This window comes from Cynocephalus volans, chromosome 2 (genome assembly GCF_027409185.1).
Source record: "Cynocephalus volans isolate mCynVol1 chromosome 2, mCynVol1.pri, whole genome shotgun sequence".
Classification (NCBI taxonomy): Eukaryota; Metazoa; Chordata; class Mammalia; order Dermoptera; family Cynocephalidae; genus Cynocephalus; species Cynocephalus volans.
In genome coordinates, this window is record NC_084461.1 from 24,932,579 (window position 1) to 25,076,757 (window position 144,179).

Sequence of the window (144,179 nt, forward strand, 5' to 3'; positions counted from 1 at the left end):
TTTTGCTTCACATTATACTAGCTGGTAACCTTATATAGATTTTAGTTCCCTGTTATATAGGATGAAGAAAAGAATAACACCTAAATAAAAGACTTTTAAGAATTAAATGAGTAATTCTTATAAAATGATTAGTGCAATGCTACCTATAAGTATTCAATGTATGTTAATTTGCCTTCACGTATGTTAATGCATGTTAAATCATGTTCTTCCCCTATTTACCAAATTCCTTAGTCTTTCAATAACCAGCTGCACATCACCCTATAATGAAAATCACGAACATTTCTTATACTAATATATTTTATTTAATAAATGACGAAAATGAAATGTTGTGTAATTTGATGATTAAGAAAATCATTAAAAGAAATCTTTAAAGTATTGTGAAGACGGGGACAAAAAGGCAATGAATAGTGTTTATTTTTAAATGTTAACAAGAGTTTCACGTATATTAAGTTGCTTTTAGCCTTATTGAATTACCGTTTTTAGATATGAAAAACTTGGCTATGATCTGCATGGTCACCTACAGGGACAGATGGACCCCATCCAAAGTTTGGTTGGATGTTGAGACTGAAGACACCACACGCACACCAAAAAGGTATGAAAAGGTTTGTCATTCTTGGAACTAATCCCTGGGGAGAACTGGTAGGTCTCTCATAGGCTAGAGAGAGAAACAAAAGGAGAGTGGCCTGGGTTTTACTGTGGTGAGGGGCAGAGAGTTTGCTCCTGGGGAAGAAAGAATAATCATGCTTTCTGACCAGCTTGTCCAGTGAAAGCTCAAAGGGAAGAGACAAGGGTAAGGCTTAAAAGCTCTCAGCAGAGAAATATTAATAAATGGAGTCATACTCCTTGTTACACTGTGGAATGAAATTTTAGTGTTAAAATTGACTTAGTTTAATCAACTAGAAACATAGAAACAGTTTCTTTCCATATTTTATTCAAAGATACATTTGATTAAACTTCATTGGATGTATAATCCACATTCAACTTATTTTAAAAGATATTTTTGTGACATATACATGAAGCCAAAAATATTCTTACCCTTTGTTAATTTTTATGTCATTTCTAGGCCCTAATCACAACTCACATTATATTTTGGTTATTTCTGTTTATGTTTTATCTAAGGAATTCTAAAATGTTAAGAAAGGATTGAGTTCTGCATTGTACCAGTTTTTATTTCTCACATAACTTTGCATAATGCAAGCATTTATGTAGGATTTACAAAATTCATAAATCAATTAATCATTCACATATATAAGACCTTGTCAATGAAGATTTGTTTTTAATGGCATAGCAGCCTGAAGAAAAATTATAATTTGAAGCATTAAAATCAATTTTGATTAAAATCATTACTTTTATTAGTATACTAAACCTATATTTAATAGAAAAAGGCACCCATATGTCGTCTATAAAAAATACATTTTGAAGCTAACACATCACATGACAGAGCCATTTTTAACATTAGAAAGCGGTTATAAATGTGACATGCTCTGATAATTGTGACTCTTAATTCAAATAATTATATAGGAAGTTTACACTTGACTTGGTTTCCGTTGCTGTCATATAAATGCTGTTCCAGACAATGTTGTAATTGATCATGACATGAATGTGAGCATACTGAATTTTCAAGTATATGAAAAGGCATTAAATGAATTGCTTAGAATAATATGCTCTGAAAAGTAGTATTGAATGAATATGATGAATACAAATAGAAAATATCAGATCTGAATATTTAATTTATCTCAAGAATATAATCATCAGAAAACATATATTCTTGTAATTTTATATGTATAAGTTATTGCTTATTAGCATGAATAAGGATTACATACTGAATTTAGAATAATTTAAAATAAAAATGTTATTTATTAATAATAGCATTTTTTAAATATAAAAAATATTGACTAATGGTATATAATAGGAGTTACAAACTCAAATGCCTAATGCTTATGAGAAACAGGCAGTTAATGAAACTTTTATAAGTATTTTTAAGAGAAATTTCTGGTGACCAAGGAGTTAAAATATGTTTTTCATACTAATGAAACTTCAGGGTTCCCAGAACAGCCAAAGCAGAAAGGATCAATTGAACACCAAAGAATATTTTTAGTTTAAAATGTAATGGAATTATAATATTAGGCAAAAATAAGTAAAAACCATTTGGGATGTATGTGGTTTGAATGATCTTATATTTGGTGGGGAAGAGGAACAAGGAAAACAAACAGAAAGTGCTTGACATGGGATATGGGGCTCAAGAGTATGCTCTGAGGGAGAGATCAAGGGACTCCCCAGGTTGATGGTGGGTGCAGACACCAGCAGGAGAGCTCAGCAGGAGGCACAAAGGGCAATTGGTCTGTCCAGCTTGGGGCAGGTCAGCAGACTGAGGGAAATATTTTTCCGAGAATATGAAGTTGTTTCTCTATTTTTTTTTTTTAATTCTCTAGAGAAGAGAATTAGAAAATTGACATAGAATTTGGGGTGGAATTAATAATAGAAGACATAGAAAACCATACAAAAAATAGCAGGGAAACCACAAATCATAGCATACGTAATTATGGTTACATTGAAATTAAAAATCATGAACTTGTTTGTAAGTGATATTCATAATACATCCTACTGAAAACTGATTAGTCTGAAGATTATATAACTGTTTAGAAATAAGAAGAAATAAAAAAATACTTACAAGACTACTTTCATAGAGATGAACTGCAAATCTGTAAAATTACTTGAGTGAAACATAAACATTAAAAAAAAATGCTTGACCTTACTAGTTGATTCTTCAAGAAAATCCAAAGAGAATGTTATATATAAATAAAATATCTTAATTTCTAATAGCCGGCAATAATACAATGAATTTTGCTAAAGTTTTTAACACTATAGGAGCTAACAATATTCTGTCCAAATTAAAAAAAAAAAAAAAAAGACTATAAGTCCGATGAGGCTTGCTATTTTGACCATATAGATTTAAATATCTAGGCCAGCCCGTGGCTCACTCGGTAGAGTGTGGTGCTGATAGATTTAAATATCTGTTTATATTCTATATAAACTATCATTAAATAATATCTTTTCTGAAAAAAAAAGTTACATATTTTTACTGAAACTTGAAAAGCAATGAAACGTATTTAAGTACAAAACATTTTCTTAGAGTTGTTCAGTTTTCCAGAACCCATACTCTTACCTTAGTATAAGAAAATAATGGGCTGTGAGTGAGGCCACTGTAAAAGTAACTACAACTGCAGAAGGGAAAACTAGTTATTTTAATTACTTCTTTGTATGGGCTTGTGTTTTTCTTCTGTCATTTAAAATTGATGACCTAAAATCTAGCAAAATTTCATTACCATATTCTTTTAGAAACTAAGATCATTGAACACAATTTTAGTTGTGTGAGGCTTCTTTTTTAACTGGAAAAATTTTTCATGTTTTTCTGTAAGCTTGTAAAGATCTTTTCAAATAGTGACTTAAGTATGATCAATGAGAATTCAGCAAACAGTCCTTGTATTAAACAGTCTAGGTTATCATCAACATCGTGTTGAAGGAGGGTACATTGTTATAAATTTGAATATAATTTTACATTTTGTTTACATTTATTTTATTTTTAAACTCCTAAATATTCATGTTTTACCAAATTAAAAAAAAATACTATATCTAAATACTGAGCATTTTTTTCAACATTTGGCAATTACTTGCTGCATGCCAAGAAGGTATGAGGCACTAATCTAGGCATATGGGATATTTTGATGAATAAAATAAATGAAAAATTGGTGCCCAGAGAGATCAAGCATTACAGTAGTAGACAGACTAAAAAATTAAATGATAAACAAATTAAATATTATGTGCTGTGGAAAATATTTATTTTTAAAAGGGGAAAAAGATAAAATGATTGTAGGTGTTTGCTATTTTAAATAGAGTGTGTAACACAGTCCTCAGATAGAAAGTAGCATTTGAAACAGGACTTATGCATACTTGGGAAAGATTGTCCCTAGGAAAATGATTGTTCCGTTCAATGAGAAAGTGCATGGCATTTCTGAGAAACAAGGAGCCCAGAATAATTGAAGCAATATAAGTTAAGAAAATAGAGAGTAAGATCAGAGAGAGAATGATAACCTGATCTGATAGGTCCTCAGAGGTCATTGTGAGGACTGACTGTCACCGCAAATGAACAGCTGATAAGTTTTGAACAGAGAAGTGAGATGCTCAGACTTATCTATTTAAAAAATTAAAAGGGGGGAGGGAGAGAAAAGAAAATAAATATACCCACTCTGTATTTTGTGTCGAAACAGATGGTGGGGCACAGGCTATTGAGAACGAGCACTTAGAAGCACACTGCAATAATTCAGGCAAGAGTATTAGACCAGGATTACAGCAGGAGATATGAGGAAGTCATTGTATATCAAACAAACTTTGAAGGTACAGTCAATAGGATTTTCTAAAATATTAGATGTGAAAGAAACCAGAATGAAAGGAATGAAGGATGACTGCAAGGTTTATGGCCTGGACAATGAATAGAACTGTCATTAACAGAAGTGGGGCAAGTTGAGGGTGGAAGAGATTCAGGAGTGAAAACTAGTAGTTAAAATGTGAACATGTTGGGCCGACCCTGTGGCTCACTCGGGAGAGTGCGGCGCTGGGAGCGCAGTGGCGCTCCCGCCGCTGGTTCAGATCCTATATAGGGGTGGCCGGTGCACTCACTGGCTGGGTGTGGTGTGGACGACACCAAGCCAAGGGTTACGATCCCCTTACTGGTCACAAAAAATAAATAAATAAAATAAAATGTGAACATGTTACTTTTGAAATGTCCAAGTAGAAATTTAGAATAGTTAGTGTGGTACATTGCTTGGATTATTAAAAAGAGGGGAAGCTGGGGGGGCATAAATTTGGAAATTTTCAAACTGTATTTATATCTATGACTGTATCTATATCTACATCTACTACTTCAGTTGAAATATAGATATAGATACGGATACAGATTTAGATTAAAATTTAGGTACGTGTAGTAACTGGGAGAATGGCTAAGATCTCCAAGGCCCAGAATTTCAAGAAAAAGAAAATAGAACAGGACTTTGGCCACAAAATATGAGGTTAGGAAAAAAGAAGGAACTAGCATAGGAGACTGAGCAAAGTGAAAGAGTAACCAAAGTAGAGAAGAGTCCTGGATGACAACTGGGGTACTTTTTGGCGGAGGTGAAAGGAATGTTCTGTATCAACCACTGGGTAAAGTGAGATGCTGTTGCTTCTTTTCTTGTTTGCTTGCTTGCTTTTATTTTTAATTCTGTTTTATGTTCTTTACTAAGTTTGATATTTAAGTCATTGAAATGTATTCAATTTGCCAGAGATCAGGATTGAATGCAGTATTACCCAGGTTGTGTATTAAAGTTTAAGTAATATAGATAGGTTATTCACACTGAAATAAATTCAGATATAAATATTGACATATATTATTGTGAAAACTATTGAACATTCTAAACAAAACAATAAAATCAACTTTAATTATATATATAATAATGGTAACTCAATTTATTTAAATTTAATTCTATCTTAATTAATCTTAAATAATCAAAGCTAATTTGTTTGGAAAGTAAGAACATATTAAGAAGAAATTATCCTCAACTTTTACCAAACCCACAACTCGTGAGAATCAAGTGTTGGAAACTAATATTACTGAGTATATAGTGTGCATCTAGTGAAATAAAATTATCTAAACCCAATAGGGTAAATATTATGATATCTATTTTTCTGAAAAAGTTCAATAATTTCTTTAGTTTTCTAGAATAGAAATAATAAAACCTGTTCCATCTGACTGTTAAATGCATTTTTCCCACTATAGAAATTTCATAGATAATTGGATAATTACGGGAAATATTATTGTTACACAGATCCAATAATTTCCTTAATTAAATTACACCCTCTGATTTATAGCAGATAAATCAGTTACATTAAATATGAAAACTATGTTCTTCTTATAGAGACTCCAGTATATCAGTCATTTCACAGACCAAGAAAAAAGAGAACTCTGAAACTAGCTTTATTATTTAATAGCCAAAAGAAAAATGGTAGTCAAATTAACACTTCTTAATAATCAATTTTTAAAATGTAGTATGTCTTACTCTATCTAGTATCAATAAGAGTCTGTCATAGCAACTGCAGGTCTACAGCTTGTAGGTTGCTTGTTTTGCTGTGGTGCTGTGAGTTTTTCAAGCATGGTAAGACCAGGCAAGCTATGAACCACCAATATCCCCACCTTTTGCTTCACATAATTTCTTTATTTTTTTTTTTTAACTCACTACACGTACAGTCAGAATAGGTCTCCTTAGGATTTGTTTACTTATTGCCACTTAGCCCGCTGGTGATTGTAGAATAAAGTGATTTTTAAGAGGCTTTACTAGATGCCTAATTCATTTTTTCTGATTACCTTAAGCTACTCTGTGTTATCCTCTTCGGGTATTTGTCTGACCCATGCTGGAAGAGCTCTAGCAATGGGGAAAATAATTACTTTCTATGGTAAAGCTAAAACTGTCTAAACTAATACTAAACTAAAAATTTTCTGTGTTCTGGGCAATTCCAAACAGGAAAAAAAAATCAAATTGTCTAAAATCCAGTATGTTTTTTATCTTAGCATTGAATTAAATCTTTAATGTGCTAGCTTTAATGTTTTATTAAATCTTTAATGTTTTATTGGTTATAACGTTATTGAGTTACTATTAGTCTTCAAAAACTTTTTCAACATAGTAACATAGTAATACGTAAGTACTTGTTTATAGTTTGTATTTTCTATTTAAAAAGTCTTCAGTGTTAAATTTCTCTTGTATGAATTCCACCTAGGAACCACTGCAAGAATGGCATTTGTTCTGTAAATGATGAACAATTAAAGAAGAAGAAAAGGATAATTCTTGGCACAGAAAACAGATAACATGCAATCTTCCTGTGAAGTTTCCTTTTTTTTTCTTTTTTTGTGTGGTTTGCTAATATATTTTGTAAAAAATTTATTGTTTAATTGAAACGTATTGATTGTACATATTTATGAGGTACAAGGTTATATTTCAATACATTTACACAATGAGTAGCAATCAAATCAGTGTAGTTAGCAAATTCATCATTACAATAATTTATAACTTCTTGTGATGAGAACATTTAAGCTCTTCTCTTTAGCCATTTGAGAACATATGATAAATTATTGTTAATTATTGTTGCCTAGTAGTATTATACACCACTAGAACTCGTTTTTCCTATATAGCTGTAATTTTGTGTCAATTAGCCAACCTCTCACTGTCAATCTTTCTTCTCCCACTCTTTAGTAACCACAGTTCTACTCTCTACTTCTAAAAGTTTAACTTCTTTTTAGCTCTCACATATGAGTGAGAACGTGCAGTATCTATCTTTCTGTCCCTGACTTATTTCACTTAATATAATGTCTTCCAGCCTTATCCATGTTGCCACAAATGATCAGATTTCATTCTTTTTCATGGCTGAGTAGAATTCCATCGTGTATGAATACCACATTTTCTTTATCCATTTATCTGTTGACAGATACCTAGGTTTCCATATGCTGGCTATTGTAAATAGTGCTGCAATATAGAAATTTCCATCTTTTGCTTTAGGTTTTACACTCCAGGACAAATCAAGGCACGTTTTCTGCATGGCAATCACTCAAAGATTTGAAAATTATTATTATGCATGATTCTCCCTCTGTCTTCTTCTTTCCCATGTCTTTAAGTGCCTATGTACTGTTTTCTAGGCAAACCCAATCATTACTAAACCATTACCTCCATTTAGGTTTCTTTTCTCTACATGGCTTTAGCTCTTTCAAGATTTCTTCAAATTCAATTACTTTGAATCTCTTCAATACAACAATCAATTTGAAAAGCTCTCTAGTTTGTCAATACATATTTTAAATGTTACCCAGGGCTGAGCACATATTGCATGAATTGTTTAATGATTGAGAAAAAAATAAAACCTGTCATTTTTCATTTTGAAAACTATGCTATTGATGAAAGAAGAGTGATTTAGATATTTTTGTCATCTACATAACATTACTGATCCATACTTTATTTCCTCTCAAATACAATTTACTGGTTGATCTCATAGTAAATAGTTGCCAAAAATTAGTTTATTATCCACAACTATATATATATATATATATTATATATATATAATATGTATATATAATTTTAATATTTCAAATGTGTCTCTCATTCTACCGATGGGTAGACATCAGTGATTCCACAAACATTTGTCCATACTTAAGTGACTGAAACAGAAAAACAACTATTTATAGTAAAGCTCCTTAATAAATAGTTTCACCACATTCTAGTTTCAAATCTCATGCAGTAATTTCTTGGCTGCTTTTTCCCTGAGTAAATCATATTTTACACTTTAAGATGTAAAACATTTCTAAGTGAGATGAGAACTGCCTCTAGTAATTAAATAAAATGAAATTAATCTTTATAAATACTCGTTTATTTCATAAAAATACAAAAATATAAATATACATTTATAAAAATATGAATGAATTAACACGAAGACATTCTTCAGCTAAATAAATATGGCAGTAATATTCATTCCTATTTCATTAGGGATATATCTTTTCCATATTAATTTACAAAGCAATTGTACAATGTTTAATTTAATAGTAAAGGTGACTGAAAGTCAGTTAAGAAAACATTTATAAAGTTCTTATACCTAAGAAAAGGCACAAAAAGCCTTTTAAGTATTTTTATTGATTATTGATGTGATATATTTTCCTTCCGAGATCGTTAGGCAAATAGGGTGAACTGGTTATTATTACTTTTTTAAAATCTATATCATTTGTATTCATTCACAGAAACTTACTGATTAAGCAAACCTTTACTAAGACAACACCTACGTATTGTTTGTGATTTCGATTTTTGAAAAATTTCCTCCATGGAGGAGAATGCAGTCCACTCAATCTAGTAACAAAGACAGTATTTCCACTAATAGTGATCTTAGTCTCGGTCACTGTCATCACCCCCATACATGTCAGCAAGTTTTTTAAAACGAGGCCCCCAGTCACTGAGGTAATCATAATCTTGGTTACAGTCACCTGTGAGAGATTCTAAAGAACTGAGCGAATCTGCCACGGAATCATTCCCTTCGTAGGCATATGTTGCCAGTGAATCATAAGGAGGTGCGCTTGGATCTGAGTCATTTTCTTTTAATCTTCGATGGATAAAATCTTGTACATCAATATTTTCCCACAGAGGCACAGTTCTCCTTATCTGAAAAATGGTTTCTGGCATTACATCTCTTCTAAGTTTACTGTCTTCTCTTGCTTCTGGATTCCTTAATGTGCCGATGTCAAAAGCTTGGGTATCTTCTTCCCCACCGCCTTCGTCATTGTAGGTCACAATGTTGTCCCGAACATCATCTTTAGATATTATCAGAGGTTCCTTTTTTCGTTGCCTCTTCAATGCTGTAAACAGCACAACTAAAACTATCAATAAAAAAATGAGAACTCGTCAGATTCTATGATTCAGGATTAAATTAAATATAGTAAACTTCAGGGGTGTGAAGTCTGTGTAGTGCAAGAGATACTAAGATTGATTGGTAAAGAGTAATTGTTCTACAAATACAGAGTGCCTTGGGCCAATGATTGGATGTACTGTATTGATAAAGAAGCAGATATTACAGTGTCATTAATTTACTTTAAAGACTCACTCTTCTGTGAGCTTCTGGCATTGAAGAAGCTTTGTTCAATTATACTTATTGCATTTAGCCAACTGCAATTACCTGACACCTCACTCTCCCAAAAGGCACATTTGTTACAAAATACAAACATACTAGAGCTCCAGTTGTTATTATCCCAAGAGATATTGTGCACCAATTGAATATTTTTTTTAATGACTCAAGGGAATATATGCAAAACATTACTGATATATAAATGCATATATATTTAAATGTACATTATGTGAGTACACATAAATATTAGCTACTGATGTCAACCCTTCTCATAGCTTATATCTGTTCAGTTAAATTCCCTTACTAGCTTGGTTTACTGTCAAAAAAAAAATACTGAAATATAACTCTAAAAGCTATGATATAAAATTATATATATATATAAAACCACTGAAATATAACTTTAAAAGCTACAATATAAAACCCAAACTGAAACTAATCTCTAAATTGTACTCTTCTTACAAGACAACTCAGATATTGTATTGTTAATGAGGACTTCCTTGGCTTATACAGTTGCATCCAAGCTTTTGGGTTGAAATGTTAATTGTATTCTCTCTACTTAGTATATGGTCTTTATTGTTTACCTGTCTATGTTATAAAAGGTAACTGTGAACTTCCTCACTTATGGTATACTTTCTTATTTATTGTTATTGTATTGGAAATTAAATTGTTATGCATAATTTGACAATGAACCTTTTTCTAATAAATACATGTTACAAGTAACAAAATACATTTGTAAAAAAATAGGAGAAAACACATGACTTCAAAAATATAAATTTTCCATTAAAAAGAGACCAACTCTCTAATTTTATATGTAAGAAAAGTAAGACATAAATCAAGAAAATTTCTCCAAAACACACTTAAACATTACTAGGGAGAAATAAAAACTAGGTTTTCTTACCTTAGAGCAGTTAAATATTTTGCCAATATTATTTATGTTTCTTTGAAAATAAGAAATGTTGGCTCATCAACTATCATTTCTTTTCTCAAACTTTATATTAAGATTACACAAAGCAAATTCATTCACACTGACTACACTCCAGTATGACCATTGAAGCCCCTATGACCACACTAAATGCTACTTTCATATTGGCCAGCACACTTTTCTCAGCTCTTCCTATTGATAGAAATAATTTTTAAAACATATCATTAGAAGCGTCTTCATTTAACCTCCACAGAGGAGGTTTTGGATGCTGAGTTATATTCAGGATCATTTTGGAGACATTTTAAAGCTGCAGTTTCCCCAAGCAAAGGATAAACATAAGATTAACCAAGACCTACTTAGATCTGACATCCACAAAGCTGAAGCCATATATTACAAAAAGAGTGTTTTTTCTAAATTTAATACTGAATGAATTACTTTACAAGTCCTCTACTCTTTATAAGTAGCAACTATATAGTCAAGTTATTTTAAGAGTTTCTCAGCTAATAAATATTTCCTAATTTCCACAAATAGAACATGTTCTGAGATTTTTCTCTTCTGCCAGGTCAAAATTATCTCCTTCATTTCCCAGACTGAGATTATTTATCTAGGGTATGTGAATACAATTCAAATGGTCTAGAATAAGGGATGGAAAAAAAAGTGTACCATTATTTTCACTACTCTTTAATTCAAATTTCCTATTTTTTTCCATTATGAATGTCAGCATAAACTATAGTGGCATTATATTATGTTATGTTATGTTATGTTATGTTATGTTATGTTATGTTATGTTATGTTATATTATTATATATGTATGACTATTAAACTGACAGAAATCATAGATATTTTATATTGCATTATGGTTATGACAGATATCCCAAACCATCTTGAAACCTGCACTAAAACATGGCATGTATGATTTAATAAGCAAGAACATTTTGCTTTTTGTTTTTTTTTTTCAATTCGGATGAATATATACCCTTTTAATCTGATGTATTTTATTCTTATAAATTTATTATTCTGAGGCCTGTTAGCTTCATCAGACCACCAAACTTACCCCTTTTTTAAACCAAAATGTTTAAAAAGCCCTAACCTAGGTTTTAATTTCCCAGTTTGCCTTGTAGCATAGATATAAACTAGAACTGCATTTCTTCAAAATGGATCAAGGTAGGTCTAAAATACTATTGATCATGCTATTGTACTATCTTGCAAAGAGCAGACTCTCTTAACTATAGAAATGTGGTAACTATGTCCAGCCATTATTATAAAGACTCGTAATAATAGCAAGAATGCTTACCTTGATAGTAAGCCCTCTGAATTACTACCAATTTTATCTAAAATAATGCAAAATCACTCCATATTTAGGCAATATATTGAGAAGGTAAAAAATAAGAAATATGTTTCTTCTATATTACTAAAGGAAGAAATGTGGCAGTCTTTTCAGAATAAAATAAGAAAACTTCTGGTATTTATGTACAGAGGAAAATGTTATAAAATTCAGTTTGACAATGTTAGAATATCTAAACTTATTTTGGAGGGATGCTTTTGTTCCCCTATGTGTGCATAAATGTCTTTGTGTGTTTGTGTATGTATCACATTAATATAGAAATTTAAAAATTTAAATTTCATTATACATATTTCCATGTTATTTTAAATTAGGAAAGTAAAACTGACTAAACAAATAAAACAATATAAAATCAGTAACCCTTAGCTAAGAAGATAAGCCACATTTTGATCTCTATAGGGATACAAAAATATTTTACAGAAGAGTTGAACTCTGTAGTAGCTGGTGGAAGTCGGAACTGCTAACGGTGATGGTTGTAGTTTGTGTGTTCTAAACCACTCTGAAAACAATGTTTTTCTAAATAGTTGGATCATCTCAACTGAGACAAATGGTTTTCCCTCACTTTGATCAATCCCGTACTACAGTCCTGCAAGGAAATCTGGCCAAAGGGATTTCATCCAGATAGCTTGAAAGGATTTGCGACAAAAAGGAGCCAGCACTTTCGAGCATTAGAACATAAATTTGGCTTGCTATCCTGCCCTAGGCATAAGTATTTTGGATAAATATTTGATGAAAACAATTTTTTTGGATTGTTTTACAGTGGAACTACTGTTTAATTGAATTAAATTGTTGTCCTGTTAGTATATACTCAAATAAAAAGTTTGCTATTGGAAGCATGACTTTATTTATAAAATATTGCAGGGCTAGGTATGATCTCAGTGCCACAGCGATTTTTTAAAAACCGAATTTCAGGTTTTTGATTTGGTTTATTACACCTAATATAACAAGCTCTATAGGGTAAAACTATTTATCTTATTGTAACAACTTTAGTGCATTTGCCAATGAGAAATCTGATATGCATAACTTAGTATCTGTTAGAAATATTATTTGTAAAGGTAAACTAGTCTTTGTTTTGAAAATAATAGAAAGGAGAATTCTAAAGTAGAATAATGTGTTTTTGAATGCTATTTAAACATTTTCTAAATGAATGACTATGGGCAACTTATTTAGTGTTTCTGTAGAAAAAGAAAACATTAAAGAGTTGATATGAAGAGTAAATCAATTATTAAGTCAAATGTTCTTAGAATAGTGACCATGGTTAAAGATATAAATGCTAATACTATAAAATACATTTTTAAAAAATATATACATAGCACTTGTTCTTATATCTTTGTTTCTGGTCTTGAGAAAGCTAGACCTACCCCCATAGATTAAAAACTAAAATTTTTTTTTTTCCTAATTGAAAGAACAATTATAATAAAAAGTGAAAAATTCCAAGCTTGCGGTGTAGAGAAGAGTGTTATTCAGTGCATTATCCCTGGGCAATGAGGGAGAGAATTTTGCCAGTTAAACGAGCATTCAGCGGGGCATGGCTTACTAAGCAGTATGATGGCACAAAGCAGAATTGCAATGAGAGCGCCTGTGCTCAGGCCAGCCGAGAGGATCAAGGCCTCCGCGCTGCAGGACTGCATATTTCCGTGATGGTCGCAGGCACACACACGAATGGTGAGCGTGCCCGTGCTGCTTTGAATCGGATAATCATTGTCGAAGATTAAAATTGGCAGTAGATAGGTGCTCATTTTGTTGCGGTTGTACCCTTCTTTTCGAGTCATGATTCCTGCTGTATTATCTTAAAAAAAAAAAAAAAAAAAAAAAAGAATAAAGTTAAAAACTTCTCAGTTCTTTTTGATTTTGCATCTTAAGGTCTCATAATGTTTCTTTTTAGAAATGTCCTATACCTTTATTGTCTACAATGGTGAAGTTCGGATTGAGAGGAAATTCCGGCACTGGCTCAAAGAAGAACTTGTGGCCTCTAGGAGGGTCATCTTTGTCCATGACACTGACAGTCTGAATCAACTGAAACCAAAATAAATTAATTAATTAATTAAACAAAACCAAAAGCAACTCTTTTTATTACAAGGTATTTTAAATCTGTGGGTTGTTACTTTAGAGATATCATCTAAAGAAACAAAAAATATGTCTTTTTCAAAAAATTATGCCAAGAATTTTTTTAATGGTTCTGTCTAATGTAACTTATTTAATTAAGAATGAGAAATGTCCATCAAGTAGTAGTTTTCAGAGCATCTAGATTCATCATTGTTTGATTCCTGGCCACTGTAGCATTCAACCTTAAAGAAAAATTTGGTCACTCCAATAATTATCCTCTTTTGATGTTGTAAAGCACCTCTTTTATGATTAATTGGTTGCTAATCTATTGACTGCACTACAAAATAATTTCTCAAAGAAAGAGAACAAAAAAGATTCATTTTATAAAAATACAAGTGCTTAGCAAAACCACTCCTATACATTAAAATTACTATGAATATACTTTGGAAAAATAAATATTATATAGTATCGGAAAAAAAGATCTTAAAGCTATGAACACCATTACTACAATTATGCTGCATATTTTATTCATATTGCTTGCTTTGCATTTCATGGTATTTTTAAAGAAAGATATGCAAAGAAATGCTTCTAAAGTTTTTTGAAATCAATGAGGAAGCTGCAAAGTTGGAATACCTCTTAGTTGAACTCAATGTGAGTCAGAAGTGTGCCATAACAGAAGATGGAATAGCAAACAACAGGTTGGGAAAAAAAATTTCATTGAGCATTTTATAGTGCAAAAAACACTAAGCTACACACTGGGGTGCCTGTTTTCTAGTCCTGGATCTGCCATCTGTGTGATTTGAAATTGGAGTCATTTAATTACCCCTACTTTCCACTTTCATGTCTACAAAAATATACAGTTGCACCACATCCAGGTATCACAGTCCAACATTCTGTGGTGAACAATTATTAGAATTTCACAGTAGTTTAGTTTATCCATTTCTTGAGTTATTTTCAACCTTCTATAGCAATCCTAACCTGCATACTCACTACTCATACCACTTTAATTTGATATTAACTATAAATTCATTCATTTTATTGACAGAGAGACATGTAAACTTAAGTTTCATTATGCAATGCTTCTGAAAGTGAGTGATTATTAATACAAACAGTAAAATTTTTCTCCTTAGAAAATTGAAGCATAAGAAAAAAATATGTAATATCTAATATCCTTGCTCAACCTCTTGATCCTAAATAGCAATACAAATCTAATTTTTAGTAATATTTAAATCATAAAAAACATTGAGTCTTTGACTACATGACTTGAGTTCTTGAAATGATTACATGGGCCTTGTTTAAGCATATTTTAAGTGAGTTTACATATCAGTAGCTTGAAATAAGTTACATTTTATTTTCAACTTTGATTCTAATTAGCTAGCAACAGTATATATTAAAGTAATTACAATTAGTTAATATTAATTATACTTAATTATTATCAAATATTAACATGTAATATATAGATAACTCACATGAGTCAACAAAAGACAAATATACTGATAGATAAATAACTAAAGAATATCTATAGGCTATTGTAGGTTGACTTGTGTTCCCTACAAAAGATATGTTTAAGTCTTAAATGCCTAGTACCTATGAATGTGATTTTATTTGGAAATAGATTTTTTGCAGATGTAATCAGGTTAAAATGAGATGGTATGGGATTAGGGAGGGTTCTAATCCAGTCGCTGAAGTCTTCATTAAAAAAAGGCAAATTTGGAAACAGAAAGAGATGCAGTAAGAATGCTATGCAATGATGTAGGCAGAGATTGGACTAATTGGGGTCCTTCCTCAAGCTAAGGAATGATGGCCAAGGATTTCCAGCAGTAGCAAGTAGGCTGGAAGTGGCAAAGAAGCAGCCTCTCCTAAGACCTTCAAAGAGAGCAGAGTCCTGATGACACATTCATTTTGGACTTCCAGCCTCCAGAACTGTGAGAGAAAATTTTTCTGTTGTTTTAAGTCATCTAATTTGTGACAATTTGTTATGGCACTCCTGGGTAACTAATACATCTGTGAAGATTTAAAAAAAAAAAAAAAAGCCACATAAAGGCCACAGTTTGTTAAAAAAAAAAAAGTTCAACCTCAATGAGTTTAAAGTGATTCACAATAAAACTATTATGAGATATTTACATACGCAGACATTTAAAATCTAGAGTTGCCAAGTAAACGGGCGATCACACATATTTGGTGAAAGTATCACTTAGTTTATGACATATTTGGAGAATTATTTTGCAGCATCTATTAGTATTTACAGATAAAATTGAATTAGCCCCACTTTAAGGATTAGATCAAAAGATAATAATACCAGGTAGTAAACAAGTATTATGAACTGTATTTCTCATTATAGTGCTGTCTGTTAAAATAATATCTTGTTGATAAATCAAATGTCCATTAATAGGGCAGTAGTTGAATTAGTTAATGAATATGTAGCTATGCTATAAAAATTAAGCATAAATTAAATATAATCATTTAATAAACTGAGAATATGTCCATTACATGCTGCAAAGTAAAAAAGAAAAACAGTTCTTAATCCAGATAACTATGTAATGATTCTCTGTTAGAAAAAAAAGAGAATAAAAACCTCATTTGTATTTCTTTGTATGTGGGTGAATGTAGTATGCATCTCTGTCTTAACCAGCTGAACGGTCATAACAAAATACCACAGACTGGGTGGCTTAAACAGCAGAAATAAATGTATTTTCTCACAGTGTTGAAGGTAGGAAGTTCAAGGTCAAGGTGTCAGCATGGTCAGCTTGGTGAGGGCTCTCTTTCTGGCTTCCAAATAGCTGCCCTCTCTTCAAGTCCTCGCATGGCCTTTCCTGTGCTTGTGAGCTCAAGGGGAGAGAGAAAGCATGTGCTCTCTGGTATCACTTCTTATAAGGACACCAATCCTATGGGATCATGTCCCCCCCCTCCCACAAGACCTTACTTAATAACTTCCTCAGAGACTCCATCTCCAAAAGTGGTTAGGACTTCAGCATATGAATTTGGGGGGATACAAATATTCAGTCTCTAATAAACTTTATTAGAATAGTAGAAAGACTGTATTTCCCTTTATTTTCTACACTTAAAAAAAATAGTGAAATTATAGATGATTCTTAACATCTGCCTACTTTTTCCTTAAAGAAAGATCTAAACTGGTTAAATTACGTTCAGTAAAATTTGTACAGCTGCTGTTGGAAAATGCTTAATTTTTTTCAAAAATTAACATTCTGTATTTGTTTAAAATTATACATATTTGAAATATTAATTAGTAAAGGGACTGTTTTACAAACAAATCATTTTTTATTTTAATAATATGAAAATTTAAAACTTACAAATAAAATAGATCATATCAAACCAAAGTCTCCTGACTGGGCAATTAAAAGTGGCAAAATGTACCAGTGAAACAATTATTATGACTCCCTCTGTGTAACTTAGAACAATTTTATTTTTATATTTCATATTTTATGTATTTCCATTTTTCAGTGAATATAATTCAGCATCAACTTAATTATGAATCCAGATAAGGGATTTTTACATGTGTGATATGAATATATACATACCTAGTATAAAAATTAAAGCATATGTTATAAATTTTTCTATTATATCATAGATTCCATAATAACAGCAGTTCTAAAAATTATCTTTTTAAGAATCCTGAAAGTTCTCCAGTAAGAGGAGATAAATAGGTGAAAAGAAGTATTGACAATAGTTTGCACACACACACAAAAACATACAAATAAATAAATCAAAGCAATATCATTTAATTTTGAAAAGAGAAAAACATATTTTAACAGTTTATAATAATTTTATTTACCTGCCCAGGTTTTGCATTTTCACATACAAATGTTTCATAGTACATGGCAAATTCTGGAGCATGGTCATTTATATCTAGAATTCTGATGAAGACAGGAATGTGACTACTTTGTTTTGGATTATCTGCAACGAGAACATGTGTAAGATGTGCCATTTACAGAGAAGCAGTGAAACTCCTCGCCCCATTTGTAACTTAGCAACAGATCATTTCTGTGGTGTTCACTTTCTCAATTGAATTGCTGATGAATATCTCAGCTTTCTTACATGGTCCAAATGGAAAGCATAATAAAAAGAGGAAAATACGATTGAAAATGAAGCATTATTTGTAATAGATAATTTTCTAAGATTGATTAATTATTTTTCTGAGTTTGGTTTATATTTCTATCCTACAGTAAGGTGTAAAAGAAAGTCAAATTTAAACCGAATGAATGATTTAATAATCCTAAAAATAATTTAAAAATTCAATGCACTCTAAATCATTTCTCTAAGATCTTGCTAATGATGCAATCATCGCACACAAGAAAAAGAGCACTTAGTGACATTACTTTGCCACTTTGGTGAAAGACAATGTGTTCAGATGGATCCACCACTTACTTATTTCTGTGGCTGTAACAGTGATGTTGTGCCAAGGGGATGATTCTCGGTCAAGGGGCTTCAAAGTGAAAATAGAGCCATTGTCTGAATGGATGCTGAAAATCCGATCCATATCAGTATGCCGATCAACAGAGTATCTGGCAGAAAAGAGACTCATAAATCCAGGCATTGTATTAAGATTATTAATTCTCTTGCTATATCTTTAAGTTATAGGCAATTCCCATAATGATCAGACAAAGACATAAAATATAAAATGCTGATAACTTTCTTGAATTTTTATTTCATAGATTTGTTATATAACCTACTTGATATACTTGGCTGTTTACATTATTACTATTCTAGGATTATGTGTACTTTGGAGTCATTATTTACACTCACAAATCCTTGTGACCGCTTTTAAGTGAGTTTCTAAGTGTCACTTGGTTCACTTATTACAGGCTTATTGCAGCGCTTGATACATATTAAAAGTCACGTTAAACTTGACAGAGCTAAGAGCATTGCATAAATTGAACACAACATAAGAATGTGTGTCCATAGAGCCCTCTGTGAATAAAAGTGAATATAGAGGAGACTACTGTAAAATACTTTGCTGTTGAATGGCTCTTTATTCAAGGAATAGCTCAGCTGAGTCAAAGGTCTTCCTCCAATCTCTCTCTCTCACTTATTCCAAATAAAAAGAAAATATCATATTACCACAGAGTTTTATGACTTTCTATTCTCATCAGGGCTGGAGATGGAATATATCACCATAAGATTTGTATCACTCTGTGATTGGAAAAATAATGTCTCTTTTCCCAAAGATGTTCAAACTCTCATTTCCAGAACCTGAGAACCTGTGTTACTTTACATGACAAAAGTAACTGCAGGTGAGATTAAGGTTAAAAACATTGAGATGAAAGATTATCTTTGATTACCCAGTTGTGCCTAATCTGATTATGTGAACACTTGAAAGTGGAATGGAAAGGCAGAAAAGTGAGTTAGAGAGATGAGACAGAAGGAAAAAAAAGGGCAGAAATTTGAAGACGGAGAAGTAATTGACTCATTGTTGCTGGCTTTAAAGATGGAGGAAGGGGCCAAAAGCCAAAGGATGTAGGGAATGAAGGCAGCCTCTAGAAACTGGCAACAGTCCTCATGCTGACAGCCAGCAAAAAAAGAGGAACCTTGCCACTACATCTGCAAGGAATTTAAATCTACTAACAACCTGAATTAGCAAAGAAACAGTCTACACAAAGAAATATGGCCCCGTCCACATGGACAGATAGACTTTATCCCAGTGAGTTCTTCCTGAACATTGACATTCACATGAACCACATGTGAAACTTGTTTAAAACAGAATTTGATTCAGTAGGTCTGGTGTGGGGGTTCAGAGTCTACATTTCTAAAAAAGTCTTAAATCAATCCTATGTTATATGTTCATGGACCAAGTTTTATACAAAAAAGGTTTTTCTTGTTTTGTTTTATTTTTATTATTATTATGATTATTAGTGATATTATATTTCTCTTCACATAATGAGTATTTCCATGCCAAAATTAACTATCTAAGTGAATTATTTATAGGTCACTGAACGTAAGTATGTTACCCCTATTATGGAGTATTAAGTTTAGAAAATGAAGTGAGATACTTGCTTCAGTACATTTTCAATGTAAACCAAGTAAATTGCACATTAGTGAATGGTTCATGGCTGCAAGCAATGATATTTTTACTACACTAAAGGTAGGTTCTCACTATCTTCATGTTTTATTTTATTTTATTTTTTTACCTGTTTTTAACTTTTTGTATTTTTTTAAAAATTTTGTCAATATACAATGTGGTGATTATTGTACAATAAACAACAAGCAAACAGAAAGGACATTGTTGGGAGGGAGGGGGGAGAGAAAGAAGGGAGGGAGGTTTTGGTAATTGGCTACAAAATAGCTTTAGACTATGGGATAGAGTGGTTAGAATGAGGACAGAAAAAGGAAGGACGATTAAGGACAGCTAACAGACTAATTAATGTCTGGTGTAGTTTTCATTTTTCTAGGTATCTTATTAAAGGCACTTAGCAAATGAACTCCATTTTGATTGGGTGAATTAGAAAATTACCACTATAAATCTGCAATATATTCATTATCTGGCACTGGCTTTGACAAACATAAGTAAAAGATATTTAGGTTTCTAAATGTTATAGAGAATTAACAATTTTTAAATTAATGGATGAAAGTACACATCTAAATCACATTATTATTATTGGTTTTTTTTGATTGGGTTGTTTTAATAAAGGACATAAGGACATATGACTTAGTTATTGTTATGAGAGCTATGTTAAAATTAAAGGACCCTTAAGTAAATCTTAAAAATAATTTTAACAATTTAATATACTACATGAAGGGGCTTGACTAATTTATTTTCTGCTAAACTGTGTAAAATGATTATTTCAGATCACAGAAACTGCTTCAAAGAGAGTATTTGGACCTGTGAAATAAGTATATTGGGTTTCATCTTAAAGGTGAAATATCTAAAAAACCTTTAGAAAGTTGTCCTCAGATTCCTTTCTGTACCTCACTCCTAATACATGTCTTGACCTAAAAATGAAACTGAGGCCAAATACACATGGCAAGGAGTTTATCTATGTGTATATAAAAAGCTTCACTCCTAGAAGATACATAGCCAAGTAACTTTGGAATGTGCTTCAAAGGAGGCAAGTAGAATTCACCATTTTATAATCACACAAAGGGGAAGAATCAAAAATCAGAGAAGAAGACATCCCTCTAATCATCACAGCAGTTTTTCTATTGGCTGTACATGCCATATAGATTTGGGATTTTTTACCAGGTTACATCCTACATGCAGGGATCTAGCATAAGAGTTACAAAAAGCATCCTAGGTTATTTTGTTACTTCTGGTGCCAGTATGTCTGCTTCTAAGTAAAAATGGTCTTATGATAATGTTTTCAGGACATGGGACATGACTACGGACTCATCCCAGATTTTCCAAGTTACTACAATTTTGTTGACATGGTCAGAGCAGATTTTTAAATTATTACCTGTAACCAGCTTAGTTACCTCTGTATTTTTCTTTAGTAGACTTGTGAAATGTGCGCAATAGCTACATGGAAATGGTAGCATACCCTCATTTTTTTTCAATAATCATTATCATAATTTTCCTACCTGGTTTTATAAAAAGAATTTGACACATTTAAAAAAAGCTCGTTTGACATATGATCACTGTCTGAGAATAGTTATACTTTTGGTGTGGAAAATTCTAAGAAGAAAAAAGATAATTAGGAACCTAGATATAAAAATAAACATATAAAATTCGTAATGGTGTATATATATTTCATAGAATCAAAAGTTATATTGGGTTTGATACAACAATTCACCTTCCAACAATTTTCTGAGATAGACCTGATTTTTAAAATAACTATTAAAACACTAAATTGAGGATAGCAGTCATATTAAATATCTCTTTTTAATTCTCATCGTTAATTATGCTAAAATGAAAAAAATATATATTGTGTTTCATTTCTATAGGTGTCAACCCTCCTATAATTTAGTTTCCACTATGGGTTTTGTTTATATTTGAGACCAAATCTCTATTATAAGATGTTTGAGAGATAAAGAAAGTCATTGCAACATTTTTATAAATTTTACTTTCCTTAAATTCACCAAACTTTGCTTATGAATAAAAACAACTGTAAATGAATCAAAGAAAACAAAGTAAAAGAACATAACCACATCTATGCATTGAATGGCACTCAATTCAAAATAGTTAGCTGTAAATATTTCTCTCCATTGTTGGAAAGGTCAATAGTTAACCATTTTCTGCTTATGTTAGAATAGATTGTAGATATCTTCCTGCTGTTTTCATTGAAGATCAAAGAGGAAAATAACATTCCCTTTTGAGCCTATTGCTACTTGCCCTAGAGATTATGATTAAGGAATACGTAACAAGTCTAACATTATAAAGTCAAGCTTTGACTCACTTTTAGCTTACATGGGATCAAAATAGATCTGAGTTTCTGGCTGCCCTACTCTTAGGTTTAACCTTGAAGGACACTGTTTTTCAAGTTAAGAATTTACAAAGGAGAATCACTTTGACAATTTAGAAATAGCCCACTTTAACATTAGCATTGCAAACCTCCAGATTTTTCCCCAGTGCACTTACTTATGTCTTGTAATTTGTCAAAGCCCATAGATAATTTTCTTTTATTTAGCAGCCAAAGTTCTATTGTCAACACAGAATAGGAACGTTCTGATTTAGCTATCAATAATAAATATGGTGGATTACAACAAATGACTGGGAAGAGCCTTATAAACACTTAACACAGAACAAAGCTATCTCTATGCACTAGATGGCATATTATAACAACAATATTTTATTGATCTCCCCACACTGAATTTTGAACAGTAAGTTAAAAAAGACCACTAGCATAATTTTTTGTGTGAATGCCTTAAGCAGAGATAGGATCCAATCATCTAGGCAGCAAATAACAAGTGAAAAAAAGCACAAGAGAACTGCGCCTATGGGAGCTGAACTCTGGTTTTTGATTTTTTATTTGTTTTTCATTTTTCTGTTCTACCATTAAAAATCAACCACATATAAGATTCCTGTATTTTTATCTACTACAAAAAAGCCATCTAAGTTAAATTACAGACATCAAAACAAATTAACAATATGCAGAAATACGCCAAGACAACATTCCTAATTCTTTACTCTATTCAGGTACTATTTCTATCAACTAAGTCAATATAGTTAAGATAAGGATTTGCTCTATTTTTCCAGCTACTGCTTTCCAGAATTGTGTTTTCCATAGCTGTGAACTGTGACAGCTTCATTGCCCCTCAAAAAGTAAATGTTGGCTATACATGAAATTATTTTATTTTTTAAAAATGTTCAAATTATTTTTTGCAGAGATTAGTGATATTACCATAAGATCATTATTATTTTACTCTTTGCAATAAAATCAAGCGAATGTTAGAGAAGCACTGCTATACTTGTATATCAATACACTTATGCACTTATTCCAGTTTATGTTAGAATCATGTACATTTTATTGAGACATAATTAAAACCCTCACCAGCAAGTTAGTTTCATTACTTTCTGATTTGACAGCAGTAGGAAGGATTTCTTCTAGAAATGATTGAACTTTAAATATGTTAAGCATCAAATAGGTGTGTAATGAGGCAACATGTTCTTTCAGAACTTGTAAAGCTATAATCAACCCTACAACTGGGGAGATCCATGATTACTAATGAGGTGATGCACAGCTGACAACAGCTGCTAATTGTAACCATAATCTCATGTTGCAAGTGGCAGATGTATTTCAGAAAATATATTTGATGAACAGATTTACTGATGGGTAAGAATTAGTTCCCAAGCTTTCCCTGGAAAAATGGTTCTCCATGACACTGATCATAGCCTAAGGGATTAGCCACCCCTGTAAATTCAATCAGAATAAACAAAAGAGTCCCATATTACCAGGTTGCATTCTTGTTGAGTAACTGCTGTTTTTTTTTTTCTTTACACTATGTATAATTGAATATCTAAAGTTCTTTTTTTGTATGCATAATTTTATATGCTACCAGGAATCAGCCTACATGCTATGTTTTCAGGTGTAGACTTATACGTTGGCAGAATTGGTGGTATAATTTGAAGAACATAATTTGAGATTAATTTATTCTTTCAATAGTTTTTTCTCCTTATCGTACCATAATTCTTGAGATGTTACAGGTGAAACTATAATTCATTGTTTGTTTTTATTTTTTATTCAAGATTTAAGTATCCTATACAAAGCAAAGTTGAAAATTTTACTATCAGTCCTTGGTCCCGAAATTTTATTCTTGAAGTTATATCATCAGGAAATAAATTATCAGGTATTGAGGATTTTTATATTTGAGGACACTTCAAAATATTTGTAGAAAAATATAATTAAAAGATGATATGAATGTTTCCATAAACTTTTTAAGTACCTTCATAGATATGTAAAAATACAGACATAAATATTTCCAATATTCCATTGATAAATTTTTATCAATGATGTATTATTTACATGATAGTTTATTATTTTTACAACAGAACTGCATTAAGAGGTGTAGTGACATCAGCAAATGCTCACAATTAGTGAAAATATATAGACCTATATTTATATAATGAACTCATCTATATAAAAATTAGGTAGTAGATAGACAAATTGCCTGAAAGATGTAATACCTGGTAGAAAAGAAGTAGAATGACACTGAAATATCTATGCAGCAGAGAATTATAGAGTCATTTTTTGCTACAAAAGTTCCTGCACTATGTTTTCTAAAATGAATTACTACAATTAAATAAGTAGGGACATTTTTAAAAATGTTTTTCTCTAACTTATTCTTTTGGCAAAGATAGAATAACAGGAGTTGGGTTTACCATACCACCCAAAGTACTAAAAAAACAGACAAAATCCATTAAACAATAATTTTTAAAATACTGGCTGTTAAGAAACCAAGACAGTAATCCCAGAGAGAAGGGGAAGAAATGAGGTAAGCCCCAAAATTTCCTAAGTGTGCTGTCTGGGGAAGATTTCCATAATGCAAAAAGTGGGAACCAAGATGAAGTCTGCCAGTCCTCTTGAGTTGAGGAGACGATGCTGAGAGTCCAGGGAGGTCAAAGTGGTTAGTGTTTTCAGAGATGAGTACTGAAGAGAAGAGAGCTTCCCACAGAGCTCCTGAAATCTGAAGAGAATCTCACTCACCTCTTCAGCTGACTGCCTATCATGAACGTGAATAAGAGCAGATAACTGGAAATAACAGAGATGGTAACCAATCACAGGGCCTAGCGGGGGAAAACTATAAAATGAAATAGTTGTGGAATATTATAAACTGAGAATAGTTCTAGTTCTCACCAGAAGAGTTGGAAAAGCACAAAATTCAGAGAACCTTTCACAGACTACTCAGAAAGGTCTTGCTTGGTTAATGGGACAAAATGATTTCTTCACATAATAAAGCACAAAAGCAAGATCCAAAAGAATTAAGCTGTTTCAAGAAATTTAACAACTCATCAGAAGAAAGTTCAAGAATATTTATAAAAACATAACACTATTCAGCACTAAACATGGTAAAAATCATAATGCCTGCAATACAATAAAAAATTACAGTTATGCAAAGAAGCAGGAAAATGTTGAAGAAAAAATATCTATTAATTAAAACCAACTCAGAAATGACACAGTTGATAGAGTTAGCTGACAATTATATTTAAAAAGTTACTTTAACTACATTTCATATGTTTAACAACACAGAGGAAAGAAAAAACTTGTTAGGGAGACACATTTAAAGCATTCATATATATGTGTGTGTGTGTGCATATATAATCTTAATAGAACCTCTAAAGAATAAACTACAAAGTGTAAGATGAAATAATATTCTGGATAAAATTAAAGCCTATTAGATATTGCAGAAAAAATAGAAAACTTGAAATGAAAATTAATGTAACCTATTCAAAATAACAAAGAGAATAAAGATGGAAAATAAATAAGTAAACAGAGCACTAGTGAATTCTGTTACACCTTCAAGGTTCTTAATGCAGTAATACACTTCCTGAGGAGAAGAGGGTAGGGCAAAATGTGCTGAAAAAACAATGGCCAAAAATGTTCCACATTTGAGAAAAACTATAAATTCACAGATTTAAGAAGCTCAAAAAATTCCAAGTGCACACGCATACACTCACACACACACAAATTAAGCACACTATAGCAAGACACATCATTAACAAATTGCTTTAAAGTAGTGCTAATATTTAATGCATACTGAGGAATAAGGGATAGGTTACAAAGGCAGAAATAAAGATTAAGTACAGGACAAAATTTGCACTGTACTGAAAGAAAACAAACAATCTAAAGTTCTATACCCAGCCCAGAAAAATTAAATTTAAAAAAGTGAATACATATAAGCCAAAAATAAAATAAAATGGAATAAAATATACTGTATTCATCCAAAGAAGACAGAAAATAAGAAAGAGGAAACAAAGAAGAGATGGGCCATGAGAAAACAAATAGCAAGATAGTAATTAAACTTAACAATATCAGTAATCACATTAAATGTAAATTGTCTAAATATTTCAATTAAAAGGCACATAATCTTTGTGTTTTAAAGCAAAGTGCAAGTATATGTCTCATATACAAGTCATGTTTTAAATAAAAACACTAATTAAAAGAAAGATGAAGTGCTTGTATTAACACCAGATTATTGTGGAATACACTTAAAGCTGTAATTAGAGGGAAATTTATATCACTGAAATGTACATATTTTTAAAAAATGGTTCAAGTAAATGACCTCAGCTTACAACTCAGGAAAATGGAAAAATAATGAAAGTCAGAGTAAAAAATAATAAAATAGAAAATAAAAATAAAAATTAATGAAACCTAAAGTTAGTTTTTTTTGGAAAAATCAATAAATGTAAAAAAAGTTTGGTCACACCGATCTTTCTTTTAGGAAAAAAAAAAAGTAGATAAAAATTAAGAATATTAAAGAGAGCTATCATCACTAAAGACTGTCAAAAAGATAATGAAAAAAATATTTTGAAAAACTTTATGTTAATTAATTTGACAGTTCATGTGAAAATTCACAAATTTCCTGAATAATGACAAAAAATAAAAACAAAAAACAGCTCATGAAAGAAGAATTAGGTAAGAGGAAAAGTCATATCTACTAGAGAAATAGAATTTGTTGTTATAACTCTTATGAAAAAGAACATTTCAATCCTATATATATTTACTTTTAAATCCTACTAAAGATTTAAGGAAAAATGACGATTCTATGCAAACTATTTCAGAAAAGTAAAGAGGATGTTATACAACCTGCTGCATTCAATGAGGTGGTATTATCATTATACCAAGTCTAGACAAAGACATACAGGAAAACAAAACTATAGAAGAATATCTCTTATAAACATAGATGCAAATGTGACTAAGAGGCATTTATTCCCAAAATTCATGACATCTTCAATATTTAAAAAAACAAAGCAATTTATCATTTTAGCAAACCATATAGGCAATTCAATAGATATAGAAAATACCCTATGACAAAAATCCAAATTTTATTTCTGATAAAAATGGTCAGAACACAGAAACAGAATAAATTTCCTCAATTTTAACAAAAGATATGAAAACCAAAAAAAAGAAAACCTACAAATTCATTATACTGAATGGTGAAAGACTAAATGATTTCCTCATTAAACAAGGAGCAAGGAAGGCAAAGATTTCTGCTCTTATCAGTTCTATTCAACATTGTTCTGGAGATTTTTGCTAATGAAATAATGCAAAAAAAGAATTATGAGGCACCCATATTAGGAAGGAATAAAAAATACTGTCTGTATTCTCAAAAGACATGAACATTATTGCAAAGAAAACATAGAGGAATCTATAAAAAAAATATGTTGGAACCAAGTTTAGCAATGTTGCAGGAAACAAGATTAATATATAAAAATTGGTTGTATTTACATATACAAGCAACAAACAATAAGAAATCAAAATAAAAATATACACATATAGTATCATCTATATATATGTAAACTTGGGGTAAATCTGACAAAAGATATTCTTGAACTGTACACATAAAACCATAAAATATTTCTGGAAAAAAAAAACTTCCAAAATAATCAAATACACACACACACACACACACACACACACACACACACACACACACACATACACACACACACACACACATACACACACACACATATTGTTTGTGAGTTAATATATTTAATATCATTATGATATCAATTCTGTCTGCATTGTTCTCCAAACTCAACAAAATCCCAGTTAAAATCTCCGTGGAATCTTTAGTAAAAATTGACATATGTAAATGAAAGGAGACTAGAAAAACCAACAACTTTAAAATAGAAAAAAGAAATCAGAGGACAAACTCTACCTGACTTCAAGATTTGTAACAAAGCTACACAAAAATGTGGTACTTTCATAAATACAAACAAATAGATAATTGGAATATAAGAGACTGTTTGGAGACAGACCCATACATTTATTGACAATTGATTTTTAACAAAGGTGCAAAAATAATTCAGTGGAGAAAAGATAGTCTTTACAACAAATAAATAGTGCTGGAAACAGTGGGTATGAAAGGAAAAAAAACTTGAACTATACACTATACAAAAATTAACAAAATGGATCATAGATACAAATACATTACTAAAAATAATAAAACTGCTAGAAGAAATCACAACATTAGAACTTTATAACCTTGGAGTAGACTCTAAAAGCTCAATCTATTTGAAAAAAGTTGATAAATTTCATTTCATCAAATTGAGAACTTTTGCTTTTTGAAAGTAACTTTAAAGGAACAGAAATACAAGCCAGTGACTGGGAGTAAATATTTGTAAAACATATATCTGATAAAAGACGGTATCTTGTATATATATCCAAATTCAATAATAAAGACATAACCCAGTAAAATATAGGCAAATATTCATATGTGAATAGCCACTTCATCAAAGAACATATATGGGTGTCACACAAGCATATGAAAAATGTTCATCATCTTTAGTCATAAGGGAAATGAAAATTAAAACCCAAATGAGATACTATTGCATACCAATAAGAATAGCTAAAATTAAAAACATTGACTGTACCAAGTATTGGTGAGGATGGGGAGTAACTGGAAGCCTCATACATGCTGGTAGGAATGTGAAATGGTACAAACACTTAGGACAATATGGCAGGTTCTGTCATATGGCCAGCCATTACTCTTCTAAGTATTTACCCAAAAGAAATGAAAGCATGTAGCTATACAAACACTGGTATACAACTGTGTACATATATCTTTGCATACGAAGGTGTACAAATGTTTTATAATATACAAGTACTGGAAACAACCTAAAATGTCAATCAATAAGTGAACAGATAAGAAAACTGTGTTATTTCTACACTCGGAATACTATTTAGCTATTAGAAGGATGAACAATCCATGCACACAACAGTATAAAAAAAAGTCAAGATAATTATGTTAACTGAAATAAGCCAGAAAAAAGGATATAAATGAATATGTAGAATTTGTTTATATAAAATCTTAGAAAATTCAATCTCATCTAATCAGTATTGACAGAAAGCAGGTCAGCATTTCCCTCAGGATCAGGTTGAGTTCAGCAAGGGTAGAGAAGAAGGTATTAAAGAATCATGAGGAAATTTTGGGTGGAAAGGGAATGTGCATTATTATGGTTTTGGCGATGCTTGCACAGAGGTATGAATATGCCAAAGTTTATTAACTTATACACTTTCAATTTATGTAGTTTACTACTGGTCATTTGTACCTCAACAAAGTTGTTAAATAAGAATAATAGAAATAAAATCATAGATTCTGAAGACAACATGAAATTCTATTTTGTAGTCATGAAAAAAATAAGTAGACCACATTCTAAGGTACAATAGTCATGTCTTACCTCTCCCATAATTTTGCCCTTGAGGGCTCTGCTTAGTATCCCTGAGATCAGCTGACTTAGTCTACAAATGAGGAACATTGTATTAAGAATTTCTACCTAGTAATCAGTCACAAAGCAAAGTATATTTGCTAACAAACAATATTTGCATTCAGATAGACAACAGCTTCAATCTCCAACCTGCAAATTATTTGTGCTGTGTCCTTGGGAAAGTTACTTAAACTCTTTGCATCTCAGTTTATTCTTCCATGAAATTGGGTGATGATAATTGTACCTGCCTTAGAAATTGTGGTGAGGCTTAAATGAGCAAATATAAAGTTCTTTAAACAGTTACTAGTTCAGAACAAGAGCTCAATAAATAATAACCTATTTTACGGAAGAAAGAATAGACAAAATGTTTAAGAGTCTAAATGTAATACATTTGACTTCATAGTTTAACGAACAGAACTTATATTTTGTTGCTTATCACAGATAAGGTAAAAGTGAGAAAGAACTGATGAAGCTTAATGAGACTCCTGGTTGAATAAATGAACAAATAACTTGGCAACATGGAAGAGTCAGCGTGCCTCTAACAAAGTAACCAGATGGATTCTTAATATGCAAATTTGCTAGATGAGTGAGAATAGGATACATGGATTCTTATTAAGATATGTTCTCATTCAGACTCAGAAATGCTCAATGGTCCAGCAATAACATTATTTATCATCTGAAAGAGTTGGTATACTGCTATTGTCTACGACTTTCTAAAAGTGGGTGATTGCCATTGAAAACAGTTATAATCAATTACTTTTTAAAATAAATTTTGGATTTCTACCATAGATATTTTGTACAGCAAATGCTAAGGAGAAATTAAAGTACAACCAAAATTAATGACTTTTTTGTGATCCAGCAAAAACTATCAAGAACAGACACTTATTGAGTGTTTGTAGCTGCTAGCATAAGCAACCCCTATCTTTTTAAAAACAGGTGGGTATTTATTTCCATCTCAGTATTGCAAAGAACACAAACATAGTTTAAATTTCTTTTTTTGTTTTTAATAAATCCTGCTAGAAGGGATGCCAAAACCAATCAGCCTCATACCATTTTAATTGAATACAAGTCCACATTGTTTTAAAAATGAAGATGCTAGTACATATATATTTATCATTGTAAAACTAGATTACTTCATTTTATTGCAAGAGTTTTGCTTTAAACAACATGGACATTTTAAACTAAATGTTTTCTATATATTGATAAAAATTCTGTCACAATAATATAACCTTCTATAGGAATTAAGAGGTTCAAACAAAACAAAACATTTAAAAAAAACTGTTTTAAAAATATTGAACAATATACATAATTTATATTTTGATACCATTAATTTTTTTAAAAAGATGTTCAGTGAATTACATTCTAATTAATCTAAAACCAAAATTTTAAAGCTAATGTAAACTCTGGGTATTAACTACATATTAAAATTTTATCAACTGTATTTTATTACATAGGTTAACATATTCAATAATATATTAATCCCATGAACAAATTAAATCTTCATCACAATATATTAGTGCAACACACATTGCTTTGTGAATTAACACATTTGGATAGTCCTAAAATAAAACTTAAATAGTTATATATTTAGTATTGTGCTAATTAATTTACTATGTGTTAAGGATGATATGAAATAAATTTATCCTATTACTTTCCATAAATAAACAATGAAATTTCAAGCAAAGTGGAATTTTAAGCATTTTACCAGCTATCGCTTTAACAGATAATGCTTTGTTAATCTATCTTTTCAGCCCTGTGTATTTTCCTCCATATATCCACCCATCGTCATCCATTTATATATTTATGCCGCAATTATATTTACATTCATCTCAAGAACAATTTATAAGAATCATTTAAGTTTCTGGCATATTTGGAAGCTTTTAAATGGTGAATACAATACCCAAATTTTGGAAAAATATTATACTATGCTACAGTAATTGTTAATACTTTTACCTGCCTTATTGATTAAAATATCAGTATCTCTTTAGCAACACTCTGCATTGTTATGATAATATAATTGACCTACTGTTTCTCCAAAATGTTGATATACGAGAGACATTAAGTGACTATTATAAGAATAAGATATTTTGACATTTCTAGAAACACAAAATATATTTCCAATTTATTTTTTTATGTTTCCTTTTAATTTGAACTTTGATTTAACCAAAATATACAATGAGATAAGAATCATACCAACCATAAAAGGATTAAAATCACTGACTCTGGAGCTAGATTTCCTGGTTCTTAAACCCAGCTTTGCCACTGATTTGGCGCAAATTATTGAAATGCTCAGTGCCTAGTCTTATCATTTCCAGAAAGATATCATATTAGTATCGACCTCTTAGTGTGACAAGACTCAAATGAAATAATCTACTCAGAGCATGTGTAAGACAGAGCAGCTGAATTTGTACTCTAGAAGTGTTTGATATTATTACTGTGCTTGATTGTACATTGTGCAACATTTTTGTTTTTCCACACAGCTTGTAAATAGTGAAAAGATTGTTATATTTCTACAAATATAAATTTTCTCAAACTACTTACTTTATTAAATTGTTCACGGAGTCTGGGTCATAGGCTGTAACCTGTCCAATGATGCTGCCCTCCTTTACGTCTTCATCTACTTCTATCAAGTAAGAGATTTTACTGAACACAGGAGGCTCATCTATGTCTTCCACAGATATTTTGACCACAGCTGTGTCTTTGAAAGGTCCCAGGTGTAAGAATCGTGGATCAGGATGAGTGTTAGTTGCATCTACTCTTAAAGTGTAAAGCATTTTGTTTTCAAAATCTAAATTCTGAAGATAAATAAAATATGAAAAATGAGCATAATTTAAAAGACATTAGCATAACTTGAAAGACAATTTCAAGATATAATAACCAGTTCTCTTCATGGTATGGACAATGCTGGTCAAATAACTTTCCCAATTATTGCTTCATAGGTATATCAAGTAAATTAATAAATACATGTTGTGCTTTACACTAGTGTATAGGAGGTTAACTAAATATAATGGTATATACATTAAGGTTAATCTCCACTTAGTAATGTACTTTAATTTGGGGGGATGCAGGTAAATGAAGTATTATCTAATGGATATATACATTGAATATATTATCATTATTATTAAAGTTACAGACAGTAAAAATCAGAGGAAAGAAAATAAAGTAGAGGTTTATAATTAAAAATTATATTTTATTAGTTTGAGCACTTGTGGAAAGCAGGATATGAACAAAAATATTTAAAGGAGGACAGTGTAAAATAATCGGTATTGAGCTGGATTATTCTATGTAAAATTTTAGACTATTCTTCCACATTGCATTAAAAATCAAGAAAACCAATATAGCATACAGAGCATCTTCAGATTTCATTTATTTGAACTGACACACCCACAATTAAAATATTCTGAAGAATGCATGGCATAACAGTGATGCTGCATGCCTATTGTTTCTCCCATGGAGAGATACAAAAAATACAAAACATGGAGAAGTACCTTTGAGTTTACGTAATCCTAGTTCGATTGCTGTCTACCATAAGCACAAACAGTTGATGTTTTATATTGCATATTTATGTGTCAATGATGAAGGTGCTTAACTTTATAGAAAGTGAAACCACAACTATTCCCAGTTATATGAAGGAGAGACAGCATGTAAAAGGTGAGAAAAAATAAATGCCTGTCTTTTCTTCCCTTTACTAAAAAGCAAAAATAGACTACAGAGCACTCAATGATAAAATGAAGACAGCAAAAAGAAACCTGTTTGACAGTTATAATCCCTTCCTGTGTCTCCTTGTCAGTGATGACATCAAACATGTCCGTTCCATCTCCTTCAGCAATGCTATATTCCATCTCAGCATTTTCACCCACATCAGGGTCATTGGCTTTTATCCTTCCAAGATGGGTTCCAAGAGGTACAGACTCGGGAGAATTAAATTGATACGTACCTGTAAATTAAATCAGAGCTGCTTTGACATTTCATCTTTAGATAACAAAATTCTTTCATTTCCTCTGCCTTTCTTACTTAAATAAATTAATCTTAAATTGGAAGAGCTTTTCATCATACTGAATTGTAAGCTGTCAAAAATTATAGATTTATTAAGTTGGAAAAATAATTCATAAAAGTAGAACATTTCTCATTTTTGTAAATGAGAAATATAAGTCACAGAAAGATTAAGTGAATGTCCCAAGGTTATTTAGATAATAGATGGTAGGTCTGATAGCAGAATCCAGAACTCCTGACTTAAAAGGCCATGAAAGCCAATTATTTACTGCTTCTCTGGGGCTTTCAAAATTGTCATCACACATTTTTACAGATGTTCAATCATTTAAAGGAACATGCACTTATTCTTTAGTTCTAAATCAGAAATTCAAAAACAAACAAACAAACAAACCTCCATACACTTTAATGTCTCTTTTTTTGCTGTTTGTTTTGATTTTAATGCTTCTAAATTAATGCTTCAAAATTCATGGGACATGAATTTTGTCTTTGGGTTCAGTCAGTCATTATATTACATTCTGCTGTCCCTGAAAGCATTTTAGCTTGTAACTATCCATTCAAGGAACATTAGGGGAAAAAAATATCAAAAAAAGTTAATGAAAGTCAGAAATATTTTAAAACAAAGATTTACTATATGATAAATTCCATAGAAGGTTGAAAGCCCTCCTGCTAATTCATTTAATCCTCAAACTAGTCTTCCAAGTCCCAATGGAGGTATATTATCTTCAGGGTCAGGGCTGGAGGAAACATCCTGCAGACTTGGAGAAAGGAGAATGCAAAGTCAGGTCACTCTGACTGCAGAGTCTACTCTCTTTCCAGTTTGTCTGGTGGTTAGGAATTTGAGCTTATAAAACCAACCGCCTGGGTTTGAATTCTCACCACTGGAAAATTAGTTAAATTCTCTAAACTGTGATGTCTTCATCTATAAAATAAGAATGATAGTAACTGCAATTAACTCATAGGTTTGTTACATAGATAACATGAGATTATGTCTGTAAAACATTCAGCCCAGGGAATGGTCCTCAGAATTTTACTATTGCTGTTATAGTTACAAAGGTAATAATATATCATATAGTTACAAAGGTAATAATATATCATATAATTACAGAGTGGCAAGCCACTTGAGAACCCATTAAATCATATTCTCACTGTTTTTATTTAAGGCATCTGAATGCAAAGTTTAGGTTTATGTTATCCGGACTTATTATTCATATTCTCAGAAAACTTTATTTTATATTTATCATATGGATATGTCCACAATCAAAGGTGAGTCATCAAATTTTTAAATCTGGTTCAGCTGGAAAAATGTTTTACTGTATTGAAATCAATTACATCAATTTAAACTTAACCCCTTAACTGAAAATTTCAAAATAAGATCCTTTATAGTTTTATTCAAAAATTTTCAGGAGAGAAGTGGAATCTGTTTTTGTAGGACCTCATGAAATGAAAAACATCCATGGTTTAAAGTGTATCCTAAAATGATGAAAACTAAAAAAGGTATTAACTGATTTAATCTTTGTAACTGAATAACATAGATACTACAAAACTTTAATGTGTCTAAGATGCTATCACAACCAAGATATACCATAACTCTGTAGACCACTAAGAAAATATGAAAATGCCACAATTAAACCAGCTGGCATTGATTTTAATATAGTATCTGGTTTCAGAGATGTTAAAACACCAAGTCTGTGCTTTAGAATTAATTAAATAAGAAGTCGCAATTCTAATGTACAAACAAGGTAGCTGAGGCAAGGCAATCAACAGACACAGGATTTGAATCCAGGCAGCCAGAACTGAGAGCCCACAGTCCTAACCAGGAAAGAGATTAGAAGGAAAAGAATAAGATGACCTTAGTGAGTGTTGGGAAAGGGAGTCTGGAATACTTTATAACTCTTTAAAACATAGTAAAGGATAATTAAATTTGCTAAAGAAACTTATGCTCTTGTTCTCTCCCACCATCTTCTCAAAAAATGGTGAAAATGATCATCATTTTCAATTTGTGAAAAACTGCTAATTTTTTTTTTTTTTTTTTTTTTTTTTGTGGAGGGTGAGGTTGTGGATTTAACTTCATCCATAAACTAATACTGAAATTACTAATATCAGTGTTTTATAGTATGTTGGAGAAGCTTTTCGACATGAGATCACTTACTCTGGGAAAACCGAGGAGGATTGTTGTTGACATCTGTCAGAGTGATGTTCACTGTGGTGGTTCCAGAAAGGCCTCCCATCTGGCCACCCATGTCTTTGGCCTGTATAACCACCTGGTACTGCTCTCTGTTTTCTCTGCTCATGTCTGGTAATGCAGTTTTTATTATGCCTTTTGGAAAAGTAGACAAAGGTTTTGCAATTAAATCATCAAGTTTTAAAATTAAGCTGTGCAAGATCCATTTTGCAGAAGTTAATTATAACAAATGGATAAAATGTCAGTGTGCTTAAATATGCCTTTCAATCCATAACCAATTTAACAGAATTCACAGAACAGAAAGAATTCTGCCATGGGCTATTGTTCACGGAATGGGTTTTTCTAAATCAATTTCATTATTCTTTTGATTAAAAAAATTAACTTCAGTCAGAAGTCTTTAGACAAATAAGCTTGCTTAATTTTGTTAATTGTCACATTCTTTAGGTTTGAGTATTTCCTATGCCACATAGTGAGCTAAATCTCTGTGAATGTTTTAATGTAGTGTCTTAATTTAAACCTAATAAATAACAGTTTAAAGAGCTAAGGATTCAAATAACTTTTGTAAATAATAGAAAGTTTGCTTTGGTTTCCATGGAGCAACTGTATGGAAAAATAGAAATATGATATTAAATGGATAGGTTTCAAAATATAGAAAAACCTCTAAACTGATTGTGTTTACAGATGTATTATATATAATGAGAAACAGACCACGTGTTAAATGCTGTTACCTGATTCTGGGTCCACTGAAAAATATGGCTGTCCTTGCAATATGCTATAGACCACTTTGGCACTATTTCCGTAGTTGGCGTCATCTGCATCTGTTGCAGTCACTTGTATAACAGATGTACCTACATAAAGCACCCCCCAAACAAAGACACTTAGATACGTCCAAATTGGAAAAAAATCCTTCTGAGAAATTATTGCTTTTATTGTGTTAGACCACAATATGAGCATGGTATATGTTTACAGAAATTTATTTAAATGATGCTGCCTCAAAAAAAAAAAAAAAGTTTTCCTCCATTCTTGTGTTTTTAAATTTATGTGGCCATTAATTTTATTGTTTGAGTTATTAATAAAAAGTAACAAAAAATCAAAATTTGTCTTATCACAAAAATGGATCTAATGAGACTAATACACTGCATTTTTAATTGACTGGAATTATCATGAGAGACGAAATTTTTCACTGAATATGATGTGTATAAGATTTTCAATTAATATATTTATTGCTAAATGAAAATGTGTATTTAAAGAAAAAGCTAACATTTATAATCCTCCTGCAACTTTTTATTTTGGTAAATTGACTGTGTGTTGCAAATAGAATGAAAAGTAAAAAGGCTCTGTTTTTAATAAACAAAAATTACATAATATTGATTTGCAAAGTTTTTGGTTTTTGTGTGTACAAGATATATCTAATTATAACGCATCTGTGCCTCCCTTTAAAATATAGGTAACATAGTCGGATATGATTATGCCTGCTGATTTGCTCCATAGTATTGCTCATTTACTGGAATTTGTAAACCAATAGATAAGAACATGTCTAATTCTGTGCCACATGCAATACTGCAATTGAATATTACTACTTTTAAGTTTTATGTTATAAAATTTAAATTATTTTTTAACTTTGTTACAAAGACAATCATGCTTTAAAGGAGCTAGTATCAGGAGATAAGCATAATGGCATGTATTGATAGAATTTTTTTTTTTTTTTACTGGATCACTGTAAAGATTCAAGGTACAGTTCTAAAGTCACCCTTAACTGAAGCCTACCATGTATTCCCTTGCACACAAAGTTATAGGACATTTTCCAATTTATTATACATAATTTTTCAAAATTTTGATTTTGGGTCTTACATAGATTTTAAAATTCTTGAGGACAAGGTGGATTCCATATTGGCCTTGTCACCTATTTTAATGCCCCACATGTAGAACACACCATGAACTTGTCTAATTGAGTTGTAACAAGTGTTTCTCAAATTTTGCATGTATATGTTATAAAAATTTCAAAAAGTAATATATTGTACATTAAGATTAGTACTAAGTTCATTTCCCATCAATGTATTTGAATATTAATATATTAATTTAGTAAGTATTTTTCATATTTTCTAAAAATTAGCATAAGGTGAGAACTTGAACTCTTACTTTTTAGGCCTTTGTTTCCTCAATTGTTATGGAATGCATATGTCCTGTGAGTGAAAGAAAACACTATATACTAACTCAGTCTATTCCAGCTGTAAGATTTTATCATTTAAAAATTGTATATACACATGTCCTCACTAGACCAAAGGAAAGGTGATACAGTAATACCCCTCCCCCAATGATATGGCTAAAAATTCCCATGTAAAGTACTTACTTGTTTCACTTCTCAGAAAATGGTAGTATTTAGGTATGCTATTAAAAACGAGTAAACACTGGTAATATGTCATTGATATGTTAAAGAGAAAAAGAAATTCCTACTATGTTGAACTATAAAAAATTTTTTTTTCCAGAAATGTAATGACATTATGAAGTTTGTACTATTTATTAATTAGACAAAAAGTGACTTATATGTTTTATGCAAATTTTCTAAATGTTTATTTATGAAAGCATATTAAAAGAGAGAACACCACTTTGATTTTTACATCCTTCCAAATTTTCCAAAATATGTATAATTTTAATTTTTTTCTAATTATTTAAAATAAATAATTTACTTTCATATTAAACAAAGATAAGCATATATTAGAAAAAATATAGTGAAGCTTGAATGACAAATTTGTGTAATACATTTCATGTCAAAGGTCTGAGCATAATTTTGACATAATTATTTTTGGAATTTATATCTTTATGAGTTTTGCATACAATATACTTCACTTTAAACAGAAAATATATTAAGGAACCAAAAAAGTTTATTGTATTCTTTAACTCATCTCTTAAATATACAACTAATACTGTTTAGGAAAAAAATGTAAAGGCACAAAAGCTAAGTTCATAATAGTAAGGCATGAAGAACTGGCAGTGAACTTCTAAGAATGAATCCTGATTAGAACTTGAAGGATTCATTGACTGAGTTATTTGGGTGACATGTGAAAAACTACAGAGGGATTCCTGATTGGGGATCAGAGTGTGAGGAGGAGGATCGAATGTTTTTGAGAGCACAATAGGGTAAATATCTAGTCATTGAGAAAGCATGCATCCAAAACCATGAAATGTACACAACAGGAATTTGCCTTGAAAAAGATGAATGCATGCAAATACAGAAAGTTGATACAAATCTTTAACCAATAGTAGTATAGTGACCACACAAAAAAATTGAAAATATAAAAAGTGAGGACCTGCTACTAACATTTTAATCAAAGTGTGTCCCATTTTCCTTAATTACATATCTTCATATATCATCCAGATTATATGCTGTGGTCTGAAGATGCTAATGACTTTCACATTTCATGAGTTTATTGGGGTGATTCAAATTTAACTAAAAGGGGGATGAGAAAGTGATTCTGAGAGACAAAACTGAATATGATATATAGTTTTGACAGAAAGAAACAGAGGCAGAGGGAAAACACAAGGAGAGGAGTTGGTGAGAGAGAAAAGGAAGAAACAAATACTCAGAAATAAAAATAAACAGAAAGAAAGGGCAGATTAGAGGAGATCATCAGAGGATAACATTGTAGAGAAGAGTAAAATAATAATAAGTAAATTTTATTTTATCCCATTAGACTTTATTTTCTTCCAAAGCTAATACTTGTAGTTTTCAACTCTGATTAAAATCAAAATTAATACTATAATAAAACTATATTGGAATTACATCATTGTATATTACTTCATTTATAGATGTATTGTTTATTGTGTGATTATGCATGAGCTGTAACTGTTAACATATGGGTTGCACATGACCTGACAAAGTTTCTAAATACCATCTTTTAGTTTTCCTCCGTAAAAAGGCTTATTTGTATAGGTAAATGCTAAGAAAATCACACCTGAAATAATCATAATTAACCTTTTATTTTTCTTTAAACAAGGTAGGAGAGTTTCAGCAAAAGAGCAACACATTTCAGGATGTAAAATACATGTACTTTTCATTTAGACATTTTATATATATGAAAATATATATGTATATATATATATGTATATATGAAAATATATACATATATATTAATCTAAAATCATATTGTAAGCTGCAGGGTTTTTTATCCCTCGTTCTTCTATTTGGGTTTAATTTGACTGAAAAGGACATTTGATTTAAAATAATGAACAAGAAAAATGCTATTTTGGGGGGATTTACTCAGAATCTAATAAATTAGAACATTTCCAGTCAATATTTTACGTAACAAGCATAGTTATTTACCAGTGGAGGAAAATAATAAGGTATTAAAATAGTCCAGCTATCTCTGCATCTATTAACTTTTTCAGGTACCCTCATATTAAACTAAATTGTATCAAATTTGTAAAATTAGTTGCATATTTTAGATAATATAGTAAGTTTATATCACTATTTCTTAAGAAATATTTAATGATTGTCAGTCTTTTTATCTCATTAGCCAATCTAAACCTTTTATACTAATAAAGTTAAATGTAGTCACAGTTTCAGATAAAAAAACTTTGCATAAGAACAAATGGTGCTTAAAATTGTGTGTAGCTTTAAAAAGTGGAACAATTATTCTCACTTTGCATGATAAACCAATGCTCAGCAGTGGAACTTGCACAAAAAATAACAAAAACACTCAGAATCTTGTTATGATCCTACTAGATTATTTGATCTTAATTTAGTTGCTTAATCTTTCTAAATCCTGGGTTTCAAATTAACAGAATGAGGGTTTAAAGTTCTATTTCCCATGCCTACCACAGAAGGTTGTTTTAATGAACAAAGGAGATAATACTTCAGAAGACTTTTGTCCAATGCAAGCATTCGTTGTTAATATTCACAATAATGCAAGCAAAATTGTCCACAACTGCTGACACTATTTGTTATTCCTTCCATTTTAGGCAAAAGTATATTCCACTTGACTGCTATTTGAATGACTCAAAGTTCAGTAGAGGTGAAGTTGTTGATCGAGATGCAATAGAATAATTGTTATCAGTAATCATCTTAGATATGTTACAGCATAACAGAAGATCTTAAGATATATAGAACTGAAAGTAATTAGAAATCAATTAATTTACACTAAACGGTAGTATCTAGTTATAGCTCTTCTCTTGTGAGAGACCTCATATAATTACATGCCCATAATAATTACCTTAGCAAGCAAACAAATAAAAAAGTTAGGTTATGTGAATTTGTAAATACCTACCAACTCCAGACATTTCAGGAACACTGGCAGTGTATAAGTCTTTTGTGAATTTCGGTTCATTGTCATTGATATCATGGATTTTAATGATAAATTCGGATTCTGGTTCCACTTGCCGCCCAGTCTTCCTGTCTATAGCTTTGGCACGAAGGATGTACAGGGATTTTTCTTCTCTGTCTAATTTCTTTGCAGCATGAATGTCTCCCGTATTTTCATCTATAACAAACAAACTTCCAGCCCCATCTCCTGTTAAAATGTATTTTAAATTTCCATCTCCTTTATCTTGGTCAGTGTGAAGCTTCAGAGAGGTAGAAAAGAAGAGTTCTATAAACATATGCACTATTATTATTACAGAAAAAATAATTTTGGCACATATCAATGGTCTCCATATAATATCACTGCAATGATGATTTTAATAGCTATCTTAATTTTCATTGGGGGCAACATGACATTTCAGTTTCTGTTATAATCAAAAATTTTAGACAATTGTATTTAGACACCATAAGGGGCTAGATTTAAAATAAAATGAAGATGAATATATATCCTTCAAAACACAGTGTTTCAAAGATATTTATGAATAGAACATTACCAAGATGTAAGCTTTGAGTATATTAAAAAGAAAAAAAAAAGAAATCTATTAACCTAGATCTTGAGTGTAAAACATTAATTAATCTTGATTACATTTAAAATCACTAAACTCAAAATATAATATGAGGAGGAATTTCTGAACTTAGGTAAAATACTGATCATTGTGTATTTAAAACGAACGAACCACATAATCATGGAAATTTTGAATAGGAAATACCTTGAATTTTTAAAAATCTTAACACTGTTCTGAAACAAGTCTTTTTTCTTTAAAATTTTTTACTGATGAATAATAATTGTATATATTATATAATTACAAGGTATGATGTGATGTTTTCTTATGTTTACATAGTGGAATGATTAAATCAGGGTAACTAACAAATCTATCACCTCACACACTTATCATGTTTTGGGGTTAAAAACATTTGAAAGAGGTGGATAACGAAAGGGGAGATGCTGAGCACAGGGTACAAAATTTCAGTTAGGAGGAATAAGCTTTAGCTCAGAACAGTGACTATAATAAATAACAATGCATTGTATATTTCAGAAGTACTGAAAGAGTAGATCTTAAATGAAACTAGAGCCTTAACTAGCATATCCCTTGTTATGTTGCCCTAAGTCAGATACTTCACAATTCCTTTCACACCCTGGCCTCACCTATTTCTTTGACATCCCAGTCTACCTTTGAATTATTTGACTATTCAAATGATGTTTTTTATGGTAGCCAAAAGCAGATACTTGAGTTTCATATTTTACTCCCTTTTTGATTTTAAGCTCAGCATCAAAAATAATCATCAAAGAAGCCTTTTCTTCTCTGAAATATCTTCTCCACCTATCTGTCTCCATCTCTATGGCTACCACCTGCCCTTTTCTCCATCATATCTTGTCTGAACCACTGCAGCAGTCTCCTAATGAAGCTGCCTCCACTCTTGCTCTACCCCAAACAATTCTCCATACTAAATAGGGTGATTTTTCTGCATCACAATCTGGTCATGTTAAAAATTCATAGCTTCATAGCTTAAAAATTGTCAGCAAGACACAGTGTGTAAGACTCATGAACCTAAAGTCCTACAAACCATGATTAGTTAGAAAATCAAAGCAAATTCATTCCTAATGAATTTTCCTTTAAAGACAAGAATAAGGTTCTTTTTTGGGGGGAGGGGGGGTTACTTGTATTATCTTTATTTTTAAAATTTATTTATTTATTTATTTGTCTTTTTGTGACCGGCCACACAGCGCTCAGCCAGTGAGCTCACCGGCCATCCTTATATAGAATCCGAACCCGCGGCAGGAGCACTGCTGCGCTCCCAGGGCCGCACTCTCCCGAGTGCGCCACAGGGTCAGCCCTTGTATTATCTTTTTAAAAAAACAACTTTATTGAGGTCTAATTGAAAATAATAAAAAATTGCATGCTTAATGTATGAAATTTAATTAAATTGACGTATACATACAACCATGATTTTAACATGATTCAAACTGTCCAGCCCTTATGAACAATCCTTATATTTCTTTAAAAAAAAATAAAATTTTCTAATTTCCTATTCAGTTTCTAATGAGGAAAGCTGTAAAGTATTGCTGACAATCACTAAAATATAAATTATGATACAATATTACTGATGTTTTTATAATGGTAAAATACAATTCCAAAACATCTTCAAGAATGGCATATTGCACTTCTGTCTTAAAGAAGCATTTTTTCTTAATTATTTCAGATAAATCAACTTATATCTTTAAATCCACTCAGATATTGGCTTTATGATTAATAGATTAGTATCTCATTTTATGATAAAAAGTACACATCATACTACTGTTATGCTGATGGAGTTTGGATGTGTTGTCCCCTCCAAAACTCATGTGGAAATTTGATGTCCAATATGGCAGTGTTGGAAACTGACTGAGTCATGGGGGCAGATCCCTCATGAATGGATTAATGCTCTCCCTGGGGGAGGGGGGGGATTAATGAGTGAGATCTCACTCTATTAGTTCCTGTGAAAGCTCGTTGCTTAAAAAGACCCTGGCACCTTCTCTCTCACTCTTGCTTCCTTTCTCGCTTCCTCTCGCCATGTGATCTGCTTGTACCCACCAGTTGCCTACCACTTTCTGCCATGAGTAGAAGCAGCCTGGCGCCTGTGCCAGATGCAGCTGTCCCAGAATCGTAAGCCAAATAAACCTCTTTTCTTTATAAATTACTCAGTTTCAGGTATTTCTGTTATAGCAACACAAAATGGACTAATACATATGCCACATATTTACACTGTAAAGATTTCCATTTGGGGCTATGATACATTAGCTGAGCTTGAACTCTAGCAAGCAAACCACTACAGACCTGAACAAAATATGTGAATGCACTGTTTTTAAAAATTAAACAGCATAAGGGAAGAAATAAGACGCAGTATATGTTTACCCTAACATTCTTCTTTAGCACAGATTGGCAATCTTCCTTGGCAGAGAAAACAGAGATCAGAGTTCAGGGCTGCTACTGTGGCATCAATTTGCTGGACAGGGTACAAAGAGGAAAGAGCCAAGTAGAAGAGCTCAACCAAGATATCTTTGTAAAAGTTCTGCTAAAATTTATACTGGGCTGGCTGGTTAGTTCAGTTGGTTAGAGCGCAGACTTGTAACTCCAAGGTTAAGGGTTAGCATTTCCACATCAGCCAGCTGCCAAAAAAAAAAAAAAAAGTGTGTGTGTGTGTGTGTGTGTGTGTGTATGTGTGTGTGTGTGTGTGTGTGTGTTTGAATCATAAACTGTTCATGAACAGGGATGCCTACAATAGAACACTTCTTGGGGTCTGAGATTTTAACAGAAAATTTCAGAGGCTGTAAAATATGGGAAGAGGTAGGAATTTTAATACAACTAGAATGGTTCAGTATTAACTGAACATCATGGGCATTCAGTTAAGATGTGAGAAAAATAACTACTCAAGCAAAGCTTAAAATCAAGACTGAGGCATTGTAATATTGACAATGTCCAGAATATAGTAATATAAAAAAAAAAAAAACATGCTAAACTTAAGAAATACCTGGAGGATTTGTGATCTGATACATGCAATATAAACACATATGTACATATATATATATATATATATATATATGTATGTGTATATCTATATAGATATACACATATGTATATGTCAATGAAGGCGGAAATAAAGACAACATAGATATGGGAATTAATAGACATACATGTAACTGGAGAACTAAATAATATACATAAACTTACAGTTATAAAAGGAAGGAAATAATATCAAACAAAAATTTTTAAAAGATTTAATGGTGACTATTTTTCAAGTGAATGTAGGTCACCAGTTCACACATCCAAGTTCAGTGAATTTCAACAACCAAAATTACAAAGAACTGTAAACACGGGCACATCATGGTCAAATTGGTGAAGAGTAAAGAATTAGATAAAATCTTCATATTATCTAAATTTTTTGTCATTTCTTCCTTGATTATTTAGAAGTGTGTCATTAATTACTAAATGTCTGAATGCTTTTTGGTTGCCTTTTGTTATTAGTATCTAGTTTGATTGTATTGTGAAAAAAAAATCTTAAAACCATTCAAGGAATAAACGTTATGTTCAGGGAAAATATAACAAAAAACACACCTCACTTCACATCAGAAATAATGGAAGCCTGACTTATTTAGTAAAAATATCTTTCAAAAATAAACAAATAATGACTATTTTTTTTACAAAGTGAATAGACTATATTTTTTAGAGTAGTTTTAGTTTCATAGCAAAATTGAGTGAAATGTACAGAGATTTTCCATATGTCCTCTGCTCCCACACATTGTAGCTCTCCAAACTATCAACACTTTCACTAAAGTGATACATTTGTTACAATGGGTTAATCTTTATTGACACATCATTATCACCCAAAGTCCACAGTTTACATCAGAGTTCAGTCTTTCTGTTGTACATTCTATGGGCTTGAACAAATGGAGAACTACATTTTGAGAGAAAAATAATGCTAAGATAATTTACTGTCATAAAACTTTCATTTCAAGAAATACTAAATAAATGGCATTCAGCTGAATTGAAATGATTCTAGATTGAATCCTGTACATAAAGGAAGAAATGAAGAAGCCTGGAAAGAGTTGGCAAATTTGAGACTATTTTAAATTTTCCTTAAAGACAATGATTTAAACATAATTTAATATCAATATGGAATACATTTTACACAATAACACAATAAAGCAAAAGTAAATTATATATATATATATATTTATCTCTCTATCTCTCTGTCTCTCTATCTATCTATCTATCTATCTATCTATCTATCTATCTACCTATCTATCTATCTATCTATCTATAATATATATATATAGTAGCCAAGTGTGTAAATGGTAAATGGGATTATATTATCTGAAAGTTTTAACATTTTGGAAATAGAATCATATTAATGCCAGTTGAACTCTGATAAATTAAGGATGTATATGGTAATCCTTACAGTAACTAGTAAGTAATACCAGAAGATCAATCAAGCTAAATCGACAATAGAAGAGAGAAAATGGAATATTGATTAGGTGGGAAAGAGAGACAAAGATGGGGAGACAGAGATAGGGTGATTGTTACATACATAATGAGAAGAAGAAAGAAGAGATAAAGAAAAAGTACAACAAATATAAAACAAGAAGACAAATAGTAGATATAAACATAAAAAACTTGACTATATGCATATTATAAGAGCCATGCTTTCTATATTACAATACAAATAAGTTTAAGTACAGAAATAAAAACATAAACATCGCAAACACTAATTATTTAAAAAAATGTGGGACTATATTAATATCATACAAAATAAGCTTCAAAAAATATTTTAAAAAATGAAATGTTTCAGAACAATAAAAGAGGCACTACCTCAGAAAGACATAACTATCACTGTTGTGTGCAGACCTAATAATATAATTTTAAAATATATGAAATGAAATTCAAAAAACTAAAAGAAGTAGCAGACAAATCTACATCATAGTTGGATTTTTTAAATGGAAATATTTAGCCTTTATTTTTATAAGAAACTAATATATCATCTACAAGTAATCTTTAAAGTATTAGATTTTAGAATAGATCATCACAATAAGTCATTATACTATTCACATATAACTAAATCAGCTAACATCAATAAACTTACAATCAATAGGTATGCTATTGGAGTGTCATTCTTTTTAGGCCCTCTTAGCTCTCAGAACAATGATATATGTGTACTAAACTACATATAAAGAACAAGCTATATTAATATTAAGTTAAACATGAGTTTATTCTGATATCTATAGTTGAATATTTTAACATACTAGTTTCAGTAATTAATAGAAGAAAAAGAAGACTATTAGTATAACAATATAGAATATGTGGACAATGTCATTAACTAAAGCAGTCCCAATAATATTTTTATAGCATAATTCCCAACATCTGCACATTATGCACTATTTTCAAGTGCACTTGGAACGTTCACCAGATTTATACTGCCTGCTAAATTGGGTTGAGGTTGACAAAAATCTGACCCAGAACCTGTTAACATATAACCTGAATTATGTCTATTGTCCCAAAATTGATAAATGGAGTCAATTATATTTTCATCAAAATTCTAGCAGATACATTTTTTAATAATAAATTGACAACCTAAAATTAACACTGACATGGGAATGTAAATGACCCAGAATGACCTAGATAATTTTGAAGAACAAAGTAAGAGACTTACATCACTACATTTCAAAAGTTATTGAAAACCTACAATAATAAGGAAAATGACATATTTGTTTCAGGATAGACAAAAGTACAAAATAGAGAATCCAGAAATAAACTCATAGATATAAAGTCACTTGAGTTAATAAAAAGGGATTAATGCAATTTCACTCTGAAATCAATTTTCTCAGTAAATTCTGCTGAAGCAACTTGATACTGGTATTCTAAAAAATGAAGACACATCATCCATAGCTCACATCATGTACAAAACCATTTTGAGATGTATTACAGACCTAAATATAAAAGACTGAAGAAAAAAGCATTTTGAGGGGGAAAAAATGACCTTCTCTTCATGATATAAAGGGAGCTAAGTATTTCTTATACAGTATCCAGTAGATAGAAATGATTAAAAACATAAAATAGCAAAATTTGAAATTTAATCAAAATTGAAATCTACTCATCAGAAGACATTGTATTTTGATGCCTTGCCATTAAGTGTATATATGCTAAGAACTGTTTTATATATATGTATATGTGTAAATTTCAGTATATATGTAATTCAATATAAAATTCAATGCATATATTAGAAAATAAGTGAGCTCTAAAATCAATAATGTAAAGTTCCAAATTAGGTCATTACAAAAGAAAAGAAAAATCAAATCCAAGGTTAATACATATTATAAGTAATAATAAAATTGAGAATAGATATCAATGAAATTAAAACATAGAAAGAAGGCAGAAATCTGCAAACTAATGGGAGAGGACTCAATATGAAATCAACCTTGACAACACCTTGATTTTGGGGCTTCCATAATTTTGAAAAATAAATACATATTGTTTATGTCATAAAAGAAAAATAAATCAATAAAATTGAAACAGAAAAAAAATCAATAGAGAGAATCAATGAAACCAAAAGCTGGAAATATAAATAAAATTGACAAAACTCTAGGTAGGCTAACTAAAAAAACAGAAAGAGAACACAAATTACTAATATCTGATATAACTACTGATCCTACCAACATTAAAAAGATAGTAAAGAAACAATACATACAATTTTATGCCTACCCATTTGATAACTTAGATGAAATGGAACAATTTCTTAAAAATCACTATCTAGCAAAACTTAAACAAAGAGAAATAACCTGAGTAGGCCTTTCTTTATTAGAGAAAATGAATCAACAATTAATATCCTTCCCAAAGAAAAAGCACCAGGTGGGGAAGGTTTTACTGGTGAATTCTATCAAACATTTAAGGAATAATTGTTACCAATTCTTTAAAATCTGTTCCAGATAATTAAAGCAAAGGAACATATCCTAACTCATTTTATGAAACCAGAATTAACTTAATAGTGAAACAAGATATAGATGTTGCAAAAATCAGACAAAATGCTAACACTATAGACCAATATCTCTCATAAAATAGATGCAAGAAATTGTCAATAAATATTAGCAAATATAATCCAACAGTGTACAGAAAGAATGTACTATAACCAAGTGGGATCTACTCAAGGTAAACAAAACTGGGTGAACATTTAGAAGTGAATTAATTCAATTTGATCAGATCAATAGGCTAAAACAAGTGATATAATCATACCAATAGATTCAAGAAAACCATTTAACAATTTTCAATGCCCATTTATGATAAAAAGCTAGTAATAGAAAGCTAGGAATATGAGGAAAATTTCTGCAAATGATGATAATGAACATCTACAAAAAACTCTATGGCTAATATCACACTTAATCAAGAAACTCTAGGTGCTTTGCCCCTAAGATTGGGGACAAGGCAAGGATGTACCATCTTACTCCTCTTTAGCATATTACTGGAAGTCCTACTTAATTCAGTAACACAAGAAAGGGAAATATACGTTACACAGATTGTGAAGAAAGAAAGAGACTTTATATGATTGTTTTTGTAGAAAATCACAAAGAATCAAATACAGTACAAATTCTTGATCAAATTAGGGGAAATTGCAGCATACAAGATTAATATACAAAAGTCAGTTACTTTCCTACAGCAATAAGCAATCTGAGTTTATATTAAAAACCCTAGAAGATTTACATTAGCACCAAAAATTGAAACACTTAGATATAAATTTAACAAAATATGTACAAGATCTATAGAAGCAAAACTATGAAATTCTGATAAAATAAATCAAATAGTAATGAAATAAATGGAGATATATGTCATGTTCATGAATAGGAAAACTCAATTTAGTAAAGAGTCAGCTCTTCCCAACTTGATGTATGGATTCACTACAATTCCAATTAAAGTTGAGAGAGTTACTTCATGGGTATTGAGCAACTCTAGAGTTTATATGGGAAGGCAAAAGACCCAGAATCACCAACACAATATTGAAAAAGGACAAAGTTGGAGAACTGGTATTACTCAAGTTAAAGACTTGCTACAAAATGTAGTAATAAAGATATTATGGTATTGGTGAAAGAATAGACAAATAGACAAATGGAACAGAATAGAGAGCCAAGAAATAGACTATCATGAAGGAGAAAGCACAGTCTTTTCAACAAATGGTACTGGACAACTAAACATATGTATCAAAAAAAAAAAATTAACATACATATAGACCTTATACCTTTCACCAAAAAGTCACTCAAAATAGTTCAAAGACTTAAATGTAAAATGCAAAGCTATAAACTTCTAGACAATAACCTAGGAGAAAATATGTTGCCTTGGGTTTGGCAATGGATTTCTAGATACAACACCAAAAGTATGATACATGAAAAAAAAATAGATAAACTGAACTTCCATAAAACTAAAAACATCTGGTCTGTAAAATACACTGGTAAGAAAGTAGAAAAAAAAAAAGCCACATACTGGGGAAAAATGTATCTGGCAAAGAACTTGTATCCAAAAAATGCACAAACTCTTAAGAAAACAAACATCCCATTTAAAAAGAGGACTAAAGATCTGCACAGACACCTCCCCAAAGAAGACACATAGATGGCAAATAAGCATATGAAAAATGTGCGAAGTCATATTTCATTAGTGAATTGCAAACTAAGAAGATGAGATACCACTACATTCATTAGAATTACTAAGTCCAAAGCACTAACGCTAAATGCAGGTGAGGATTTGAAACAACAGGAATTCTCACTTATTATTATTTATTATTTATAATTATTTATTATAATTATAATAAAGAAAATTATAATTATATAAATTCTAATTATTTATTAATTCTCATTTATTATTATTGTTTAGCTGTCAAAATGCTAAAACCACTTTGGTAGACAGTTCGTGAGTTTGTTACACAGCTAAACAGTCTTAACATGTGATCTAGCAACTGGGTTCCCAGATTGAAAAATATATACATGAATGTTTATATCAACTTGACCCATAATTGCCTAAAACTAGAAGCAACCAGAATGTCCCTTAACAGGTTATATGATAAACAAATTATTGTACATTCCTACAACAATATACTCTTCAGCAATGAAAAGAAATGAATTATCAGTCCACAAAAAGAAATGGAGGAACGAAGCTTGTCTGAAAAAGACTATATACTGTATGATTATCATTATATGACATCAGGGAAAGGCAAAACTTAAGCGCTAGTGAAATGCTCAGCGATTGCCAGGAACTCAGGAGTAGTTAGAGAGAAATAAGTAGATGAAGCACGGGGGATTTTTAGGCAGGAAAACTAGTCTGCATGGTACCTCAGTGATGGATACAAGACATCATGCATTTGTCAAAAACCATGGAGCTGTACAGCACAAAAAAGTGAACCCTAAAGTAAACTATAGGCTTTAGTTAATGATAATGTAATGATATTGATACATCACTTGTAAGAATTGTACCACACTAATGCAAAATGTTTATAATAGGGAAAACTGTACTGGGGGGATGGGTGGGTATACATGGTGTATATGGGAACTCTTCGTACTTTCTACTTAATTTTTCTATAAAACTAAAACTGATCAAAAATGTTTATTAATTAAAAGCAAAAACAAAAATACAATGTTACTAAAAAAAAGTCAATGTAAAGAAAGTGAAATATCAAGCCACAGACTAGAATAAAATATTTAGAGAATATATATTTACAAATGACTCATATGTATAATATATAGAAATACTATAAATCATTAAGCAAAGACAAAGAATACAACCAATACAAAATGAGTGAAACACTAACAGGCATTTCACGAAGTAGATACTTGTATATTCAATAAACATAAAATCGTGCTGAACAGTATTTTTCTTTAGCAAAATGTAAGTTGAAAGCTCAATGGGGAATACTATACATCTTCCAGAATAGTTAAAATGAAAAGCTAAATTGAGAAAGATAGAGTGTGTGAAATGCTGTAATATTTAAAAAATGTTTTTGTTATGAATATTCATGAGATACAAAGCTGATTGTTAACCCTCACGCTCATGCTGTGAGGGACAGATTCATACTAGCAGCATACCCATTACCAGAAATTGCTTTTGTGCCCCGTGTCCCCACCCAATTATCCCCAACCTCCCTCCCCCTCCTCCTTCCGCCCACTGCACTTTGTAGCCCAAGGAATATTCTCTCCCTCTGCAAGACCAACACACTACTGTGGTCTTTCTTTCCTTCCTTCTTTCTCTCTTACCTCCTACTTATGAGTGAGCATCTGCGGTATTTATCCCTCTGTGCTTTGCTTATTTCACTTGACATAAGTTTCTCCAGGCTCATCCATGTTATTGCAAATGGGAGGATTTCATTCTTTTCTATGGCACAGTAGTATTCCATGGTGTATATATACCACAGTTTCCTTATCCAATCATCCATTGATGGACATTTAGGGTTCCATGCCTTGGCTATTATAAACAGAGCTGTGATGAACATGGGAGTGCAACACCTTCGACATGATGATTTCCATTCCTCTGGGTATATACCCAGAAGTGGGATTGCTGGATCATATGGGAGATCTATCTGTAGTTGTTTGAGAACCCTCCATACTGTTTTCCATAGTGGTTGTACTAATGTACAGTAACACCAGCAGTGTAGGTGTGTTCCCTTCTCTCCACACCCTCACCAGCATTTGTTATTCACCAACTTTTTTTTTCTCTTTTCTTTTTTTTTTTTTGGTCTTTTTTTGTGACCGGCCACACCGCGCTCAGCCAGTGAGCGCACCGGCCATCCCTATGTAGGATCCGAACCGGTGGCGGGAGCGCTCTCCCGAGTGCGCCACGGGGTCGTCCCATTCACCAACTTTTTGATTATAGCCAGCCTAACTGGGGTGAGGTGGTATCTCAGTGTAGTTTTAAGTGTAACTATTTCACCTATTCAATAAACTCTTTGGCATTTTCTAATGAAGTTAATTACATAACAACCCCAAAATGAAGCAAATATGTTCCCTGGCAATGCCCACTTCAAACACTCATATAAAATTACTCATGTAAGTTTTATTTATAATAGCCTGACAACCAACAGGAGAATTGATGAGCAAACTGTGTTATGTCCATCTAATTGAACACTGCTCAGCAATTAAAACCAAAGTGTTTATGCATTCTACAACTTGTGTGAATCTCAGATACATTATAGTGACTAAAAAAGTTAAACATATAAGTATACATCCTGTATTATCCTATTTATTAAAATTTCAAGAACAGAAAAATATATTTATAGTGGCATAAGTCAGAGTATTGGAGTAATTGATTAAAAAGTCACGATGGAAGTTTCAGGAATAATGGAGATTCTCTATACTTTGATCTGAAAACCGGCCATAAGTTTCTGTATGTGCATGGATGTCTACTCACACACTCGTATACACACACATATATGACATAATTAGAATCTACATTTAAGTACAGTTTTACTTTCTACTGTATGTGAATTATGACTTAAATTCACTGTGAAATTGTGCTCCTTTAACAATAAAATTAAATTACATAAAAAGTCTCCCTTAATATTGCTAAATTATAAAATTATAAAAATAAACTAATTTTCCTAAGAAACTAAAAATAAAACTGCTCAAATATAATTATCATTACTAAGATGTTAATAAATTGGCTCATTAAATGTGAAAACTTAAATGGTACTAGCTTCCCTCTATAACAGGAATGACCATCCTGAAAATAAGAAAAATACTAACAACAAAATTTTAAAATACTGCATGAAATGAGATTGTAGGATTGATATCAAGAAACTATCATATATTCAGGATGTGCCATAAATCAAATTGGTAGGGAATGCTTAATATTGCACATATGCCACTTTTCTCAAAATTAATTCCTAAAATAAAGTGGAACAAATATCTCTAAATTATTTTTTAAACTTAGTCATTCTATTCAAAATTTAAGCTAGACTATCAAAGCAGTAGCTATAATTTAGAAAATGTCAAAAACTAAAGCAGAAAAGATAGTCTGGTGAAATATTAATCATAGATTTATCAAGAATATTGTTAACATAAAATGAGCTCTTATAATTAAATACAAAAACAAGTACTAATTGAAAACTGGATTAAAATGTAATTACAATTCACAAAATAAAATTATAAATAACAAATAAGAATATGTATTGTTTTTAACTGGTGATCAAAATATTGGAAAAGTGTATACTTTTTTACTTTCATGTTTACAGTGAAAAAAGAATGATAAAAATTAATGTTAGGAAGCATGAATATAAAAATAAACTTCTGATGAAGATGCAAATTTATTTTCAAAAATTGTAGCAAGAAAATGGAGTTATTCTTTCAAGTAATTAAGTATGAATACATTTTGGACAATTACCCCAATGCAGTATTTTTTTTTCTCCTAAGGAAATTACAAAAAACACATACCTCAAGGTATGTCTATAAAGATGTTTTTCATAATACATGCTTTATTAAAATAATGACAACAACATAAAGAATTCCTTAAGTGTGCATGTCTTTTTCTCTATCATCCAATAGACAAAATAAAATTAAAACTAATTTATAAAATAAAAATCCATGAAGGAATTTTGTGACAAATTACTAAGCAAAAACTGAGAGCATGTATAGGACGGATAGCATAATTCTTAGAACTTAAGAATGGATTGCAGGTGATTGTATGTTTGTGTGTGTATGTGTGTGTGTGCATGTGTGTGTGTATCCATCCTAGATGTTTGTGTTCAATAAACCCTGAAGTGATTTACAATAGCTTATGATACTGCATTTTTTCTAAAAGGTGGAGAAAGACACTGACATAAAGACTTGAGCTTTTTCAGAGCCTTTTAACTTCACCTTTTGTGAAAGATCCCCAGGAGCCTATAATAATAGTTAAAAATGGAGCTACCTATTTAAAATGATGGGAAATTGATTGAGATTGCATACTATCAAAGACTAGACATTTGAAGAGAATGCAGAGGACTCATTTATAAAAGCTATCATTAATATATGCTATGAAAATTTTATTAAAAGTGATGACATTTTATAAGTAGTTTTCAGGATTCTGCCCAGCCACAAATGTCTCTTTCATTAAGGAAGTATCCAATAGCATCCCACTACATATCCAGGAATAATTGTCATTTTGATGACAAAAACATATATTCTGTTCAGACACTGACATGGAACAGAGAGGCTGTCTACATATTTTTCAAATCAGGAGGGCTCTGAAATAAAACGACATGGTGCAGTGGAATTGATTTCAAAAAAATGAGGCATAATGAAACTGGTGAGAACAATTAACAAAATATATTACTGGGGAAAATCAATTTGTTTTCAAAAACTGAGAGCACCTTGCCTGCTGAATTAGCTAGTAAAGCTAGTTCAAGAATGAAAGAGAGGTTTTCTACCTCACATAGCGTACTACTGAAAATAAACTGGGCTTATTCAGGTTGAGGCACGTGTAATAGATACGGTTTTCACAGAACTCAAATAGTGCTTAGCACAGAGTATGCGCTTAATAAAGAATTGTTGAGTGAAAAAACGAATGTGTCTTCTATTAAACCGCCAACACACATAAATATAGTTCCTTATACTAGTTAGTTTCAGATAGCTTCAAACAACTCGGGATTGTTTGGTTTTAAACCAGGATTAACGTTATGTCATTGCATTATCAGGGAGCAATTCTTGCTAGAGATGAACAATGAAGAATAATCAGCCTACCTGATTGTGGGAATACATTGGCATTCTAAGAGGTGAATGTGGATTAGGTTTGAGGCATTTTATATTGGCATACCTTTGTTAAGTCATCAAGAGCCCTTTACTGAGCTGGAGGTAACTTTCCAAACGTGGTAACTGCTAGGCTCTTTCAGACCATGAGGAAACTTCTGTTGTTTTTCTAATGCCTCTTTGGGGTGACAGCATCTTACTGATCACACCTCCGGCACTCTCTGTCCCTGGCATATACCATACAGATTTCTCAACTCAACTGCTCCCTGTCGTTGTGGCACACATAATATGAACCAGACTACTGTCTACCACAGTTAAGAATGAAAGGTAGGATACTCTTCTCTCAAACTCCCAAAGTTTTCTGGAGGTTCAATATCCTGGGGCCAAGTCCCAGGACCACAGTTGATGGAAAAGCTTATGCAGCAGAAACTGTTACTATATCTCCAAATCCTTCATAGAGAAGGAAATCTTGTGTGTTTGGATAATGGTCAGTAGAATATGGGGAAAGAAAAAAATAGTTCTGAATGTGTACATATTCTAGGAGTGATTTTACTGTCATAATCTATGTACAACAGTTATCTATGACCTGGACTGTGACAGTTCTATGCTTACTTTCAGGGTGCATTGAAGTTTGGTACTAATTTTTGGTCAAGACGGAATGAGATGAGCAAGCTAGTGATTTATATTATGGTTTTAAAATTCTAAATTCCCATGGTGGCATCCCAGGTCAGCTTGTTTATAATATTTAGAGTTTTGTGGACTGATGACTTATGCTTGGTTTAATTAGTTATACAGCTTGACTTGACTACATAAATTAGAGCTATATAAATTAACTCTCTGGCCACTTTTGCCAAAGCTAATCTATAACCAAATACTTAGATACATCTTGATGTTTCAAAATCCGACCAAGATTTTGACACTTCTTTTTTGTCTTATTTTCAGCAATGCTAAAACAAAGAATGTGTCCATCTTATCTAGAAGTCCCTGCTGCAAGGTGAAATGTACAGATAGTAATGAAGTAATACAATTTTAGAAGTCACATTATTTTAATTAATCATCTTGAAGTATGGGACATGACCAAACAATCAGAGTCCTATGAGGTGGGATGAAGTTACCTTTCTGACAATACTAGCACCAAATTTTGCTCAGATACTGTCCAAAAACAACAACAACAACAACAACAAAAAAAAAATGCCAATAAACAATCTTGACCTTTCAACTTTCCTTAGAGATGGTGTTGAATAAATTGCCCCTGATGATCTGGCCATATACACCAAGCACACATCACTGGGGTATATAGCTGACTTCTAGGAATTTCATGAGGCCAAAGATGGCAGAGTGTCCTGGCAGAGAAAGAATGTCCTAATAGGCTTACACTGCACAAAGATTTCAGGGGGCTAAGCCTGTTTCAAGACAAAGACTTTGATTAATGCTGTGAGCCTAGAAAAATAGATGGAAAATCAGTAGCACAGATTGTTAGATATTGGCTGAGATAAGGAAGTGGGCAGGGTGATGGGCAAGAAGATGACAGATGTATGCTGTGTACAAAGTGTATTCTCTACAACATTTGTCTCCAAGAGACGATTAAGTACCTTTCACGTGACAACTGGGAAATCCTAATTAACTCACAGTGTTACTTAAAGTTTAAATGAGACTATGTTTGCAAAGTCTCATCTCGGTTCCTAATATATAGCATAAATTTAAGAAATTAGAATGTGATTGATTGCCCTTTTGTTATTTTTGTATTGTATGTTTGTTAAATTTAATTGTTATTATATTTCTAGTTGCTTGTTATTTTATGCAGAGAAAATGAGAGAATGGAATTATTTCCTGTTATTTTTAACTTTCCTATTATTTTTGCTTTGCTCATAATTATTTTTATCCTACATTATAGTACATTTTCATTCACCTCATGCAGTAATTCATGTTTTTGTTTGGTTTTGTTTTCTCTGTAAATGATACACTTTACTTTCTCTAATGTAATCACATTTTAAATTTCCTTAGATTCCTCATTGATTTTTTTCACATCCATCTTTAGTTTTTCTTTTTGTATCTTTCTTTTATTTTATTTGTATCCTTGATTCTTTTCTATAGAGTCTATTTTTTTGATGAAAATCAAATGGCTTTTCAAAATTTCTTGTCTGTAAAAAGTATAATTTATTGTTACCCGCTCCTTTTAAATAATTATGTCCTTGCCCATATATTCATATATTTATATATTTTAGTATTTTTATGCAGATTACTTTTCTTTGTTCTGTTTTTCTTCACTTATATTTCAGAATATGCACTTCAGCTCCATTCCAATACTGAAAATAAATTAATGTAATTCAATTTCCCCTTCTTAATTATACTGCTCAATATTACAGCAAAATGATACTATAATAATCTAAACTTACAATAATAGTAAAACTAAAAACTTAGGAAGACAATATCAGTAGGACTCTGGTTGAGTGAGACTCTATCTCCAAGAGAATCAGATGTCCCCTTACAATATTCTCCCTATTTTATATCCTAGCAGGGCAGGTTTCAGAGTTGCCATCTTATGGTTTATACAAAAAAATTTAGAAAATGAAAGTCTGTTTATTTTAAATGCACACTTTTTAATTAATATAGTAAGAAATTGTATATTCTCCTCTAATTGCCATCTTAAACCATAAATCCCATTTTATTATTTTTATATCTTTTTTTTTTTTCCTGGCTCTCTTTTCTCTCACCTGAACCGATTGCATAGTGCTGTGGTTTAAATGTGTCCCCAAGCTCACGTTGGAACTTAACCCCCAATATGGTGGTGAAAGGTGGGGCCTTTAGGAAGTGATTGAATTGGAGCATGAGCACTGCGCCCTCATGAATGGATTGATCCATTCATGTAGTAATGGGTTGATGGTTGAATTGGTTGTCATTGGTGTGGTTCTGATAGCTTTACAAAGGAGAGCAAGTGAGAAGGTTAGCTGTCTTGCTCATGCCATTCTCTGGCTATGTAATACCCTGCATCACCATAGGGCCCTGTAGAGATTTCCCACCCAGAAGAAGGCCCTCATCAGAGGCTTCCCAACCTACAAAACTGTAAGAAATAAATTCCACTTCTTTATAAATTATCCAGTTTCAGGTATTCTGTTATAAGCAACAAAAATGAACAAATACACCTGGTAATATATGATGCCTATGGAGGGATGCACGGCCAAATGTGGTTTGAATATGTTTTTTCATGCTTTAACTCAAGAATCATTTTATCATTTTCATTAAATGAGACTAATTTATTAACTCTTTTGGAAGGAAGTTTCTTTATGGCTATGCATTCAATTATTTATTTTTATTATTTTAATTGCTTTGAGGTTATGTCTTTTTTATTTTCCCTGATAAACTGCAGTAACTTCAGTAGTACCCCCTTATCTGAGGTTCTGCTTTCCATGGTTTCAGTTATCTTCCCAGTCAATCGCCATTCAAAAATATAGCAAACCTTGAACAATGTGGGTTTGACCTGTGTGGGTCTACTTCTAAGTGTATATTTTTCAATAAACACATTGGAAAATTTGGATGTATGATATAGTTAACCAACCTAACCACTTACTCCTACTTAAATAAGGAGGTGACACCCTTCTTACCCCCTACTCTCAGCAGGGTTTAGAGAACAGCAGTGCAGCTGGGTTGCAATTCTGGGCAAAATGCAATACATATTTAAATAGTGCTATTGGAGAATTTTTGACCGAGTGGGAGGACAGTGCCCCTAATCCCTGAATTGTTCAAGGTTCAACTGTGTGAAGTGGAAATTTTCAGAAATAAACGATTCATAAGTTTTCAATTGCCCATTATCACCATGTGACACCCTGGTCACCATGGCACCCTTGAGAGTTCCACGGGACCCTTGAGAGTTCCAATCCAGAAGAACACCCTCACCAGATGTGTTCCCTAGACCTCAAACTTCCCAGACCCGAAAACTGTAAGAAATAAATTTCATTTCTTTGTAAATTATCTAGTTTCAGATATTCTTTTATAAGCAACAGAAATTGACTAGTACACTGATTATTTAAATACTTTTAAAGGAACCACTTTGCCGGGGAAGAGTTCAGAATTCAAAACTCCCAACTAAAAAATGTCAATGTTAACTGTGAAAACCTGGCAAGAAAAAGAGTTAAGCCCCGTAAAGGGTATGAAAGATTTGTGACTTATGGTAGGAAGAAAGCAGCTAAGCAGCAAGTTTGTAATCCATTCTTTCCCACTACTGGAGGAACATTTTTGGAAAAGCAAGAAGGTATGTGGATCTATCATGATCTCCTTGTAAAGGGATTAATTAATAAACCAACTAAGAGCAAACTAAGAAGAGAATCTTGAACCATGAAATCCTTTAACAGATCTGTGGTTTAAAACTGTATATTGTCACATGAGCTACATAATTATCTGAGTAAGAAACTGAGAATTTCAATAACATTAAAGCTTCTAGCTTTGTAAGAAAGATAATCACACATTTCACTTATAAGCCTTATTTTTCGACCTGGGCTGGAGTGAATTTCCCATGCAGGAAGGAAGATCTAGTGGCCTACATTGAATATTACAGATCCTTCTGTAATTCGTCTGTACTTTTGGTGTTTGAGTGTTTGAAATTAATCGTAAAGCTTGATGGTGAATAAGACCTCTGATTTATTTGTCTGGCTTGCGAACAGTTTACATTAGCTCAGATTTGTGCTATGCAGGACTGTATTGAATCCCACGGGTCATCATGGTTGAGGTACTCTTTTGGAAGACAAAAGAGGAGAGAATAAATATGATGAAGATTTGATGCCAGGAAGTCAGGCTACCTATATTTGTTTTTAAGTAGCAAAAGTTTTGAAGTAGATAATGGGGTAATGTCTCATGAATTGAGTTTGAAGGTAATAAACTTAAGGCTGGATGAATAGGCTAAGGGTATTGAAGGTGTAAAGAAAGTTAGAGAGAAAGTAGTGAAAAATTCTATTTTCTTGTAGTTGTTAGCATCTCTGGTACAAGCCTGACTTCTCAAAGAAAAGAAATTTGTAGCAGGCCTTCTCATTGATTCTGTGGCTACATGCAATAAAACACCCTAATTATTCACAAAATAACAAAAGAACACTGATTGCATGAAAAACTATATAGGTAGCTTTATGTCAGGTACAAATGACTATGAATCCTGAGGGCATTCTGTTAAGAAGTTAGAAAACCGAAGAGAAATACAAGCAGGAGTTAGGCAAATTTTCCATGTTATATGTTCTTAAAATTAATGGTGGGACCACATTGGGGGTGAGCTCTTAAATAGCAAGGTGTGACTAAAGAGATTTTTCAGTGGTTGTGTTACTTCAACCTGATGTGTAATTGTGATTAATATTATTATGTATGAAGGAGGCATGTTGTGTTTTCTCTTTTCACAGTTATATTTGACTATATCTGCCATTTAAACAGATTTAGTGAGAATCTGTGAACTGTCTTAGTTCTCTTTGGGGAAAATAATTAAGCAATAAAGAATTCTAAGAATTTAGCAATATATCAATCCTAAAGTTAAGGAAATGATCTCAGTAAGATATTGGTTTCCATGAACTCTCTTTTAGACAGTCTTTCATGGCCGGTAAACACAATTCCTATTCTCAGAAAGAAATATGAATCTGGGTGAAGCCTTGAGCAGAAATAACCATTAAAATATTTACAAGGATTGGTGGCACAAAAAAGCTCTTATGATCCAACTGTTCAATGATATTAGATTTGTCTGTAACCAAACCATACACAAACTGCAGCTTTGGCAGAAATTATTTATGGCTATTTAGCAGGGAGCTCTTCAACCTCAAGGGTTAGCTAAGGAAGGTTTTGGTTATAGCTTATTTGAAAGTCAATTGCTAACATTAGTCAAAAACACCCTCACCATAGAAGGGCATCACATAATTCTGAAGTGAGAAAACAGATTGTGTCTTGGTTAATGAAAAAGAGACATTGGGATAAGGAAAGAGCAACACAGTGAAGCTCACCTATGAAGAAATGATGCATAGAAAGCACGTAGTGAGAGAGAAGGAGGGGTCTGCCACATATGCGTGTTTGCAAGCAAGTTGTTTCATTGGCCAATAGCTGAAGGTAGAGGATTGCAAGAATCTCCTGCCTCTATCCCAGTGTGATACAAATCCTTTTTTTTCCCCCCTGGCCACAATAGGTTTCCTGGTTCACTCATGGGAGCTCCTGGACTGAGGTTTGCCTTGCTGTTTGGCAATCAGAAGAAATACCTCTTGCAGATCAAAGAAGGCAAAGGTGATTTTGAATATTGGTAGTTGAGAGCTATTCATTTATTGGTGAAAGAAAAGTTAAGTCCTCTCTATCAGGAAAGTGTTTGTATATTTATAGATTCTTGGGCTATAGCCTTGCTATAAGCAAGGCAAATTTAAAGGAAGACTTGAAGTGGATTTACTCTATTCTATGCAGATAGGGGAAAAAAACCCCAAAACCAAAAAACAATAAACCAACCAACAAACAGGAAAAAACAAACTACAGCTCATAAAGGAAATGGAATGCTATGGCAGTGCCTTAGTTAGATAACTAAAGCTAGATATTTGGGCTCATGAAATGAAAGAACATGTTGGGGCTCAGCTAATCACTCATCAGATGGACGGAGAGATGACAAATTCCCCTAGCATACAGCAAAACATCTAATTTGTCCAGAAAGACACTCAATATCAATAGAAAAGAAATTGCCTGAAAATGCCTATGGCTAAAAGTCCCCAAATACCAGGTCAGCACATAGCACATACTACACACTCTCTTCTCATAACCCTAGGGGTTACAAATATGCATTATCTGGGCTGACATGATGTCAGTTTTGCTAAGCATGTAACAGCTGTAACATTAGAGAATTCATTTAAAGGTGTAGAACAGCAAATTCTCTGTCAATGTGGCCTACGTGTGTGTACATCTTGTAGTCAAGTTACACATATTCCTATTAACAATATAGAAAGAATCAAGAAAACATACATTTTATGAACATAGCACAGTAGTTATTATACTGAGAGAAGTGCTCCATGTTACAGGCAATTGAAACACTTGCTATTAAAAACGGGTGACTGAAATATTCTATGGTTTGGCTGAATCATTTAAATAAATATGTCCTAAGTTTGAGTATGAGAGGACATAAGGTGAGAGCTTCACTGGAATGGTTTCTCAGAATCTAGAGGTAGGAATGGTGGAATGGGTGGAATTAAGAAATGCTCTTGCTTTCCATCTAACAAAATTTTTCTCCCATTCTTTCTTATACAGGGGTGCCAGACACATTCTAAAATTTTGTAGACCTAAAAAATGCTTAAGAGCTAATTTTCATGTCATTGAATTTCTCAGTGCATATTTTGGATGAGTCATTACTTCAATTCTTGTGTATGACTTATGGCTACCAGTAAATGTAGTTCCATTACCAAGCAACAGGGCTTGACCTGCATACTCTAGTTGTCATATCCCCTATCTGTCTGGAGATTGGGTGGGGTGGGGGAGGGAGCACTAGAAAGGGTTAGCAAGGCTGCTGTTATTACCAGTTCTGTGGATAAATAATATGCCTGCTGAGCTGAAAAGTCAACCTTAGGTGGAAGGAAAAGTAATGAGCAGAAATGGGAGATAAAAAAAAAAATGGAAAAGGTGCTCAAAAAAAGGATTAATATTCCAGAGAGGGATACAACTATGACATTTCCAAGAGAGTATGCTATGACAAAATACTCTTAGTTATTCCTCTCAGATCTGATAATGACCAATGGCAGGTCGTGGGAGAAACCTCAGAACTTAACACTGCAGGAGAAAGTTTGAACTCCCGCTCATTATACATGGCAAGAACGTATGTGGTCACTTTGTCAGTGCTGGCCCAGTTTTTCAAATGTTCTGTGGGTATGTTAAATGCTTGTCTTGAGATTCTGAACAGGATTTAAATAACATTCCTAGAAGGTTGTTGGCATAATGAAAAAGTCCTGCTAACCCCAAAAGAAACACTAGGAAGAGCTCTTTTCCTGGAGATTCTCAATGACTGGAAACTGGTCTCGAAAAAGAACAAAACTCTAATTACATGAATTATTTTAATAATAACTCTAGCATAGATGTCGACTAAGGCGGAGATAACTTATTTACTACAAAGAAAGATGATCAGATATTATAATCACTGATGTCTTTAAAGATCAGTGACTGTGCGATTTAGACAGCCAAAGGAAGTTCAGTTGTTTTAATACTATATTAAACTTCAGTAATAGTAGGACACCGCAATGAAGTTTGGCTTTTATTATTGTTCTCTAATGGTTGGGATGCCACAGATAGAAAGTTTGTCTTCCCTATGGTGCAACTCACTGGGTTTGAACAGATTGATGAGTAAAACTGTGTTATCCTTACTGGGTAGAGACAGAGTGGGTAACACAGTGATACTGGAAACCAGTGCTCTAAAATCTTTCTTTAAATAACTAAAATACTATTAAGTCTACAAATAAAATATAATCTAGAATTCATAGAATATTTACCTTTGGTCACCACCCCAGTAATTGGGAATGTATGGTACATGGTAAAAATATTCCATGGATCTCTCTAATAAAGCTATATGATAAAGGGTTCGAACATTCATTTATAGAATTAAATTAAAACCAGACTATGTAAATGATAAGTCCGCAAAATGAGAAAATATTTTATGATCTGAACTGAAGCCACCACCTGATGAAAAGCCTCTGGAAACTGTCTGTCCAAAGAAGAAAGTAAAGTTGACCTTATAAGAATTAGATATTCATTATGTGCTTACATCAACACACACACGAAAAACTTCAACGGAACATCAATGTCTGGGGTTTAAATGTCCAGACCAGCCAGCAGCCCCGACCCCACCCCCCCAAAAAAAAAAGAAAAAAAAAAAGTTCAGTGACTATGTTGATGTAGAAATGAGTAACTGCACTTGCACTGATGAAATAATATCAAAACAACTCTGAAGGGATATCATTATGTTTAAGAAGCTTTGTGAAGGAGGTTCCTGTTAAAAATCAGGAGTCCAATCCAATTCATTGTCACAATGTTAGTAAGATTAACCTTTGTAGAAAATACAGTGGAATACGAGGCAGAAAATTGAACTGTATGTTAGAAATATATAGTATGGAGATATTGACTGAAGACAGAGGGTAGACTGGAAAGTTAAACAGTTGATCTATAGCACATTTCATTTGCATTACTGGGGAGACACTCCTTGGAATTAAAAAAGGGAATATGAACATGATCTAATCTCCTTGTAAACATGCTAAAAACAGATGTCCTGAAAACAAATGGTATTTGGTGGAGGAAAATACTTGTCTTTAGGATGCTCTAGTGGAGTGTCCCTGGTTTAATGTTGCTTTTGGTAATTAAATCAAGAACCTCTGATTAACGTAGCATGCTCCCTGCAAAATGTCACATAAGCTATCTGAATATAAAATGTAAATATTTTATAACCTAAACACGCTTTCTAAAGCAGGTGACTATCCATCTTACCTAGGGACTTATTCTTTAGATGCGGGCTGGAGAGTGCATCTTATGGAAATCTCGGGAGCTGCATAGAATATCCTCGATTTCTCCTTCTTTCAGATTTTTCTCTGAACTGTATGTGTCTTTGAAATTTAATTAAGCTTGATATTGGGTAGAAACTCAGATACAGGTTAGTCTGATTTGACAATTCTCAAACATTTGTTTTAGCTCTGAAGGAAGAGACAGTCATTTATCATTCCTTAATCAGAGACATCTTAATTCTATTTCCATAGATATCTCATTTCTTGGGTCAAATTTGCTCATAAAGCTTTCTTCCTCAACACATAGGTCCTGTTTAAAAAAAATGCAAATCTTCCTAGGAATCTTGCGGTGCTGAGAATAATACTCATTGAATTAAACTAAAATGTCTCTATTTCTTAAAGAACACACAGTTTAAGGAAAAATCGAAGTTGAATGGTGAAGCAGTTTAGAAAACAGTAGAAGAAATTACACAAATATATAATTAGGAAATATGTTATAGAATTGATATTCTAGGCAGTATCAGCATAAAACACACTCCCTACTCTGAATTTTTCACATTAATTTCAATGTATCCTCAGTGTTTATAGAAGTTTTTATAATTTTGCAACATTTTTCCTTCATTTTTTATTGCAAAATATTAAAGTTCATATGTAGCAATATATCAAAAGCTCTTCTTTAGAAAACCTAATGAGGCAATAATTTGACATATAAATAGACACATAATTTTGATTTAATTATTACTTAGTGAATTTGAAAATGACTATTAATCTATGTAGTATTCCTCTATTGTGCTTAAAAATATTTTTAAAAAACAAAATAAAACTTATGCACTTGTACTGTACAGTTGTACTCAATGCATTTTCTCCTAGATATTGCTATGAAAACTGTCTTAATGAATTTGTTCTTACACGAAAATAAGGATCTTTATCTCTGTCTTCTATTTATACTTTCTCCCTAAGTAGTTTACCCAGTCAAATGGTTTTACATACCAATTATATGTAATGACTCTCACAATCACATCTCCATCCTAATCTTTTCAGACTTTTTGAATCTGATATATAAATGCCTGCCTTACATCCCCACCAATGTGTCAAATAAGCCATTTAAAATTTAAACAGTCCAAACAGAATTATTTTTCTCTCCCAGCCATCCACTACTTGTTCTCGCAGCTCCATTTTCCAGCACACTCCATTGTCATAAATATTACTACCCTTTGAAGATTAATCATGCCAGCATTGTTTCCTCTTTTTCTCTAATCCCCTTCATTCAATTAACCAATAAATCCTATGACTTAATTTCTTCTGCTAACCCTTGGTGTAAATTACCACTGTCAGCCACCTGAATTAGTTCAGTGGTCTCCATATTTGTTCATTTTTTCTGTTGTTTATAATGGAATACTTGAAACCTGGTAATTTATAAAGAAAAGAAATTTGTTTCTTACAGTTTGGAGGCTGCAAAGTCCAAGGTCCAGATGGCACATCTGGTGAGGGCTTTCATCTTAGTGGGGATGCTCTACAGAGTCCCATGGTGATCCAGGGTATCACATAGCATGGGCTGCATAGCAAGAGTGCTTATTAATGTGCTCAGTTGCTCTCCTTATAAATCCACCAGTCCACACCTTTGATAACCCATTACACCATGAACCCATTACTTCATGAATGGATTAATTCACTCATAAGAACATAGTCCTCATAATCCAATAATCTCTTAAAGGCCCCAGCTTTCACCACGGCCACATTGGGAAGCTCTCAGGTGAGCTTTGGAGGGGATGATAGCCTCCAAACCAGCCTCTCTTAGTCTCTTTCTCCTGTAGAATCCATGTTCCTCACAACCAGATGGATCCTTTTCAAAATATGAATCACTTAGAATTACTTGCTTAAAATACACCCATAGCTTCTCATTGCACTAAATGAACACACACACACACACACACACACACACACACACACACACTCGCACAAACAGAAAACCAAAAGATTACTGTCTTCCAAGAGCCTGACTAAGTTTGCCCCTTCCTATCTCTCCAAATTTATCTAGTCATTATTTCTCTCCTTACTCTCTAAACTATGCCCATGATGGCTTTCTTTCTTCACTATGGACCTCAATGTATTTTGGCACATTCTTCAATTTAGAGTGATACTATGATTGCTTATCTTATGCAAGGTCATGCTAAGAAATTTAAATGAAGACTTTCAGACTCCTCATCATTGTTTTTCAATCCTTTCTCTCTCTCTCTCTCTCTCTCTCTCTCTCTCTCTCTCTCTCTCTCCACACACATATATATTCCAATTAACAGCAATGCTTTCTATAGCTTCTCTCATTCATGATTAATTTTTAATCAATTCTTAATCAATAATCATTTTTGAATATTAATTATCTCTAACTGGAATTCCAAAAATGAAAATTGTAAAGCTGTTCCTTTTATATAACTTCCCATTTTTTCCCATTCTTAAAAAAATCTATCACCACTCTTTGAATTTTAAGAACTTCCCTGCTGTGGTAAAGGTAGTGGCTAAAATTATAATGTAAGAAAGAAAAACAAGTGATAATTTTAAAATTATAATAATTTGAATAAATGTTTTTTCTTTCTAAAACTCATGTTGAAATTTAATTACCATTGCAACAGTATTAAGGGGTGGTTCCCTAAATAGGTGATTAGACCATGAGAACTTCACCCTGATGGGTGGGACTGGTGACTTTACAGAAGGGCACAAGTGTCTTACCTCTTTCTTGGCCCTTTCACCTTCCACCATGGGATGACACAGCATTACACATTTCCCAGTCTCAAGATATATGCTACTACAGTATAAAACAAATTAGAACAGTCTATTTTCTCTATAAAATCATCATATTAATAGCAATCACCCAGCATTGGGAATTGAATTTGTTAAAATATGTGAAACACTTAGAATAGTGCCTGGGCCATGGTTAGCATTCAATAAATATTAGCTCTAATTATTAGCATTTTGCAATGTGGTTGTCTTTTCATATGTTTTCTTCTTCTTTTTTTTTTTTTTATTTTCACTATGGGCCATATAATTACCTTTATATCCTTAATATTTAGCTTTTAATTTTCCTTAAAATATTATAGTAGAATTAACTGAATAACTTCTATATGTCTGATTTTTATTGTATTGACTTGCTCCTTCAAAAATGTCCTTTTATTCAATTGAATTTTAATATCACATCCTTGATTTCCTTCTAAAGTACTAAAGGAAATAAACCCTTCTATAAAATTTGTAATCATGTTTTCTAAGAGGAATACCATGAGAACATTCTATATGTTATTACTGAGAAACACATACATAATTGACATGAGAATTTTTTTTAAAAAACTATAGTCTAAGAGTAATAAAATTGGTTATTGAAGATTATCTTAATTTTGTTATTGAATTTGTATTCCCATGAATATTTGGAAATATTTTTTTTTTTCTTTAGTGGCAAATTTCATGCACCATCATAGGCATTCTGCAGATTCCATGGTATACAAATTTATGCTTTCTTTACCTTAAATTAATTGATGTTTTGACACTGCTTATATTTTAAATAAATCACTATTATTTTATATATAAATTATATTTAAAGATTACCTCAAAATCATTGTGAGACTCTGATTTAAGATGACAGGTTAAGCAAACAAATTTAGCCTTTGTTTCTCACAGACTTAATGAAATATGGAAAAATAAATAGTAAGGTGCATGGGTTACACATGTCCTCCAGAAGTCTATGCATTGGAAGCTTGACTCCCATTATACAATATTAAGAGGGAAATCCAACTGTAGTATTTGAAATGTGGGGGCCTTTAAAAGTGATTAGATTGTGAAGAATGCACACTTGTGAACAGAATAATTTATTCATGGAATAATAGGCATGGTTCTGATGGCTTTAATAAGACAGAAAGTGAGAAAATTAGCTCTCTTGCTCAGCCCATTCTTGCCATGTGGCACCCTGGCCAACATGGGACTCTGCAGAGAGTTCATAAGCAGAAAAAAGGCTCTCATCAGATGTATCCCCTGGACAGTGGACTTCCCAGCCTCCAAAACCTTAAGAAATAAATTCCATTTCTTTATAAGTCACCCAGTTTTAGGTATTCTATTACAAGCAACAGAAACTGACTAATAAGTACAGGAATGAATTCATAAGTGTTTTTAGAACAAATTCTAGCAAATTCCTGGATTCAAGAGAATGAGTGGGATTTACTAACATTAATTAGAGAGAAGAAAAACAAAGATCAGAAAACAACAGCAAGAAAGAATGCTTGAGTGAGGAATGGAGTAGTCTTTTTTTCCCCCCATACCTGTGAACCCTGAGATTAGCAAAGGAAAGTGAGAATGAGAAGAAAGATGAAAATTAAGGAAGTTAAAGAACAGTATGTACTATGGCATCTTTGCTTAGATGTTTTCTGTCATCCTTCTTCCCTAACCAACATGGCAAAAAAAAAAAAAGAAAGAAAAAAGAAATTATATCCCAATTGAAACAAGAGGTATAGTTTCTAAAAAAAATTAGAAATATTTCTTACACAGATCTCCATTGCTTATTAAGTAAAGAGTATCCTCCTTTGGTCTGCCTGATCCCGTCACATGCTTCCTAAGATAAAGTGTGTCATTCTCTAAGCATCTTTAAGATGCACAAAGCTGAAGTTCACCTGTAAATCAGGAATAGTGACAATAATAGTAGTTATAGATATAAATAGACAAAAAATTCTTATGATACATTTGAAGAAGACCAGTGACTTGTAAATAACTAAGTTAATCTTAGATAACTGAAGCCAGAAGACACTGCATCAGTACAATTGAGACCAAGTTGTTCTAAACAAATTTTAAATTGCATGCTTATTGTAGTCAGAAATACCTTGCTTTCACTATGGTGAAACAGTTTACTATAAAAGAAAGACAATTCGAGATCCAGAAGGATTCTATGTAATAAGAAAACATGCAAAAACATTGATAGAAATGACTGCACAAAAGTAAGGACAAAAATAAAATGATGCCAATAATTAACTTAAAATGGATCAGTGGCCTATGGTTAAGGGCTAAAAACACAAAACTTTTAGGAAAAAAAATAAAATAAAATCTTTTTGACCTTGGGTTTGGCATTATATTCTTAGATATGACATAAAAACACAAACAACAACAAAAACGCATAGAGAAATTGCAGTATCAAGAAGGTGAACAGATAGCCAAAAAATGGGAAGAACTATTTGCTAAACATAAATCTAAAAGGTCTAGCATCAATATTGCATAAATAATGCTTACAACTCAACATCAAAAAGACAAACCACATCGTTTAAAAAGAATGGGTTCAAGAACTTGAACAAATATTTCCCCAGAGAAGTTATACAAATGGCCAAAAAACACTTGAAAACATGCTCACACTTAGTAGTCTTTAGAGAAATGATAGTCAGAACCACAATGAGAAACTTCTTCACACCAAATAGAGGGCATATTAAAAAGTATCAAATAACAAGCCTTGATTAGGTTGTCGAGAAACTGGAGCATTCATACACTGCTGGTGTGAAAGTAAGATTGTGCAGCCTCTGTGGAAAACAAGTTGACAGTACCTCAAAAAGTTGAACAGACTTACTATATGACCCAGCAATTCTATTTTCTTTTTTTTTTATATTTCAAATACATGAAAACATGTATTTGGACAAATACTTGTTCATGAATGTTCAAAACAGCATTATTCACAATAGCCAAAAGAAGGAACCAAAGATCCATCCGTGGATGAATAGCTAAATAAAATGTGATATATTCATACATTGGAATATTACTTAACCATAAAAAGCCCTGAAGAACTGGTACATAATATAGTTTGGATCATCCTCAACGATATTATGCCAAGTGAAAGAAGCCAGAAACAACAGATCAATTATTGCATGATTCCATTTATATAAAATACTCAGAATAGATAAACACAGAGACAGAAAGCCGTTTAGTAATTGTCAGTGTCTGAGGGCAAAGGGGACTACAGAGTGACTACTTAATAGGTATAAAGTTTCTTTTTGGGGTGATGAAAATGTTTTGGAACTCGGTAGATGTAATGGTTGCACGACACTGAAAATGTGCTAAATTCCACTGAATTGTATACATCAAAATGGTTGATTTTATGTTAGTAATACCCTAAAAGATAAAGTGATAAAACATAGGAATTTTAATCCTCTTTAATCTGATTCTCTTCCTGTTCTCTTATCATGAAATTTCACAGTATTACATAAAGAGAAGACACCCTGAATGTTTTCAGAGAGAAAAAAATAAGCAAACTACCTGCCCAGGAATGTGCGTTATCTAAACAGTTCACTTCTCATTAATGACCCTAGACATTAACAAATAAAAGGGTGATCGACGCTATTCATGTTCTAAGAATAAAATATTTCAAGACTTGAATTCCATACTATACAAAATTATGAATTCAATGCAAGGATAAAATAAGGGCAATTTACACACAAACCTATAGAGTTTATCTCCCATATGTCATTTCTAAAACAACTGAAAGCTTTAGACATCACATTAGACTTTCCAATTAATAATATTTTTATGACACTGGAGCTTTCTGTTGAGGATAGCATTTGTATATTTTTTCATTATAAAAAGATAATCAGTTACTTCAAAAAATATAAATTTCTGGAAAGTATTTACAGTTCAATTAGGAAACAAACTAAAAAGCAGTGTGATTTTAATTACTGATATTAAGAGAAGAAAATCTTGAAGTTTTGAATATTTTTATTTAAGTCATTTATGCAACACCATTTCATTAAAATTTATGCTAATAAGTGAAATATATTACTTCCTGTATTTATATTAGTATCACCTTCTAAGTCTATCCTAGTATACACTAAATTAATTTTAAATGATCATATTTATAAATACTATTTTTTCAGACTCCTCAGATTTATGAAAGATTTAATTATAATTATAAAAATAAATTATATGAAAGTTTTCAGAGTAAAAATAATACTATCCAAAATTTGAAAATCTGGGCATCCTTGGGTTTTTCTTTCCAAGTGTATGTATACTGTTACTAATAATGATAATAACTTAAAACCTACAAATTACCTTATGAAACTATAAAATCTTTTGTAAAGGAAAAGTAAAAGAACACCCAAATAAAAGTGTATACACATTTGACTGCCAGTTTGATTTGATTTGAATTGTCAGGGAGTAGAGTTTGGGGGAGTAGAGTCTTTGTCGGCCTGCTCCTTCTCCTCCTGTTTGATTACCAACCTCTTAGGCCCATATTGATTAACATTGATTAATGGTTATTAATTTTCTTTCCTTATTTATTTTTAATTCATATACAAAAATTGTATATATTTATGGTGTACAAAATAATGTTTTGAAATATACATATATTGTGGGATAACTAAATCAAGCTAATTAACATATCCATTACCTCTATACTCATCATTTTTTTGGTCACCATATACATGTCTTGAAATTTTTCCTCCTGTCTAATCAAAATCTTGTATCCTTTGTCCACAGCTGTTTTAATTCCAACCAACCAACGAATCAACAAACCTATTAACAGATACATGTACAATTTTTATTGTGTTGTAGCAGATTTTATTTATGATATGGAAGCCTTAGCATGGAGTCACTTTGACCATTACACATAAACCCAGCAGTATGTGTTCTTGAAGCGCTTTTTGCTGCCAAACACCAGGGTTTTCTGCCTTGCTCTTACTGAGCCTTCACCACACCAAACGCAGCCTTGTGCTGTCTTTATGTTGGTTTAGATCCTGCTCATCTCTTCCAAGATCTCACTCTCTAATCAGGTTAGTAAAGATTTTTCCTAAGCAAAAATTATTTTCTTAATAAAAAGAATCCTCCTGTCAGTGGTCAACATATTTTTTACAAAAAAATAAAATAGTGTTTTTGAATAAGTTAATCTGCATAGTGATTTCATGAGAATGTAAAAGAAAATAAAAATTACCCATCATAGTATTATTTGAAAAAAAAAAAAAAATTACTAGGATGCAGGAAAACCTAGGCTGTATTTTACCAAAACGTATTAAATCATGTTAGAATTGATAACTTAGAATTACTGGCAATAATACATTTCCAATCTGTAGCATTTAGACCTTCATCTTTTTAGGGGAATATTGCTTGTTTTGCCTAAAGGAAAATGTAAAAGGACTACAGCATAAAACAATAATACAATAATGTACGTTCTTGTAGGATAGCAGTGGGTGGATCTAGCTTCTGGCTCCAGTCTCTTCTGAGGTGCTTTGCTATCCTAGTTTAAAGTTGATTTTAGAAAAGCCGATTATTTCTTAGCCTCTCTTAAAATATATAGAGAAAATAAGGCTAAAGCATAAAGGCATTGAATGTCAATTCTACCTTTCCTGGTTTATGATGACAGCAACTGTTCAGTGCTGCATCGGAACCCACCCAGAACTTTACTATGTAATTTGTTAAAAAGATATAAGATCATCACCAAATAAATAAACAAACAGCCCATATTGGCTTTTTCCCCCCAAAATGGTGAAACAGTGAAGCCGGGGAACTTCTACTGCCTTATATTAAATTTTTTATTGGAATAACGGGCACAAATGCAAATTGACCCTCACCATATATATACACATTGATGATTATGCCTTTGCCATTCCTTAAAAAATGATACATCACTTCAATGGACATTGTAAAGTGTTCCCCAGAAATTAGGTAACTCAATGAATGTTAATTGAATCACAAAATAAGGAGGTAGAAAAATATATCTTTCACTGGAACTTAAAGATTAATGGAAAGAAAAAACACGAATTTGGAGTTCAAAAACCTTCTTGAATAAATGCTAGTATGATCTTAGAAAAGACAGTTAATCCATCTCACTAACTTGAGGAGTTTTTAACCAAAGTCCATGGCAGAATTAACATTATTAGATTCCATAAAGTAAAAAAGAAACTATGAGTGCTCACACTAAATACAACCACGAAATTGTGAATAGTATTTTCACATGCTTTGTAATAGAGCAGTCTTATTGGTTTTTTTTAATGTTTTGTTCAAGAAAAGACTCTATCTTCACAAAACTTATGTTCAAGCAAGCCTTTGTGATGATTAACACACACACACACACACACACACACACTCACTCACACACTCATTATAGAACATGGAGAATGAGAAATATTTTTCAGTTCTATATATCACGAAAGCCAGATTTCCAAGAGCACCACAAGAAAACAGTTGCTTCTGCCCTCTAAGAATTTGGTCTGCTGAATTATAAGTGTACCTTTTCTCAATGAATGCAGAGGTATAAAAATCAAAAATATACAAAACTAAAAATTATGTTATTTTCTCTCAGTCCATCTATCTCTTTCCCTCCCCCCAAAATAAAAACTGTGTTGAGTGAATGAAAGAATTTCATTTTCATGAATCAAACAGCTTTTCTATATATTTTTGTATTTAGGCATCCATGATTTTGTTTTTTTTAAAAAAAATAATTAGATCAGCTTTTGATAAGCAAAATTTCAAACACTTAGTTCTTTGGTAAAAACTTCCAGCTACTAACTTTTATTCTTATTGATCACCACTGATTTTATAGACACAAGCAATGAGGAGATTCATCAATTACTGAGACCTTCAGCATGCCCTTCACCCTTGATATTCCCTTTTAACAGCACAGTTGTAAACTTCTCTACCAAAAATGAAATCTCTTTTAATTAAAACGTTCAGGTAATATTAATACTGACTAGGCCATACCTGTAAAATAACTAGGCCATATCTGTAAAACAGTTTTCCTATTTTATCATTAAAAGAAAATATCAGTCATTAACATTTGGTGATATGTTTATAAGCTTTATGAACGGGAAGCAATAACTGGACAACAAGAAACTACATTAATTATTTTAGCCTAATTGTTTGAACACTTCCAGGCGTGTCTCAGAAATGAGGTACAAAAAGTGACAACAAGAGCCAGACTACTAGACTAATTTAGTTCATTTTTTTTTTCACATTCTATGTAGAATTGATCCATAAGTATTGCAACAGCAATAACAACAATAAAATCGAAGATTTTAAGTTAGTTCTATAACAGTGAAGAAAGCAAAACATTTTATATATCTGCACTCATTTAAGTGTTAAATAATTGAATAAATCTTTTTGGTGGGCTTAAACCTATATTAATATTATATTATATCATGCCATAAATCATATCATATTATTGCCAAATGAATTCAGTGCTATAAACCTGTATGTTCTAATCAACCTGAGTTCCCTTTCAGAACTGGGCACTCATTTCCCTAGCTCACTAATGAGGTTCTCTTCAGTCACTGGTGCTCAGTGAAAGAGACACCTCACCCAGGGCTATACCCCTTCCCTGGGGCTCCACATACCCAGGGGCTGATGGATTCAGGGTGCAGAGCCCCCATCTCCTTGTCTCAATTTGGGGCATCTTTGAAGACCAATTCCAGCCTGAGAGCTCCACATGGGATTGACTCTTTAAACCATATCACACTTCAACTTCTCTCTCTGTCTAATCCCGAGTCTCCCACAGCCTCACCGGTCTTGTTCCGAGAGCACTCTAATAAACCTCCCTCATGCAAAGCTCTGCCTCAAGATCTGCTTTCCCAGGAGCAATCTAAGATGCAACCTATATTCAAATCATTCTTCTGAACACAGGTAGCACGATTTCTTCTAAGTATCTATCCGAAGAATGAAATATTTTATTTCTGCTGGTTTGAAAACTAACACTTATTTTCCTTTTTGCCTAGAATAAGTGAGGCATCTCTTCTAGCTTTCTTCAATTTTTCTTCTAATACTTCCTAGAAATTTCTTTACCATTTCACTCCTTTTGTAGTTAACAAACCCAGTATTTCTCCCAGCCTAATTAAATAAATGCCACACATTCAATGCAGATTATCCTTGCAGGTGTTTTTTTGTGATGTTGCATTTTCCTGGTTCTCCTGTAGACTCTCTCCATATCTGTACTTCTCAGACTCTTTCTGGAATCCTTTTTTCTGCACCAAACATATGTGTTCCTCAGTTGTCTCTCCTGTAGGTCTCTCTTACTGTTTTCTCTTCTTATCTCCTGTCTCCTCTTCTATTCCTTTCTCTTCCCTACTTACACTTGTTGCTCTGGTAATTTAATTCCCACCAAAGTCACTAAACACAACATTTATCAGTAAGTCCCTCTAAAGCAATAGCCTTGCTCATGAGTTTCAGGACAAGGTGGTTGTTGGACTGCTGCTTGGACTACTTCTCTGGAAATTAAAATTATATCAGTCCAAATTTGAAGTGATTGCAAATTAATATGGTTAGAAAAGTTACTTATTTACCATAATTATCAGTTTCCTCAGAAAGAATACTTATGAATGTATTTACTGAAGTACCAGGATATATTCTAGTCCTTTTCTAGGCACTAGGAGTACAACATGAACTATATAAATGCAATGCCTGGCAAATGGATCTTATGTTCTAGTGTGAGAAGCAGCGAGGGGTACTCATATCATCCTGTTCAAAATTACACTCATCCCTTTAAGACTCTAGGTTTTATTTTGAAAGTGACTCTAATTATTCTCAAGTCTTCTTTATAACAAAACCAATTTTAAGTTCTTAAGAATTTCAAATGACTTTTTTTGAATTTTTCAGTGATAATAAAGTTAAAAATCCAGTAGTCAATACTGAATTGTAACGTTTAAGATGCTTCAGGGGTTTTTGTTAGTTTGTTTTTATGGAGATGTCATGACAGACTCGTCATTCTCTTTTTCTTTATACATAAAATTTAAATTAATTATTGATCTTACAGTTCATTCTGATTAATCAAGTTTTTCAAATAGCTATGTGAATAAATGATCATGTGGCACATTATTTCACGGTAAAGAATAGTCCCTAATAGGGTTCATCATAGCTTTTTGAACAATTTACCTAATCTTAGAAATTTAAAAAGAAAACAACCTTTTGCATACATGATGTATGTGGTTCCATATGTTGTATAAATGTTTCTCTTAATGTAGCACTGCTTGGATACTCATGATCAAGCTGCATTGTTCAAGTTCCATCATATTTACCAGGCTTGTTAGCCTAAAATAAACATTAAGAAAAATAACCAAATCATTGGAATGGTTCCAAAGCATGATAGAATAATTGAGTACCCTCTGAAGTTTATGGCTTAGTAATCAGAACCTTCATTTCTCTGCCTTCACTGAATTTTCTTTCCATATATTTTCATGGGCTAGTTATTTGGGAGGGTGGAACTCATTTTGCAAAATTGACCTTGTCTTGTATACCTCTCTAAATATAAATGCAATGGTCCTTCTCATAAACCTTGCAAGTCCTACAGTAATTCAAATGTCAAGTACAAATACATTAAGAATGGTCCTGGGATGTTCATATGTAATTCAAATTGAATACCAACATAAATTTCCATTTCCTCTAAATTTTCTTATTCATAAAGGGGAAAAGAATGTTAGCAGTAAAAATGTTAGAAATGATTCTGACATAGAAGAGGCCATTCTTATCACAATTCACACATTTCAGCTACCTTTTATCCTGTGAAGTTCCCTTTGACATAAATGCAAACTCTGCTTCTTTTCAGCTTTATGCAAAGCTAAAATGGGAGCCTCTATTTCTAGCCTTGAACAGAAAGTCAGAAAAGAGAATGTGTACTATATGATTCCACCATTATTCACCATGAAAATGGTCAAGATGAAGCACACATTACCAGGAGTGAGATGACATGAAAGAAAATTAGGATTCACTCATCAGTCGTATTATATCTCACAGAATACAAACGAAGGTTATAGCCTTGAACACATCATTTTCAAGAGGCAATTTTTACACTATGGGGAGTGCTAACTACAGCAATGTATTATAACACTTACTGTTTCATTTCAACTTTAGAAAAATACCTGTTTAGCAGGACTGACTTTAAATAATGTCATCTATTCATTGCGTTCTCAATACACAAAATTCATTAAATGTAAGATCTACAGTCAAAACGAAGAGAGTTTAATGTAAATCATTACTATGCAACATATCATTTGCATACATTGCTAAAATCAAATACATGGCTGAAATATATTTTGGCAATAGAGTTTGTTTTAATCTCTTTATAATGAAATCTGTTCTTATTGTTCTAACGTGTGTGTGTGTGTGTGTGTGTGTGTGTGTGTGTGTGTGTGTGTGTGCGCACGCACATGCATATGCTTTCACAATGCTAAGGACGTTGAAAATGTAAGGGGATTAAATAGTTTTTCTTTTTCAGCCTGCATACACACACACATACACAAGTATGTGATAAGAAAATATAAAAAATGCTATCAAATATATAGTAACAGAGCACAAAGAAAACAGCAATCACTAGCAGTTGGGAAAATAGCTCATTAAAAACTTACATCAAATGAAGACCTTTTAAATTTGAAAAGGATTTAATATCCATAGAATAAAATGGAAAGTATGGATAAACTGAGTACATATGGAGATTACATGGTATTCTAAATACGGTGTGATTGTGTTGTAAGTAATAGCGAATGTCTTATTGTCAAGGGTTTTAAAAGAATGGCAGTCTCGATATATTTGAACATACTTCCTAAGCAAGAATGATTAATAGAATTTGATGAGGTTAACATTGTGATACATAATTTAGGGGAAAAAAAAGTACTCTGGTAAGAGTATAGTAAGCTCCTTTGAAAGAGTAGGAAAAATAAGGGTAATAAGACCAGTTAGGAAGCTAATATAAGAAAGCTGACTGGAAACACAGGAAAACTGTTCACTGCAGCAATAGATATGGACACCACACTTAGGAGTTTGGAAGATAAAACAGTAGAACCAGATCTGTCACAGAAAAGGAATAAAAAAGAAAAGATATCAATAATAAACTCAGTGAATTTGTTTTTCTAGAATCTTTTTTTAGTATTCTTTCTCCACTGGATACATTTTGGTTGCTGTATGAAGCAAAATACGAAAATAATTTTTATCAGGACTTGCAACATATGGCCAAACACTGAGAAAGTTCTCTGGTCCTGCACTGTAGTGCCCTGTACAGGTTGGCGGTGAAAGGAAGAAACTAAGCAGTGAGAGTGATGAGTCTTAATCTTGGCATTGCCAACTGCTTCAAGGTAATAGTAAGCTCAGACTTTTGCCCACCTTTGAAACCATAACTGATCACTGGGTAACAGTGGAGCTTTAAATTTGCTTATTGGGACTTTAAAATTGATTATTGATTTTTCTGAGTCTTTACAATTGATTATTGGCTGTGCTCTCTATACTAGATCTGTATTATGACTTTAGTTAATGGTTTAATGAACTGAAAAGCTAAGCTACAATGGTCTGCTTAGGTATCTGATTGCATAAATATATTATTATTTTTTGTTTGTACATTAGCTTGCAATTCTCTTTTTGGTATTTATTTTATTTTGTATTCTTTTAAGAAAGATGTTCCGTGAATATTAGCAGTATTAACCATACTACTAATACACAATGTAGACTGAATTTAAATTTATCACAAATATGTAATTATAGAATACTATCCATCAACTTCAATTTGTTCCATGAGCAATTTCAAGTGATTTCAACAAGAAATTTCACTGATTTGAGTGTCTGTCTCTCTGCCCTAACACATCTTAGGAAGCATGTGTTAATGATCATTTCTTTCATTCTGCGTTGTAATCTTATTTTTACATTTTAAAATGCATTGAAACATTAACAAAACATATAATGTATATATTATTAAATATAGCCTAGTTTTAACTAAGTCTCTTTCATAATATACTTTAAAACTTATTTTTTTTTCCTATCTGCTCCATTTTGTTAAAATTATATAGTTCTGTTAAGAAAAGGCTATCTTTACTGAGCAAAATAATGATTTTGCACTTAGGAAGATAAATAAGTAGATGGACATTGAACATGTCTTTTCCCCTCTTTGTTGAACTCCAGCAAAGCAGTGCAATGGTCTTAGAAGATATCTGTCTGTTCATTTTTAGCTCTGATATGTGGTGCTTAATCATGTAGTGACTGTAATAGTGATAAACAACATCACAGTCCTGTACTCAAAAACCTAGATTAAAATCAACATCAAATTAAGGGCAAATATGGCCAGACACTGAATGGGTTGGTGGGGATGAATCAGGATGGGGTAATCTATATTTTCAGGAATAAACCAGTCTGAATAGATATGATCGGAGTATATTTAGATGCAGTAGAAGACAAAATAGTGATGTGGGTGGTAATATATTTTACTTTTTCCCTGCTTTATTGAGGTATAAATGGCAAATTAAAATCTTGTATATTTAAAAGGTACAACATGATATTTTGATATACATATACACTGTGAAGCGATTATAACAATTAAGGTAATTAACACATCCATCACTTCTTCTGTGGGTCCTGCAAGGAAGAGCAGAGGTGTAACTCTAAAATACACTTGCTGGATCCACACAAGAAGTGAATAAAAAACATTTATGCATGGCCAAAGCAGATTGTCAGTTGAAGGTCTGAATTCTTTGCCAGGAAAAAAGCAGTGAAACGTTATGTTTCTTAACATGGTAGAGCACCTCAAAATACCAAAAGTCCTATCTTTTTTTTTTGTGACCGGCAAGGGGATCGCAACCCTTGGCTTGGTGACGACCGCACCGCGCTCAGCCAGTGAGCGCACCAGCCATCCCTATATAGGATCCGAACCCGTGGTGGGAGTGGTGCTGTGCTCCCTGTGCCGCACTCTCCCGAGTGAGCCACGGGGCCGGCCCCAAAAGTCCTATCTTTAAGAGTGACATGTGAGAGTATGAAACTGATTCACACTATCACCTCTGACATAAAATATTCTGAAAGTTCTACCTAACGTAATGAAATACAAACCAGAAATAATAAGTATAGCTTTGGGTAAAAGAAAAAAAAAGAAAGAAAGAAAGCTTATTTTGACTTGGCACATTTTAAAAATTGTAAAATATTACAATATTACAGGCCTTAGTGGTGCATGACACCTGCATGTCAATATTAATATCAGTTGTGTTTCTCAAAATCAGTCTTGGGACTCTGGTTTCTGCATTGGAAAAATGTACTCACTGAGGATAATTACACAGCCTGACCCAAATAAACAACTATACATATAGACAGAAAAGAAAACTGATAACACCAGACACCAACCAAAAGAGGGGGAATTGAAAAAAACTATGACATTGAGTTAAATTTCTTAATGGCTATTGCATTCCTAGGCTTTCCCCTAGTGTCCTTTCTAGTTATGCAGGTTAAAGACTACATAATTAGAGCCCCAAAAGGAGACTGAGGTTAGAGTTTGGGTCTCTTAGAGTAGTAAAAAATCAGATGGCACAATTTTAGAAAGGAGTCACAGAGGGTGGAGACTACATACTCAGTTGATCCCGAATTATTCACGTTCACAGTGATTATTTATTTTTAATGAGATTATTCTTGATGTTATTTTCTTTTATTTTCCTAGTTTTTATTCTTTAACGTGTAAATAGGGAATTTCAGACACAGTTATTTGCCATCATAAATCTGATATCATTCAGTAACAAAGTTTCAGAGCTGAAATTCAAATTCATTTTGCCAGCTCTTTTTTTTCAATTTTTTTAAATTTAGTTTTTTATTCACCATTATATAACATAATTGATCCTCAAAGCCCTTTACCAATTCCTCTTTTTCTCCCCTTCTTTCCCCCCTTTACCACCCCCATCAACATCGTATCTTTTATCTTAACAAGTTCAAGGAAATATTGTGATTGCTGTGTCTTTTTTCTATTTGTCTATTTGTTTATTTATTTATTTATTTATTTATTTATTTATTTATTTATTTAATTACCTCCCACAGATAAGTGAAAACATGTGGTATTTCTCTTTCTGTGCCTGGCTTATTTCACTTAACATAATTTTCTCTAAGTCAATCCATGTTGTTGCTAATGGCAGTAATTCATTTTTTATAGCAGAGTAGTATTCCATTATGTACATATACCACATTTTCCTTATCCATTCGTCCAATGATGGGCATTTAGGCTGGTTCCAATTCTTGGCTGTTGTAAATAGAGCTGCAATAAACATGGAAGTGGGATAACTAGGTCATATGGCAGATCCATCTGTGTATCTAACAGTGTAGGAGGGTTCCTTTTCTCCACATCCTCACCATCATTTGTTATTCTCAGTCTTTTTGGATATTAGCCTTTCTAACTGGGGTGAGGTGATATCTCACTGGTTCCCACAGAGCTGCTGGTCACAATGCAACGGCCTCTGTAGCAGCTGGTTATTTTCTATTTGACACAATGTTAGATAACAATTAAAAACTGTGTTCTGGAAAATCATTTTGAGACATCAAAATACGTTCACATATTAATCTCATCTACAAAAGGAAGAACAATTTTGTATTTTTCAGAAACTTAATGCTTACAAATTTAATGATGGTAAAGAATAGCACAGGCAATTCATTTCATCTTAATCATAACTATCAATAAATTGTGGGATTATGCATCTTACATTTTTTTCTTTGTATTATTTTTTATTTCCCCAACTCACCACTATCAGTGTACATTTAACCTCTTCTTGCACACTTTAAAGGAAAGACAGTTTATTTCTTTACAAAAGAGACTATTTTATTATTGATCACTCTAGCTTTTTAAAATTATTTATTTATTTGTTTGTTTGTTTATTATTATGAAGATTCATGAGATAAAAAGCTGATTGTCACTCCGTGTGCCCATGTTGTGAGGGCCAGATTCATACTGGCAGCATATCCATTACCACAAATTGCATTTGCACCCCGTATCCCCCACCCAATTATCCCTAACCTCCCCCAACTCCTGCTTTCCCCTCCCCCACCCCCGCAACTCCACTTTGTAACCCAGAGTATATTCTCTCCCTCTGCAAGTCCAGCACATCACTGTGGTCTTTCTTTCCTTCCTTCTTTCTCTCTTAGCTCTCACATATGAATGAGTATTTATCCCTCTGTGCTTTGCTTATTTTACTCAGCATAAGTTTCTCCAGGCTCATCCATGTTATTGCAAATGGGAGAATTTCATTCTTTTTTTATGACAGAGTACTGTTCCATGGTGTATATATACCACAGTTTCCTTGACATTTAGGTTGGTTCCATGTCTTGGCTATTACAAACAGAGCTGTGATGAACATGGGAGTGCAGGTATCCCTTCAACATGACGATTTCCATTCCTCTGGTTATATACCCAGTAGTGGGATTGCTGGATCATATGGAAGATCTATCTGCAGTTGTTTGAGAAGCCTCCATACTGTTTTCCATCATAGTTGTACTAATTTACAGTCCCACCAACAGTGCAGGAGTCTTCCCTTCTCCCCCCACCCTCATCAGCATTTGTTATTCACCGTCTGTTTGATTATAGCCAGTCTAATTGGGGTGAGGTGGTATCTCAATGTAGTTTTAATTTGAATTTCCCTGATGACTATTGATGTTGCTAATTTTTTCATGTACCTGTGAGCTGTTTGCATGTCTTCCTTTGAAAAATGTTTTTTCAGCTCCTTTTCCCAATTTTTAATTGGGTTATTTGTTTTCTCGCTGTTTAATTGCTTGAGTTCCTTGTATCTTCTGGATATTAATCCTTTGTCCAATGCATAGCAGGCAAAAATTTTCTCCCACTCTGTAGGTTATCATTTCTCTCTGTTGATTATTTATTTTGCTGTGCAGAAGTTTTTCAGTTTGATATAGTCCCATTTCTTTATTTTTTCTTTTGCTGCCTGTACTTTCAGGCTCGTGTTCATAAAGCCTGTGCCCAGACCCAGTTGCTAAAGTGTTTCACCTATATTTTCCCTTAGTAATTTTACTGTTTCAGGTCTTATACTTAGGCCTTTAATTCATTTTGAGTTGATTTTAGCATATGGTGAGAGATGCACACCTAGTTTCATTCTTCCACATGTGGATATCCAGTTTTACCAGCACCACTTGTTGAAGAGGCAGTCTTTTCCCAAATGTAGATTTTTGTTGCCTTTGTTCAATATCAGATGGCTGTAACCCTGAGGGGTGATATCTGGGTTCTCAGTTCTACTTCACTGGTCTGAATATCTATTTTTATTCCAGTACCATGCTGTTTTGGTTACTATAGCTTTGTAGTATAATTTGAAGTCAGGTAGTGTTATGCCTCTGGCTTTATTTTTTTTGCTCAGGATTACTATGGTTATTCAAGGTCTTTTTTTGTTCTGTATGAAAGGTAAGATTGCTTTTTTCCATTTCTGTGAAGAAAGTCATTGGTATTTTGATGGGGATTGCATCAAATCTGCAGTTTGCTTTGGTTAGTATAGACATTTTCACAATGTTAATTCTTCCAATCCAAGAGCATGGAATATCTTTCCATCTTTTTGTGTATTTAATTTTTTTCCGAAGTGGCTTGTAGTTTTCATTGTAGTGGTTTTTCACTTCCTTGGTTAAACTGATCCTTAGGTATTTTTTTTTTTTTTTGCTGATAATTGTAAATGGGCTTACTTTCTTTCTCTCTCTTTCTGTTATTTCATTATTTGAGTACATAAATGAACTGTTTTAGGGGCATTTTATTTTGTATCCTAGAACATTACTGAAGTTACTAACCAGCTCTAGGAATTTTTTGATAGAGTCATTTTTTTCTATGTATAGTATCATGTTATCTGCAAATACAGAAAGTTTGACTTCATCTTTTCCAATCTGGATTCCCTTTCACTCTAGTTTTAAATTATTCAAAATCTTCTAATTGTGTTTTTTTTTATATACTCTCTTCCCTAATCTTCACATTTTGTATTACTGTTTTTAACTGACAACTTAAGAGAATAGCAAAGGACCTAGTGATAATGGCTTACTGATCCAAACCAGAGAATAAAATTAGCCAGAGAGTGTCTTGGGGAGAATACACAACATCAATTTCCTGGCATTTCTAAGTGTCATTTTTAATTGTGTATATACCTTGGATTTCTTTTCAACTTTGTAAAGCTCTTAATAAATGGTCAATAATTATCCTCTATAAAATTAATTCATTTTTATACAGACAGAAAGAAAGACCACAATAAAACTTTGAACTTTCAGGAGAGAAAAGATCTATGGTTATTAGAGATGGGAAAGGGGAAAGGGGAGAGGAGTTTGGGAGTAATTGGGATTAGACACAGAGTTATTAGGATTTTTAATGATCAACATGCTAATAATATTGATTTGATTGTCATATAATGTACACAAATACTGATAGTCAACTCTGTACCCCATGCATATGTCTAATCAGAACTAAATTTTAAAAAACTATTTTTTTACTAGAACATTATCTATGGCTTCTGCCTGTAAGCCATGAACAAACAAGGCACCTTGTAGAGATAAGGTCCAGGCATTCTCTTAAAATATGCGTATGCTTCTCACCTCTCATCCTGTCTTTATTCTCTATGTTGGGATGTCCAAAGATTTTAACTTTCAATATGACCTTCCAATTTATCACCAGCAAAACAAGTTGTGCTTTGGTAACATTAGCCTAACAAAACAAGGAAGAATAAAAACGAAAAACATCAAGTACCCCTAGTTTATACAATTTGGAGGCAGATGCTCAAGGCCCCTTGACTTACTTCCAAGTTGCCATCATATCAACATGTGGGAATTAACATTTTTTGTATTTGTAGTCTTTCCTTATAGTCCTTTCAATGATCTCCCTAACATCCATTTTATCATCACATTTCAACATTCCTTTGTCTACATTCATTTTGGAGTATAAAGGGTGTATTCATTTGAGTGAAACATATTTGTTAACTTTGGCTTAGTATTAATAGTATTTTTATATTTATTTTGTCAAAATCAGTATGCTTCATGACAAATTTTAGGACAAATGGGATATAGTTTACCTTGTTGTTGTTATATAAGTAAAAATTACTTCATAATATTTATAAAATATATTTTTAGTCTATTTTACTAAGCCACTTTTGATTATTTTCTTGTACATTCAGAAAAAAATGATTTCACTAACTTTGAAATAAGACCTTTTAAAGACAGTTCAAGTTATATTTATTGGGGTAAGCATAAAAACATCAGCAAAACTTTTCTCAGAAATTTGTAAATTAAAGTCTTTGTCAATAGGTAACCTAGTATTTTGCTGCCTCAAAGCTATTTAATTTGCATTTTTATTGATAGATTTTTTTTTTTTTTTTTTTTTTTTTTTTTTTTTTTTGTCGTTTTTTCGTGACCGGCACTCAGCCAGTGAGTGCACCGGTCAGTCCTATATAGGATCCGAACCCGCGGCGGGAGCGTTGCCGCGCTGCCAGCGCAGCACTCTACCAAGTGCGCCACGGGCTCGGCCCTTTATTGATAGATATAAGATGTACTGTAGTGACAACAAAAAGTAATTTTCTAAGTGAATAGAAACTTTAAAAATGTGTTTTCAAAATCTATATCAGCATAATTACTGGCAAATATTGTTTATTTATTGAAATTGACAGAGGTGCTAATGAGAAAATTTCTTTTTTCCTAAAAGTTCATTACTCTTTAGTTCATTGAAGATACTGAATGAAAATATATGTTAAAGATATTGAAGCTCAGCAATGGTTGATGTAGGAAGAAACAACACCCCCAGGAACTCTGGTGGATGTAGTGGACCATTAAATTCATACATGTATTTCTGCTCACTGCCATTACCCCTATATAGTGTTAGGAATATTATGTGGTAATGACTTAATATTTTCTTCAAGCAATTTGCTTACTTTAAACATCATTTTTAAAAGTATGAGAATACTACATCAATTAAAAATTTGAAAACAGTTATTTAAAGCAGGGACTTAAAACTTATTATGTGGTATTCTTAGGGCCTTTTGCTAAAGATCCCCAGGGGGAAAAAAAAAATCAACATATGAAATCTTTTTTTTTAAAGTATAAGGTAATTTAAATGAATGTCTTTAATAAAAATTTTTTATCTGCATGACAGTACTAGCTATATTAATGTCCAGGTTTTATTTTGCTTCCTCCTTTGCTATGGGAAAGTATGTTATTCCAGAAAAAAAAGAAAAAGAAAAAGAAAAAAAAAAGAAATAGAATAAGTTTTAACCTATATCTTTTAAACCATATTTACATCACAAAAATCTGTCTTGTAGAACTTCATTTCATGCATGCATTCAATCATCAGACATTTATTTGCAGAAAAGTGTTAATAAGGAAAAATATATATGAATTCTTATTCAAGCCATTGAGCATAGCTTTTGAGGGACCAACACTTTTGTTATTGATAACAATAATTAGCTCAACAAACTATTTAAGAAATATGTATAGATATGATCATATACACATATATGCCAAATAAATAAAATCAGAAATGAAAAAAGGGAAATTACAACTGATACCACAAAAATACAAAGGATCATTATAGACTATTACGAAGAACTATATGCTAACAAACTGGAAAACCTAGAGGAAATGGAAAGATTTCTGGACATATACAACCTACCAAGATTGAAACAAGAAAAAAATAAAAAACCTAGACAGAAAACAATAAATAGCATTAAATCAGTAATTAGCAGTCTCCCAACAAAGAAAAGCCCAGAACCAAATGGCTTCACTGCTGAATTCTACCAGACTTCTTTTTTTTTTTTCTTTCCTCAAGAACTCAAAGTTTATTAGGAGACACATACATGTAAACATGTCACAAAAATATATTATAATAAAGGCACTAATATAAATATGACAAAGATGCAGAGATAGTCTAGAGGAGAAAGTGATATATTCTGTCTGGGAGAGGATGATGTGCAGCACGAAGGGATCAGGGAACACTCTCCCTGATTAGGTGACAGTTGATCCACAAGAAGACAAGATGGACAGAGGTATTCAAAGCAGAGACAACAACCTGTAAAAAGGAACAGAGGCCATAAAAACACAGAGCATGCTGTTAAAACACATAGCTCAGAATTACTGAACAAAAAGTTAAGGACTTGGAGGAGAGGGGGAAGGAGGGCTCGCCTGGAAAGGGAAGAAGTGATTAGATTAAGGACTTTATATGCCATGCTAAGGAGCTGGGACTTCAGGCCCTAGAGTCTGGAAGGATTATAAACAGGAGGGTAAAATGGGAGACTATTACGGTAGCCGGATGGTAGGGGAAAAGACTGGACACAGGGTAGCCAGGGAGTTATCGCAAATTCAAGCCATGGTCAGTGAAGACTAAGTTAGGGCTTTGGAAATAAGAATAGAAAGGACAGATTTAAAAAATCTTAGGAACGTAGAAAAGACAGGATTTGGAGAATGTACCAAATGTGGGGGCTAAAGGACATAAAACATTGGAGAGTTCAAAGGTTTCTCGTTTGTGTGATGAGTGGATTGATGATGTTCTCGGCTGAGATGGGGCCTATTAGGAGGAAGAGCAGGTTGGGCAGAGTTGAGAGAAACAACAGTTTTAGCTATGTACCTTCTATGAGGCCAGGAGCTATGTCCTCATTCACTGCAACTTCTTGCAGTGTCTGGCACATCATGCACATGAAGGAAATGTCAATCAAATGAACAAATAGGAGGTAGTTAATCCTATGGATATGTTTAGTGGGCAATAAGTGAAATGTTCTGGAATATAGATTTGGGGACAGTAATATTAAAATGATATTTAAAACCCTAGGAGGAGAGGGCTCATGTAGAATAAGAAAATGAGAGCCAAGGAATGCCAACATTTAAGTAGCCTGCTGACACTCACAGGAACATTAAGAATAAATCACCAAAGAGATGAGAGAACTAAAGCACATGACTTGTAGAAAGGAAGGGAAGAGTTTGAAGATTGAGAGAGAATTATAATATGATAAGAAAAGGATTAAAACACGCCCTTTGGAATTAGTAATTAGAAGGTGTTTGATACACTCAGAGACTAGGTGATTTGAGTACAGTGGTGGAATCAGAAACCAGAATACTTGGAGATAAAACCTGAATGGAAAGTGGGCAGAATGGAGATACTGTCTGAGGGAGAGAAAGAGAAGGTATGATAGCTAGAGAGGTTAGTACCTTATATTTTGTTTTTTGGATGGGAGAGTTTTGAGCATGTTTGGAGGCAGGAAGCCAGTTGAGAGGAAGATAAAGAAGATAGACTGAAGCTGAAGGAAGTATCTACTGGCTCTTAGTCACTGTGGAGAAGTGAAGGTTTTATTTATTTATTGTTTCTATTGATTATATATATATATCCATGGGCACAGAGCTGACCATCAGCACCTGTGCCCAAGATGTGATGATTAGATCAATACTATCAGCAAGCCCACCACCACAAATTGCAATTTTTCTCCATCTCCCCAACCAGCCTCTCTCCAACCCTGCTCCCTCTCTACCCCCACCCCTGGCAACCCTAGGTCTGGTCTCTCCCTCTGCAGCTCCAACACACCACTAAGGTCTGTTCCTTCCTTTTTTATCTCTTAGCTCCCACATGTGAGTGAGGACATGCAGTATTTTCCCTCCATGCTTGTCTTATTGCACTAAACATAATTTTCTTCAAGCTCATTCACATTGCTGCAAATGGCAGAATTTGATTCTTTTTCATGGCTGACTGGTATTCCATCTGTATATATACCACATTTTCCATATCCAGTCATCCGTTGATAGACATTTAGGATGGTTTCATATCTTGGCTATTGTAAATAGAGCAGCAGTGAACAGGGGAGTGCATCTATCCCTTAGACATGATGATTTCCATTTCTTTCAGTGTATATCCAGAAGTGGGACAGCTGGACTGTATGGTATTTATATCTGTAGTTGTTTGAGAAATCTCCATACTCTTTTCCATAATGGTTGCTCTAATTTATAGTCCCACCAACAGTGCATAAGAGTTCCTCTTTCTCCACATCCTAGCCAGCATTTGTTATTCTCTGTCTTTTTTATTATAGCCAGTCTAACTGGGGTGAGATGATATTTCAATGTGGTTTTAACTTGCATTTCCCTGATGATTAGTGATGGTTAACACTTTTTCAAGTACCTGTTGGCCATTTGTATGTCTTCCTATGAAAAATATCTATTCAGCTCCACTGAACATTTTTTAATGGGGTGATTTGTTTTTTTACTGTGTATTTGGTTGTGTTCCATGTGTATTCTGGATATAATCCCTTGCCAGATGTATAGTTTACAAATAATTTCTCACAATCTGTAGGTTGTCTTTTTATTCTGTTGATTGTTTCCTTCACTGTTCAGAAGCATTTTAGTTTGATATAATCCAATTTACTGATTTTTTTCTTTCGTTGCTCGTGCTTTTGTGTCTTATTCATAAAACCTTTGCCCAAACCTACTTCCTGAAGTGTTTACCCTATGTTTTCCTTTAGTAATTTTATAGTTTCAGGTCTTATACTTAAGTCTTTACTTCATTTTGAGTTGATTTTGGTATATGGCAAAGGTGCAGGTCTAGTTTCATTCTTGTTCACATGAATGTGTCATTTTCCCAGCACCATTTATTTAAGATGCAATCTTTTCCACAATGTATGTTCTTGGTGCCTTTGTCAAAGATCAGTTGGCTGTAAGTAAGTGGGGCAATTTCTGGGTTCTCTATTCTGTTCAATTGGTCCACGACTCTATTTTTATGCCAGTACCATGCTGTTTTGGTTACCATAGCTTTGTAGTAAAGTTTGAAGTCAGGTAGTGCTATGCCTCCAGCTTTTTTTTTTTTTTTTTTTTTTTTGCTCAGGACTGCTGTGGCTATTTTGGTGGTCTTTTGCTATTCTATATGAATATCAGGATTTTTTTTTCTATTTCTGTGAAGAATGTCATTGGTCTTTTGACGAGGATTACATTGAATCTGTAGATCACTTTGGGCAGTATGGACATTTTCACAATGTTGATTCTTCTGATCCAAGAGCACGGAATGGCTTTCCACCTTTTTGTGTCTTCTTTAATTTCTTTCAGTAGTGATTTGTGGTTCCCTTAGCAGAGATCTTTCACTTTCTTTGTTAAATTGACTCGTAGATATTTTATTATTTTGGTGACTATTGCAAGCAGGTTTATTTTCTTGATGTCTTTTCTGCTAGTTTCAGGAGAATAAAAATGCTAGTGATTTTTGAATGTTGAATTTCTATCCTGCAATGTTACTGAAATTGTTAATCAGCTCTAAGAGTTTTTTTGGTAGAGTCTTTAGGGTTTTCTATACATAGGATAATGTCTCCTGAAAACAGGGACAGTTTGACTTTTTCTTTTCCAATCTGGATGCCCTTTATTTCTTTCTCTTGCCTGATTGTTCATAGTATTTCCAGTACTATGTTAAACAGTAGTGGTGAGACTGGGCATCCGTGTCTTTTTCCTGTTCTTATTGATGATATTGCAGGAGGATTTGTCATATACGACTTGTATTGTGTTGAGATACTTTCCTTCTAAACTTAATTTGCTGAGAGGCTTTATCATGAAGGAATGTTGAATTTTCTCAATTTTTTTTTTTTGTGTGTGTGTGCCTGTATCTACTGAGACAATCATACAGTTTTGTCTTTGATTTTGTAGATGTGGTGAATTGTGTATGTTGAACATTTATTGAACTGTGTATGTCGAATCATTGCTGTAGATTGGATGCCCCCCTTCCAACCTCATTGAGACTTAATCCCCACTGTAACTATTGAGGGTGGGAAATTCCATTATGGTAATTGAAAGGTGGAGCCTTGAAAAGGTGATTAAATTACAGGGCCATGCCATAATGAATGTGTTAAAAATGGTGATCATGGGTGTGGTTTAGAGGGCTTTAAAAGGGGAGCATGAAGAGTCTGTCTCTTCTTCTGCTCTGTAATTTTCACAATGTGATACCCTGCTGTCACTGCCATCACCACCAGGACCTTCACCAAATGTGTTCCCTGGTCTTTGGACTGCTCATCCTCTGAAACTGTAAGCAATACATTTTATTTCCTTATAAATTACCCAGTTCCAGGTATCTTCTCACAAACAACAGAAGCGGACTAATACAACCATCCTTGTCTCCTTGGGATGTAGCCCACTTGATCATGTTGTATAATTTTTTGAATGTGTTGTTGTATTCTTATTGCAAGTATTTTGTTGAGGATTTGAGGATTCTTGCTTCTATGTTCTTCAGAGCTATTGGCCTATATTTCTTGTGTTGTTGTTGCGTCTTTGTCTGGTTTGGGTATCAAAGTGATGCTTGCCTCATTGAATCAGTTTGGGGGAGGGGCCTCTGTTTTAATTTTTTGGAATAGTTTGAAGATAATTGGTATTAATTCCTTTCTAAAGGTAGGGGAGAATTCAGCTGAAAAACGATCCAGTTCTGGGCTTTTCATTGTTGGGAGACTGCTGATTAAATCATACTGTTTGTTGGTCTGTTCAGGTCTTCTATTTCTTCTTGGTTCAGTTTTGGCAGTCTGTATGTGTCCAGAAATGTATCTATTTCTTCCAGCTTTTCAAATTTGTTGGTGTACAGTTGTTTGTAATAGTCTCTAAGGCTTCTTTGTATTTCTGTGGTATAATTTGTAATGTTTCCTTTTTCATTTCTGATTTTGTTATTTAGGTTTTCACTCTTTTTTTTTTTTTTTTTAACCTAACTAATGGTTTCTCTATTATGTTTATCTTCTCAAAAAGCAAACTTTTTGTTTCATTAATCTTTTGTATCATTTTTGGGGTCTCTATATCATTTAGTTCTGCTCTGATCTTAACTATGTCTTTCCATCTACTAACTTTGGGATTGGATTGTTGTTTATTTTCTAGCTCTTTGAGAAGTAGTGTTAGGTGTTTAATTTGAAATCTTTCTATTCTTTTGAGCATTTACTGCAATAGACTTCCCTCTTAGTATTGCTTTTGCAGTATCCCACAGGTTTTGATATGATGTGTCTTTATCTTCATTGGATTCAAAAAATTTTTCCTTTCTGTTTATTTTTTTCTTGGACCCTTAGGTTGAGGAGACTGATGTTTAATTTCCACGTATTTGTAAAGTGCCCTGAGTTTCTCTTGTTATTAATTTCTAGTTTTAATTCCCTGTGTTTTGAAAAAACACTTAAAATCATTCCAGTCTTTTAAAAATTTGTTGAGAATATATTCATGACCCAACATGTGGTCTATCCTACAGAATATTCCATGTGTGTATGAGAAGAATGTATATTCTGTAGTTGTTGAATAAAAACTTCTGTTGATATCTGTCAGGTCTAAGTGGCCTAAAGGATAGTTTAAATACTGTGTCTCTCTGGTGATTTGTTGCCTGGATAACATGTCCAGTTCTGAGAGAGGGGTGCTCAGGTCTCCAATTATTATTGTATTGGGGTCTACCACTTTCTTTAGGCAATAGTATATGCTTTATGTATCTGGATGCTCTGATGTTGGAGACATATATATTTATGATTGTCTTCTGCTGTATAGATTCCTTTATCATTATAGAGTGGTCTTCTTTGTCTCTTTTCATAGTTTTGGTTTAAAGTCTATTTTATCCGATATGTGAATAGCTACTCTTGCTTGATTTTGTTTCCATTTGTGTGGTATACTTTTTTTCATCCTTCCACTACTGGTCTGTGTGCATCTTTACAGGTGAGGTGGGTCTCTTGAAGACAGTATATAGTTGGGTCCAGCTTTTTAACACAATCTCTCAGTGTGTGTCCTTTGAGTGGAGAGTTTAATCCATTTACACTTAGGGTTGTTTTTGAGAGTTATAGTCTAAGTCCTGGCATTTGGTTGCATATAGTTTAGATGTTTTAAATATTTATTGTTCCTTTCATCCCCATTTATTATTTGTCTTCAAAGTTTGTTGGATTTCTCAGGTGGTAAGATTTAACATCTACTTTCTTTCTTGTTTGCATTTTTGTATTACCAATGAGTTTTGATCTTTTTTTTACATAATGAATATTCATGAAATAAAAATCTGTCACTGCTCATGCCCATGATGTGAGGGCCGGGTTCATACTGGCAGCACACCCATTACCACAAATTGCATTTGGACCCCATGTTCCCCACTCAATTATTTCCAACCTCCCTCCCCTTCCCCTTCCCCCCCCCCCACATTCCACTTTGCAGTCCAAGGAATGTTCTCTTCCTCTGCAAGACCAATAAGTTATTGTGGTCTTTCTTTCCTTCCTTCTTTCTCTCTTAGCTCCCACATATGAGTGACTACATGAGGTATTCACCTCTGTGCTTTACTTATTTCACTCCACATAAGTTTCTCCAGTCTCATTCATGTTGTCACAAATGGGAGGATTTCATACTTTTTTTTTTTTTTTTTTTTTGCCAGAGTAGTATTCCATGGTATATATAAACCATAGTTTCCTTATCCAATCACCTACTGCTGGAAAGTTAGGTTGGTTCCATGTCTTGGCTATTGTAAATAGAGCTGCAATGAACAGCTCTACAGGTATTCCTTTGACATGATGATTTCCATTCTTCTGAGTATATACCCTGTAGTGGCATTGCTGTATCATACGGAAGATCTATCTGTACTTGGTTGAGAAATCTCCATACTGTTTCCTATAGTGGTTGTAATAATTTACAGTCCCACCAACAGTATAGGAGTGTTCCCTTCTTTCCACACACTCATCAGTATTTGTTATTCACCGTTGTTTTGATTACAGCCAGTCTAACTTGGTGAGATGGTATCTCAACGCAGTTTTAATTTGCATTTCCCTGGTGACTATTGATGTTGAGCATTTTTTCATGTACCTGTTGGCCATTTGTATGTCTTCTTTTGAAAAATGTCTATTCAGCTCCTTTGCCCATTTTTCAATTGGGTTATTTGTGTTTTACTGTGTAATTGCTTGAGTTCCTTTTATATTCTAGGTATTAATTTTGTTGGATGCATAGTTAGCAAAAATTTTCTCCCACTCTGTAGGTTGTCTTTTCCCTCTGTTGATTGTTTCCTTTGCTGTGCAGAAGGTTTTTAGTTTGACATAGTCCTACTTGTTTATTTTTTCTTTTTCTGCTTGTGCTTTCAGGCTCATGTTCATAAAATCTGTTCCCAAACCTAGTTGCTGAAGTGTTTCACCTATATTTTCCCTTAGTAATTTTACAATTCCAGGTCTTATATGTAAGTCTTTAATCCATTTTGAGTTGATTTTAGTGTTCAGTGAGAGATGCATGTCTAGTTTGATTATTCTGCATACTGATATCCAGTTTTGTCAGCACCACTTTATGAAGAGGCAGTCTTTTTCCATATGTAGATTTCTATTGCCTTTTTCCAATATCAGATGGCTGTAAGCCGAAGGGGTAATTTCTGGGTTCTCAATTCTACTCCACTGGTCTGAATGTCTACTTTTATACCACTACCATGCTGTTTTGGTTACTATAGCTTTGTAGTGTAATTTGAAGTCAGGTAGTGTTACGCCTCTGGTTTTATTTATTTATTTATTTTTTGCTCAGGATTTCTTTGGATATTTGGGGTCTTTTGTTGATCCATATGAAAGCTAAGATCATTTTTCACATTTCTGTGAAGAAGGTCATTGGTATGTTGATGGAGATTGCATTGAATCATTACCTCACTTTGGGTAGTATAGACATTTGCACAATGTTAATTTTTCCAGTCCAAGAGCATGGGATATCTTTCCATCTTTTTGTGTCTTCCTTAATTTCTTTCAGAAGTGGTTTGTAGTTCTCAGTGTAGATGTTTTTCACCTCCTTGGTTAAATTGATGCATAGGTATTTTCTTTTTGTGTGTGTGACAATTGTAAATGGGTTTACTTTATTTCTCTTTCTATTAGTTCATTATTTGAGCTTATAAATGCAACTGATTTGGGGGAATTTATTTTCTATTCCACAGCATAACTGAAGTTATTAACCACCTCTAGGAGTTTTCTGATAGAGCCTTAGGTTTTTCTATATATAGTATCATCTCATCTGTAAATAAGGAAAGTTTGACTTTGTCTTTTCCAATCTGGATTCTCTTTGTTTCTTCCTCTTGCCTGATTGCTCTTGCTAGTACCTCCAATACTATGTTAAATAGAAGTGGTGAGAGTGGGCATCCTTGTCCTGTTCCTGCTCTTAAGAGAAAGACCCTCTGTTTTTCCCCATTCAGAATGATACTGGTGGTATCATGGGGCTTGTCACAGATGGCTTTTATTCTGTTGAGATATTATCCTTCTATACCTAATTTGTTGAGAGGCTTTATATTGAAGGGATGTTGAATTTTGTCAAATGATTTTTCAGCATCTATTGAGATAATAATATGGTCTTTATCCTTTAGTTTGTTGATGTGATGTATCACATTTATTGACTTTCATATGTTGAACCATCCTTGCATCCCTGGGATTAGTCCCATGTGATCATACTGTGTAATTTTATTTAACATGTTGCTGTATTCTGATTGCTGTTATTTTGCTGTGGGTTGTTGCATCTAGGTTCATCAAGGACACTGGCCTCTAATTTTCTTTTTTTTGTTGTGTCTTTATCTGGTTTTGGTATCAGAGTTATACTGGTCTCATAGAATGAGTTCAGGGAAAGTAGCTTCTATTTTAATTGTCTGGAATTGTTTGAGGATAATTGGTATTAACTCCTCTTTAAAAGTGTGATAGAATTCAGCTGTAAAACCATCAGGACCTGGACTTTTCTCCGTTGGAAGATTGCTAATTACTGCTTCCATCTCTTTGCTTGTTATTGGTCTGTTCAGGTTTTCTGTCTCTTCTTGGTTTAATCTTGGTAGTTTGTATGTGTCTAGAAACTTGTCCATATCCTCGAGATTTTCATATTTGTTGTCATACAGTTGTTTGTAATAGTGTCTAATGATTCTTTGTATTTCTGTGGTACTGGTTGTAATGTCTCCTTTTTCAACCTTTTTCAATTCTGATTTTTGTAATTTGGGTCTTCTTCTTCTTCTTCTTCTTCTTCTTCTTCTTCTTCTTCTTCTTCTTCTTCTTCTTCTTCTTCTTCTTCTTCTTCTCCTCCTCCTCCTCCTCCTCCTCCTCCTCCTCCTCCTCCTCCTCCTCCTCCTCCTCCTCCTTCTTCTTCTTTCTTCTTTCTTCTTCTTCTTTTTTTTTGTTAACCTAGCTAATGGTTTGTCTATTTTACCTATCTTCTTGAAAAACCAACTTTTTGTTTTGTTAATCTTTCCTATTATTTTTTGAGTCTCTATTTCATTACTTCTGCTCTGATCTTAATTATTTCTTTCTGTTTACTATTTTTTGGTTTGGATTGTTGTTTCTCAAGTTCTTTGAGGTGTAGTGTTAGGTCGTTTATTTGAAGTCTTTCCATTCTTTTGATGTACACATTTATTGCAATAAATCTGCCTCTCAGTACTACTTTTGCAGTATCCCACAGGTTTTGGTATGATGTATCTTTATTTTCATTAGTTTCTAGAATTTTTTTTTATTTCCTGTTTAATTTCTTCTTGGACCCATAGGTCATTCATGAGTCTATTTAGTTTCCATGTATTTTTATAGCTTCCAGAGTCTTGCTTATTATTTATTTCCAATTTCAGTCCATTGTATTCTGAAAACATACTTGGAATGATTTCAATTTTTAAAAATTAGCTGAGACTAGATTTGTGACCTAACATATGGTCTATCCTGGAGAATGTTCCATGAGCTGATGAGAGGAAAGTATATTCTTTAGTTGTTGGGTGAAATGTTCTGTATATATCTGCTATGTCCAGTTGGTCTAAAATATAGATTAAATCCTATGTTTCTTTATTAACTTGTTGCCTGGAAGATCTGTCCCATACTGAGAGAGGGGTGTTCAGATCACCTACTCTTAATTTCTTAGGTCCTATTTCTTTCTTTACATCTAAGAATGTTTGTTTTATATGTCTGGGTGATCGAGTGTTGAGTGCATACATGTTTATGGTTATGTCTTCTAGCTGGATAGATCCCTTTATCATTATATAGTGGTCTGCTTTCTCTCTTTTTATGATTTTTGGTTTAAAGTCTATTTTGTCCAATATAAGGATAGCTACTCCTGCTTGTGTGTCATTTCCATTTACACAGTATATCTTTTTCCTTCCCTTCACTTTTAGTCTATGTGTGTCTCTACAGGTGAGGTGGGTCTCTTGGAGACAGCATATTCTTTGGTCTAGCTTTTTAATCCAATCAGTTAGTCTGTGTCATTTGAATGGGGAATTTTGTGCATTCAAATTTAGGGTAGTTATTGACAAGTATTACTTAATTCCTGTCATTTAATTGCTTCTTGCTTAGATGGTATAAATATCTTTTGATCATTATTTCCCCTTTTATTTCTCCTCTTCAATGTTAGTTGGAAATTTAAGGGGGGATGATTTAGCTTTTTTGTCTTTCTTGCTGCCAGTTTTGTTTTAACAGTAGGTTTTGCTCTTTCTTTTATATTTGTGATATTGTCACCTTTATCCAGATTCCAGATGAATGACTCCCTTGGGAATTTTTGCAGGACTGGTTGTGTGGTGGTGAACTCCCACTATTTTCGTTTGTCTGGGAAATACACTATTTTTCCCTCATTTCTGAAAGAGAGCCTTGAAGAATAAAGAATTCTTGGCTGGCAGTTTTTTTTTTTTTCTTTTAGTATTTTGAATATATCATTCTACTATCTTCTGGCTGTAGGATTTCAGTTGAGAAGTCTGCTGTTAGTCTTATGAAGGCTCCCCTATAAGTGACCTGATGATTTTCTCTTGCTGCTTTTAGAATTCTCTCTTTGTCTTTGAGATTTAACATGTCCTGTTAATTTAACTATAACATGTCTTGGGGAGGATCTTTTTGGATTGAATTTGTTTGAGTTTCCTGGATCTGAAGGTCTGTGTCTTGCCCTACACCTGGGAAGTTTTCTGTTACTATTTCCTTGAATAGGTTTTCAGTACCTTTTCCTTTCTCCTCATCTTCTGGAATACCCACAGTTCTGATGTTAGAGAACTTGTCTCCTAGATTTTTGTCCTTTCTTGTGTATTTGCAGTAGGGATTGTTGTTTTTTTTCATATTCCAGATGCAGGACTACCTTGAGAATTTCTTGTAGGGCTGTTTGTGTGGTGGGGAACTCCTACAGTTTTTGTCTGTTTGGGAAATACACTATTTCTCCCTCATTTCTGAAGGATAGCCTTTCTGGGTAAAGTATTCTTTGCTGGCATTTTTTTTTTCTTTTAGTATTTTGAATATATCATCCCATTTCCTTCTTGCCTGTAGAGTTTCACTTGAGAAGTCTATTGTTAATCTGATGGAGATTCCCTTATAACTGACTTGATGCTTTTCTCTTGCTGTTTTTAGTATTCTCTCTCTGTCTTTGAGGTTTGCCAGTCTTACTATAATTTGTCTTGGAGAGGCTCTTTTTGGATTGAATCTCTTTGGGAATGTTTGACCTTTCTAGATCTTGAGGTCTGCATCTCTACCTATACCTGGGAACTTTTGCATTATTTCATTGAATAGATTTTCAATGACTTTACCTCTCCCCTCCTCTTCTGGAATACCCATGATTCAGATATTTGAGTGCTTAAGGTTGTACACTAGCTCTCTTAGACTTTCTTCATTTTTTTTAAATTGTTTTTTCCTTTTTTTTTTTTTTTTTTTTTGTCCTCCTGGGTTATTTCATTAAGATCGTCTTTGATTTCAGAAATTCTTTCTTCAACTTGTCCCAATCTGCTGCTTAAGCTCTCAGTTATTTTTTGTTTGTTTGTTTGTTTGTTTTTTAATTTCATTGAATAAATCTTTCAGTTCCAGGAGTTGTGCTACGTTCTTTTTTAAGGTATTCATCTCTTTGTAAATGTCCTCCTTCATATCCTGGGTATTTTTTTCTCATTTCATTTTGTTGTCTAACTGAGTTTTCTCTTATCTAATTGAGTTTCCTTAAGACTTTTACTTAGAATTTCTTTTCAGTCATTTTCTGTTCTGAGGGGTCTGGTAATTGAGAATTATTACATTTCTTTGGCCATGCCATCTTTTCTTGTTTTTATTTATTTTATTTATTTATTTTTTCATATTTCCAGTATATCTACATCGATTTCTGTTCATCTGGTAGATCAGTTGCTTCTTACATTAGTCCGGAGTGGACATTGAGAAGAAACACTTACTCTTCTTTTTCCCAAGTTCCTCTGGTGACTTTCCTTGTACCAGTTCAGACAAGTATTGGCAGGCAACCTGCTTGGTGGTTGTGGCTGCTACTCTGGGGGCAAGCTGTCTTTGTAGAAGTAGGAGCTGTGGTGGTGGCTGCTGTGAACCACCTTTGCAGAAATAACATGAGGCCTCCTGGTGGTTGTGGTGCTCACTCCTGCTCTCTATGTGGGCTGGGGGATGTCTGCCTGGGGCTTTTCCCTGTATAGTCCTCCTGGTCATGGCTGCACTCACTCCTCACTTCTGTAAGGGCAGGGGGCTGGCTGCTCCAAATGTCTAAAGAATAATTTATATCAATTTTTCCAAAAATGGGGGAATTTTTCCAATCTCATTCTATGATGTCAGCATTACCCTGATATCAAAATCAGATGAGGAGACAACAAAGAAAACTACAAGCCAATACTCCTTATGAATGCTGATGCAAGAGTTCTCAACATAATATTAGGAATCCAAATTCAATAGCGTGTCCAAAAGATAATACACCATTATCAATTAACATTATGCCAGGGATACAAGGGTGGTTCAATATGTGCAGTTCAACAAATGTGAGACATCATATTAATAAAATGAAGGACAAAAACTTTACAATCATCTCAATGCAGGAAATGCATTTGATAAAATTCACCATCCCATAATGAAAAAAAAACACTCATCAATTTAGGTGTAGAAGTAAAGTGTCCCAACAAATAAAGGCGATATATGACAAACCCACAGCTGACATTTTACTGAATGGGAAAAACTGAAAGTTTTTCCTTTAAGAACAGGAACAAGGATGCCCACTTTCATCACTCTTCTCCAACATAGTACTGGACATTCTAGCCAGAGCAATTAAGGAAAAGAAAGAAAGAAGTGGAAGCCAAATTAGAAAAACGGTAGTAAAGTCGTCCCTGTTTTTGCAGATGACATAATCACACACACACACACACACACACACACACACACACACACACACACACACACACACACACACATCCTAATGGCTTCACAAAAAAAGCTCTTATAAATGACAAACAAGTTTAGTAAAGTTGCAAGAAAGATAGAAATTAACATCCCCAAATCTGTAGTGTTTCTATAAACCAACAAAGAACTAGCTAAAAAGCAAATCAAGAAAGCAATCTTATTTAAAATATCAATCAATCAATAAATAAAATACCTAGTAATAAATTTAACCAAAGTGGCAAAAGATCTCTACAATGAAAACTGCAAAATACTAATGAAAAAAATTAAAGAGAACATACAAAAATGGAAAAACAACCCATGTTCATGCATTGGAAGAATTAATATGGTCAAAATGACCATACTACCCAAAGTGTATGGGAACACGCCCTTTTTCTAAGCAAAAACAACAGATGGCCTAAACGGATAAAAGGTGGCGCCCAAGGGAAGTTAAGGGGGAGGGCTAAGCATAGAGAGGCAAGGCACGTGCACATTTGACCTTTTCAAGGATTGGCCTAAGCTTGGAAATCCCTGCCTGCTAAGCATATAAATATGATCTTTTGTGTTACAATAAACAGAACTGCCTGACAGAACCCCTGCTGAGTGTGTGTGTGTTTGTTCCCTATCTGGGAGAGCAGCAGCGTGCTCACCCATCTCTTGGAATCTCTTTTGCGCCACATCCCGGGGGAGGGGAGAAAAGGGCAATCCCTTTGGCCCCAACCCTCGAGGGAAAGGAAAAACCTGTTGGGGTCCCATGCGGCCACCAGAGACACCCCAAAAAAGTGATTTATGGATTCAGTGTAATTCTTATCAAAATATCAATTCTTCACAGAAATAGAAAAGAACAATCCTATAATTTATATGGAACCACAAAAGACTCTGAACAGACAAAGCAATCCAGAGCAAAAAGAACAAAACTGGAGCATTACACTACCGGAATGCAAAATATTCTACAATGATGTATTAATCAAAACAGCATAGGACTACCATAAAAAGAGATACATGGGCCAATGGAATTGAATACAGAACTCAGAAATAAATCTATATATCTACAGCCAACTGATCTCTGACAAAGGCACCAAGGACATGCAGTGGGGGAAGGATAGCCTCTTCAATAAATAGTGCTGGGACATCCATGTGAAGAAGAAAAAAACTAGACCCATATATCTTTCCATATACAAAAAATCACCTCAAAATTGATTAAAGACTCAAATCTAAGATCTGAAACTATAAAGCAACTAGGAGAAAACCGGGGAAACACTCCAAGACATTTGACCGGGCAAAAATTTTATGGCGAATACTTCTAAAACACAGGCAACAGAAGTAAAAGTTGATTAGTGGGATTTCATCCAACTGAAAAGCTTCTGCTCAGCAAAGGAAACAATTAACAGAGTGAAGAGGCAACCAAAAGAATGGGAGGAGACACTTGCAACTATTGATCTGACAAGGAATTAATATCCACAATATACAAGGAACTTACCTGCAATAAACAAGCAATACTATTAAAACATGGGCAAAAACCTGATAGACATTTTTGAAAAGAAGATATACAAATGGCCAACAAATATATGGAAAAAATGTTCAGCATCATTAATCATCAGGAAAATGCACATCAAAAACACATTGAGATATCATTTCACCCCAGTTAGAATGGCTATTCTCAAAAAGACAAAACAAATGCTGGCGAAGATGCAGAGAAAAGTGGGAATGTAAATTAGTGTGTCCATTATGGAAAACAGTACAGAGGTTCCTCAGAAAACTAAAAAGTAGAACTGCTTGTGATCTGGCAATCCCACTACTCAGTATTTATTCAAAAGAAAGGAAATTATCATACAAAAGAGATATCTGCACCCCCATGTGTATTGCAGCACTATTCACAATAGCCAAAGTATGGAATCATCCTAGGTGTCCACGGACAGATGAATGGGTAAAGAAAATGTGGTGTATATACACTGTGGAATACTACTCAGCCATGAAAAAGAATACAGTTCCTTCATTTGAGGCAACATAAATAAGTCTAGAAGACATTATGTTAAGTGAAATAAGTCAGACACAGAAAGATAAATAGTGCATATTCTTACTCATATGTTGGAGCTAAAAACAACAACAACAAAAGTTAACCTTATAGAAGCAGAGTAGAATTGTGGTTACTAGAGGCTGGGAGAAGGAGAAGGGATTGGGAGAGGTTGATCAAACAACACAAAATAACAGCTAGATAGGAAAACTAAGTTACAGTGGTCTACAGTAGTGCTAGACTGCTATATTTAACAATAATTTACTGTGTACATATTCACAAATGGCTAGAAAAGAGGAGCTCAAATTCTCTTATCACAAAAGAGATTATAATTTTTTGTGATGAAGAATAGGCTAATTAACCTGATTTGATCATCACACATTGTATACATGTTTTGAAATATAACTCTATACCCCATAATTATGTAGAATCAATGTATGTCAACTAAAAGTAAATTAAATTTTTTAAAAAAATTTCTAAGATAAGCAAAAGCTAAGAAAATATGTTTTTGGCAGACCCACACTACAAGTGATTCTACAGGAAGTCTTCAGGTTGAAGGGAAATGATAATACATAGAAATTCAGATCAATAGAAAAGAATTAAAAGCACTACTGGACATGGTATTTATATAAGTTAATAAAAGGTGGGTTTTTTTAGGTTTTAAATAAATAATAAAATATTTAATATAAATATTAGAAATATATTGTGTAGTTTACAATATATACAGAAGGAAATTTTAGGACAAAAATACAACAAAGTCCAGCAGAAAAAAATTAAATTATAGTGTTGTAAGATAAGTATATTATGTATACTAAAATACATAATATTAATTCAATTTAAACTGTAATAGATTAAAGATGAATACTGAGATGTCTTGAACATGTACTAAAAACATAACAATAAAGCATCATTTAATCCAAAACATAAAAAAAAAATGGATATGTACCTAATAATTGCATGAAAATAAATGGAAAAATATGATAGAGTTTAAAAAAAAGAAATTACAAGTTAGACTTTTAATTATCCTGTTTCCAGTAAGAATTGAAACAAGGAGTCAAAAATTATAATGATAGAAAATTGAACAATACCATCACCAACTTTTTATGAGATTACAGAATATTATACATGGAAGAATATAATAATTTCCAAGCAAATAAGAGACATTCACCAAAATATTTTTTAAAATTGCACTTTACTTTTAAACCATTAATAAATTATAGCAGTAGTTCTTGATTATACTCGTATTTATGGAGTAAGATCAATAAAATAAAAACTTTGGAGAATATGATTATAATTTTTCAAGAAAAAATGTTCATTTTGGAAAAGTAAGGGAGTCTGAATTTTCACAAAATGTCCACATATGAATATATCCCTTTCATCACAGAAAAAGTCTCTTAGTTTTAGATTTGCCTAGCCACTTATTCATTAATCTTGAAGACACTTTTTGTTTCTCTTTTCTAATTCAGACTTCTGAATAGGATGATTCATTGTAATCACATTCCTAGAAAATTCTGGCTGTGAAATTGAATATTTACTGAACAAATCTACCAAGTACCAATTCAATTGCATTTATAGAGTGACCCCAGTTACTTCATGAAATCAGTGCAAAGAAGGCTGGACATATTTAGAATATCTTTCTCGAAAGTTTTACCATGAACACTACCACCACAACTATAAGACCCTCAATATGAGTTATTAAAATATAGATGAATTACAAATGATTTGCAAGAGTATAGTTTGAACATCTGTGAGTATCTGGTACAAATACTTTTGTTCACTGGAGAAAGGACACATGGTAGTTCCTAAAGAAACAAACAAACATGTATACGTTATTAATCTGGTGAATGATTCTTCTGCCAAATTAGGCTAAATAGAGTTTAGGTGTTAGGAATTCAGTCTATTGGGTAAGAAAAACAAATATGTCTGCCTTATCCTGAACAGAGACTTTTAGTATGTCTTTCTCATCGCAGGCCAGCAATAATACCATTTTGTTTATTGCAGGTAGAAAATTTCTGTAAGACAGGGACATCTTATTTCCTCCTATTTCTATGACTCAGCATAGTGTCCCACATTTTAGATGCTCAGTTTTTCAAAATTAATTGAATAATAACAATAATACACAGGATGGTAATTCACATTAAAATTCAGTCACAGCCTTACAAATAAATATCCAACATACTAGTGTCCCACATTGGTGCATTGGTTTACTTCTGGTGGAAGAAAAGTGGTATAGATTTTAGAGTGTAATTGACTAATATGTACCCAGACACTTAAAATTGTTCATATTTTAACCTTGGGAATTCCCCCTCCATTCATCTAGCCTTAAAAAAGGATAATTTATAATATACTGAGAATACCAGGTACAAAACTTTCATAACAGAAATGTGTGATTGTGTGTATGTGTGTGCACACATGTGTGTGGGTGTGCATGTATAAAATCAGGGACAGTCTAAATAAAACATTTGAAAAAAGTTTAAATTGCTATTATCATATATATGGATTAATATGACAAACTAATACCAACAGTTTAACAATATGCAATAACAGCATTAAGTAACAAAGGCAAGATAAAATAGGAATAAAATATAGAAAATCAAGACTGTTAAAAAATATAACCAGTAAATAAGTAGAATGAATATTTAAATATCATAACCATGTCCTGATGGTATGATTATAGTTATCTTAGATATTTTTATTAATTTTTATTTTCTGGAACTGGTTTTCCTAATGAGGACATCACTTTTATAACGATATATTATATAATTGATCTCCATGTGCTTAAATATTTTTCCCATTTCTCTCTCCATACACTCTGGAGACAACGCGACTTCTGCTATTTAAGTTGTTTTCTTTGTTTTTTTCTTTTTTTTTTAAAACATTGATAAGTGTGTAAAGGTGGATTTGATCATCTGAATGTTTGGAAGTAGAAGAAGAGAATGTTGGATTATTAGAAATAGTTCAAATGCACTGAAATTATTGGAAGTGTGACAAAAAATCACACATATAATTTGGTAATCATACAAATAAACATTTTCTACCACACTTAATATTTTAAAAATGGTTTTATAGTTACTTATATTCCAGGAAAAAAGAAGTTTCCTAACTTTATATACAAGTATGTCTAGGAGTAATTATAAATCCTAATCCAGTTTGAATCAGTTTAATTTTATCTTTTGACTCTCAATACTAGTCTAAAATTATCTGTATTAAGGACATACGGATTACTTTAGAATGAAAGTAATTCTAAAGTATATGGTGTTTTCGAGAGTAGAGAAAAATGATAGGAGTTTGCTATTAGAGTCTTGGAAAACAGCGGAAATATATGAAAGGAGTTGGAAAAACAGTAAGGACAAATGTCTACTAAGAAAATTTGTCTTTGATGTATCATGTATCAGGAATAGGAAATACATTTATATTAAATCTTCTCCTTCCCTTGTTCATCATGTCAATCTTTCAGGATCCAGACTCATAAATACTCGATAAAGATGTTTTGAAATAGCAGCTGAATATTACATTTGAGTAAATGTATGACGTCAAACATTTGGGGAAAGAAAAAGACTTAAATCCAATGAGACTCGAAGCTCAAAGGTCACAGATTTCAGGAGACAAAATAGAAGATCAGAATAATTGAAATTATGCCATTGAAAAGATTTTGATGGATGACCTCATAGTTTTCAAGGGAAATTCTAGCTGGGGAGAATGAAAATGACTTTTATGTAAGAAGATGCATTTGTGACAGAACATAGAGCAAGTAAAGAGATGAGATTGCGGAAAAGGAGGTCAGATAACTCCCTGGAAAAGTGTCTGTGGACATGACGAAAAAAAGATCAGGTGTATGGAAGAGGAAATGTTTTATGTTGGCTAGAAATAAGATAACATAGTTATGAGGATATAGAGTACAGGCTGGAATATGCGAGAATATTGAACACTTTAAATTCTACTTAAGTAAATTTGAGTTGTTTTTCTATAAGCATGTTGTATAGAAAATTGGTATTATTCAAAAAACAGTGTGCTATATGCTTTCGAGAATTAAAAAATAAAGTCAAGAAAAAAGACTACAGACAGTCCCTTACTTAAGATGGTTCAGCTTACCTTTTTTGACTTTAAGATTGGTTTATCAGGGTAGTAAAAGCATTTCTTACTTACAATAGTTTTATTGGAACATAAGCCCGTCCTACGTGAGTAGCATCTGCAATTTAGTGCGCTAATGTAATGGTCCAGTAAAGTGTTAATATAACATTGGCAGTAAAAACTAAAAGATGGGGCCCTATTTTAAAAGTAGATTTTTACAGAATTCAGTGTGCGACAAACGTTTGTAGTTTGTCCTGAGAGGCTAGTCATAATGCTTAATATTTTTCTCATGTGTTCTGAGTTTTAAACAACCAACCTATAAAGAGAATTTGGGGATACAGTGTATTCATAAATTAGAAGCAGCTGTTACATATACTGTGCCATAAGTAATGACATTTTAAAACCTTCATAAAAATATTTTATTTAGATTCTGAAAAGCCCTATATTATACTATAAAAATTCATAAAACATCCTCAAGTAAATTTGAGACTTTATTTCTGTCTCTAATTTTTCTTCTGCCTATTACTTGTATACATCAAACTGCCATACCCTAAAAGCCTAAGAGAAAATTGCCTATCCCACTCCATTATTTCATACACTATATATGTTTTGAGGATATATGAATACTTAGTGCATACATTAGCGTATGCAAGTGTGAAAGAGAGTCACTCCACATTTTGACAATCAAATATAAACCAAGAGATGTATTCATTTTACTTATTGTACCTGTGTTTACCATTGTTTTAAGTAGCATCTAAACCAAAAGTAACAAAGAAGGCAGAGCTCAATAAATGTCAAAATCCTCTTCCACTCTAGATTCTGTGATTGTACATGTGATGATCTCAGTTATGGAATAGCAAAAGTTTCTGAATTAAACTATGAAAACTTGAGAGCTAACTCTGTAACAAAGATATCTTACTGCATTCTGATGGTAGCTACGTACAGGAAGTTCATTGCCATCATGTTCATTGCTTTGCATAAATCAAGTGCTAAACACACATATTTAAATTAAGATGTAATAGTCAATTAAATTTATATTCAAAAAATTTAATGAATCATAATGTTTTCCTTCAAAAAGAATATGCCTGCTATGGTTGGATATTGGCTATCTCTTCATGCAGTAAATGTGGTTTAACAACCAGGTATTAAAATGAAATAGTTAAATTTTGCTCAATTCTCAATAATCTTTGGAATATGAAAAATTGATTATTGATTCATGATAACCAGGGATTCTTCAGAGCCTTAATCTAATTTGTAAAAGTATTAAGTGCATGTGAAGATTCTCTAACAAAATAGGAGCATTTGCTAATGCTTCTTGTTAAATTTATTTTAATTCTTCTGTTCAGTGTTCTGCCTAAATAATCTGGTCACATGTGTTTATTCAAAATACAGAGAAGCTAGATGGCAATTGTTATGACTTTGTAAACCTAGTGGGTAAAAGCAAAAGCTTTACCTTATTACATAAAATGATCTTAGTAAATCTCAAATAGTTTCAGTCAAAAGTGACCAAACAAACTTCAAATTGCATTATTGTGAAAAAACAAAAACTTGCTCTTAATTCTAACATTTCTGAGATTTCGCTCCCATATTAAAACATCTGAAATGGCATAAAGAAAAATTCTATAGTATTTTCCAAGAAAAATATAACCTTATTTCATTTACTTGCTCCTTTAATCCACACTGACATGAAAACAGCAAGCTGAACATTCCAGACTTGTGCTTCATCTGCTACAAATTTGTACAAGAGCTTCTAACAGATTATTCACATCTCATGCTATATGTAAAAACAATTCAGTCTGGAATTCTGTATCTTTCATAGTAGCGATCTAACTTTATCTCATTAGAACAGCTCTTTTTCTTTTTCTTTTATTGTGCTATATGCAATCCCACCATCTTGAGTTTGTCCATATACACATTAAATTTTCACTGGCTCTTCCTGCTCACAGTGGGAGGCCCCTCCAAAATTTCAGAAAATATCAGAAATTTAGAGATATAGAAATCTTAATAACAATTAAATTTAACCTCACAAGAATATGAGGGCGGAAAGTTTAAATGACTTCTAAAGTTCTACATAGTTACTATATGGCACAATCAGGACTGAATCTTGTAAACTGCATGCTTGTGCATATGTACATATACAGTTTATTCAATTTTGCTGCTACTGTTTATTTGTTCTAAAGTTGCTTCCTCTAAATTCAGAATCAAACTCTAGTTTTTACCTCCAAGGATTATATGTCCTTTTAACTTTATATAATTTTATTTCATCTATGCAGTAATCTGGTTCTTATTTTCTGTGATACCTAGCTAGTGCCAAACTAAGAACAAATTATGAAAACATCATCTCATCAGAAGCTACCTACTCCTTCCCAATCATGGTGCACAGTGAATTCATGGCGGATACCACCAATGCAGTGGATCCTGGAGGACTAAGTTTGGGTTTACCCAGGGCATCTGGAAGCACTGTGGTCAAAAAGACAATCTGTGTAGTGCTCAAGAAGTTACATGCATTTTTGCATGAATTTATGCATTTGAACAACTTCCTGGTTAAGGACCTGGCTAGCCTCTGTATATGCCGATTAATAATGATGTCAAAAGCCAGGAGAGCAGGTTAGGAGAGAGTGCTTAAACTTTTAATAACTTAATAATGCTAAGAAGTGGTGAAAGCTCACTTTTATAGTGAACTAGATATATGGTTACAGCATATCTAAGACAAGGCCCTATAACAAAACAGAAGCAGTATTTTATTTTATTTTTTCAAAAAGTAGTCGAGGTGTTATATTTTGTTGAAGTTTCTCTTTCATATACATATTATTTTCCATAGAAAGTATAAAAATATTTTACAGTATTGGTTTGATTATTTTCATTTGACAAAAAAATTTGATTTTTATAATGAGTTTTCCATTTTTGGCTCATGATCTGGTTGTGAGGATAAATGAGCACAATAATTGAACCTGTCCATGAGTGAAGACTGATAAAATGATAAAATACTGTATGAAAAATAATTGAATAAAACTATGCACATACTTTTACTAATTGTCTATGACAGATTACAGAACTAAATGAAAAATAAGCAAGATGGTACACAAGATTTAAAGCAGCACAAAGATTTTTTTTTTATATTTTAAAAGGTCAATTCAGGAATGGTGATCAATTTAAAAATTAGTTAATCCACACTCAGTTTTTAGAAGGAAGCAATTTTGTTTTCAGCTAAAAATAAATACTTGTAGTAGAGTCTTTACTGCCTTAAAATTACAAGTATCTCTTTTTATCTGTGGCTATTCTTCTGTATCTATGAATTGCCAAGGATGAAACCGTTTCTGTAAGGCCCTGTGACCTGAATGTGTACTTCGTACATTGCCTTAGAAGAAGAATCATAAGGCAATTTCAAGTCTTTAGACACAAACGTTTGCTAGTTGAACTTGAAATATCCTGATATTAGTTATTAACTGTAGTGTGAAAAGTGATGTTAAATGAGGGATGCTAGGGGATGCCATATGATTAACCTGAGACGATATAACGGAAAAAGGAGTCAGCAAGTGAACTTGTTGGAGCATAATAAGCACGACCTATGGAACCAGAAGAGAGAGATTTCAAAAGAAAAGGAAATAATAGGCTTCGGAAAAAGGAAAAGGCAGCAAAAAATATATTGGCCAACACACAAAAAATAAAGTATAAGATCATGATTTTGGCCATTTCACAGAATAAATATATTTCGGGTTTTAAAGGTATAAGCACAACTTATGGGATATCAGGTACTCTTTTATGTTTTCATTTTTGGCCTATTCTAATTTAATTGGTGTTGCCAGCAAGTCAAACAATAATTAGACCATTACAGTCACTTCTAGTACTCATGTGCCAAGAATCAAGAAAATAGATATATTATCAGAAGACAATGTTAGTATTTATAATTATTTGTTCATTTAATTCTCAGAATTTGAAAGTATCTCAGCATTCGGTGTAAACTGGGGATAATCACAGGGAACAAATGAATTATTCTGAGTATGGAATAGTATAAATGAGATTGGTAAGGGGATGATAGATAAACAGAAAATCATGGATGTCAGAAAGATCATGCATAGATCATCTTTCTAAAGAAAGAGAAGCAGAGGCAATAAACTTGATTCCTCAAAATTAAACACAGGAAGGGAGTTACATATTCTGTATTACATTTGCCTCTGATTGCTAATGAGCCACTGTCGATGCTGCTGCTGCTAACATAGAATTACACCTTCCTAAAGGCACTGTCTTCTTTCTGCTTTTGTCTTTTCTTCCACCTTCTGCCTTGAACCCTTTAGTTTAGGATTATAGGCAGGAAGAAGTTCAGCTTGGCTGATATTAAGAAATAAAAACATCTAAAAATATCTATTTCTCATACAGCATATACTATTTTAAATTATGATGAACTATCTATCAATAGATATCAATAAATTTTAGTAAGTTTTTTGGTAGATTACCATTATATTTTGTTTTGCTTCATTGAACATACTATTATTTACCATGACTTTAAATTAAATTTCCAGGTGGGGTTTTTTGTTTTTTTTTTTTTTAGATAGACACACATAGAACTAAATCATATCTAGCTGACTAATAGTTAATCGAGTCCACAAATGGCTTATCATATTTTGATGCTTGTTATGGATACTAATATACATTTAGCACCTAAATAAGACACATTTTCCACCCTACCTCCCACTGAGAGAATTTGCAATTTCATGCATTCTGAGCATCATAATTAGTCAAATATTTTTGAATAATCATTAGTGATGTGGAAAGTTGCAGTAAAAAATAAACAGCTATCACTTTCAGCTTCTAGATATTTCATACAAAAATTCTTACCTTGCCTACATATTGTGTGTCTGTACCTGTATACTCTTCCAACAAGAAGAACTGATTCCACATCCAGCCACGCTTAGTGCGACGTAGAATTTTACTGTCATCATTTGTCACATCCAATATCCTTTTGCTTAGTAGATGACTGTTAGCTTTTTCTTGTAATGGGATGGTGTCAACTGTATGGAACATACAGGTCCAGATGAATAATGGAAGGCAATGGTAAGTCCTCATTATCCGCAGCTTCAGCAGAATGTCAAATTCAATGTATTATCTCTTTCTCCTAAAGAGTAGGGGATAAAAATTGTTTTATTAGGTTGTGCTTCACATTCACATAATCTTTAAACTAAAAAACTTATTTCAAATATTATTTAAATTTTATAAGTAATATATAATATATATGTTATTTTTATTACAGCAGTGAATTATCATTAAAAACTCATATACAACATAGATAAGTAGGGAGAAAATACAGCTCAACTAAATGAAGAAATTTAACAGCTGACTTTAAGATTTTTCTATCACAGTCATATAAATGTGAATATATTTGTAATTTTAAACAGTAAATATTCTGAAAAAAAATAAGTTCTACAATATGCAATAATTATGTTTAGTGCTCCAAAGTCCTGAAGTCTAATAAAAGTAGAATATCTATTAATATATACATAGATGTTTGAGACTATACTTTGAAGGGCACTGTTTTCTTCCCATATCTACCACTGTTTTACAGGCTGTTTCTTCTCATCCACCTCTTCCTCCTCCACCTCCTCATCCTCCTCTTTCTTCATCTTCTTTTCCTAATTGGTTGAAATGTTGTCTCAAGGCACATTAAATGGTATCAAATATACATAGAATAATGTCTTGTAATACTTAGCACCATATTGATTCTTTACAATCAATAACTATTTCTTTTTCAGCAATTAGTTGAGCAGACCGCTCAAATTTACTTAAGACTGAGGACTGCATGCACTAAATGGAAACATTTTGCCTGACAATTCAGAACAACACATATTTATTCCCTAAAATAACAAAATTGATATTGTAAAATTAGATACAGTGTTTTACCTATGGGATAATTTGATCCATAATTTTCAAACATACAGTATCTCCTTGTTGAGCTATTGATTCTTCTTGCATTAAAACCATAGTTCAGTCGGTATTTCAGAATTAGTTTTATTTGTTAGCATATTATTTTTAATTTCTATATTTAATTTAGAAGATGTGAAGTGATGATGATAATGATTTGTTAAGCAACTGAAACCCATGTCAAACCAATGTAGGCAAGAAAAAAATCTTAAATTATAAAATCGATTTGTGTGAAAAGATAAAAATGAAAAAGACAATGGATTAACTGGCCATTTCTTGATCATGAAATCTAGAATTAGAGGTCTGAGTACTAGACATTCATTCTCTCTCTCTCTTTGTTTCTTTTCTCTCACTTTGACTAAGCCTCCTCAACCTAATGGAATATAAAGGTGACAATATCTCCTCAGTTCAGATTTAACATCTTTCACTCCAGAAAGCAAGTATAGTATTTTCTAACTTGAGTTTTAAAAATCCTGGAAATGGACTCTGATTCACTTGGCTGAGGCCTGATACTCAAGGATGGACCAAACATCTATAATTCGGTAATGAGGCTATCAAGGCATAAAGGTCAAATATAAGGTTTTACTCCTTACTATCTGAGAGACTTTGAGATATTTGTCCATATCACTTGGTCTAAATCACTCCATCTATAAAAGGAGAATTATTAGTATCTGACTCACAATGTATTGTTCTTAATTTTGTTTTGAACTTTTATCAATTTGAAGTAATAATCATGTATATTACGGGAACTTATTTTTACAGGAGCATAGACCTATGAGAAAACTGAGGCATGCAGAATTTAAGTAACTTGACTAGTCATACAGGTAATAAGTGCTAGAACCAGGTTTCACATCCACAGCCTTAAATGCTATTTCTTAGTTAAGATAATGAATGTAAAACAGCATGGTGCTGGCACACAACTTAACATGGTAGTGTTATCAACACCATCACCATCATCATCATAATCATCAGCCATTGTTGCACCTACCACAGCCATAGAGATATGGGTCAAATACAGCAGAAAAAAGATTGGTGATTGGAGAGTAAAATTATAAATGCTTACTATGATCCAGAGTGATTGTCTCAGTCCAGCACATCTATGCACCCTAATTTCCATATCTATTGTTTAAAAATGCTCTTACATAGCATAATGCATACACATTATAAATACACACATTCCAGCATGGCAGAAATCCAAAGTCACATCATTTTCTGACTCTGAAGTCTCACGATGGTCATTATCATTTATCAGGACTTTTTGTGGCTATTCATAATCCTATAAACTATGGGATAATTGGTAAATTGAAACCACAACAAATGCAAACCTTTAAAATAAATATCAGAAATCTACAATGTCAAATAATGTTCAGAAAATGTGTAATGGAAAAGTAACATCTAGTGGCCAGTGTCCCAGAACATGACCCAAGTTTTGTAGATAAGTCATTGTGCAGTGGAAAATGAACAAACACAGAATCTGAAGGATAGCTGTTACCTCATTTTGATAAAATACAACAAATTCCTTATTCAAGAACACTGGGTACCCTGGTTTCTTCCTACAAGGAGATTTTCTTTTGGCTATTGAACTTGATGATCACCCTCACAAGAGATATTAAACAGCGCTCTTCATTTCCTGAGCTCTGCTCTAACTATAATGCCCACTTTGTGCAGAATGTAGGCATTTGAGCAGAAAAAAATTCCAGCTGTATTAGATAGAACCAAAGACTTAGCCAAAGTAAAAGATTAGCATTCATTTTCAGTACAATGGAAAGCTGTTGAAATATTTTAATATGACATGTTTATGAAAGATTAATCTGGCTACAGACTGGAAAATGGATTACAGGGTGGGAAAGCAATTTGGTTAAGGCAGAGATCATTTAGAGTCTATTGCTCTAGTCCAGTAAGAGGTAATGATGACATACATAGAAGTGACTTGATGGAGACATTGATACTCTACTCAGGTTTCCCTTGACCCTTAATATGGCCACACATACACACACACACACACACACACACACACACACACACGCACACACACACACACTACACGCGCTACAATTTTCTGAGGTTTTGCTTCCAATGGCCTAGACTTGCAACTATCTTTGAATAACTTCCCTTGACTACTTAAGTCACTTTTGTCACATGCACAGGTAGTCTAAAGTGCCTGCAAGTTTACAAATATCTCCCATGGGATTCCTTACTCAGTGTCTACAATGTGCAGAAGAACAAAAACCCACACATTATTTATATCCCAGAGCTTCCCTATAGAATCATGCTGAATCTGGGACTTTGACACTTTACATGGCTTCTTTTCCTCCCCTGTCCTGCTTCCCACATTATTCCTCACTTCCTTACGTGGAAACGATTTGTTAATCAACCGGTTGCACACAAATCCTTGATTCAGGGTTTCCTTCTGGAGAATCAGACCTAAGACATGGATAAAAGCCACATATTTTGATATGCAGAACAGAAGATACTACCCTTCTCAGGTATTAATTGTGAAGGGTGATGGAAAAAGAAAAATAAGGTATAACACCTAGATTAGTTAGTTAGTTAGTTAGTTAGTTAGTTAGTTAGTTAGTTAGTTAGTTGGCTGGCATTGGCTGGCATTTAGGAGGATCTGAACCCTTGACTTTGATGTTACATAGTCACATTTAAACCATCTGAGCTGATTGGCCAGCCCACACCTAGATTATTTATGAACAGGGCGGATGATTGAGAGATTTATTGTGTCATGTATATCAGGGGAAAAGCAGATTTATTGGGAGAAAAGTATCAATTTTCTTATTCTCGGTCAAAATAAAGAAGTCATTGCTATACTGCTACCATTAACATCGTTTTGGCATAATTAATAATAGAGAGCAAAGTGACTCACTGCCCTAATGATTTTACATAATTATATCTATCTATCTATCTTTATTTTTATCTCAACCCTTTAATTATTATGAGAAAACTGAGGCATAGGGAGTTTAAATGATTCCCCAAGGTTATATAAATAGAAACAGAAGAACTTAGAATCAAATCCAGGCACTGCTTTGCTCTTGAGCTCTGCTGCTCCAGAAATAGCCTGCTAATATCTATGATCCTGACTACCAACATTTATTGTCACTTGCTTTCTGTGTTCTAAGCACTATGATGAGTCTTTTTTCAAACAGTTTCATTAAATCTTCTCTCAGCAATATTACAAGAAAGATATGACCTCATTAGACAGAGAAGCAAATTGAGGTTTTGCTTGTGGAGGTAACCTGCTAATCACAGCATGCCACTGAATGCTGGGCTGTGGGGAAGGGTGAAAGTCAGGATTTGAATTCTGTCCAACCAATGTCAAGGCTCCTGATATTAATGGGATTGCTGCGAAGTTGTTACAGACTGCATGCCTGTGCACTTCCAAAATTCACACGTTGAAATTCCACCCCTCAAGGTGATGGTATGAAGATGTGGGGCCTTTAGGAAGTAATTAGTTCATGGGGCAGAGCACTCAAAGATGAGAGTAGTGCTCTTATAATAATGGCTTGAGAGAGCTTCCTTGCACTTTCACCATGTGAGGATACAGCAAGACGATGGCCATCCATGAAACAGAAAGTGGGCCTTCACTAGACACCAAGTCTGCCAGTGCCTTGATCTTTAGCTTCTCAGCCTCTAGAACCATGAGAAATACATTTCTGTTGTTTATAAGCCACCTAGTCTATGGTAATTTGTTATGACAGCCCAAACTGCCTAAGGCAGAAAATTGGTGCCAGAAGTGGAATGACTGCTGTAACAAATACCTAAACATGTGAAATTAGCTCTGCAACTGGGCAATAGATAGAGGTTGAAAGAGGTTTGCTGCTGTAAAAAGTCTGCTTTGCTCTCATGGGCCACGGAGGGTGATTCTGATGCAGGTTAAAAAGAAAAGAGGAGACCTACAGAGAAAGCCTCAGTCTTCCTGGAGAATTACCTAAGTAATGCTGAGCAGAATATTGGTAGAAACAGGAACACTAAAATATTCTGATGAAGTCTCAGATAGAAACGAGGTTCGTGTTATTGAAAACTGGAGGAAAGTTTATTCTTATTATAAAGTAGAAAAGAATACGGCTGAACTGTGTTGGTGTTCTAGCATTTCATGAAAGGTAAAACTTGAATAAATAAAATAGGATATATGGCTGAAGAAATTTCTAAGAAAAAGTGTTAACAGTTCATCTGGGCTTCTCTTGAATGCTTATAGTATATTGCAAGATGCAAAAAATGACTTGACAAAATTGTTAAGAAAAAAGGAAGCAAAACCTAAAGCTTTGAAAAATTCTCAGCCTATCCATATTGCAAAAATGAAAAACTGTGTTTGGGATAGAACACTAAAGGTATGGCCAAGGGTCCTTTGATAAGGGAGATTAGTATGGGTGTGAATCATGGACTTAGTACTGCCAACTTGAACTGAAGAGAAAGGGCATGGAAGGAATGAAGGAAGGTTGTTGTACTCCTTGGGTTTTAAAGAACCATAGAGGTATCTGGCTGCAAACATGTCCTATTCCTTAAAACAAGGAAAGAATAACCCCGAAGAAGATTAGAAGTCATCATGGCTGCCTCCTTAGTTTCAAAAGGGAGAGAACCATCTCCTTTCTACATGCCAGATGGCCTCCACTCTGATCAGTTGTTGTGGACACCCAGAGCCATGGGGGTGGGACTGCCACCCCTATAGGTTTAGAAGGTGAGACCACTGCCCCAGTGGGCTTGAAAGGCAGAGCACTGAGCCAAAGAGGATTACTCTCAAGTCTTAAGCTCTCACAAAGTTTTAGACTTGCTTAGGACCTGTCATTGCTTTCTTCTTTTTTGATTTCTCCCTTTTGGAAAGAGAATGTCTACCCTACACTAGTCCCATCATTGTATTTTGAAACTTGGTTGGTTTTACAGGTCCACACCTGGAGAGAGATTTTGCCTTAAGGTAAATCATACCTTGAGTCTCATGTATATCTAATATACATGATATAAAATGAGATTTTGGATTTTAAACTGTAGAAATTATGCTCAAATGAGTTAAGACTTTTGGGGCTGTTGGGATAAAATAAATGTATTTTCCATGTGAGATGGACATAAATTTTGGGGGCCAGGTTGGAATATTATGGACTAAATGTTTGTGTCCCACCAAAGTTCATATGTTGAAACTCTAATCCCATGAGAAGGTGGTGTCTTCAGGAAGTGATGAGAGCTATATTAAGTAATAGTGGCGAAGTCACTCATGATGAGGTTACTGGGACATGAAGGAACCTGAGCTCTCTTTCCACTCTAGGCTACGTGAAGATACAATGAGAAAACTGCTGTCTGCAAACCAGGATGAGTGTACTCATCAGTCACTGGTTCTGCTGGTGTCTTGAACTTGAACTTCCCAGTCTCTAGAACTGTCAGAAATAAATATTTGTTCTTTAAGCCACCCAGTATATGGTATTTTGTTATGGCAGCCTAAACTAAGACAAAGTGATTATGCTCCATATATACCCACCTGAAGGCCTCCTTTAAGCACGTGACCAATTCAGAGTCTTGGCCTCTGTTCACACTCTGACCTGGATCAATATTACCTGGCTCATTGATAGCCATCTCATTTTTTTCAGGTTTCATATTACATTTTTTTTTTGAGAAGTCTGTAAACAGCCTTTTGAAAAATAGCTAACCCCACTTCAGTCTCTATTGCTTTCTATCATTTCTTCCATTTGTTTCCTTCACATCATCTACCACAACTTTTACTATCTCTTTCATTGAGTGAAGTATTTGCTTATTGATTGTTCCCCCTAGTGATAATTTAACTTGTATGGTGGTGAGATATTCTGTAAATCACTGTGTCCTGTATCAAGCAGTTATTGACTCATAGTAGGCACTTAATATGTATTTGTAAAATTAATTGGTTAATGCTTAATATGGATAATGTCTACTTTGATCCTGAGATCACAAATAAGATTGACTTAATATTCCATTACATAAATAAACTGAGAAATAAAAAGAGTTGATTTGAGAGAAAATGTTTTGAAAGAATTCAAGGTTATTTTTTTTGAACAACTAGAATAAAATCTGCAGTGATATAAGAGTAATATTCATAGGAATTTGCATAAAATGGGATTAAGTGTGAACTTCACAACACGACTGGTATAAATTATTGAGTGCTTGTGTGAACTTTATAACCCTTTAATTAAAAATATATATTTTTTATTTTTCTCATAATTCTTTACATATTTATTTCACCGTTAGAGAACATTAGTGCAACTCTCCTGTGGCCAATTAAACACCTTTTAGTGCAGATTCCTCTGCTTTTAGACAAAAGTGCACATTTTAAAAGGTTTGCTGTTGCATTTGATTTTAAAGGTAGCAAATTCTTATCCCATGAGGTTTATTAAAAATTCTTTATATCCTCTATTTATACAGAAGCAACAAGCTGATTACTAAATTTTTCTAAGCTTAATTATCTCTATCAGCTTTAAATGCTTGGCATTTAATCACATTTTTTGTTCATAAATAAATACCATCAGATGCATTATAAAGTACAATATTTTAAATTTGGTTTAACTTTCATTTTGTATTCAGAGAATTCACTTGAATCTTGTTAAACTTTAAAAACTGAAAATTGAATCATTATTATTCCCTTGTTTCCTTAATTATACTTCAATTGCATTTGAGAAAAATATCTGTTGGCTATTTGTGGATCAATAAAAAAATTGATGTTGTAATTAAGATATTAAGAATATAAAATACACATCTAAACTTAATCTTTTATTATTCATATCTCTATACATAAACACTTGTAGACGTTTTCATTAAAATAAGTTATTTTAAAACTCCACATTTTTTAAGAAAAGTTTCTCAAAATATGCATAAAACAAGGGTATGTGATTAATTTTAGTATTCTTATTATTATACTATTTGCAATCAACAAGGGACTTCTATACACATTAACTTACAGATTTTGGGGAAAAATAAAAGCAATTCTGTCAGATATGATAAAATCCTTTTCTACATGATACATCTGAGATTTGCAGCAATCAGCCAAACAATTTATCACCCAGTAAGTTTGTAGGCTTGGGAAAAAAATCGTACATATATTGTTTGATCCCTTAATGCCAACATACTGTTTTTCCAACATACTGTTATGTTTTTTATACCAGTTGGAGAGGAAAGTCCGACAGCTTAGTTAGGCAAACATATAAAGAACACATTCTATAAGTATATAAGTGCCACCAAAATGATGGATCTCATAAAATCAAGGAATATTTTGTGAATATACACTTTATCATATATCTGTTTTTCATAGTCATTGATCATGGTTACATTTATTATATAATGCTATATTTGTATATTTACATAAATATTTGATCATTAGTTTGTTATAGTTATTTAATATATATATTTAAGGTTTCTAAGACCATTTATGGAGATTTGCATCCCATGAATATGCATAACCAATTAGAACAAAAAAGAAATAATAAAAAAAATATTCACAAGGCCAATGACTAATTATCGCCTAATGAAGAGGTTTTTGTAATTGTGATAAAATACACAAAATTTTAAATGTAAAAAAAAAAACACAAAAACAAACAAACAAAAACCCTCTGTCCCTAACTATTGTCATGTTGTAATTTGGAATTCCACTTTTATCCAAATAAATTATATAAATTTAGCTTCAGAAAAGTAGAATTAAATGTCAGAAGTATGAGCCACCAGCTTCATATAAGCAGTGCTTACCAACTATCACCATCAAACTTCAAGGCTTAAAAATTTAGCTTTAGATCTTCCCTAGAAAATTGGCAGAAGGGAAGCTCCTGTATCTGGTTTTGCCAATATCATATCAAAAGAACAATAATAATATTACATATTGCATGATAAAAATACATATGTATAAAGGTACTACAAAATGTTGGAGGAAAAATAGAATTAAAAGATAATACAAATCATCCCAAGAACTTTTTGACGTACTCTCTTAGAATATATGAAATAATAATAATACATAAAAACATAGACAACCAATTGTCAGAATCTGAGAAAACAAAACCATTGTCTATATTGACAATAGAGCTTGATTAAGAAAATAAAGACCATTAACTTTTTATGACATATTAATAGACACAGATATTTTCAATGAAATGGATATAGGCAGGAATTTTTCCCTCAATATTGGCCTCCTGAACAGAGATTCAAGGGATCAAGAAATTGTATATGATCCTTTACTGCAAAAATGTCCCTTTTAGAGGTGGCCAAAATGCTAATATATCTATTAAATTAATTTCACTTGTAGAATATAAGAGCATAAGGAATAAATGAGAAAAGTGAGGGAGGTATTATATACACACACACTCTTTTTTTTTTTTAAGATGACAGGTAAGAGGATCTTAACCCTAGACTTGGTATTGTCAGCACCATGCTTTAACAAGTGAGCAAACTGGTCATCCCTATATAAGGACCCAAACCCTTGTCCTTGGTGTTATCAGCACCACACTCTCCGAAGTGAGCCACAGGCTGGCCCTTATATTTGATACATTTTAATTTGGAGATATGCCTTATGACACTGACTAATCATTTTAGTCAGTGTCAGAAATGGAAAAAACAAACAAACAAACAAACAAACAAACAAAACAACTGTTAGGAAAGAGGTGTTTATGTCCATGGCTTCCCCTTACATAAATCAGAAAAGAAGGGAAAAAAAACACATTTTATGGAGAATGACTCAATATCTTTAATATGTTAAGAATATTATTAAAAACCAGCAAGGAAATAGAAGATATATTTATTAATCTTTAAAAAGAAGAAAGCTAGCCCATTCACAATAGCCAGCAAAAAAATGAAATACTTAGGAATAGAGTTACAAGGATGTGAAAAATCTCTATGAAGAGAACTACAAACCACTGTTGAGAGAAATTAAAGAGGGCACAAGAATATGGAAAGATCTCCTATGCTCTTGGATCAGAAGAAATAACATTGTGAAAATGTCCATATTACCCAAAGTGATCTACAGATTCAATGCAATCAATTCCAATGCCATTTTTCTCAGAAATGTAAAAAACTATCCAGACATTTATATGTAATAACAAAAGACCACACACAGCCAAAGCAATCCTGAGCAAAAAAATAAAGCTTGAGGCATAACACTACCTGACTTTAAACTATACTACAAAGCTATAATAATGAAAACAGCATGGTACTGGAATAAAAACAGACACACAGATCAATGGAATATAATAGAGAATCCAGAAATCAACCCATACACCTATAGCCTTCTGATCTTTGACAAAGGCACCAAGTCCACACACTGGGGAAGAGACTGCCTCTTCAGCAAATGGTGTTGGGAAAACTGGATATTCATATGTAGGAGAATGAAAATAGACCCATACCTCTCACCATACAGCAAAATCAACTCAAAATGGATTAAAGAATTAAATATGCATCCTGAAACAATAAAATTCCATAAAGAAAACATAGGGGAAACAGTCCAGGAAGTAGGAGGGGGTAAAGACTTCATGAATATGACCCCATAGCACAGGCAACCAAAGGAAAAATAAACAAATGGGATTCTACCAAACTAAAAAGTTGCTGCACAGCAAAAGAAACAATCCACAGAATGAAAAGACAACCAACAGAGTGGGAGAAAATATTTGCAAAATATACATCTGACAAAGGATTAATATCTAGAATATAAAGGAATTCAAACAACTTTACAGCAAAAGAACCCCAAATATCCCAATTAAAAAATGGGCAAAGGAGCTGAATAGGCATTTCTCAAAGGAAGATATAGGAATGGTCAACAGACACATGAAAAAATGTTCAACATCACTCAGCATTCAGGAAATGCAAATCAAAGCCACTTTGAGATACCATCTCACTGCCGTTAGGATGGGTAATATCTAAAAGACTGAGAAGGATAAATGCTGGCATGATTGTGGAGAAAAAGGAACTCTTATATACTGTTGGTGGGACTGCAAAATTGTTCAGCCTTTATAGGAAATGGTATGGAGGTTCCTCAAACAATTACAGATAGATCTACCATATGATCCAGCGATTCCACTGTTGGGTATATACCCAGAGGAATGGAAACATTATGCCAAAGGGATACCTATACTCTCATGTTTACTGTGGCACTATTCACAATAGCCAGGAGTTTGAACCAGGCTAAATGTCCATCCTCAGGTGAGTGGATAAGGAAACTGTGATATATCTACACAATGGAATACTACTCTGGTATAAAAAAGAATGAAATACTACCATTCACAACAACATAGATGGACTTAGAGAAAATTATGTAAAGTGAAAAAAGTCGGGCACAAAAAGAGAAATACCACGTTCTCACTTATTTGTGGGAGCTAAAAATAAATAAATAAATAAGTATACAAACAAATAAAGGGTGGTATGGTGAGAAGACATAACAATGACAACAATTCCTTGAACTTGTTAAGACAAGTGAACAGATATGAGGTAGTGGGGTGTGGGAGCGGAGTGGGTGGAAAGAGGAATGTGTAAAGGGACATGAAAATCAAGTACGTTATATATTGAGAAGTTAAAATAAAAAATAAATAAAAAGAAGTAAACATGAACTACACATATATATTCATTCATTCTCTAAACAAAATTTATAAAGATCATGCCATATGTAAAGACTGTTTAGGCACTGGGGATACCGCAATAAATTAAACAGAGTCCTTTATACTACAGAGGTAGTGGCAGAAGACAAACAAATAATAAATAAATAAATTTAATGGCAGGTGGTGATAACAGTTATAAATAAAAAATCAAAATCATTTCAAAACTTAATATATAGTTACAGTAATCATGACAGCATAGTATAGTCTAAACAGAATTGAGTCCAGAATTAGATCCATGCAAATATTGTCAACTAATATTTGACAAAAGGGTAAAAGCAATTAAATGAAGAAAGAATAGACTTCTCAACAGATGGTGCTGGAACAACTGGATATCCACATGCAGAAAACAATGAGTCTAGATACAGATTTACATTTTCACAGAAATTAACTCAAAACGTACCCTAGATATAAGTGTAAAACACAAAAGTACAAACCTTCTTGAAGAAATTACAGGAAGATATCTCAGTGACTTTGGGTTTGGCAATGAGTTTTATACACTACACTAAAAGTATGATTCATGAAAAAAAATGATAAATTAACTTTATTAAAATTGAAAATTTGTGCTCTGTGAGAACACTGTTAAGAGAATGAAAAGATAAGGCATACATTGAAAGAAAATATTTGTAACACATACCTGATAAAGGACTATTATCTAAAATATATGAAGACCATTTAAAACTCAACAATAGAAATGTAAAAACAGTTAAAAACTGACAAAAGTTCTGAAAAAAGTGTCACCAAAAAAAGATATACTAATGCCAAGTAAGCATAAAAAACAAATGATAGAAATCATTTGCAAGTAAGTGGGGATTGAAATTTAAAACAAGTTACTACTACACACCTATTAGAATGGCTAAATTCCATGAAGTGAGAATTAAATGCTGACATGTTTGTGGAGGAACAGGAAATCTCCTTCACTTCTGGTGAGAATGCAAAATAGTATAGCCACTTCGGAAAACTATTTGGAAGATTTTTAAAAGAGTTAAACATAATCTTGTTGCAATGATGGATATGTGACTTTATGCACTTATAAAAACGATACAACTTTACATCAAGGTTTACAAAGAGTGGACATTAATGTATGCAAATTAAAAGAAAATTATTTAGGAGGTGGGGGCTGGAAGGATGGCTTCAGGAAGAAATGCAGACTGTGACAGGAGAATCAAACTCTATTACAAATGCATGAAACAACCTCAGTAAAGGAAGTTGGAGGAAAAGGTGCTGACCTAAGTAATTGTGGAAAAGATTGAATGGAAAAGGAATCACATAATGCCCTGTAGTTTAGTTAATAAAGTTGTTTCCTACAAAAGTATGGGCTGACAATTCTCATGCTGCTATATTTTTGTCCTGAAACTGAACAATAAAATAAATAGATGACAGATGTTGGGAATTAGGTATCTTCCTGTTGTTGGAATTTATAGATGATCAAGAGAAGGAGATTAGCCATGATCCATGTCGTAATGGATAAGAGTTGGAGACATCATTATAAACTAGTAATTTAATATAGCTATAGATGGCTACACATTGAAACACATGCACAAGTTAGCGTACACACATATACTTTATTTACTCTGTCAGCTGAGATGGCCTAGAAGCAATGCCACACGTACCAATGAACTCACCTATAACCCGTATCTTGGTTTTCAATACCATTTTTCAATAAAAGGAACCAAGACTCTTTGAGAAATAGCTGATTCTAGGACTAGAGCAGAAGATACATGAGATGAGCCTGGACCATCTTGTAGTGCCAGAAATTAAAGCAGTGCTTAAAACACACACACACGCAAACAGCAAAACAAAACCACTTCATTGATGGGGGTATGTTAAAGAAACACAGGATGAAAGAACGTCATTGGAAAATGACGGAAGCTGGAACAATTTGAGCAGCAAAATAAATAAAATATGGTATTATATCTCAATGGATAAAATAAGTATCCGTAAGTTTATACTGAAATAAATAAATGATCAAATCAGTAAATAATTGTGGAAGAAGGGACAAATCTCTATTAAAAATAAATTTCAAATAACTTACGTGAATACTATGTTCTGAATGAGGAAGAGTATAAATCGCCACTTCCTAAGTGTGGGATGCACACAGTATCTTCCTTCCAAACACCACAGTATGGAAATTGGAAGAAATGAGTAAGTTTACAGTGGAGCAACCTGACAAACACTATCTCAGCCAGGTGACAAAGACTATCAACAATATTAAAACAAGGATAGTAGGTACCCTTGCTATGACATGATGAAAATGGCATTTTACCTGTGTGGTCTTCCTCCCCAGCCCATAAATGCCCACTTTAATCAGAAAAACAAAAAAATCAGACAAATTCCAATAGAGGGGCATCCTACAAAATATCTGACCAGCACCACTTAAAACTGTCAAGGACATCAAAAACAAGAAAACTCTGAAAAACTGTCTTTTCCAAGTGGAGCCCAAGAAGACATGCCAACTAAATGAAATGTGGTATCCAGGATAGAATCCTGGAAGAGAAAAATAAATTATATGTAAATTAAGGAAATCTGAATAAACTATGAATTCTAGTTAATATACGAATACTGGTTCATTAATTGTAAAACGTACTGTACTAATGTAAGATGCTAATAATAGACAAAACTGGGTGAAGAATATATTGGAGTATTTTACATTATCTTCTCAAATTTTTTGTACATCTAAAACTGTACTAAAAATTAAGTCTAAGAGAAATAAAGCCAGTTGAATGAAGAGAGGATAAGTTTCGTGTGGGGAGAGGTACTGTTTTCAATATTGTGACCAAAGAGAGCCTCTCTCGCTTATGCTGACCTATGAGCAGAAGCTAAAGGAAGATAAGGAGCGAGCTATGAGGATTTCAAGGGGAACAGAATTCCAGAGAAAGGGACCAGAAAAATCCAAGTACTTGGCAGGGAGGTGGGGGAGAGAGGATGTTTATGGCAGAAGTCTTCACGTCACAGAAAATACAAATGTGCACCTATAACTGGGTGAACAAGAAGAGATTAATAGGCAATGAGGTCAAAGAGGTAGCAGGCTTTGAGAGTGTTGCAAGTCATAAACTGTATTAACCTTTAAAATATATAAATCCCTGGAGGGTTTGTGGCCGAGGACAATTATGGAATAACTTAAATGTTAAATGAGTAACTTTGGTTGCTACCTAAAAGATAGACTTTACAAGACAAGAAATGAGGCAGAGAAAATGGTGAAAAGGTGATTAAAATAATCCTGGTAAGAAAAGAAAAGAAGAAAAGATAGAGTCAAATGAAAGGAAGTGGTGGAGTTAAGGGTGAATCCATCAACAGATTAGAGCTGCCACTTACTAATGAGAGACACTAGAGATGTCCAGGTTGTGAGTGAATATAGAAAGTCAAGATTTTGATTCTGAACATGTTAAGACCAATATGCCCTGTTTAACATCCAAGTCGAGATTATGCATTTGAATAATCGAGTCAAATTTGCAGGAGTTCTCAGAACTGGACTTATCATATTGAGATCTATTATGTATTTCACAGCTCTTAAAGATATGAGAGTGGTTGAAAGTGCACATTACATAAAAAGTAATACAGTTTCAGTTTTAATGAAAGTCAAGAAAATTCAAATTTTTAAATTAAAGTTTGAGTTTACAAGATTTGATATTTGCAAAATATTTTACTTAAAATATTTGGCAACATATTTCAGCAAAAGTGCTGGAAAAACCCAAGCACAAACAAGGACAGTATTCAGTGCAGTTATGGGGGTAATAAGATGAGCACAGTTGTTGGTAGAAAGAGGAAAACCAAAATAACAAATTGAATATTATTAACAGAGTAAAATGCATACAATTTTTCTTCAAAATAATTTAGCAATATTTATGAAAGGTCTTAAAATTGTTTACAGTGCTTAACTAAGTAAGTGAAATTCTGGAAGATGTCCTAAGAAATCAGTTATTTGAAAGAGAGGTTTGTGTAGAAGTATGTTTATCAAACAATTATTTATTACTAGATTTATCAGAAATTTTGTTTGCCTCTTCAGATCTACCCTCAGGTCTTCACTCTGCTTAATGCTGCAGAAGATAAACCTCCAAGAACTGAATCCTTGTATTCACCAGTGCTGGGTTGGGTTTAGCTAGTGGGAAGCACAGCAGAAGATCAAGAGTAGGAGGAGAAAGAGATTTATTTTTCTCCACACAGCACTTCTGAGAGTTGGCTGCTTTTCTCTACAATGAGCCACAGCTCCTTTCAGATGGCATCATGCTCAAATAACGGGATGCTTTCGCTGCAGGAGTATTAACCCCCATTCTGTTTCCCTTCAGGCCCAAGCTGGATAATAGATTCTTGCTGTTACAAACACCTGCTGTATGAAACTAGGTATCATCCCTAGTGAGTTCCCTTAACTTTGCCCACACCCTCTATTAATCCTTCCCAATTATTGCATTTGAGCATGTCATCTGTTTCCTGCAAGCACCCTGACAGAAACAGGGGAGGGAAAGTTGAAAATGAGCTAAATGTCTAAGAGTAGGAGAAGGGTAAATAAATCATGCAACTTATATCAAATACAGTATCATATCATGTAGTCATCAAAGATCTATGTAATTATTCTTTCACGAAATGTATCTAAAGTGCTTACTCTTTTTCTAGGCATTTTTCTAGGTAAACAGAGCATCAGCCTCCTTGAGGAGTTTACATTCTAGGAACACAGTCTACATACCTTACCAGAACGAGTTTATGACATATCCCTAAATACAAAACAAAAGTTTAGGACACATTCCTAAATAGAATACTGCTATCACAAGTCATTTATTGGATAATATTTAATCTACTGAGAAAATAAAAAATAAATAAATAAATTTTATGATAAATTTTTATTCAATGCAAAAGCTATAAATAAATTTTCAGCCTGTACTTCATGTCAGATTTCAGCATCAGAAATACAAATCAGAATCTGTCAGATGCAAGTTAATGAGTGTCTCACATGAGCCAACCTAAACTAAGTACTTCTCACTTAAGAAGAGACATATAGGGTTAAGAATTGTCCATATTTAAAACTGTATTAGATTTGACAGAGCTTCTCTCTTGAGTTAACTATAGTATAGAAAGCAATAGTTCAGACCAAACTGTTGGCCAGCTTATGCCTGTGGGTAAAGGGAGGAGAGAATGGGATTGGGTGTGTGTGTCAATATTGAGGAGAGAAAGAAAAATCAAATAGCTATGGAAGGGAAAATTATGAAGGAAATAGGCAAGCATGTAAAATAATTTCCACAGTAGAGATACAGATGATAAGCAATACATTAGTCATATATTTAAGAGACTACAATGAATTTTTAAAAAGGAATTTCAACATTTTTTGTTTTAGTGAAATTTTTTTTTGTCATTCTGATAACAGAATGATGTTATGCAGTACAAATTAAAAAATAAGATATATAGTATTACAGAGGAAAACAATTTTATTAAAATACAGCTATAAAATATTGTTAAATAACAGATATGGTAAAATAATGTATGTGCTTCTTAATTAATGACATAAATAAGAAGATCCAGCAACAGATCTTATCATTGCCAAAATTTCAAAGTAATGAACGCACAAGTTATTTAGTATGATTTTCATTTCTAGTGATGAAAGAGTCACAGATACTTCTAATACTGCTGTGGATTGATACCCATAATCGCAATTGAGGGATATAAAAAATTTCAACTAGATACTACAAAAATTGATGTAATGTTTTGCAGTTAAATTTTATGAACATCATGTTAAGAATCCTTAGGACACCTTTCAGAATAAAAGGTAACCTAAATTTTTAAAAAACTATGTTATTTTACAGACATTATAGATGCAGAACAGAAGAGTAGAATGAACAATAAATCTGGAGTGAAGAGATGTGGATTCATATTCTGAGTTTGTCACTCTTAATGAGTTTCTATGCATTTAGTAACTAGGTTTTATTTTTATTATGTCGTAAATGGGAATCATAGGCTTACTTTTTAAGGAAATAAAATGCATAAAATGAGGTGTGTAGAAAGAACCTGAAATACTAGATCTATAATATATAATTACAGTCTTACTTTCCTCAAACTGAAACTATTGATTAGATCATGATATAATTATATTCTGTAAAGGGGCAATAAACAATGTGTAGTTACCTAGGAAACTATAAATGAGATTTGAGAAGGTCACAGTAAATTATTGCATTAACCATTTTAAAAGCATAAGCACATTCATAGTTTATAATAAGTATTAATATGATTATGTAGTAGATGCTGAGGTACCCTACACAGATCCCATTTACCAAGCCAGTTCACAAACTTTAAGTCCTTGACAATTATCACTCATAGTTTGTAATAGCATTACAAACGACTGTATATTCCACCTTTGCTAAGACAGGAATAACTGGTGTTCTGTCTTATGAACACAGAATTGACACACATCAATTCCACTAACTTTTTATTGACCAAATAGAGTTACTTCATCTTACTTCAAAGTCATTGGTGGAGTATCCTTTTACCATGTACTCAGAAGTTAGCAATATCTGGTAAATAACAGGAATGATCATAATGGCTCATTTTCTGGTTACCAACTATGAGGCTGATTCCTACTCTTGGAGAAAGATATTCAAGAAGGCAACTCACAAATCATATTTAGTCTTGTTATCAAGTTCATGTTGAGGGGCTTGATAGTGTGTACGTTGAGAAAATGTGTGTTTAGGATGGGGGGTAGTAATCATAGGGTGAGGTCGGGGGGTCACAGTCAGTAGTCTCTATATCAGGTCCAGAGGAATCATCTCATGACCAAACCAACTGAAAGACAGTGTATCTGCTCCCCCCACACGCAATTAACAGGTGTGACAAGGGGCAATAGAAGCATAATAAATGATTTTCTTCTGAAAGAAGAAAAGGAAACACACAGCAGCTATGGCAATTCTGAAATCTTGTTGCAGGACCTCCTAACTGGACAGTGGAGAATTAGGCTGTAAGTAGACCTAATTCTTTAATTCTGCTTCCTGAGAGGGGCCTTCTATCTTTTTAAATTCTTTTATTTTCATTAATCTCACCATCATCCACCAAAGAAAGCAGTAGATAGTATGTTTACACTGCTTGATAGTAGAACAGATTTCTCAACTGGCTTACTGGCTGTGGAAGTTGATGGCCCCAGGATCAATTTAATCTCAGTATGATCCAGACGTTTTTGGTCTGGGCTGGTGGTTTCTTTGGCAGTAATATTCTCTTAGAAACTAAATGTTTCCTTAAGTGTTTGACTCCAGTCAGTTTCATGTGTCAACAGACACGCCACAGAGACAGTATCTTTTTAAACACAGATTTTCTATATTTATTTTCTATAAATTTTAGATTTATAGAATTATAAATTCTTAGATTTTCTATATTTAGTTATTTATTTTACTACTGCTCCTCAGACCCTGCTGTGTCTATTTGATTATGGTTTCTTTGGGCTTATTAAGCCTTACTGGGTGAGCCACAGCTTTAACATGAGGCATTTTGTCCAAGTAAAAGGATTTACTGAAAACTAAACCCTTAGCAGGGTCCTTACTCTTATTTACATAAGCCATTCAGAAGTTTAAAAATAGGTGTAACTTCCATTCTCTTGATTTGCTGTTTTCTACAGGACTGTCAATCATCCATTTGCACACAAAGGTATTCTTTTTATGATAATTATTTTGTTAAAATACACTCACACATAACAAAACATCTCTTTTCTCAACAATCTAAGTGTACAGTACATTATTGTTAACTGCTGCATAAGTACAACGTTGCAGCAGTTCTCTAGAACTTTTCACCTTGCATAACTGAAACTTTACAAGCATTGAAGAGCACTTACACCTATTTCTCCCTCCCCCAGTTACTGGAAATCACCTTTTTACTTTTTGCTTTTATGAATCTGAGTACTTTAAATACCACATATAAATGGAATCATGCAGTATCTGTCCTTATGCTAAGGGAAATAAGCCAGTGACACACAAAAGTGTTGTTATTTCTATTTTTTATCAAGGAGGGTCAGAAAAAGTTACCTCATTCCCTCACCCAGCCAGTTTCTCATGCATGCCCCATCACCATTCTCTTACATTCTTACCCGCAATCTGGCAAAAGGCTATCTGAATTTATCCCCTTTCTTGAAAATACAGCCATAGCGACAAACGCACCCTAGTAATATCCTGTTTTCCCACATTTGCCCCTGGGGCTGCACATTCCTTGTGTCAAGGATCTGCCTTCCAAGTTATCACACATGATAGTTTTGCCAAATTTGGCACCCCTGCATAAGACGGATCCCCATCTTTTGAGAATCTGAGAAGGTTTTCTTCACTGCTTGATGGCCAGGCCTTAAGCTAATGCAACAAATTTTATAAATTTGTTTGTAAAGATAGCATATCATTTCTGGTAGGTAGATATTTATGCACCAGTAGCAATGGGCTGGGTTATGCTGTGGCAACAGACAACACTCACATCACAGCGGCTTTAAAGCAAATGTTTATTATTACTCTTCAGGCTATACGACCACTGTGGTTTTCCTGGGAGGCTGTGAAAAAGTTTATCATCAGGAATCCAAGTCAAGAGAAGTTCTATCGCCAGGCTTCAGGATATCCAAGAGAGGAGAAGGAACATGGAGAATCCCATGGCTGTTAAGCCTTCCACAGAAAAGAGAAACACTCTCCTACACTCACATTTCAATGAGCAAAGAGAATAAAAATGGTTATGTCTAAATGCAGAGGTAGGGGAGAAGTATAATCAAGTCTTATGACGTGTTTAGGTTAGAAAAGGCCACAAGTATTTTTTCAACAGTTCTGAAGATTGCTCCACTAGCATATGAAAGTGCTTGCTGCAGGCTGAATTGTGTCCCCCCACCTAAAAAAAGATATATTTATTTATTTTTATATTTTTTCTTTTTCGTGACCGGCACTCAGCCAGTGAGTGCACCGGCCATTCCTATATAGGATCCGAACCCGCGGCCGCTGGGAGCGTCGCTGCGCTCCCAGCGCCGCACCCTCCCGAGTGCGCCACAGGCTCGGCCCTAAAAAAAAAAGGTTATATTTAAACCTCAACATCTAGCACCTGTGAATGTGACCTTATTTGGAAATAAGATCTTTGAAGATGTAATCATGTTAAGATAAGGTCATCCCGAATTAGAGTGGGCCCTTATCCAATACGACTGGTGTCTTTAGAAGGGAAGAGACACAGACACAGACGCAGAAGAAAAATGACCACGTGAAGAAGGAGTCAGAGATTGTACCACAAGCCAAATTACCAGAAGGTAGAATAGACAAAGAAAGATGCTTCACTATAATCTTTACAGGGTGGATAACCCTACCATTTTATTTTAGATTTTTAGTTTCCAGTAACGTGAGAGAATAAATTTCTATTATTTTCAAGACCTAACACTTGAAATTGTTTGGAAAAGCTGTGCTCCTTCCTTGTTGTATAACTTTTGGCAAAGCATTTATCTCTCTCTCTGCCTCAGTTTCTCAATTTTTTCCTAATTTGCAAAATGGGGTTAGTTGTAATGAAAATAAGACTCATAGGGTTGCTGCTAATTCTCTTAAAAGGTTTAGAAAAGTGTTCAATTAAGGTTAGCTATGGGTTTTTTATTATATTTTACCTTTTTTATTTTAAGCATATTATTATTACAAATCATGATTTTTCTTTATGCCTTTTACCCAACCTATCCCTCCCCAACTCACCCACCCCAACATCCCCCATCTCTAGCATCCTTAGGTTTGTAAGGTTAGCTATTTTAAATTACTATGGTTCTCTTTTCTACACAATCACAATGGGGATTTTTCAAATCTATACCATCTTGCATTGCGCAGAAGAGAATCTCAAAAATATACTGAAGAACAAATGACTTAAAAACAAAATACTTAATATTCAGTATGCTGACATGTATAATAGATGTTTAATAATTGTTTTTACAATTCCAACTGGAAATATAATATGTAAGAGAATAATGTAAGGTACTCTCATATCATTAAAATACAGTCATGTCTAAATCATGACTATTCCATTTAATATTGTGTATAAAGAAGCTATTATTAAGTATAAAATAAATAAATATAATTTTTCCCTTTTTCTCAGCATACATGTATAAAAACTCCAGCAAAATTTCATTTACATTCTTGAGCTGTACTGTGAAATAAGCTCTATCAGATCAATAATAAAGATTTCTTGGCACTGATGCCAATTTAAATGTTACTATAGCAATCACCATGGTAATGTTTTCAATTAGCAGTACACAGTCTCTGGAATAACATGAGTCTAGTGTACTATTTGGCAACTTCATAATGGATTTACGGATTATTTAATTCAGCCAAATAAAATCTAAAAAGACCAAAATATCAAACAAGAAACGACTGTAAAATTATCCCTAAGTTTCACAATTTAAAAAATACTCCAAACTTTGAAAATATTTAGTGTAAAAATTCATTAGCATGTTTCCCTTTGTAAATCACTTATTAGAGCATAAAGTACAGTTAGAAAGAACATCTCCCTAATATCTTGACAGCAGCAAACACTGATTTTAAACATTCAGTGTTTATTTCAGCTGGAAATGTACCTGAAAATGAACAACTGCGTAAGATCTATGCACCATTATTGTTAAGACCTGTGGGAGAGCAAGAGAAAAAGGAAGGTGATGCTGATAAACACATAATAGTTATTTATGATTGTTGCAACTATAATTTATTAAGCATAGGCCAGGCACTGTCCTAAGTGCGTCACAGTGTGTAACAGTCATTAGTTTGTTAAATAATTAATTGGGAGACCATTAGATCAAGGCAACTCCAGAACCCTGGGTTCCCCGGAAACCTAACTCAATGTAAGTGGTCACACCCTAGTAATATGAAACTTAAGCTTAACCAGTCAGAACTGTCCACTAACATTTACCTACAAATTTTAAAACTACTCTTTTACTTTAACCAATAGAGTATTTTTTTTTTTTTTTTTTTTTTTTTTGCTTGCTTCCATGGACTTCTTATTAAAGTTTTCCTCTGGCATCCCTTGGGTGAGGTCTGATGCTGCCCAATCCATGAGTTCTTGTCTGCTCACATAAACTAGAATTTTAATATGCTTAAATTTATCCTTTAACACACTCTATTTACAAACAGTTCCCCTGTCTCTGTCTTCCCAGCATATAGGATTGTGTTTCACTAGCATCTTGATGCTATACGTTGCTACTTGGCCATTAAAGTTTGAGTGGATGTGATACGTTATTTTTGGAAAGAAGGTTTATAATCTGCTCCATGGTCTTGCCACTGTTTTTTTTTGTTTTTTTTTTTATTGTTTTTTTTCCTTTCGCCATGCCATGTAGCAAGACTTCCCAACCTAGTTCCCAAAGTATAGATAACAAAAAGCCACCAGCAGACCTGTGATGAATATATGTTGTGAATGAAAAATATAATTTTTGTTTGTTTGCTTTAAGCTCACTGAGATTTTAAGGCTCTGTATTGCCACTGTAACTGTAGACCTGTATTACTGGCACATATCCTTAACCGTATAACAGTTTCAAAATCCACTTGATGAAGGTGCTCTAATTCCCATTTTATACACACACAAAAATGAAAGTACAGAACATTTAGATATATTGCCTGAGATAACCCATCTATTAGGTGGTAAAGGAGAAAACAAAAATCAGCTCTGAGAACTTATATTTGGGACCTGACCTGGCAACAAAGAGCTAGGATCTAGTTACCCTGCTGAACACAATTTAGCAGAATATCATCATCAGATGAGATACTCTGCAGTTAAGATTGAACAAGACAAACACAAGTACACTGAGCACTTCAAAAATGAAACAATATCATCTCCTGGTTATTGCTTCTTCATCAAGGACAACTTTGAACTTTGTTTTTCCAACCTCCTAAATAGAAATTAATATACATCTATAGAATTGCCCCCATTTCCTGACAGTACCCAATCAAGTACTGATCCCTGCTTTTTAAGCAGTCCTCGAATACCCTCAACATATTCTCAAACTCTATAATAAGCCTATCTTAACTGCCTCTGACCAAACACCTTAAATGTCCCCACGATGGACAGTATGCCTCGCTGCAGGAAGTGAATACATCTAACTGTATTTGGCTACGCCCGTGTTCTTAGTGATCTTTCAGGCATTGGGATTTTTGGGGGGTAGCTGAGATCTATACTCAGGGAGTTTTGTCTCTATTACCCACAATGTAACTAACCACTATGTTGTAATTCAAATAAAATAGTATGAGTTTTGAAACTTAATAGGATAATTATAGGTGATTTCCTTTCTAAAAGTATTTCTGTGATAGATTTTACTAAGCCCAAACTGATTAAAATATCATGTCTAAGACAGCGTATTAAAGTTGGCCCTGATGTAATTTATTGGGGAACATATATATATACACACACAATAAATATATACATCATATATATATATACACATATATATACACATATATATACACACACACACACCATGTATCTATATCTATATAGATATAGATAGATAGATAGATAGATAGATAGATAGATAGATAGATAGATAGATTTATAAGAAAAATTATTAAGGAATAAATTATTCATAGGTTGAACTAATTAATAAGATAATTATGATGGGTGATTTCCTTTCTAAAAGTATTTCTATGAGAGACTTTACTAAGTCAAAACTGATTAAAATATCATGTCTAAGACAGTAAAGTTGGCCCTGATATAATTTATTGGGGAACATATATGTACACTGAATATATAAACCATATATATATATATATATATATACTATATATATATATCTAGATATAGATATATATCTAGATATAGATATGGATATGGATTTATAAGAAAAATTATTAAGGAATGAATTGTTCAGAGATTTAACCAATTATACTCCCAGTTCTTGGAATGTAATTATTGTTGGTTTATACAAGGACCTTTTCTTGTTTATTTTATTTTTATCTTCATTTGCTCCTTTCAATCTCCCAATTCCCCTCAAAGTTTTCCAGTATATAAAAACCTGTGAAACCAAAGTATTTTACAATAAAAAATAATTTTCCTTATAATATCTCCAGAGGTTAATGTAGAACTATGATCTCGTTTTGTAGGAGAAATAACAGCCCAAGAGTTACAGTGACTCAGTGTGTTCAGTGCGTGCTTTGCAAAACTGGGCTGTAATAGAACACGTGACTGAAATGGACTATTTCCACAATTTGAACATGTTATCTTTCACTTTACACATATTGCACATAATTGGATTTCATTTCTAAAACACTGTAAAGTTAAAAACGCTTAAATTTTAATTAGTTTTACTGCACAACCAAACAGATTAGTAGAGAACTGGAATATTTCCATTATAAACCCACTGAATTCTAAAAGAAGAGTATTTCTCATTTTCCCTTTAATAATGTTCTCAGTATTGATCATCGTTAGGACAAGTTTTCATACTTTAAGAGGAAATCTAAAAAGTAAAAAACGCATTAGTGCTTATCTCCTAAAATCAGGCCTTAGGGAAATGTTGTCTTCTTGCTATGGATCTTTCTCTGCAGGAAACTCATTTAATGCTGCCACGCAATGAGAACAGTTTACTGTTTGATTTTTTTCCCCTATGTATTTACCAAAATAGTATATGTTTGCTGCTTAAAAAGCATCATTGGGCATTAGAGATATGAAATAGTAAAATGAAATACACTTATCAAAGCCAAAAGAAAAAGGTATCTTCAAATGTTAGCTTCTTAATAAGATGCCTGTTACTAAATATAAATTCTTAAATATGTTCTCTGGTTTCTTGAACATCAATAGTGACTCCTAGAATTATTTAATGCCTGTTTATATTGCATAATATTATAACCATGTAATAATGGTTAACACAAAACTGCCAAACACTTGACACAAAAGCTTTTGTAAATGAAAGTCACTACTTTTCACAGCTGTCTTTTCTAATAGGATTCTGCTTATTAAACATGTGAAGGTCACCTGTGTCAACAGTGCTACTCAGAATATTCACTATGCCATTATCTCTTGGTAATAACAGTGCAAAATAATTTTTAGTTAAGGATTTTGTCATTTTAATCTAAAGAAACATCATTATCATCGTCGTCATCATCATCAGGACAAATGTAGGTAAATAGAAAGAGGGATTGTATAGACAAAGATACATTCAAACATACTGACACCTTATATACTTCTTATTAATGACCTAATCTGTCCTTTAACATTTACAGGTATTTTAATATGAATAATCACTGGGTCTGAATGCTTCTTTTCTCCTTAATTGTAACCATCCTCAGAAATTAATCCTGTAGTATCTCATAAACACAGTACCAGCGTGTGAGTGTGGACTTTGGCCACACATTCAAAAATCATTTCTACCACACAGTGATAGAATCAGTAGATTGTACTTGATTGGGGAGAGGAATGAAGGTGAGAGAGATGGTTATTTGATGAAAAGATATGTTACTCATCACAAAATGCCAAAATGTGAACTCAAACAATTATAGGATTTATGTACAAAAAGTATAATCATTGTACATATTAGAGTTTGTCATCAATTCAGAAAGGGAACCCATCTTGCCAATATACTTAAAAAAACTATATATTACTATCACATAAAAATTCATATTTAAGATTCAGCTATTTGCGAGCTTTGCATTTTCCAAGTTTTGCATTTAAGAATCTGAGGATTTGGTTTACCAATTTTGGGAAAAAATTAGCATGATTGGCCACATAATTTTCTCCTAAATTAGTAGTTTTAAATCAAAAAAATAATTTAAAACCATATGGAAATTATCTATGGAATAAACTATCTTCAACAACTATTAAAATGCTTTTAAGAGTCAAAAACATAGAATACAAACTTTATGTCTATGAATTTTTGGTGAGATTGAAAGAAAAATTAAAGAAGCAGATCCACAGAATGAAAAGTCTTATTTTTATTCACTTAACATTAAACGCCGATAATTTTTTAAAGAGGTTGCATTCAATATCACTTGGATTTCTGGGAGCCAGAGTGTAATTAAGTTCTTTCATTTTTATTTTTTTCTCTTTCTTTGTCCCCTCTTCTCCAACATCACAAACATCAAGTTTAATAACTTCAGGATCCCCTCATATTAATACTGTTTATATCTTTCTATTCTTTCTAATTCTGTTTTTTCTTTGATTTATTACAGACATATGACAAGGTACTTCTCAAAAAAATACTGTTTCTGTCATTTATTTCCTTTATCACAAGAGACACATACATTTCAGGTGCATATTATTGAGTCTCATATATGAACATGAGTCACTTCTACAGATGAAGTAATTGAGTTTCAGAGAGATCAAGACATTCTTCTATGATAAGACTAGGTTGGAATATGAACCAGGATAATGTATTTCCAGAGCACACACTTGTAAGCCTGGATCCATATTGTTCAAACTAGCCTCTGGAGCTGCAACCTTCATCAGGTCTAAATTTCTCTGTTCACACTCTTTCAAAGTTCCATTATTTGGTCTCATGCTACCTTTCCAACCTCAGGTCTCATACTTCCCAATGCACATCCTCTTTTCCGATTACTATGAGGGTACTTCAAAAATTTCGTGGAAAAATTCATGCTGTCTTTTAATTCTATTTTTCCACGAACTTTTTGAAGAACTTGGCTGTGTGTGTGTGTGTGTGTGTGTGTGTGTGTGTGTGTGTGTGTATTTTGTATATGAGAGACAGAGACAAAGAGAGACAGAGAGAGGAAGAGGGAGAGAGAGGAAGAGAGGTGAGGTGATTGAGAGACTTTCTCATTACTGGTATTGTCCTTTATTTTCAAAACACCAAAAATAACCTGTGCTTACCCTTAATTATTTAAATCAGTGGTCTGCACTTGCATAAATGCCCCCAAGGGTCTTTGAAAATTTGTTCACAGTGATTGATTTTTCTGTTTTTACAATGCTTGGGTCCACTGATAACATTTCGGTGGCAGGCAACAAGGATGCTCAAATAAATGCTCTGCAAAGTTCAGGGAAGTCCCAAATATTAAAGTGTTTCCTTATGCCCTACATTTATGTAGGTAAAATACCTGTTCAAAATTTATCAAAGCCTAGGTTCTGGCTCAATTTTCTTTCTTTTATTTAATGTTTTAATACCTAGCTATATCTATTTTGCAATCAAATTTAGCATATAGTACACTGAATTTTCCAACTACTTTATAAATAGAGAAGACCAAAGTTTACTTTGTTTGGAAATTTACCAATAGCAAAGCATTTTAGAGAGCCACATTTCTGAAGCCAAAACCACTCAGGTGGTAGTTAGACGCTAATGAAGCTCTCCTGGATGTGTCTGCATTTCGATCTGCCTAGTTCACATACAGGTGCTTTAATGTATATTCACTGTAGCTGTGCTGTAGCATGTATTTTAGTATAAATTATTTCCTTTACTTTCTCATTTATATTACACTGAGAATTATGTTGACAATTTTTGTAAGATTTTTTATATGTGTCGGCAAACTGTTTTTTTTTTCTTTTATATTTTTTAAGAATGGTAAAGACAGTCATTGGTTTTGATAGGTCTGAGAGATACAAATGACATTTTTTAATTCACTTTTTAAAAAGAGTTTAAGACCCATTATCCTTCTCAGAAAACTGTTTGGATTTATTACTATGTTGCAAATGGGGCGTCTCATAAACTTTGTAACTCAAAGAATGAAAAGCCACTTAAACTGACTCAGCCTTCTATTTATTTACAGGAAGAGCTAAAGAAATTTTCACATAGTATATGTAGAATGTTCCTCAGATATCTATCATCTTGGCTTAACCACACACATACAAACACACAAAGTTAAATATTTTTATATCTACTAAAATTCAGAGAGAAAAAATAGCACAAAATATTTCTGACCCCCGGGTAGTTAAAATTAATGACAAAATTTATTGATTAAATATTCTCTATAATAATGAAAATTTTTAAAAATATTGGCATCTATATGACAATGCTATCAGAGTAAACTATTTTATTTTTTAGAAAGCCTTTCATACAATCTGAGAAGGACTGAGAATTCTGGACTCCTGAATTAAAATTAGTGTCAGGGTAAAACCTGTTGGTTAGAGAAATGTACCCTAGCTACATGGCAGCAAGCTGAGAGCAGTTGAGGGAGATGGCCAGGGGTCAAGACCTGGGACACTGCCAGGACAATGGAATTTAGACTTAGTCATAATGTACTGAGTGTTAGTTTCTCTTTCTCAGGCCTTGTGTTCCCTACATCACCTTCATTCCTTTTGTTCCTCTATAAAGCACGTTATTTAAGTTTTATTAGTACTACTATTGCTACTACTATTATTATTATGTGCTAGTTTTATTAGTGGTGAGTGAGACAAAAGGAGCCAGATGAGTGGATAAGAAAAATGTGGTATATACACACAATTGGATCTACTTAGTCATAAAAAAGGATGAAATTTGGCTATTCACAGCAACATGGATGAGCTTGGAGAAAATCATGTTAAGTGAAATAAGCCAGGCACAGAAAGAGAAATACCGCATGTCCTCACTCATAAGTAGATGCCAAAAAGAAGGGAAGGAAGGAAGGAAGGAAGGAAGGAAGGAAGGAAGGAAGGAAGGAAGGAAGTAGTGAGAGAAAGAAGGAAGGAGGGAGGGAAAGAAGGAAGGAAGGAAGGAAGGAAGGGAGGGAGGGAGGGAGGGAGGGAGGGAGGGAAAGACAACAACAAAACATTCAACTTGTAGAAGGAGAGAACAGACATACAGTTACTAGAGGCGAGAAAGCAGGAGAGGGTGGGGGATTAGGGAGTCATTGGGTAAGGGACACAAAGAATTACTATGATTTGTAATGATGAACATTACATACTATACACAAATACTGATAGTCAACTCTATACCCCATAAATATAAATATGTATAATCAATTATATTTCAATTCAAAAAATAAAGAAAAAAAGAAAAAAAGAAACTGAAGGAGGAATGCTATGAAAGTGGAAGTAACAACAAGTGAAACCCAATTTTGGAAACACTCCTAGGAACATTATAGAAATAATTAGTGTGTTGTATTCAGTTTTCTTTAATCATGCAATGTAGAACTAGGATTAGGTTTGGGGGCATGAAAAGAAAGGATGACTGTGGAAAACTGGAAAACTTAGATGCACTCCCGCTATTACAGATGAAAATATAGATATGAAGATGCAGATACTGATAGAGATGAAGAAATAGACATCTGTGATAAATATGGGCATAGTTTAGCCTGATCATCTCCAAATAATGTGTTTTGCAATTTGATTTTTTGATTTATGTAAAATTCTTGATTTATCTGACTAATTTGTGTGTAATGTCAGAAAAATAAGATAATATTTAAGACATTTTATATCCTAGAATTAATCCCAGCCTGCTTTTGCAAATACTTCATTTGGTCCTGTTTCTACTACTAGAAAATATTAGTAAATGCTCTAGTTTTATCTTTTTACGATCGTGTGCCATTTTGTGAATAGGTCGAGGGTATGTAATTGTTATCTGTAGCATTTATGCATGCTGAAATCAAGCTCATAGTAGTCATGAATACGACCCCAAAAGCACGGGCAACCAAAGGAAAAATAAACAAATGGGATTATATCAAACTAAAAAGCTTCTGCACAGCAAAAGAAACAATTAAAAGAGTTAAAAGACAACCAACAGAGTGGGAGAAAATATTTGCAAAATATACATCTGACAAAGGATTAATATCCAGAATATATAAGGAACTCAAACAACTTTACAAGAAGAAAACAAGCAACCCAATTAAAAAATGGGCAAAAGAGCTAAGTAGGCATTTCTCTAAGGAAGATATCCAAATGGCCAACAGACATATGAAAAGATGCTCAACATCACTCAGCATCCGGGAAATGCAAATAAAAACCACATTGAGATACCATCTAACCCCAGTTAGGATGGCTAAAATCCAAAAGACTATGAACGATAAATGCTGGCGAGGCTGCGGAGAAAAAGGAACTCTCATACATTGTTGGTGGGACTGCAAAATGGTGCAGCCTCTATGGAAAATGGTATGGAGGTTCCTTAAACAATTGCAAATAGATCTACCATACGACCCAGCCATCCCACTGCTGGGAATATACCCAGAGGAATGGAAATCATCAAGTCGAAGGTATACCTGTTCCCCAATGTTCATCGCAGCACTCTTTACAATAGCCAAGAGTTGGAACCAGCCCAAATGCCCATCATCAGATGAGTGGATACGGAAAATGTGGTACATCTACACAATGGAATACTACTCAGCTATAAAAACGAATGAAATACTGCCATTTGCAACAACATGGATGGACCTTGAGAGAATTATATTAAGTGAAACAAGTCAGGCACAGAAAGAGAAATACCACATGTTCTCACTTATTGGAGGGAGCTAAAAATTAATATATAAATTCACACACACACACATACACACACACACACACAAACCGGGGGGGGGGGGAAGAAGATATAACAACAACAATTATTTGAAGTTGATACAACAAGCAAACAGAAAGGACATTGTTGGGGGGGAGGGGGGAGGGAGAAGGGAGGGAGGTTTTGGTGATGGGGAGCATTAATCAGCTACAATGTATATCGACAAAATAAAATTAAAAAAAAAATAAAAAAAAAAAAAAAAATAAAGATTTTACATATTTGTTTTATTAATTTCTACATCCACAAAAATACCTAGCAGAAAAATTAGTAGAGAGGATATAGTCAACTCATAGCTGAATAAAATTGTTTACTCAATTAAGAAATATGTAAATAATATATAAATAAACACAAGTCGAACAGATTTTTAAAATGACTCACTGGATACAGTGATTGCATATGTTCTTTGAAATAAAGTGAGATTTAAATAAAATAGAAAATTTAAGAGAAAGATAATTATTTCCCTACATGCAAAAATTCCTATTATTCATCTAGCACATATGGACTTTGAAAAGTATTTTCATATTTTTGAATTCTTCAAACAATAATTATAATTTTAATTGTATCTGCAAAACTAAATATAGAGGTGGTGTTATCCTTTTGGAAGGTTGGTTTTAGGAAGCGGACACCACTGGAATAGATGAGATAAAACTATATTACTTTTTGACTGTCCTATGGTGACATGTTCATTATAATTTATTTTCTATAGTTTTATAATAACCGTATATCAAAATATAAGTTTAAAATATTTTAATCTGGAAATTGAATTTTTTAATTGCCTAGTATATTGATTTGAGTATAAATAATGGCAATTATTATCTAATTAAAATAATGACAATTAGTATCTAATTAAAAACAATTGAATTATTTAAAACTGTTGTTCATTTCCAAAAAAAATGTTAAGCAAATAAATTTGAATTGCAAGAAAATAGAAATAAAAATAGACCCCTTCATTTATACATTCCAATAGTTAAAATAATAGCTTAACTTCTCTTTTTTTGTTTCTGGAAGCCAAAATCCCATCAATCACAGTATATTTACATGAATGACATTTATTGCTATTAAACACTTTAATGCATATAGTTCAATTCTGAAAAAAATTTAAAAACGCATAACCAAGCATGATCGTTTGCTTTTTAAGAGTTTGAAATATTTTAGTGTTAGCATTAAATTATTTTAATATATTTAGTGATGATATTATAAGATATTATATATATATGTATGTATATATGAGATACTTCAAAAAGTTCATGAAGAAATAGAATTCAAAGATAACACAAATCTTTCCTTGTACATATTTAAGTGTTTATTATATATGTGTGTATATATATCTCCAAGAGAATTGGAGACATTTCTTGTTTTATACATCTTGATGTATTATTTCTTATGTCATTACTGAAATAACTAAGAAAAATAGTTAAGAACATTTAGGATAAGAATTCACCAAATATATAATAACTGGTGTCCAATACCTTTAAAAGTCTC

The 144,179-nt window shown here is 32.9% G+C and overlaps 1 protein-coding gene across 2 annotated transcripts; it reads right to left on the reverse strand.

Annotated features, from left to right (window-relative positions):
• Positions 1-8,948: 8,948 nt before the first annotated feature.
• CDH9 (cadherin 9) lies at positions 8,949-111,923 on the reverse strand. Of its 2 annotated transcripts, XM_063086049.1 has the most exons (11): positions 111,696-111,923; positions 41,254-41,548; positions 36,718-36,837; positions 35,957-36,124; positions 33,564-33,751; positions 32,356-32,609; positions 18,378-18,514; positions 17,785-17,906; positions 13,844-13,961; positions 13,483-13,734; positions 8,949-9,436 (listed from the first exon to the last, which is right to left on the reverse strand). In XM_063086049.1, the coding sequence occupies exons 1-11, from the start codon at positions 111,921-111,923 to the stop codon at positions 8,949-8,951; spliced, it is 2,370 nt and encodes a 789-aa protein (XP_062942119.1). The 2 variants fall into 2 exon arrangements, with proteins under 2 accessions (XP_062942119.1, XP_062942120.1); XM_063086050.1 differs by lacking the exon at positions 36,718-36,837 and having other exon boundaries at positions 111,696-111,773.
• Positions 111,924-144,179: the final 32,256 nt, after the last annotated feature.

Excerpts from the sequence above, each read along its gene's own strand:
- CDH9 (XM_063086049.1), bottom strand. The coding sequence starts at position 111,923 with ATGAGGACTTACCATTGCCTTCCATTATTCATCTGGACCTGTATGTTC. Across the intron at positions 33,752-35,956 it reads TCCTCCTCGGTTTTCCCAGA|GTACGTATCAATTTAATTCT; the intron begins GTAAGTGATCTC and ends TTTAATTTACAG. Across the intron at positions 13,962-17,784 it reads AAAATGCAAAACCTGGGCAG|TTGATTCAGACTGTCAGTGT; the intron begins GTAAATAAAATT and ends TTTTGGTTTCAG.